General features: G+C 29.2%; 5 protein-coding genes and 2 pseudogenes across 46 annotated transcripts; 5 read left to right on the top strand and 2 right to left on the bottom strand.

The window, feature by feature from the left end:
* Nucleotides 1–45197: 45197 nt before the first annotated feature.
* Nucleotides 45198–54477, top strand: LOC111296098 (putative disease resistance RPP13-like protein 1; annotated as a pseudogene). The gene is made up of 16 exons (XR_016326079.1): nt 45198–49676; nt 49891–50040; nt 50346–50519; nt 50679–50844; nt 50940–51068; nt 51508–51551; nt 51640–51696; nt 51788–51897; nt 52296–52397; nt 52496–52595; nt 52741–52813; nt 52908–52993; nt 53152–53520; nt 53596–53710; nt 53804–53910; nt 54057–54477. The product of XR_016326079.1 is annotated as a putative disease resistance RPP13-like protein 1 (transcript).
* A 4454-nt stretch (nt 54478–58931) lies between these two features.
* Nucleotides 58932–67188, top strand: LOC111298028 (putative disease resistance RPP13-like protein 1). Of its 17 annotated transcripts, none has more exons than XM_089741054.1 (13): nt 58932–63475; nt 63684–63779; nt 64069–64236; nt 64396–64527; nt 65000–65089; nt 65218–65262; nt 65383–65423; nt 65908–65931; nt 66019–66119; nt 66218–66317; nt 66463–66535; nt 66629–66695; nt 66842–67188. In XM_089741054.1, the coding sequence occupies exon 1, from the start codon at nt 59091–59093 to the stop codon at nt 63390–63392; it is 4302 nt and encodes a 1433-aa protein (XP_089597180.1). In that variant the 5' UTR covers nt 58932–59090; the 3' UTR covers nt 63393–63475; nt 63684–63779; nt 64069–64236; nt 64396–64527; nt 65000–65089; nt 65218–65262; nt 65383–65423; nt 65908–65931; nt 66019–66119; nt 66218–66317; nt 66463–66535; nt 66629–66695; nt 66842–67188. The 17 variants fall into 17 exon arrangements, with proteins under 17 accessions (XP_089597180.1, XP_089597179.1, XP_089597178.1 ...); XM_089741053.1 differs by having other exon boundaries at nt 64396–64520; nt 65886–65931; XM_089741052.1 differs by having other exon boundaries at nt 64396–64520.
* A 9930-nt stretch (nt 67189–77118) lies between these two features.
* LOC111296503 (putative disease resistance RPP13-like protein 1) lies at nt 77119–85570 on the top strand. 13 transcript variants are annotated; one of them, XM_089741067.1, is made up of 12 exons: nt 77119–81936; nt 82145–82240; nt 82531–82698; nt 82858–82982; nt 83462–83551; nt 83680–83724; nt 83845–83885; nt 84370–84393; nt 84601–84700; nt 84846–84918; nt 85012–85078; nt 85225–85570. In XM_089741067.1, the coding sequence occupies exon 1, from the start codon at nt 77559–77561 to the stop codon at nt 81906–81908; it is 4350 nt and encodes a 1449-aa protein (XP_089597193.1). In that variant the 5' UTR covers nt 77119–77558; the 3' UTR covers nt 81909–81936; nt 82145–82240; nt 82531–82698; nt 82858–82982; nt 83462–83551; nt 83680–83724; nt 83845–83885; nt 84370–84393; nt 84601–84700; nt 84846–84918; nt 85012–85078; nt 85225–85570. The 13 variants fall into 13 exon arrangements, with proteins under 13 accessions (XP_089597193.1, XP_089597190.1, XP_089597195.1 ...); XM_089741064.1 differs by having other exon boundaries at nt 82858–83023; nt 83957–84700; XM_089741069.1 differs by lacking the exon at nt 84370–84393 and having other exon boundaries at nt 82858–83023.
* A 10222-nt stretch (nt 85571–95792) lies between these two features.
* On the top strand, nt 95793–103992 carry LOC149515866 (putative disease resistance RPP13-like protein 1). 7 transcript variants are annotated; one of them, XM_089741079.1, is made up of 13 exons: nt 95793–100279; nt 100488–100583; nt 100873–101040; nt 101200–101324; nt 101804–101893; nt 102022–102066; nt 102187–102227; nt 102712–102735; nt 102823–102923; nt 103022–103121; nt 103267–103339; nt 103433–103499; nt 103646–103992. In XM_089741079.1, the coding sequence occupies exon 1, from the start codon at nt 95901–95903 to the stop codon at nt 100194–100196; it is 4296 nt and encodes a 1431-aa protein (XP_089597205.1). In that variant the 5' UTR covers nt 95793–95900; the 3' UTR covers nt 100197–100279; nt 100488–100583; nt 100873–101040; nt 101200–101324; nt 101804–101893; nt 102022–102066; nt 102187–102227; nt 102712–102735; nt 102823–102923; nt 103022–103121; nt 103267–103339; nt 103433–103499; nt 103646–103992. The 7 variants fall into 7 exon arrangements, with proteins under 7 accessions (XP_089597205.1, XP_089597200.1, XP_089597202.1 ...); XM_089741074.1 differs by having other exon boundaries at nt 101200–101583; nt 102690–102923; XM_089741076.1 differs by having other exon boundaries at nt 101200–101331; nt 102712–102923.
* Nucleotides 103993–123012: 19020 nt separating this feature from the next.
* Nucleotides 123013–129468, top strand: LOC111296694 (putative disease resistance RPP13-like protein 1). 6 transcript variants are annotated; one of them, XM_089741084.1, is made up of 7 exons: nt 123013–127428; nt 127649–127770; nt 128082–128215; nt 128409–128572; nt 128672–128797; nt 129036–129079; nt 129256–129468. In XM_089741084.1, exon 1 carries the CDS (start codon nt 123209–123211, stop codon nt 127319–127321), a length of 4113 nt encoding a protein of 1370 aa, XP_089597210.1. In that variant the 5' UTR covers nt 123013–123208; the 3' UTR covers nt 127322–127428; nt 127649–127770; nt 128082–128215; nt 128409–128572; nt 128672–128797; nt 129036–129079; nt 129256–129468. The 6 variants fall into 6 exon arrangements, with proteins under 6 accessions (XP_089597210.1, XP_089597212.1, XP_089597211.1 ...); XM_089741086.1 differs by having other exon boundaries at nt 128409–128531; XM_089741085.1 differs by having other exon boundaries at nt 127649–127798; nt 128409–128797.
* Nucleotides 129469–131856: 2388 nt separating this feature from the next.
* On the bottom strand, nt 131857–133445 carry LOC111296695 (formate--tetrahydrofolate ligase pseudogene; annotated as a pseudogene).
* On the bottom strand, nt 132664–138492 carry LOC111297746 (putative disease resistance RPP13-like protein 1). Of its 2 annotated transcripts, none has more exons than XM_089741082.1 (7): nt 134178–138492; nt 133866–133987; nt 133579–133754; nt 133385–133480; nt 133166–133242; nt 132959–133071; nt 132664–132839 (listed from the first exon to the last, which is right to left on the bottom strand). In XM_089741082.1, the coding sequence occupies exon 1, from the start codon at nt 138392–138394 to the stop codon at nt 134246–134248; it is 4149 nt and encodes a 1382-aa protein (XP_089597208.1). In that variant the 5' UTR covers nt 138395–138492; the 3' UTR covers nt 132664–132839; nt 132959–133071; nt 133166–133242; nt 133385–133480; nt 133579–133754; nt 133866–133987; nt 134178–134245. The 2 variants fall into 2 exon arrangements, with proteins under 2 accessions (XP_089597208.1, XP_089597207.1); XM_089741081.1 differs by having other exon boundaries at nt 132664–132844.
* Nucleotides 138493–144179: the final 5687 nt, after the last annotated feature.

The following is a 144179-nucleotide window of genomic DNA, read 5'->3' on the forward strand; positions in this document are numbered from 1 at the left end:
TCTCTTTGATTTTAACATTTGATAATAGAAATATGTAGCTAGGTAAACTTTTATTGTAGTTAGAGATGGCAAACGGAAAGATGTGGTTTATATGGGATTCCTATTATTTCCGGTTTGGGTTGATTAGAATTTAAATGATTTTGGATTTGAATTAATTTGAATTATTTTAAATTTTGTGTAAGATATAATTATTTTAATATATTTTTTAATTTCAAATCAAATTTGAGTTCAAATTCTTAAGATCAAATTATTTTAGATTGAAAATTAAAATTTTAGATACTAAAGATTTATTTTGAGCATTTTACTTTTGTGTTAAATCAAGTTTGGTAAATTAGGGTTCGAGCTTTTTCAGATAAATTTTTAGGTCTTAATTCATTTTACAATATCTTATTGTAGATTAAGTATAAGTAGATATTTTAGATTAACGAGATGGTAGGTCATGCTCTCAGAATATGATATTGTGTATGTGACACAAAAATTTATAAAAGGGAGTGCAATTGCTGATTTTCTTACTGATTGAACTTCAGAAGATTATGAACCTATGAAGTTTGAGTTTCCAGATGAAGATTTGATGGTAATCTTGCAGGATGAAGATATAGAGCATGTAAGAGAAGTATGGAAAATGTTTTCGATGGAGCATCCAATATAATGGGGCATGGCATTGGAACAGTACTAATATCCCCAGAAGAAAATTATTACCCATGTACCGCAAGATTAGATTTTAATTGCACAAACAATGTCGATGAATATGAGGCATGTGTCATGGGGTTACAGATGGCCATTGAAAAGAAAATTGAAACACTAGAAGTATATGAGGATTCAGCCTTGGTAATTTATCAACTAAAAGGTGAATGGGAGACTAGAGACTCGAAACTAGTGTTATACCAAAGGCACATAGCTGGCTTGAGGAAACATTTTAAAGAGATTCAATTTCAGCATGTTCCTCGAGAAGAAAACCAAATTGCTGATGCCTTGGCTACTTTGGCAGCGATGTTCAAGTTAAATAATAGTATGGGAATCCAGCCCATTAGAGTACAAGTGAAAGTTTCACCAACCCACTGTTCAAATGTGGAAGAAGAGGTAGATCGACAACCATGGTACTATGACATTGTGCAATATATCAAGTGTCAAAACTATCCAGAACAGGCTTTAAAAAATTATGAGAGGATCATTCAAAGATTAGCAACAGGTTTTGTGCTTGACGGAGAAATTCTGTATAAAAAAAGTCGAGATCAGATTTTGCTAAGGTGTGTCGATGCTGTGGAAGCGAGAATGATACTTAAAGAAGTACACGAAAAAATTTATGGAACACATGCTAATGGGCATATGATGGCCAAACAGATCATTAGAGCTGGTTATTACTGGTCTACAATGGAAAATGATTGCATCAGTTATGCCAGAAAATGCCATAAATGCTAAATTTATGCAGATAAAATTCATTCTCCTCCAGTCTCGTTGCACGTCTTGGCACCACCATGGCCTTTCTCCATGTAGGGAATGGATGTGATCGGACCCATAACCCCTATAGCTTCAAATGGGCATCGATTTATCTTTGTGGTAATCGATTATTTTACAAAATAAGTGAAAGTAGCTTCGTATGCTTGTATTATGCGATCAGTGGTGTGTAGATTTATAAAAAGAGAGATAATATGTCGATATGGTCTCCCAAAAAGGATTATTTCAGATAATGCTAGCAATTTAAATAATAAAATGATGAAAGAATTATGTGCACAGTTCAAGATTAAGCATCATCATTCAGCACCATATCGTCCAAAAATGAATGGTGCAGTGGAAGCTGCGAATAAGAACATCAAGAGAATATTGGGGAAAATGACTGACACATATAAGGATTGGCATGAAAAGTTACCTTTTGCTTTGCTTGCCTATAGAACATCAATCCGAACCTCCACAGGGGCCACCCCGTTTCACTAGTTATGGGATGGAAGCTGTACTGCCAATTGAAGTGGAAATTCCTTCTCTAAGGGTGTTGATGGAGATAAAATTGGATGAGGTAGAATGGGTTCAAGATCATTTCGAGCAACTGAATCTTATTGAAGAGAAAAGGCTCTCAGCACTCAGTTATGGACAAATGTATCAAAAAAGAATCATGCGAGAACATGACAAAAGGATACGATCCCGATGCTTTCATGAGGACGAATTGGTTTTGAAAAGGATTTTGCCATATCAGCATGACAATAGAAGAAAATAGACCCCCAACTGGGAAGGTCCATATGTGGTAAAAAAAAACTTTTTTTGGTAGGGCTCTGATCCTTACAGAAATGGACGGAGATGAATTGCCAAGTCCTATAAATTCAGACATTGTCAAGAAATATTTTGCTTAAAAAAAAAGCAAAAATATATAAAAAAACAACAAAAAAAACAATAAAAAATGAAAAAAAATGGAAAAAATGAAAAAAAATAAGAAAAGAAGTGATTCAGATTGAAAACCCGAAAAGGACGGTTTGAGTCAAAAGGGGGTCATTTAAGCTAAAAACCTATAAAGATGGCTTGAATGAAGGTGGAACTCGAAGAAAGTTTTTTCTAAAGAACAAATGAGTGGCACCAAATGAACGAATTGTCACCAGAATTAAAAGATATGACTTTTAGGGGGCAAGTAGTTCTCATTAGTCACAGATGTGGGATAAAGATTGGTAATATGAAATCACAGGTGACAAGATCGTAAATGTATCGAGTTTTTGGGAAAAGACCTGGTCTGAGTAGGCCGAAGTCGTCCAAATGTTCATTATTTAGAGAATTGATATTTGATTTTTGAAATACTTTTGAATCAATTATTCTTTATGTCTCGAAAAGCTTATCTTTCTAAACCTGAAATATCTTATTACTGATAATATTGCACACCCAACTTTGAACCTGAAATCATTGCATTTGTCATTGAAAATTAAGATATTGATTAATAAAGTTCATAATAGACCAATGTATCACTCGAAAAGAGAATGCAATATGAGGATGACAAAAATAGCAACATGGGGCAGAAAGAATGAAAGAAAATCGATTGATTACTGAGGATAAAGAGGAAAAAAAGGATAAAAAAAGAAAGAGATTTTAGAGCGACTAAAAGCCAGATGGGTCCGTCATGAGACAGAGATTTCTGGTCAAAAATTGAAAGAGTCAAAAGGACGAGATTACTAGAAGCGACTTTTAAAGTTTGAAAGAATTGAACCAAAAGTTGAATTAACTTGGATGAAATGCATGATATAATTCGTTAACGGTATCTTTGTCTTTTCATTCATCATAATCATTGCACGCATTACATGCCTCTCGATAAGTTGCATAGAAGGTTTTTTTATGAGATATCAGGAAGAATCAACATTTTTTTTCTCGAAACAAAAATGATGGCCTTGAAGATGGTATGTTAGCATAATTTTTAAAATTGAAACTATTGGTCTATGAAGTACCCAATCTCTTATTTTTTAACTCACAGCTCAGTCTTATATAGTTCTTCGACTTGTGGTTCAATCCCAATCATCTTAATCTTTGGCTCGCGATTTAATCTCGATCATTTCATTATTTCTCTGACTTGCGATTCAGTCTCAATCATCTTTAATCTTTGACTCGTGGTTTAATCCCGCTTATTTCATTAATTCTCTGACTTGTGGTTCATTCCCAATCGTCTTTAATCTTTGACTCGTGGTTTAATCCCGATCATTTCATTCTCTGACTTACGGTTCAATCCCAATCATCTTTAATATTTGACTCGTGATTTAATCCCGATCATTTCATTAATTTCCTGACTTACGGTTCAGTTTCAGTCATCTTTATCTTTTGGCTCATGGTTTAATCCCGGTCATTTCATTAATTTCCTGACTTGCGATTCAGTCCCAGTCATCTTTATCTTTTGGCTCGTGGTTTAATCCGGGTTATTTAATTATTTCTCTGACTTGCGGTTCAATCTCAGTCATCTTTAATCTTTGACTCGTGATTTAATCTGAGTCATTTCATTATTTCTCTGACTTACGGTTCAATCCCAGTCATCTTTAATCTTTGACTCATGGTTTAATCTCGATCATTTTATTAATTTCCTGACTTGCGGTTTAGTCCCAGTCATCTTTAATCTTTGACTCGCGGTTTAATCCCGATCATTTCATTAATTCTTTGACTTGTGGTTCATTCCCAATCGTCTTTAATCTTTGACTCGTGGTTTAATCCTGATTATTTCATTCTCTGACTTGCAGTTTAATCCCAGTCATCTTTAATCTTTGACTCGTGGTTTAATCCTGGTCATTTCATTCTTTGACTTGCGGTTCAATCCCAATCATCTTTAATCTTTGACTCATGGTTTAATCTCGATCATTTCATTAATTTCCTAACTTACGGTTTAGTCCCAGTCATCTTTAATCTTTGGCTCATGGTTTAATCTCGATCATTTCATTAATTCCCTCGACTTATGGTTCAGTCCCAGTCATCGTTAATATTTGATTCGTGGTTTAATCCCGATCTTCTTATTCTTCGATTCGTGGTTCAATCCCGATCTCTTTAATTTAAAATCGTAGTTTAATCTCGATTGTTGTTGTTATCTTCTGACTCGTGGTTTAATCCCAGTCTCCTCATTTTTGACTTGTGATTTAATCCAAGTTCAATCCTGATCTTGTTATTCCTTGACTTGTAGTGTCGTCCCGATCACTTTCTTTATTATTCGACTTTCAGTGTTGCCTTAATCGATTCTTTGTTTGTCAACATACAATGCCGTTTTCTTTATCACTGGACCTGACCAAAAAAAATCTATTTGGATTCTGGACAAAATTATTATCTTTGTCTTTGCTCTATTACTGATTATCAGAAATGTGTAAAGAGAGACAGTTGTGGACATCAATTTTTGTCCCAAAATAAAATAAAATAAAAACAATAATATTACAAAATACGAAATATAAAAAAAATATCAAAAATAATACAAAATACAAAACAAAAATACAAAACAAAAAAATACAAAAAAAAAGAATAGAAGATAAAAAAAATTAAGGATGGCAGTGGTGCCATCCCCGGCACCACTGCCACCAGACCCTACCCTCCACCCCTCTAATTACTCTTTCTGTTGACAACCGTCAAATAAGACAGAAATGAATAAAAAAGGTATGGGGCTCGTGTTTACATCCCGTGACCGAGCCCCATGCCCTTCCCTCCAAACACGTATGGCTGGAGCTCTATAAATAGAGCTCATAGCGAAGCCAAAACAGATAGAGAAGAAGGATGGGGAGATTCTGTCAAAAAAAAAACCACAAAAATCAAACAGTCCTCCCCACAGGGAGGAACCCAGCGCCGAAAGCCCCTGTACAAAGAAAAATCAAAGTCAGTTTCAAAAAAAAAAAAGATCTGACCGAAACTTCACTAGTAGATCTAAGGAAGTGGGGACACTTTTTGGTGAAAAAGACCTTAGATCTGAACTCAGTAGGTCGAGGAAAACATTTTGGTATTTTCTGAGAATTTTTTGACCACCGTCAACGGTGGTCGGTGATCGATGAACGGCGACAGCAGCGGTGGAGGATCGGTCGGCCATCTGCGTTTGGCCGGAGAGAGAAAAAAATGAGAGAAAAGAAGCTTTTTTTTTTTAAGAATGAAAAGAATGAAGGAAAAAAATTTTTAACTTTTATATAAATTGTCAATAGCCAAAACGACGTCGTTTCAATAAAAGCCCAAAACGACATCGTTTAGGCCAAAGAGGATCCGTGTGTTGACTCGGACTCGACTCGGGGTTCATGCAACCGACCCGCTAACCCGACTTCTCAGCGGCTCTGAATCGGTTTGATCAGACCGGATCAAACCGCTCCCCAGGATCGGCTTGAATCACACCTCAGTCGGCTCAATTGAACCATCGCTGAACCGAACCTTTTTTGGTCCAACCGAACCTCTATTGATCGGATGGTTGACTGGTCCGGTTCAAGTAAAATTTTTTTTTTTCATTTTTTTAAATTTTCTAATTTTTTTATATAATATTATTTTTGTTATTTTAAGTATTTTTTTATATATTTATGCGTGATAAGTTTTAAATTTGATAGGATAAGTTTTTAATTGTTTTAATAATAATAAAAATGAAAGTAAGTAAGATAATAATTAAAAATATATATTAAAAATGCTTAAGATAATAATAATAATAATAATAATAATAATAATAATAGAATAATAATTATTATTTTCCCTGCCTAGATGTTAGAGGAAATAAAAAAAAATTTTCTTAAAGAAATAATTTCGCCTAGATGTTGGGAAATTATTATTAATAAATTTTCATAAAAAGAAAAATAAGAAATTTTTTAATTAATTTTTAAAAATCATTAAAATCGAACTTGCTTTGAAAATCTGCCAGATGTTGGAGATTTTCAGAGATGTTCATATTTTCTTAAAAAATGAAACCCCTAAAAATCTAAAATCCCTTAAATTCAAACCCCATAAAATCCAAAACCCCCAAAATCCGAAATCTCAAACCTTTAAACTCTTAAATCTAAATCCCTAAAATTCGAATCCTTAAATTAAAACCCCAAACCTCAAATTTTAAATCAAAACCCCAAAATCCTCAAACTCTAAAATCAAAACCCTAAATCTTCCATATCCTAAAATTCAAGCCTTAAAACCCTCTAAACCTTAAAACCAAATCTTCAAAACCTCTACTCAAGCCCTTACTCAAAACCTCCAAAGATCTTAAGGACACATGTGGAAATTCTATTTGAAGCAATTTGTTCCCGAATGCCGCCTAGATGATGAGGTATTTAGGAAATTTTACTTCGTTAGTCTTTTCACACGATTTTTTAATTCGCATTAATAATAAGATTAATGAATAAAAAGTATAATAATAAAATTAGGATCTTAAATATAAACAGTCGCACCTAAGCTCTGCTTTGATGTTGGAAAGTCGGGGTGGTCTCATTATACTTAAGAATCCAACTCTTAAATTGTTTTTCATTGTAAATGACATTCATTAGCATACATACGTTAGCATGTTATCATCGATAATTGATTGCATTATTCTCTCTTTAATTTACTGTTCGATGATAAAATATTTTATAGTAAAAAAAAAGAATAATACTTAAAAAAAATCTTTTTGTGATATTATAAAATAAATTAAAAATAACATTCTGAAAGAAATAATTCTTAGTACTCTGCCTAGACGTTGGAGAGTCACTAACAATTAGTTTCTATAAAGATTATTATTTCATTTTAAGTATTATTGTGTTCAATCTTAGGTGAAAAGAGTTATTTTAAATTATGCCTAGATGATGGAGAATTTTAAGATAATTCTTTAACTTAAAGATTTTCTCAATAGTTCTAAATAAATATTTTAGCAAAATTTTATTTTTTTCAAATGAAGGGAATTAGTGTTAAATTTCAAATTAAAATCATTTTTATCTAACACCGAAAATAGTGTATAATTAAATGGTACCAATTTATGGGCGTTGTGGGGTGCTAATCCTTCCTCACGCGTAACCAACTCCCGGACCCAACCTGGTTTTTCATAGATCAAAATTTATCTTTTTGATAAACTTTAAACCCGTTTTTATAATTTTATTAAAAGGATAAGCTTTTGGGTGGCCAATCACACCCTAAAAAAGATTGGTGGCGACTCCCTTTTATTTTTCTTGATTTTAAAACTCATTTTACGTCTGACGGTCAAAAAATCATTACGACAAATTCAAACGGTTATAAACCAAATCTCCTGAAGAAAGTCTTCTCAAATTTTTGCAAATCTAGTTTCAACTGATCTTGATGATACCATGTCTAATGAAAAGCGTCATTTGGCTAATTTTAGGCCTCACTTTTGAGGGAACATTTTCCTCTCCTGTCCTGAAATGGTATGTATGAAAACCTCTTTCAGTGTACGTTTTTGTGTAAGATCATATTAATTTTTACAGCCTTCTAATTTTCCACATTTATATCATCAAATTAATTAACTAATTGTCATACTGTTGGCAAAATGAGTTTCTTTCTAATTTCTACTGCTTCTTCTTTCTTTTCTTATTATTTAGAGTTCTTTTTTATATACTAACAGTAAATTATTTTAATTTTACAAGTGAGGATAAATTTTTTTTATATATTTCACTTATTTTTTTATTTTTTACTATACATTAAGAGATATGTGTTATTACATTAATTTGAAAATTTAAAACTTCACTCTCGTCTCTTTTTTAGTCAAAGGAGGCTGTACCTGAATAACTATGTGTAGACACCTAATTTGGTCTAGGCCTAGATCAATTAGGCCTGGTTCGATAGGGCCAATAATTTATTAATTTTTTTATTATTTCATATTTAATTTTTTTTATTTTATTATCATTTTGAAATTTATATTGATTATTTATTTATTTATTATTATTATTATTATTTTAGGAGATAATGATGGTGAAAAAAACAAACAGCAAGGAATCTTACCATGAATGGGGCAAGATAGAATCATAATTGGACTTAATACTTATAGGATAAGTCTAATGGTTTTATGATAATATAGAATTCTGATCAAGGGAGGACTTAGAATCGATTAGAAACTCTTCTGATCACAACTTATAAATACCTACATTGATCAGAGGCAAAAGACACAGAAAAAACACATAAAAATAGAAATAAAAAAAATCACAAGTAGAAAGCAATCAAAAAGTTTTTCAAAAATTTTTTGGTTTAGGGGAAAAAAGGAAATTTTTTTGAAAAATCTAAAAAATTCTCAGATTTGATGAAATTTTTCAATTTTCGGTGAATTTTTCAGTGCCGATTAAATTTTTTGAAGACTTTTTCGACGCAGGTGAAATTTTTTGGTAGGGTTTTCAAAATTTGGTGAAGATTCCGGTGAAGTTTGAATTTTTTGACAATCGTCTAGCGAACTAACCTAGATTTTGATGGTATTTTCCAGAATCCGGTTGATATTCAACTAGAGATTCAACCAGGTTAGAGAGAAATGGGAAGAAAAAGAAAAGGAAAGTGAAATATGAGGAAAAAGGTTGGGAGCTACTTTTTATACAATGCCCAAAATGACATCGTTTTTACCTTAAGAAGACCCCATGATCTGTGTGTTTTTATTCAGATAATCTGACCCGACCATAACCCGCTTCGCTAACCCGTGCCTAAACCTAGCCAAATCGAGCTCTTAAGTCGAGTTGCTAAGCCATTTCGTTTTTCTTTCTGGTTTTTTTTTATGTTATTTATGTGTTTGTGTTTTAGTATTTTTGTATAATTAAATTTAGAAAAAATAAATAAAAAAGGTAAAAGAATAAAATAAATTTTGGGAACAAATATTAATTATCCAATGATGGAAGTTATAGAAATTTCAAATGGTAAATTTTTATAAAATTCCTAGGTGAGAAATTTTTTCTAAATTTGTCATAAATGGTGGAATAATTTAGATAAAGTTTTAATAATAATAATTAATATTTATTTTCAAAACAAAAAAATAAAAAAATAAAAAAATATTGATAAAAATTTTGGAATCAAGTACAAATTATCCAAGGATGAGATTTTTAAAAATTTCAAATGATAAATTTCTAAGAAATCTCTAGGTGAGAGATTTTCTCTAAATTTGTCTTAAATGGTGAAATAACTTAGATGAAATTTGAATAAAAGTAATTGTATTCTTTTTCAAATTTGGTTGAAAATATTTTATAATTATCTAATGATGAGATTCTTAGAAATTTTAAATGGTAAATTCCTAAGAAATTTTTAAGTGAGAAATTTCTTTAAATTTGTCCCAAATGGTGGAAGAATTTAAATGAAATTTTAATAAAAAATAATTGTCATATTATTTTCTTTTAAAAAAAAAATAAATAAAAAGAATTTCTAAATATGCCTAAATGGTGAAGAATTTAGAAATTCAAAACAAAAAAATATTTCTAATTTGGCCTAAATGGTAGAATAATTAGATATATTTTTGATAATAAAATAATAAATAAACTTTTTTTGACGACGGAGTCTCTTCAAGAAATCAAATAGGATTCTTGAATACTCTTGAGGTGAGAAAATATTTTTAAGAATTATACCAGATTGATGAAAAAATCTTATAAATTATTTTTAATATTTAACATAAAAATTTGAAACCATTAGACTCAAGATCCTAGAATAAATTTAAAATAATATGGTACCATCCTTTGGATGGGCATATAGGGGTGCTATAACCTTTTCCACATGTAACCGAACTTTTGAACTCTGTTCTGGTTTGTAGACCCAAATCTATTCTTTTAGGGACCCTTAGTCAAGCTTAGGAGCTCCTTAAAAAGATAGATTAATTATATGTCCAATCACACCTAGTTAAAAAGAAGATTGGTGGTGACTTTATTTGTTAAGTCTAGCTATAGATTTATGGATCTATATGTTATGACAGTTTGGTGACTCTACTAGGGATGATACAGAGTCAAGCCATAAACTTTTAAATTTATCCTATTTTTTGATCTAATGGTTTTAATTGTAATTATCTATTTACAAACGTTTTCTCTTTTATTTTTAGGGCATAAAATCTATATGTTCCTTCACACACACTATCACTTGCCTTTGCATTACATGAGCTTTATACCCGAGCTTTGTCCCTTTTAGGAGGGAGTAAAGTATCCATATTTGTGTAAGATGATAATATCTGCAATAACTAGTGAAATACTCCCACTCAAATTGAATTCTTTCCATTAGTAGCCTGTGATGGGTAAGGATTGGTATGCCTTACTAGTTTGTGATGAATGATGATGTAAGAAACAATTTAGGAACCTTTAGTGGTCAAAATCACTTAACCTTACATATAGTGTACACTTAAAAAGGTAGCCCTAGGATAGAGCCCTTCCTACCCAATGATAGATATACCCCAAAACTAGGATACAAGAAGGCACAATTTATGTTTATCTAACCGTTTTGATTGTTTGACTTTATGTATTTGCATTATCATGTCATACATCATTTTCATTGTCATATATAACATTTTGCATCTACCTCAGATTCATATCAGATTTTATTCATCAAAATGTACATTTCATTCATGCTTCAACATACTAAACATAAAGTATATCATCTTATTTTTTATTATAATTATGGTATCAAGGTTCAAAGATAGCTCTATCAACCAAGAATCACACACAATCAACTCTCCAGTACAATATAAAAGCTTAAGCAAAATAAATGGAATAAGAAAATTTCAATCATCTTGAGAGGATAAAGAAAGCTCAAGAGAAGCTAAAAGGGGACTTGAATAGGATTTTAGAGGCTTTGAACAAATTAAACAAGGGGAAAGGTATAGAAGAAAGTACTAGCCAACAAGACCATCAATCACAAAAGGTGGATGACCCACTGTACCCTCTTAGTTTTAGGTCACATCAAGCCCAATCAGCATAAGATCTATTACCATAGCAATTCACTTATCTTGTAAGGTACACATATACTGGAATGTCAGTACAAGGTCCACTACCACAGCAGTTCACTTATCCTATAGGGTACACATACCCTAGAATGCCATCAGCTTCAAACCCTGAACAATATTATAGTTATGTAAATCATGTCTTTACAAAAAAGATAGTAGAACTAGTTTAGGTCCCTAATTTGGACGATCCAAAGGAGAACAAAAAGTTAAAATCAAAAGTGGGTGAGTTACTGAGAAACTTAAAAGCTGACCAAAAGATTAGTATGCTAGAAAAGAGTCTACGAGCAGTAGAAGAAATTAGTTTTTATGGTTCTATGAATGCTGCTAAGGTCTGTTTAGTCTCAGGTGTGGTTATTCTTTCAAAGTTTAAGGTACCAAAATTCAAGAAGTATGATGATACAAAGTGTCCGAAGACCCATATTACCATGTACTATAAAAAAATGGTAGCCAATGCTAATAATGAAAAACTGTTAATACATGTGTTCTAAGACAACCTCACAGGCTTTACTGCTTTGTGGTATGTTCAGTTGAATAGGACTTACATTCATTCTTAGAGTGATATGACCTATGACTTTATTAATCAGTACTGACATATTATAAACTTGGCCTCGGATCGCTTATCTTTATAGAACATGGAGAAAAAGATAAATGAATCATTTAAAGAATATGCCCAGAGGTGAAGGGACATAACTTCTCAAGTGCAACCTCTTTTGACTGAAAAAAAGACCATGGTGTTGTTTATCAGCATTTTGAAGTCTCCCTATTATGAAAAAATGATAAAAAATGTAATAAAGAACTTCGTTGATACGGTGATCTCAAGTGAAATTATTAAAAATGCCATTAAAAATGGCAAGTTGAAAGGAAGAGAAACCAAGAAGATGCCTAAAAAAAAAGAGACTAAAGCTCAAGTTGTAAGCTTTGGTAGACAATTCATGAGATATCAATCCTATCCATCACATGGTTATTCCCTATACTATTCAGCTGTGAATAATGCCTCATCCTACCCATACCAGCTAGCTCCACAATAATCTTATTCATCCACATACTAACCCATTTTTAGGCCATCAAGCTCCTATATACATCTTTAACATCCAACCTCTTGTAAGACCCCAAATTCGTCCTGCTAACTCAACAAGTGATTCACGAGAGCAACAACAATTCAAGAAAAATTCGTATTTGATCCAATCCCCATGACTTATACGGAGTTATACAGAGAGCTTTATAATAATCACTTAATTGCCTCAAGTCATTTAAAACTGCACAAGCTATCTTATCCCAAGTGGTATGATCCTACCGCTCATTGTGACTACCACTATGAAATTATCGATCATTCCACAGAGAATTACACTGCCCTAAAGCATAAGGTGCAATGATTGATCAAGGATGGAATGACAAACTTTGATCAAGGAGGAGCAACAACACCAATGTTAGTGGCAATCCATTGCCTAATCACAATATTAATACTTTGAGTGAGAATAAAGAAAACGTTGATCCAAAAAGGCCTAAAGAGCTACACTAAATCAAGGAGCCAGAAGATAAGAAAAATCTTTCACTTGATCACATAGGGGCATAGTTTTGGATAGGAGAAAGATGTTAAGGTTGGTTGAATGTTGCTTATCATTCTAGGATTTCTTTCAAAAGTAATGTTAGGATTTCTTTTAGGCAATAAGATTTCATTTGTTATCATTTTAATAAAAGGCAAGTTAATGCATTTTATTACATTTTTTTTCATACTTTGTCACCTTTTATAATTTTTCATTCCCATTTTTGAATTTCAAATGATGAATGTTTAGGCAAGGTCAAAAATAATTCTGGGATTAAATTTTGAGAACTCATTCACATTGATTTGAGTAGATTATTTGAAAAAAAAAGCTACTGGCAGATGCGAAATAGATATATCTTAAAGATGTGTAGTTTTTTATAAATATCCATGATCTTATTTTTTTCAATAGATGATCTTCAAGGAAAGCATTCACATTTGAGATGAAAAATGTCCTCTTTATTTTTTCATTTAAAAAACCATTCATTATTACCCTTTTTGAGCCTATTATAATTTTTTTTTCTAAATAACCCCGATCAAAGATTACCCTCCACACTAGTAGGTAATTTTTGAAAAAGAAAAAAGGCAAAAGATCATAAAGAGTCTTAAACATAGAAAGACAAAAGTAAAACAAAGAAAAAAAAAAGAAAAAAATGAATGCCACACATTATTTGGGACAAAATAGAGAGAGTCTTTTTGTGAGGAATAAAATGAGTGAAAAGGGAAAAAACAATGAAATGATGTAGGGTAAAATGCCAAATTGTATCAAGTGATCCTTTGGTTTTGAACCCTTTAAACACATATTTTGAGACTATTTTATCCATTTCTTTCATGACCCCTTACCATGGCCTACATTACAACCTTTAAAAGTTTATTTAGATCAAATATGAATGCTCAAATTGAATGATCATATGTTAGGCTAAGGCATGCTTATGATGGGGTAATGAAATGTCTTTTAGAAATTGATGTGTGAGAGATATCACTAATGAATATAAAAAAAATGAAAAAAAATGAAAGAAAAAATAGAAGGAAAAAATTAAAAAAAAAAAAAAAAATGAAAGAATGAGAAAATATAAAAAGTGAGAAAACGAAGACTCAAATTAAAAACTCGAAAAGGCAATTTGGGTAGAAAAATCTTCAAGTTGAGAGTTGGATAAACAGTTCACATGAAGAAAGATCAAAGATATTTGAAGATCCTTTAAAGCTGGAGTAAAATTTGATAAGTTCAAAATGATTTTGAAAAGTTAATGGAATGAGTTTTTGAAAAATTCTAGATTAATGTTAAGAATTATCTGAGTATTCATTGTTTGGATATTGTTACTCCATTTGTTCACTACCATTCTTAAGGATATACTTTGAATGAATTCCTATGCCCATTTGTTTTTATACCAGACTCATTCCCTATTGATTGCCTTTCTCCCAATTCACCTTATGCTCTTTTATTCTTACATCCTTAAAATAAATTGAGAAAATATCCGATTGCATTATAGTTGTCAAAAATTGAAATGATGATGAATGAATGACGATGTGCATAAAAGATTCTTACATTCTTTTGAAAAAAAATCCATGATGATAGGGGTTGAAAAAAATGATGAAGAGATGGCAGAAACTTGAAAAATGACACATGAGATGGCCAAATGATGAACATAGTGATGGATTGCTCAACAAAATGAATAGAAGGCAAAAATCAAAAAAGATTATGTGATCCAGAAATGTATATGGTGATGGATTGACTAACATAACTTATGAATTATGGTTAAATAATGGAAATAATGTGGATCAAGGGATGAAATTTGTTTTTTTAGTGCTGATGAGCCTATGAGTCGAGTGATGGAAAAAATAAAGATCAGTTGATGAAATGGCTAGTGCTAAAAAGTCTGTTAACTATGATTAAATGATGAATGAAACTTGTTCTGAAGTGGTTAGTGCTGAAAAACCAATGAGTGGCAACCGAGTGAAGGAGGACTGAAACTTGTTTTGAAATTGCTAATGCTGAGAAGTTTATGAATGATGATCAAGTGATGGACACGACAATGATTGGTTGATAAAATTTATTCTAAAGTGCGAAAAAGATAAAAATGGGAAAAAGGTGAGATGATGGGGTTTTGAGAACCATGTTACCACATTTTGATTAGAATTTCATGACATTGACATCGATATTACATACATTGCATTTGCATTGTTATTTGGAGAATATTTGAAACTTAGGTTTGGCTATGCATTTGCATTCTATAATAAACATTTGAATCATGGTTAAGAATATTGCATTATGAGAATCTAGATTGTTGCATTTGCATCATTGATCATGACATTCATTACATACAAAATTTTGACTTTGGTAAAAGTTTGAAAGTCATCTGAAAAAGAAATTTAGAATCTTTTGATAAAGTTTTTTAAGGCAAGATTGTGAATCCTCAAATGAGAATCTTTGAATTTCAAATAAGAATCTTTGAATTTCAAATGAGAATCTTTGAGTTTTCAAATGAGCATTTTTGGGCTTTGAGTTTTAAATGAGAATCTTTGAGGTATGAGACCCTAAAATTTATCGGATGTGAATCTTGGAACTCAAATAAGAAGTTTTGAATTTTTGGATGTGAATCTCCAAAATTCAAACAAAAAAGCTTAAACTTTTTGGATCTGAACCCCAAATTTGTCAAATGTGAATCTTTGAACTCGAATGAGAAGTTTTGAATTTTGGATGTGAATCTCTAAAATTCAAATGAGGATCTTTAAATGTTAGATGCGAGTCTTATAATTTGTAAATGCGAATTTAAAAGGTTAAGAATCAAAATTCAATGAATTCTTATGAAGCTGAAAGGTCCTTGCAAATTTGAACCTTTGAATTTCAATCTCAAATTGTGAATCTTTGAGTTCCATTACAAATTCCATCAGACCTAATCTGACTCTTCCAAACATAATTGTCGAGGAACATTTATTTTTCAAAAGTTGTTGAGCCTCTGTTTAAAGGAGCATTTATTTTTGAAAGTTGTGGTGCCTCTGTTTAAAGGAGAAATTTATTTTTCAAAGTTGTGGTGCCTTTGTTTAGAATTGTTTAAATGAGTAATTTATTTTCAAAGTTGTGGTGCCTTTGTTTAGAATTATTTTTCAAAGTTGTAGTGTCTCTGTTTAGAGGAGCAATTTATTTTTTAAAGTTGTGGTGCCTCTATTTATAGGAGCTTTGTTTACTTTTTCAAAAAAAAATAGATGAATTTGTTGGGGTGATCATATTTGGGGTGTTTACGTCTTTGCATAATTTCTATTACACAAGAAATGCGTAAAGAGGGGCAGCTGTAGACACCAAATTTGATCCAGACCTGGATCAATTAGGCCTGATCCAATGGGGTCAATAATTTTTTGATTTTCTGATTATTTCATATTTATTTTTTTTTATTTTATTATCATTTTGAATTTTATATTGATTATTTATTTATTTATTATTATTATTATTATTTTAGGAGATAATGATGGTGAAAAACAAAGGCAAGGAATCTTGCTGTGAATAGGGCTAGATAAAATCATAGTTGGACTTAATTCTTATAGGATAAGTCTAATGGTTTTATGATAATACAAAATTCTAATCAAAGGAAGGCTTAGAATTGATCAGAAACTCTTCTGATCACAGCTTATAAATACCCACATTGATCAGAGGCAAGAGACATAGAAAAAAGACACAGAAATAGAAATAAAAAAATCACAAGTAGAAAGCAATAAGAAAATTTTTTGAAGATTTTTGGGTTTAGGGGAAAAAAGGAATTTTTTTTGGAAAAATCTAGAAAATTCCTAGATTCCGACGAAATTTTCTAGCTTTTGGTTAATTTTTCGATGCTAGTTGAATTTTTTTGTAACTTTCGGTGCTGGTTGAATTTTTTGGTAGGGTTTCCAGAATCCGATAAAGATTCCAACGAAGTTTGAATTTTTTGGCGATCATCCGGTAAACCAACCCAAATTCTGGCAGTATTTTCCAGAATCCAATTAATATTTAATCGAAGATTCAATCGGGTTAGAGAAAAGGAAGAGGAAAGAAAAAGGAAGAGAGAGAAGGGGAAAGTGAAATCTAAGGAAAAAGGTTGGGAGCTGCCTTTTATACAAGGCCCAAAATGATGTCATTTTCACCTTAAAAACACCCCAGGATCCACGTATTTTTATTCAAGTAATCCAACTTGACTGCAACCTACTTCACCAACCCACGCCCCAACCTAGCCAACTTGAGCCGAGCCGAGCTCCTGAGCTAAGTTGCTGAGCCATTTTCTATGTCTGAAGTTGAGCCACGCCGAGCCGTTAAGTTGAGCTATTTCATTTTTTTTATTTTTTTTGTATTCTGTTGGTATTTTTTATTTTATTTATGTGTTTGTGTTTTAGTATTTTTGTATAATTAAATTGAGAAAAAATAAATAAATAAGGTAAAAAAGTAAAATAAATTTTGGGAATAAATATTAATTATCCAATGATGGAATTTATAGAAATTTCAAATGGTAAATTTCTATAAAATTTCTAATTGAGAAATTTTGCCTAAATTTGTTCTAAATTGTGAAATAATTTAGATAAAGTTTTAATAACAATAATTAATATTTATTTTCAAAACACAAAAAATAAAAAAAAATAAAAAATATTGATAAAAATTTTGGAATTAAGTACAAATTACCCAAAGATGAGATTCTTAGAAATTTCAAATTGTAAATTTTTAAGAAATCTCTAGTGAAAAATTTTCTCTAAATTTGTCCCAAATAGTGGAATATTTTAGATGAAATTTTAATAAAAGCAATTGTATTCTTTTTTAAATTTGGTTGAAAATATTTGATAATTATCCATTGATGGGATTTTTAGAAAATTTAAATGGTAAATTCCTAAGAAATCTTTAGGTGAGAAATTTCTTTAAATTTGTCCTAAATGATGGAAGAATTTAAATGAAATTCCAATAAAAAAATAATTATCATATTATTTTTTTCAAAAAAAAATAAATAAAATTTCTAAATAGGCCTAAATGGTGGAGAATTTAGAAATTCAAAACAAGAAAATATTTCTAATTTGGCCCAAATAGTGAAATAATTAGATATATTTTCAATAATAAAATAATAAATAAATTTTTTTCGACAACAGAGTCTCTTTAAAAAATTAAATGAAATTCTTGAATATTCTTGAGGTGAGAAAATATTTTTAAAAATTTTACCAAATTAATGGAAAAATCTTATAAATTATTTCCAATATTTAACATAAAAATCCATTAGATTCAATACAGTAGGATAAATTTAAAATAATATGGTACCATCATTCGAATGGACATGTGGGGTACTATAATCTTTTTCACATGTAATCGAACTTTCGAACCCTGTTCTAGTTTGTAGACCAAACATATTCTTTTAGGGACCCTTAGGCAAGCTTAGGAGCTCCTTAAAATAATAGATTTATTAGGTGACCAATCACACCTAGTTAAAAAAAGATTAGTGGTGACTTTATTTGATAAGTCTAGCTATAGATTTACGGATCTATATGTTATGACACTATGTCCCTCCACCTCTAGGCATATTTCTTGAATGATTCAGTCACCTTCTTTTTCATATTCTACAAAGATAGGCAATCAGGGGCTAAGTCTATAATATGGCAATACTGACTAATGAAATCGTAGGCCATATTACTCCAAGACTGAATACGCATTTTATCCAGCTGAACATATCATTTAGCAGCAAAGCCTATAAGATTATTTTGAAAAACATGCATTAATAGCCTTTCATTATGAGAATGAGTAGCCATCTTTCGATAGTATATGGTAATGTGAATTTTTGGGCATTTTGTACCATCATACTTGTTAAACTCCGAAACCTTAATCACATTCGGGACTAAATAGAGCCCAACAGCATCTACTAAACCATAAAAACCCTTACCCTTTATGGCTCATAACCTTTCCTCTAATAAGTTCATTTTCTATTCAGCTTTTAAAGTCTCATTCTCTTTAAGCCTTAGTTTTTTTTTTTGGATTATCCAAGTTAAGGATTGGTATTGGTTCTACTGCCTTTTTAGTAAAGACAAGATTTACATAATTCTTGTACTATCCAGGATTTGAAGCTAATGGCATTTCAGGTAAGTATATCCTATAGGATATGTGAACTGTTATGGTGGTGGATCTTATGTGGACTGGGCTTATTGTGACCCAAAACCAGGAGGGTACAAAAGGTCATCCATCTCTTGTGATGGATAATCCTACTGGCTAGTATTCCTTTTTTATCTTTTTCCTTTGTTTAACTTATTCAAGGCCTCCAATATCTTATTCAACTCCCCTTTCAACTTTTCTTAAACTTTCTCTATCCTCTCAAGACGATTGAAATTTTCTTATTCCATTTGTCTGGCTCGAGCTCTTGTATTATATTGATAAGTTGATTGTGTGATATTCTTGGTTAGTGGAGCTATCCTTGAACCTTGAGTACCATAATTATGTATTATTAGAAATGCTATGCTTTATGCATGATATGTTGATGCATGAATGAAATGTACATTTTCATGGATGAAATCTAATATAAAAATGATACAGATACACAATGTTACATATAACAATGAAAATGATGCATGACATGATAATGCAAAATGCACAAAATCAAACAAACAAAATGGTTAGATCATAAACCATTCCTTCTTGTGTCCTAACTTCGAGTTACATTTATCAATAGGTACGGAGGGCTTTATCTTGAGGCTGGCCTCTTAAGTATACACTATATGCAAGGTTAGGTGATTTTGACCACTAACAGTTCCCAAATTGTTCCTTACATCCTTATCTATCGCAGCCTAGTAAGGCATTTCAATCCTTACCCATCACAAGCTACCAATGAAAAAGATTCAATTTGAGTGAAAATATTTCACTAGCCATTCGAAGATTATCATCTCATAAGAGCGTATAGGTATTTTAATCCCTCCTAAAAAGGACAGAGCCTAGGCATAGATCTCATTTAATGAGAACACATGTGATAATGTGTGTAAAGGAACACATAATTGTCAACCCGATAAATCAAATGAGAAACAAAAAAGGTAAATGTTAGTAAACAAATAATTACAATTTAAAACCATTAAATCAGATGATAGGATATATTTGAAATATTATGGCCTGACTCTCTATAGCTTCCCCAATAGAGTCACCAAATTGTCATAACATATAGATATGAAAATCTATAGCTAGACTTAACAAATAAAGTTGCCATCAATATTTTTTTACCAGGTGTGATTGGCCACCTAAAGAATCTATCCTTTTAAGGAGCTCCTAAGCTTGACTAAGAGTCCCTAACAGAATAGGTTCGAGTATACAAACCAAAACAAGATTTAAGAGTTTAATTATATATGGGAAATGTTATAGCACCCCCACATGCCCATAAAAAATATGGTACCATTTTATTTTAAATTTCTCCTAAGGTTTTGATTCTAATGGTTTTAAGTTTTAATGTTTAAATATTAGAAATAATTTTTAAGATCTTCCATCAATCTAGTAGAATTTTTAAAAATATTTTCTCATTTCAAGAATATTCAAGAATCCCATTTGTTTTCTTGAAGAGGCTCCGTCGTTTGAAAAATAGGTTTAACCATTTTTATTTATTGAAAATATTTCTAATTCATCCATCATTTGGGCCAAAACCAAAAATATTTTCTCTTTTTAAATTTTTAAATTCTCCATCATTTAGGCTTATTTAGAAATTCTTTTTTATTTCTCTTTTTTTTTAGAAAGAAAATAATATAACAATTATTATTCTTGAAATTTCATTTAAATTTTTCTACCATTTGGGACAAATTTAAAGAAATTTCTCACCTAGAGATTTCTTTGGAATTTATCATTTGAAATTCCTAAGATTCTTATCATTGGATAATTATCAAATATTTTCAACTAAAATTTTTATTTGGAAAATAATACAATTACTTTTATTGAAATTTCATCTAAATTATTTCAACATTTAGGATAAATTTAGAAAAATTTCTCATCTAAAGATTTTTTTAGGAATTCACTGTTTGAAATTTCTAAGAATCTCATACTTTGATAATTTGTATTTAATTCCAAAATTTTATATTTTATATTTTATTATTATTTTTTGTTTGAAAATAAATATTAATTATTGTTATTGAAATTTTATCTAAATTATTTGAACATTTGAGATAAATTTAGACAAAACTCCTCACCTAGGAATTTTATAGAAATTTACCATTTGAAATTTTTAAAAATCTCATCATTGGATAATTATTATTTATTCTCAAAAAAATATTTATTTTGTTTTATATATTTTTTAATTTTTTCAAAATTTAATCATTAATAAATTTAATAAAAAATTTTAAAATAAATAAATAAAATAACTAAAAAAATACCAAAAACGAAAATGACTCGGCTCAAGAGCTTTAGCACAGCTCGATTTCAAATACAGAATTTGACTCCAGGGATGTAGCTTGGAAGCTCGGCTCGACTGAAGGGATTGGCTAGAACATGAGTCGGTAGGAGCAGGTTGCGCTTGGTCGAGTCACTCGAATAAAAACACGCAGATCCTGGGGATCGTTTAAGGTGAAAACGACATCATTTTAGGATCGGTATAAAAGGTCAAATTCTTTTTTTTCCTCAGATTTCTCTTTTCCCCTCTCTCTTCTTCTTTTTCTCTGTTTCTCTCTCTATCCCTGAAGAAGTCCAGTTGAATCTTCATCAGATTCTAAAAAATGTCATCGAAATCTAGGTTAGTTCATCGAAAGTTCATTAAAAAATTTAACCAGTGTTAGAATATTTGACCGAATTCTGGAAAGTTTGTCAAAAAATTCAACCGATGCTAAAAAATTCAATCAAAAACTAAAAATTTTCTAGAAAATTTTTTTTTTAATCTAAAAATCTTCCAACTAAGTTTTTACTACTTTTGTGTATTTTTTTTACCTTTGTGTATTTTTTTGAATCTTTATGATCAGTGTTTTTATGATATGTCCTTGTGTGTTTCTATGTTGAGGTATTTATAGGGCAAATCAAAAGGATTTTTGATTGACTATAACTCTCTCATTGATAAGATTTCTACATTATCACAAGGGAAACTAAAACCAATCACGATTCTACCAACACCTATCCATGGTAGAATCTGTCTTATCCCTTTTTTTACTATTATCTAATCATTTTACATTTAATTTAATAATACAAAAAAATTGAAGATAAATCAAATAAAAAAAACCAACCAAAAACTAGAGATAAACATAATCAAAATAAAAATAATAAATAAATAAATAAACAAATAATAAATTAAAAATGAAAAACAAATAAAAAAATAAAATAACATAAAATAACATACTTGGGCCTAAATATTTAGACCTTATTGAACCAGGCCCGATAGGTTTGGGCCCGGACCAATTAGGGTATTTACACATGACACAATGATAATTGATGCAAAAGAATGTCATGGAATACAAAGATGCTTAAGACAATTGATTCTCGTATGTATAAAGCTCAAATGATAAAAATCACATCACCTGTAAATGTATATATAGAAAATGTATTGTCTTGGTGAATGGTGTTTACATGAAATGCAATTTGTACAATAAATATTTTATCAGAATCATATCATTTATGAATGTATATGCATAAAATGCCATGACACACTACATGTGTAATTAGATGTATGTATATAACTAGTGCAACATACTTATACAAAATGCACTTATATATTATATGCATGACAAAATATGTTTACCTAAAATGCAATGCTTGTACTGTGCAAATTTAATGACATTAATACTACCATTTAAATGTGCATATAATGAAATGTATGTATAACCTTATTATTTTTAAATATGAAACATGATGAAAATGAATGAAAAAAAGATCAAACGAAATGCAAAGTGTGAAATAACATTCAAAATAAAAAATTTCCTTTTTTTCCATTTTTTATAAAAAGAAATAAGAATTTAAGAAAATATATCCTATAGAAAAAAAAGCATATAAAATGACTAAGATTTAAAGATTTTTTTTCCCATTTCTATTTTTTATTAAGAAAAATCTTTTTCTTTTGAAAAATTTTGCTTTTGTTTGTTGAAAAATACAAAGAGAATCCTTTTTCTTTTTAAAAGTATGTTTTAAAGATGCCAATTTTGGACAAACAGTAGACGAATTGAACTACATGTCAAAAAAAAATTTCTTGAAAGAATATTTTTGTTTTTTTTTATTTTTTCTCAAAATTTTGGTTTTATTTGTATTATTATTACCTCTTAAATACAAATTGTACCAAAATGTTTCTCATGTGTCCTAATTCGATAATTCATACAAAAAGATCTATATGGCTTTCCTATCATTGGTCCCCTGAGGTTTACTATATGCTGGGTCGAGATTTATACATTTAAAGGTTCATAAACTACTTTTTATATCATCGTCCATTATAAACAAGTAAGGGACTCAACCTTCACCCATTACAAGCTTTAAATGGAAATTGTTTAATTTGAGTAGAAATATTTTACTAGCCATTATGAAGGTATTTATCTCACAAGAGCGTATATACTTCACTCCCCTTTAAAAGGGTAAAAGTTTGGGTATAAAGCTCATGTATGCAATGCACATGTGATCGTGTGAGAAGGAACATGCCAACACTTTATAACATTAAAATCCCTATGCTAAATGCCTAAACATTTATTAAGAATAATATATAAAAAATAATAAAAAATAAAATAAATGAAACAATCAAAATACGAATGCAATGCAAAATATTTTTTAAGAAAATCAAAATTAAAGAAACCAAAGTTAAATGACCATTAAATCAAACTTAAGATAACATATGATCAATTTCTAACTCTCTAAAAATAATAACGTCTCTATCAAAGTTGCCAAACTATCATAACGATGTTTGAGACCACTAAATGAAATTTTTTTTAAAGTTCAAAACAAAGGGAATCACTACAAATCTTTTTTGGTTAGGTATAATTGGCTATATAAAAAACTTATCTTTCTAATAAAATTTTTAAATTAATTAAAACTTATTGAAAAGATAATTTTTTGTTTGGTTTGTTAAAAAAAATTTTGGTTTAGGAGTTTAGTTATGGGTGAGAAAGGATTAACACCCATGCAGTATCTATTTTAAAAATGATACCTATTAATCCCATGTTATCCTTTTGTTTTGATAAAAGTGATCTTAATATTAATATTTAAAATAATCCTTTTATTTTTTTATATTTTACAAAAATCATTTTAAAACCTTTTATTTAGGAATAAAGAAAAGAAGACAGTGATTTGGATCATAAAGAAAGAAACATCCACGAGAAAAATGGGATGGATTATGTATATTTTATTTATTTATTTATTTTTGTATTGATGTTGTTTTGGGGTGTCAGTAAGATAAGTGGTGACTTGGAGGTTGCGTGAGGAATGACTTGAACCTGCAACAAGAAAATATGGTCAGGGGATATCAGAGTTGGATTTTTAAGATGTGTTTTGATGCTTAAGTCAGTCAAGTGTTTAGGATTTTTATGAGGAAGAAGGTATGCTATCAAGAGTACTGAAGAAGCTTAAGGGAGATGGGTTTGTTAGTTCTTATCGTACCTAAGTCTATTTTTTACCTTATATATGAGAGGAAAGGGTGTGAATTGACCAGCTTAGTGCACTAAATACCAATGCAAGAAATCTTCTTGAAGCACCAAAGTGCACTAAACCCGCACCTTCATATCTATTGTACTCAAAATTTTATTTTTATATCCTTTAAAACAGTTTTTAAAAACGTCTATTAATGAAGTTTTAGCAGCAACTCTTTCTGCTCCAATCCAAAATGCTGAACTGCCTGTACTTAATTGTCGGTCGATAGGTTTTCATCCAGCATCTAGGGTGACCATTTTCTATCATATGCCTCAAACATGATGGTAATTTCAATAATGAATTAATCTTTGTATATGCAGTTTAATTACATTCATACATAAAAGTACTTAATTTTCATTGTTTTCTTATCTAGGAGGAAGATCATGATAAGGAGGAAGAGCATCAAAAGCGAATAATGAATTACAGAATATGCTAATGATTGATAAGGTTTATAAACCTTTGGAAATGCTTAAGTTGATTGATGCAATCCAAGGCCTTGGAGTTTGTTATCATTTTGAAAAAGAGATTAACCAAGTACCGCATTTCGCCTACAATGATTGTGATATTGGGGTCAATGATGAGAACCTTTATACCATTTCTCTCAAATTTCGTCTGCTTCGACAAAATGGCTATGGGATGTCATGTGGTATGAAACTGATCTTAATACTTGCTTTTCTATATTTATGGACAGAACTTGACAATATTTGTGAGCCAATTTAATTTAGGCTTATTTTCAAGTTTGTGTGGTTATAAAAATAGAAAAGAGTTTTGAAAACTTACTAATTTCAAATACAATAACCTTTCCATTTTTATATGGTCAATTGCTCCTATCCCTTGCACCTGATATTGATGATTTTGCTGAAGCAGTTTGAGGAAAAGAGAGGACATTTAGCTTCATCCATTGAATGTTACATGAAACAGCATGATGCAACAGAACTGGAAGCTGTCAAGGAATTTCGTGAACAAATTACTAAAGCTTGGAAAGATATAAATGAAGAATGTCTCCATCCAACCATTGTCTCCATCTCACTCCTCACTCGGATTCTAAATCTTTCTCGTGTAATCGATGTTGTTTACAAGACTAAAGATGGTTATACTCATACTGGAGTGATCCTTAAAGACTTTGTACCCTCTTTGCTTATTAATCATGCTCCTCCTTTATGAGCATTTTGTCATTCTAGTACTTCAATCACAAATATAGACCAAGTGCTGTTAAATAAATCTCTTCAAAAATAAAATTTCCAGTATTATCGATAATTTTCAATAACATAATTATACTGCCTATAAATGTTCATATTCTATAAAACAAATCATGTAATATTCATTTTTCCATATTTAGATGAACTTTGTAATTATTTTTGTAGTGTTTGAAATGGGGAATTAATCCTTTAATTAGTATTAACAAAAGCATTGAGGAATAATTTTGCAGATTTTTTTTGTCATATTACTTTCAACTTTTGATATTTAAGGAATCCTACTATTTTTTGGTCTCGATTTTTTTGGACAAAATCTGATCCCCTACATTTGTAAAATTTTCTTTCCTAACTCCTCTTAGATCTTAATTTCCTGTGTATAAAAATAAAAATAAAGTTATCACAAATTTTTAGGTTAGAAGAGTATACTCGGCCATTGGACTTTTATTAAGTTTCATCAACTACACACCCAAGGCTGTTGCTGCTAGCCCAGCCCATTTTGTAACAAAGCATGTCTTTTGCCGTAACCTATCATGTCATTGGGAAGTTTTATTTACATCTAATTTATTATTTTATATATTTTATTTTTAAATACATCTCAATTTTAAAATTTAATTTTTTTATTTTTACTAAATATATTTCATCTCTAATTTTTTATTTTTTATTGTTATCATTTTTCTTTTCTTTTCTCTTCATATTTTGAAATCGAACTTTTTGAAAATAAATATATGAAAAGTTTTGAAGATTTTCGAAAATAAATATATATTTTTTAGATTTATAAAAAAATTTTTTAAGATATCTAAGCTATTGAAAGTATTTTTATCATTTATTAAAAAATTAAAATTAATATTTACTATTTGAGTATTTAAAAAAAAATTATAGTATATTTAGGAGCCCCTGTCATTTATTTCTTTTTCTGATCACATGTCAATTGCTTCAAATATTAAACTGATTATTATGCGCCAATGAAAGTCTGTTTCTAATGACAAAGCAGAGACCTTAGAATCTTTAAATGTCAAAATCAAAACACTGTGTACTCATGATATATTTATTTTTTTTATTGATTTCTTCTTGAATGTAATAGTAGTATTATATGCATTAATAAATACTTCATTTGATTGTAATTTTTGCATGTATATGTAATTTCATTAAAAAAAAACAAAAACATTAAACATATGCCTGGTATGGATGGTAATTGTGAATTCAATTAAAAAAGTTCCCGTAGTTGATTTTATATCTTAGGTATTATATTTAATAATGATTTTATTCTTGATTTTTTTCTTTATATATGTAGACATCTTATTTCGTTCAGAGATTTTTTCAAATTCATTAGGTTTCAAATTTTAATTTTGATTATGCAATTGGGTTTTAATTAAAAAATAAATTTTTGACCCAAAGATTAAATCTTAAATTTTATTTGTATTTTAATTTTTTTAGTTTAATTTTTGGTTTTATTTTTATTTTTTTAGTCAAAAAGCCAAAGTCAATTAGTAAAAAAAAAAAGGAGTAAAAAAATAAAAAAAATGTAAGATTTTATATGAAAAATTTTGGATTCAATTCAACTCTTGGATTCTATCTCAGATTTTAACTTTAATGGTTAAATAATTTTGAAAAGATTTAGGACTCAATCTATTGAAAAATGAAAGATTACATGAAGAATAAAAATTGAAAAAAAATCTTAGATTGGGTTGAATTAATTTCTTCCAAATCGAAAGAGATTCAATCTGTATAAAGATCTTGAATCTGTGATCAAAATGAGAGGCCTCATAGCAATTCACTTCAAGATCAAATAAAGATCATTGAAAAGAGAAAAAATTTGGGCAAAGTTTTGAATTAACAAGGAAGAAGCAATCAAGCAAAAAATTTTGCAATAAGATTCAGTTGGAGTTTTTGGAAAGGAAGCTACGATTTATAGTAGGAAGTATCAATTTTTGAAAGGTGAAAGTTGGAACTCATCGAGGTAATATTTGCTTTCATTTTTCCTTTTTTTTGTGATTTTTGCATAAGTTTTATAATATTTAATTACTTACTCTTATTTTTATATTTATTGCATGGTATTTATTTTTGCATGAATTTGCATGACTAATATTATATTTGCATGATAATTTATGCTCCTAATATATTTGTTTGCATGATTAATATATTTCTTTGTGTGATTTATTAACATATTTGCATGATTATTAATATATTTATTTATATGATTATATTTAATTTGATTGCATGGTTGTTAATATATTTAATTGCTTGATTATTAATATATTTATTTGCATGATTATATATTTAATTGTATGTTTATTAGCATGATTATATATTTAATTGAATATTTTGCATGGTTTATATATTATTATTTACATGATTGCATGATTATATATTTAATTGCATGTTTATTTGCATGATTATATTTAATTGCATAATTACTAATATATTTGTGTGATTATATTTGATTTCATAATTATATAAATGCATGAATGGCTATTAATATATTTGCATAGTATTTTATATTATTGCATGATAATTAATATATTTTTGCATGACATTCTTGCATGAATATTTTAGCATGACCTAGGCATGATATTATTACATGATATTTGGTATAATTTATAGTATTATATTTGCATGACAATTTTTGCATGGTATGATTTAATATTTATTGCATTATTGCATGATTGCTTGATATTTTGATAGAATTTTTGTATCACCATTTTTGTAAATAAATAAAAGGATTGGAATTGATTTATTTGCATGATAAAACTATCTTTGATAAGGTTTAGGTAAGATAACACATAATTAACTTGGGACTAGCTTTAGGCGTAAAGGGGTACTAATACTTTCCCTGCACGTAATCAACTCTTAAACCTTAGTTCTGTTGATGTAGACCAAAATCTATTCTTTTTTAGGAATCCGCAACTTAGGCTTATGATAACCATAAAAAGGATAAATCCATATAGGTGGCTGATCACAACTAGCTGAAAAAGATTGATGGTGATTCAATGATTTTTATGTCTAATGGGTAGGTTTTCTCAACCTATACGTTATGACAGTTTGGCGACTCCATTGGGGACATTAGAGATTCAAGCCATTAGTTAGTTATGTGTTATATTAAGCCTGACTTTGATAGTTTTTATTATGTAATTATTTATGATTTTTATGTATACTAACCTATTTGTTTATGATTTCTTATTTGTTTGTTTTGCAAATATTATTTTTTATTCACACCTATCTATTTGATTACTTAGCATGTCCCTTTATACATATCATACTTGCATTCATGCATAAGCTTTATACCTAGGCTTTATCTTTTATTAAGAGGGAGTAAGCACCTGCACTCTCTTGAGGTGATAACTTTTGTGTAAGCTAGCAAGAACTCCCATTCAAATTGAACCCTTTTCATTGGAGCCTATATTGGTGGTCAAGGATTTGGGTGCCTTACTAGTCTATAATAGATGACAATGTGGGGAACAGTTTAGAAGCCTTTAGATTGTCAAGCCTTTAAACCTAGTTTGTACATAAACCCTAAAGATTCAAACCTAGGCTAAAGCCCTTCTCTCCCTTTAATTGGAGAAAAAAAAACCCTAAATAGGACACTTAATGGGACAATTATTATTCTTGTAAATTTATGTTATTCCTTGTATATATTTTTGCATACTAACCTTTATAAGTTGTTATTCTTTGTATATATTATAATATGATTACTAACCTTTTTTTCTCTTTCTACTTTATTGTGCATGCATGCATTATTGAGATTTATAGAAAGAGTAATTGCTACATAATAATCTTAACAAAAAAAAATCTTAATTACATTTATAGAGAGCCTATCAAAGTTCCCTATGTGCCTGAGAATGAAGTTCGAGGAAGCTCAGCTTAAAGGAGATGATTTTTGGTCAGTCAATTATGTAACTACTCTGCTCGTTAAAATCCATCTCAATCTCAAATGAAATGATTTTAGCGATTTGGTTGATATTTAAACCAATAGAGTGTCACTATTAAAAAGACTTTCTAAAAGAAGTTTGGGAACCTTGCATTGCTTCTTTCAGTCCCTATTGATGATCAACTTATTAGGGCCATGGTTTAGTTTTGAGACCCTTCATATCATTGCTTTGTGTTCACTGAGGTTGACATGGTGCCAATGATTGAAGAATATTTAACTCTTCTTCGCGTGAATCTCCCTAATCCTACTAAGGTATATTGGAAAAATAAAAAGATTGATTATTGAAAAAGCTTGCTCAAATGATGTCATAGATATCCAAACTGTTGATAATTAGGTAAAGGGAAAAAGTGAAAGTGTTGGTATTCCTTAGTCCATTTTTCGTGACTTTATATACAAATATTTTGACACTGAAACAGGAATGGAGTTGATGGCATTGGCTCTAAATAAGATGATGGTATTTTCAAAAGTAATTGACTATATTGATGTTGCAATGGTAGATTTCTTTGATCAACTTGGTTACAAAATCAACCTTATTCCTATAATTTTGGCTGAGACTATTAGATCTTTAAATCATTGTCATCAAAATGGATAAGGGTGTTTTACTGAATGCATTTAATTGTTAACCATTTGGATGAAAAGTCATATAAAAAATAATGGTGATAAATTTTGCAAGCCATATTTCACTATAAGCAAACCCATTAAAGAATTTTATGAAAATGAATGGCCTACACCAAAATCCAAGGAAACATGGATCTTATTTCTACGTAAGCTCACTAGCCAAGATGTGATATGGAGAGCTCTTTGGATGCCTTATTGACCAATGTTATATGGTTGTGAAGATAAGCTTTGAGTTTCTCTCTTAGGCTTTTGGGGTGCAGTGAGTTATTCCCCCTTCATGGTGCAAAGACAATATAGTTATGAATAGTCTATCCTAGCCATTTTCAGACTTAATAAAATGGAGTTCTCATATGTTGAAACTGATGCTTCTATAAAGATAACCAAAATCCTAAAAGCTTAGAATTTGCCTCAAAGAGACGATAGAAGGAGATGTTCAAATGAGGTTACCCCTAAATATTTTATATGGCACATTAGGTGAGCTAAAGACATCAAAATCCTTGAAGAAGTAACTCTAAATGGCCTAATGAAATCACCACTTCTTGAGCTTTTATTGGTAGTGGAAATTGGTAAAAGAAAGCTCTAAGTTGAAAAGGATGAATTGCAGTTTAAAAACAAAAGGCTAAAAAGGGAGTTAAAGGGAAAAATGTACAAAAAGGTTCAATTCAAATAAGAAAGGGATGAATGGAAGAATCTTTTTTCTATCTCAACATACATAGTCATCCACCAATCATTAGTTAGCCTAACTTTTGAAAGAAAATGGACACTTTTAAGCAAAGATGCAAAGAAAAGATAAAGCATTTAAGAAGCATAAAAGCACATCCAAATGCTCAATGGGGTGGTGGTCAAAATTAGAATACAAATGAGTGTTGTGAATGAAGAATGTGAATAAGCCTAGGAAGTATATATGAGAAAGCATAACCAATTAGAATGCTTACTTGACCAAATCACTATAGCTATCTATAAATCCAAGGACATGGTAAAAAAAGTTGAAGAATGTAAGATAAAGGTACCACTAGTGGGTACACATACTGCTAGCTTTCCTTAATGAAGTACAAGACCAATATTGACAAATTAGGGATTTTTTTTCCACAATAAACTTTAGACTTTTTATGGATATTCAATAAAGATTTTTTTTTGTTAACAATTATTATGTAATAAATTCTCTTTATTGCATTCATACATAAACATCTTTCCAAAGTGCACGATAATAAGTTATCCTAATTCTTAAAAATTATGAAAAATCAAAGTTCAAGAATAGCTCAATCTTCAAACAATTTGAGGCATTAAAATACTAGATATCAAGCAAGAATCATGGAAGAAAACATTTTTCACCTCCAAAAGTTAGAGAAAACATAAGAAGAACTGAAAGAGTAGTTGGAAACTATTACCAAATTATTGAAAAACATGAGTAAAGGGAAGAAAATGGTGGAAGAAGTGATGATACAAAATGAGATTGATTTACTCTACCCTCATGGCTTTGACCCATATTCAGCACTTGCATCTCAAAAGGCTCAGCACTAAATGACATTCACTGCAAGTTATCTTTATTTGCAGATTGACATGCCAACAACTACTGTTCATATTCTCATTTCTCCTATTCTTGATATCAAGACATTTGATCCTAGACAAGTTTCAAATCTTGATGATCTTAAAGAATAAAAAAAGCTAAAGATAGGCTCTATTAAAACTAAAGAAAGCTCTAGTTCTCGAAAGATAGATTCATAGAAGAGAGACTTAAAGCCATTGAAGGAACAAACTTTTATGGGTCTATAGATGCTATTGAATTATGCCTGGTTCTTGATGTCATGACTCCACCAAAGTTTAAAGTGCCCAAGTTCGAAAAGTATGATAGGACCAAATACCCTATCACATATATTACAATATATTGTCATAAGATAGCTGTATACATTCATAATAAAAAGTTCCTCATCTATGTTTTTCAAGACAATCTTACTAGTTCAACTACTAGGTGGTATGTGAAACTAGATAGATTTCACATTCATAAATGAAAAGAACTTGCAAGAGCTTTCATTGCACAATACAACCACATTATAGATTTGGCACCAGATCACATATTTTTACAAAGCATGCAAAAGAAAGATATTGAAAGTTTTAAAGAATATGCCCAGAGATTGAGGGATATTGCTACCTAAGTTCAACCACTACTCATTGAAAAGAAGACCACAATCTTATTTGTCAATACTCTCAAAACTCCTTACTATGAAAGGATAATTGGAAATACCACTAAAAATTTTAATGATATAGTAATTCCTAGAGAGATCATCGAAAATGCCATTAAGAATAAAAAGTTTAAAGGTGGTGATACAAAGAAAAGGGTTGTACTAAAAAAGAAAGAAGTAGATGCTCAAGCTATAATTCATGAAGAGTAACAAGTGAGAGGCTTCACCTCATATTCTTTTTACCTGATGTACCCAATCATCAATAATATTTCCCCAAGTCCTTATGTTCATCAACCCATTATATAGTCACCCAACTCTTGGTCAATTGCTCGACCTAAGAATCGGGTGAAAAGAGAAAAAGCTCCTATAGGTTCAATTCCTATGACATACACTACGCTACTCCCTTAACTCATTGAGAACTATTTGGTCACACCAATTTATTTGAAACTTTTAAAGCCTCTTTATCCCAAGTGGTATGATACTAATGCTACTTGTGACTATCATCCTAGGATTATTGATCATTTTATAAAAAAATTACACAACATTGAAGTATAAAATACAAAGTTTGGTAAAAAATGAATTGGTGAATTTTGATCAAGAAACAGGGACATGTGTCATTAATGACCTTTAACCACACTAGGGGATAATTTTGAATGAGTTTTTATAAATGTTTGTTACCTTATAAACTTTAAGAAATAATGTATGTTTGGAACATTCAAGTTTTTTATGTTAATCTTTTATTTATCTTTCATCATTTTAATAAAATAACGTATGTATTTTCATTACAATTTCCCATTTGTTCCATTGCTTCTATATACATTTTTTTCACATTTAACCCACTCCTATGTTTTAAATAATGAATGTTTAAACAATTATGACAATAATTCATGATTTAATTTTGAAAGTATCATTTAGATTAATGAAATTGATAAGTTAAGACTCTTAATCTATTGGGATTATTGAAGTTAAAGAGGACATGTTTCATGAAATGAAACTAGTATGAGATTTCACTCATTCATAGAGAGAAGTGAGGTAGTGTATAATTTTTTTTTTTATGATGGTTCGCTCACAAGTTTGCTCTTAGTTAATAAATGTCTTTCATTGAAAGTATTCAAATTTGAAATGATAAATAACTATCTTTCTTCTACCCTTCACACAAATAGTAAAATTCTCCATTTGTTATCCCATTTGAGCCTATTGAATTTTTTTTGAAAGAAACTCTAACCAAGGATCATCCTCTACATTAAAGGTAAAGTTTGAAAAATGCTTGATCATAAAGAGAAAAACAAAGAAAAAATAAAAGTAAAGGTCCCTAATGACTTTAAGGGCAAAAAAAAAAAACCTCTTTGGTGCTCAGATCCTTTCTTAAAAAAGGATGAAAAGTGCAAATCGAAAAAATGTGAAACAAAGAAAGAAAAAGAAAAAAAAAGAGAATTAATGAAAAATGGGGTAAAAAATCAAGTTGCTCCATATTATAATAAATTATCCTTTGGTTTATAACCTTTCGAATTAATTTTAAGCCTACTGTATCCATTTTTTTCATAACCCATTACCTTAGCCTACGTTACATCATTTAAAAGTCCATTTTGATTGAATGTGAATGCCTAAAGTGAAGAATTATGAATTAGACTAAGACAAACTTGTAATGGGAATGTTGAGAATTTGATCAAAATGTCACTAATAGATTAAGGGAAAATGGAAAATAAGAGAGAAAGGATGTGAAAAAGTTGTGCAAAAAAAAGCAAAAAAGTAAAACAAAAAAAAAGAGAAAAAGAAAACAAAATGAAGACTTAATCTGAAAACCCGAAAGGATGGTTTAAGTAACAAAAAGAAAACTTGAAAAATAGCCTTGATGAGGATTCCCAAAAAATAAGGATAATGCTTGAACTGAAGAAAGATAAAAAAACATCGATAGAATAAGCTTTTGAAAAAAAATTGAATTAATTTGTCTAGAATTATTTGAATATTCATTATCTTAGATTTTGCATACCCTTCCCAGTATTTATCTTAATGATTCATTCTGAAATGATTTTTTTACCTATTTATTCTTATTAGACTTGTTCTTATAATGAATACCTTTTTCTTTGATTTTTCTTGTTCTTTACCATTTATTTCTTTCCTTGATGAATTAAAAAAATGTGATTGATTACATTTGGCATTGAAATGAAATGATGATAAATGAATAAATAACTGTTATGAAAGATCATTGCATTATTTGAAATGACTGAGGCATATTGAAAATGAAATGTGAAAGATGAAAAAGTTTTAAAATGATGTTGATCTTTATGGCTTACAAATGAAAAAAAAAACATTTCAAATGTTGAGATCAAATGATGAAGCTAATAAAGAGGAATTTTGGATCACAAATCAATTGATAGATTTGTTGGCTAGCCAATTCCAAAAGTGTTGAAGAAAAACATGATGAAAAGTTGAAAAGAAGATATGAAGAAGAGCCTTTAGATACCATTGAAAGAAAAAAACTTTGGATTTGAACGATATAATGGATGAAACTACTTGACGATGCATGATAGCTCATGTTGAAAATTATAAGTGTTGATGGGTTAAAAGAAGTAAGAAGATAAATTAAGAGTTTTAAGAACTTTTTGATTTATCACAATTAAAAAGATGATTGAATTACATAGCATACATTGCATTCACCACATGCATTATATGTATGCATCATACTGAGAATATTGCATTCATACATGGCATTCATCATGCATATTTTAAAAAAAGAAAAAAAAAGTTTAAAGTTTGAAATTGGGTTGGAATTTTGCATTCATTGCATTCATGCATTGTATTCACTGCATTTAATATATATTGCATATACCATTAGATTTATTGCACTCATGCATTGCATGTTTGGAGAAGAAAGATCAAAGTTTAAGTTGTGAAATTAGAATTAAATTTTGAAAAATCTTTGGCTCATGCATTCATTGTATGCATACATTGAGTTCACCATATTCGTCCCATGCCTCATGCATGTTTGAAAGGAAGAAAAATTAAAGTTTGAATCTTGAAAATGATTTTGAAAATTATGGAGAATCTTTTCATTCATTGCATGCATTCGTTGCATATGTTTGAAAAGCAAGAAGGAAAAATTAGATGAGAAAATAATTTTGAGAAGAGACATTGAAAGGCAATCAATGATAATTGAGATGTAGAAACTCAATTTAAGGTAAGATTTTTTAAGTTTCAATACCTCTATTGAGGAAGAACTTTTTTGAAGGTAAAAATAATATTATTTTATTTTCAAAAGTTTCAAAGCCTCAGTTGTGATGGACCATTTTATTTTTCAAAAGTTTCAAAGCCTTATTTTCAAAAAATTTCAAACCCTTAGTTGTAGAAGAGCATTTTACTTTTCAAAATTTCAAAGCCTCAGTTGTGGGGAGCATTTTATTTTTCAAAAGTTCCAAAGCCTCAGTTGTGGGAGAGTATTTTATTTTTAAAAGTTTCAAAATCTCAGTTGTGGGGAGAATTTTATTTTTCAAAGTTTCAAAGCCTCAGTTGTGAGGGAACATTTTATTTTTCAAAAGTTTCAAAGCCTCAATTGTGGAGAGCATTTTACTTTTTAAAGTTTCAAAGCCTTAGTTGTGATGAAGCATTTTATTTTTCAAAGGAAGCATTTTATTTTTCAAAAGTTTCATAACCTTAATTGTAAGGGAGCATTTTATTTTCAAAAGTTTCAAAGCCTCAGTTGTGGGGGAACATTTTTTTTTTCAAAGTTTCAAAACCTCAATTGTAGAGGAGTATTTTATTTTCAAAAGTCTCAAAGCCTCAGTTGTGGGGGAGCATTTCTTTTTTAAAAAAAGTTTCAAACCTCTGAGGAGGAACCTTTGCAATTTTCTTTTTTGATTTTTCTTAACCCGAACAAAATGGATGTCTTTTATCTTTATAGAATTCTTGTTCCACAAAAAATGTACAAAGAAGAATAACTGTAGATACCCTATTTTGTTCAGGGATTTTTTGAAATTTATTGGCCTTCAAATTTTAATTTTGATTGTGCAATTGAGGCTTAATTGAAAAAGTGAATTTTGGACCCTAAGATTAAGCCATAAATTTTATTTGTGTTTTAAATCTTTTTAGTTTTTTGTTTAATTTTTGTTTTTTTAGTCAAAAGAGTCAAAGTCAATTGGTAAAAAAAAGGGTAAAAAATAAAATATATGGGATTTTGCATGGAAAATCTTGGATTCAATTCAACTTTTGGATTCTATCTCATATTTAAACTTTTATAGTTGAATAATTTCGAAAAGACTTAGAGCTCAATCTATTGAAAAATGAAATATTACACAAAGAATAAAATTTGGAGAGAAATCCTAGATTCAATTGAAGTAATTTCCTTTTAAATCGAAAGGGATTTAATCATTTTATAAGGACTTTGCATCTGTGATCAAAAAGGGAGTCCTCACAGTAATTCATTTCAAAATCAAATAGAGATCATTGAAAAGAGAGAAAATTTGGACAAAGTTTTGAATCAACAAATAAGAAGCAATCAAGCAAAACAATTTGCAATATGATCTGATTGGAGTTTTTGGAAAGAAGGCTAAGATTTATTGTAGGACGTATCAATTTTTGAAAGATGAAAAATTGTTGGAACTCATTGAGGCAATGTTTGCTTTCATTCTTTTTTTTTGTGATTTTTGTATAACTTTTATAATATTTAATTGCTTACTCTTATTTTTTTTTATTTATTGCATGGTATTTATTTTTGCATGAATTTGCATGAGTAATATTATATTTGCATGATAATTTATTTGCCTAATATATTTGTTTACATGATTAATATATTTATTTGTGTGATTTATTAATATATTTGTATGATTATTCGTATATTTATTTGAGTCATTATATTTAATTTGATTGCATGATTATTAATATATTTAATTGCTCGATTATTAATATATTTATTTGCACGATTATACATTTAATTGCATGTTTATTTGCATGACTATGTTTGATTGTATAATTACTAATATATTTGTGTGATTATATTTGATTTCATGATTATATATATGCATGAATGGTTGTTAATATATTTGCATGGTATTTTATATTATTGCATGATAATTAATATATTTGCATGATATATATATTTACATGATTATTATTCTTACATGATAATTAATATATTTGCATGATATTATTGCATGAATATTTTAGCATGATCTAGGCATGATATTATTGCATGATATTTGGTATGATTTATAGTATTATATTTGCATGATAATTTTACATGGTATGATTTAATATTTATTGCATTATTGTATGATTGTTTGATATTTTGATAGAATTTTTGTATCACCATGTTTTGTAAATAAATAAAAGAATTGAAATTAATTTATTTGCATGATAAAATTATCTTTGATAAGGCTTAGGTAAGATAACACATAATTAACTTGATATTAATTTTGACTAGATGCTACTACTTTTTCTATATGTAACCAATTTTCAAACTTTCATTAAGTTGATATAGATCAGAATCTATTTTTTTTAGAGACCCTCAGCTTAAGCTTAGGATAATTATAAAAAAGATAGACTCACATAAGTGACCAATCACACTTAATTAAAAAAAGTTAATAACAACTTCATAATTTTTATATTTAATGTCTAAATTTTCTTAACTTAAATGTTATGACAATACATATCCTTTTTATTCCCTTCGAGGCGTTAAATTTTTTGGTGGGTTAAGTAATTGCAAATGTTAGTATTAGCATTACTAGAGTGTCTTTTTTTTTTTTTTTAATTTTTATGGCCACCTGATTTCCACATACGGTGGTTTGATGATTGAAATTTGAAAGTTCAATTATTAGTTAGAATTGTTCTGAAAAGATTTCCAAGAATATGGGGTTTTAAAATGTGTAGAAGCTAGGTTCTTAACATTTTGCTTTCTCTTATTTGTACCACAAAAGCCAAGAAAATATGTCATTCTTTTCTTTTTCGGGTCACATATCAATTGTTTCAAACATTAAACTAATTATTATGCGCTAATAAAAGTCTGTTTCTAATAACAAAGTAGAGGCCTCAGAATTTTTAAATGTCAAAATCAAATCATTGTATACTGATGACATATTTAATTTGTTTATTGATTTCATCTTGAATGTAATAGTAGTATTATATCTATTAAGAAATACCTCATTTCATTGTAATTTTTGCATGTATATGTAATTTCATGAAAAAAAAAAAAAACATATGCTGGTATGGTAAAATTTTGTGAAGAAAAATGCATCTTATTCTTCATTTTTATATTTAAAATATTTTTTGGGTCAAAAGGTTTTAAATAATTCTTTTATAAAAATTAAATAAGATTATTTATGATATTTTTAGTAAAAATATCATAAATAATCTTATTTAATTTTTTATAAAAAATTATTCAAAGTACTTCTGATCAAAATATTTTAAATAATCTAAAAAAAATGACAATTTATTATTCAAGGTGTTTTTTATTTAATTTGATAAAAAATAGTTGTAAAAGATCTCGATCTTGAGTTTGAGTATAAATAATCAAGTTTTTATTAAGTAAGAATCGAATTTATTTTTATATATAAATCAAACCTAATCGAACGAGCTTGAATAGCTCAATTTCTATCACGAATTGAGCTCGAACTAAAAAAATGAAATTCGATCAAGTTTGAGTCGAGTATCAAGTCGTGAGTTAAGAGTTGAGCTTGAGCTCGAGCTTTTCACTGTATCATCTCAATTCAGTTCACTTACACCTCTAGTCACAAATAAAAATTTAAATTGATGATAAAATTATAACATCGCATAAGAAAAAAAATGTCATAAAAAATTTTCCATCAAATAAATTTGGCAGTAAAAGTTTATGACATTTATGCTATCATCATATAATACCATAAATTGACGTAACAAAATTGTAATATTATTAATAGTTAACTAAAGTATTCAATCTGAGATAAAAATTAATAACGTCACCTAAAATCTATCAGAAAATATTCGTCATAAATAAAATTTTAAATTAGTGATATATTTATAACATCACTTAAAATAAAATAATGTCGCAAAAAAATTTTTCACTAAATAAATTTGATAGTAAAAGTTTGTGATATTTATGTTATCGTCATATAATACCATAAAATAAAAGTGACAAAATTGCAATGTTATAATAGTTAACTAAAGTGTTACATTTATGACAAAAATTGATAATGTCACCTAAAATCTATTAGAAAAAATCGTCACAGATAAAATTTTAAATTAGTAACAAAATTTAAATGCCACATTAAGTAAAAAAATGTCATAAAAAATTTTTTCATCAAATTTAAGTTTGTAACATTCATATTATCGTCATATAACACTATACATTAATGTGACAAATTACAATGTCATTAATAGTTAACAAAAGTATATAATTTGTGTCAAAAATTAATAATGTCACCTAAAATATATTAAAAAAATTTATCATATATAAAATTTTAAATTGGTGATGAAATTATAACTTCACCTAAAATAAAAAAAACATCACAAAAATATTTTTCATCAAATAAATTTAGCAATAAAATTTAACGGTAAGATTTTGATGATATTATCATGTGACGATTTTATATATTATCATATAAAATATCAAAATAATATAAAAATATGATGAAATATATTTTTCGTCATCTTTTACGTACTTTACATGATAAAATATAATGCATCACTTAAAAAAAGTGTCACATATTATCAAATTTATTGTAGTGTGTGTATGTACTTGTTAAAACATTAAAGATTTAATAAAAATTGATAAATCATGTTCCACTATTGAAACCATGATTAATATGAATAAGCTTTAAAATATAATTTATTATAATAAAAGTTTCATTTAAATTTTCACTTCTAGGTACATTCATACACAAAAAGAATTAGTATTAGAGGTTTATTGTCAAACTAATAAAACTCATGGCTATCTCAATGTATTCATTTATTTATTTAGATTTCGTCCTCAAAGCAATTTTTTTTGTTAAAACAACTTTATTTAGTTACTAGACATAATTCCTTTAATTTTTTTTCTTATCACCGATCCCTTAAAACATGAGCTTTTTGTGATATTATATATTTTAGAGAGTACATACATAAACAAAAGATAAAGTAAAAAATTTTTATTATTTCTTTGATTTAATATTTTTAAAAATAATTTATTCTCCATTTATTTTTATGTAATGTTATATTTCCACACAATATATACAAATAATAAATGTTTTTATCTTTTTTAAGTATAAATTAGTTTAAATAAAAAATCATAATATGAAAAGTCATCATATTCAATATTTGCAAGTATTAATTTTTTTAATATATTAATTAAAAAATAAAATACGAAGAGTTGGCATATTTATCTACATATAATTTGATTCTAAGCAATAAGTATGCTTATTAGTGATCTATGTATTACATGTTAAGTTGTTAATTCATTATTTATTTGAAACAAAAAGTAAAATTTGAAATGTTAGAATATTAATTTTCATATTTTTATATTTTAGTAATTAATGATTTAAAACTAAATATTTAAAAAGAGAAATATATATAAATCAACCTTTCAAACTTTTATAATTTTCTATCACCAAAACAAATTAAAATGATAGAGAAAGGAAAGTCTATAAAATATTATCATATTAATTTCATATTTTCATAATCAATTTATTTTTAAAAACTTTCCATATTCATCTAATCATTGAATTTAAGAAAAATGACATAGATACAAAAGTCACAAAAAATATTATATTAATTTTAATAGAGGAATCAAATAATCTAATTGTTAAATTAATTTGTTTTGCACCTTTTATAACATTTTATACACAATAAATATTTTTATAAATTGACTATTAGATTTAACAACCTACTTGTACATAATTTTTCACGTAAAGTTTCAAATCTATACTATATTCCTATCATTTTGATCGAGAATATTATTGCTTTTAATATATACCAATGATTAAAGTTTTATTATTATCACATAAATAGTTATATATTTGAAATATGTTTGAAATTTGGTATGTATGATTTACTTGAATAGAATATAAAATTCATTGGTTAAATTAACAAATATAAATCATATAGAAAGATACGAGACGGTGTAAAACTAAATTAGTTTTACACTTGTCTAAATAAATCCCTATAATTTTCATTTTCATATTTAATTATTTAATGATTTAAAAAAATCTTTGAAAAAAAAGAAATATAAATTAACCTTATTTAAAAATTTTTCATATGCCAATAATCACTTAAAATTAATTAATATTAGAGAGATTAAAAGCCACAAATCATCATTATATAAATTTCAATCTATACATATTTCATAAATTAATGATTTGAAAATAAATCTTAAAATATATATATAGATAAATTTTACTGATTTTTAGTTTTATTTCTTTTGTAGATTTCATGATTTCATTTGTCTTTCATAATAATGTTTTTTCTTCAAAATGGTTGTTTTGTTAAATTTGTTGGTTTATTTCTTTTTTTAAATTTTTTTATTTTATTAAAGTAATATAAATAGATTATTTTTAAGGAAAATTTTTTAAAATTTAAAAAATTTATATATATGTGTATATATATATATGTATACATATATATTTATGTACGTATATTATTTAAATATTTTAAAAATAAAAAGATTAATCATGTAAAGTACGAGTCCAAAACCTAATGAAGTAAAAAAGATTTGATTCTTATTCTTTCTTAATTATAATATCAATTAATTTAAATGTAACCATAATATAGAATTTAATGGAGGGAACTTAAAAAGTAACAAAGAAGGAATCTTTGTTGCAGTTATTACCTGTGTGGCACCAAAAGTGAGGAGGACAGCATGCATGGGTCGGGATGGTAGCGGATTCGGTCAAATTTTTACTCGTTTTGAATTTAATATAATTTAATATTTATAATATCGAATTTGATTTAATTAATTATTATTTTTTTAATATTTAAATTTAATATGATTTAATAATTTTTTATTTTTTAAATATTTAAATTTAATTTAATATTATATAAAATTATATTCGATTATAAATTTAATTAAAAAAAAAACAATCCTAAAAAAATGCGTTAGGTTGGAACCTACTAGGAATGGGTTAAACTATCATTCCTATCTATGGGTGATAATTTGGATCGATTTTAAAAAATTAAAAATTGATTTAATTAATTTTTTTAAAGAATCCATTGTTTTATTTTTAACAAGCAAAAATAATGGAATTGAAATAAGATGGCTTAAAATTTTGATTTATTTTACTTTTTAAATTTCAAACTAAAGAATTTAATAAAAAAAAAGGCTTGTAAAAAATTAATGATTTATTTTAATTTTATATTTTTTAGTTTTAATTGTTACTTTTTATTTTATTTTAATTTAAAATTAATTTTTTGATAAAATGATAAGACAAAATTTACTTTTTTATTATCAATTTTTATAATAATATAATTTTGATTAAATTGTTATTTTATAATTTCTAAATTGACCCGAATAATATAATTTAAATATCAAATTACTAATTAACAAAAGCAAATAATGTCAATATTCGTTTTCTTCTCTTAAGTTTTCATAACTTGATATATTTGTTTTCTCTATTTTACACGTTCTCTTAAAAAAAAAATAGTAAAGTCTTTTATTTTATTTATTATTAATTTTTTTTTTATATGGAGACGAGTGAGCTAGGACAAATTTGAATTGTTCAACTCAATTATTCAAAAATAAATGTCAGTTCAACCAGACATTATTATTACACGTACTTCTGTAGGTCCTGTTATAAAAGTAAAACGATTCCCAAAACAACTGGTTAGAAGAAGGAGACCCAACTAAAATTAAGCTTCACCGACAAACGGACGGATCGGTTTACGTAAGCAAACTAGTTTAAGTCTCAGTCAATTAAACCTAACCAGAAAATGCTGATTCATAAAGAATACATTTTTTTTTAGAAGAGAACCAAGAACAGTCAATTTATATGCCAATATTATTGCATAAAAAATTTTCCTCCAACTCTCTTAGAAAGGGAAAATAATGTTTAAAGAAAGTGAAATCTGCTTATTTGATAACAAATTTTTTTAAAATGTTAAAATTAATAAAATAATATAATTTAAATATCAAATAACTAATTAGCCCAAAATAGCGTGTGTCCATATTGGTTTTGTTGTTTAAAGTGTTCTTATTCTTTGTTCCATTTTATAGGGTTCTCTTGAAAAATGAATTACTAGAAATGGTAACAATTTTGACTGGATTAGAATTGATCTGATTTTTTTTAAGGTAATATATAAAATTAGAATTTTTTAAAATTTGATTTGAATTCAATTAAAATTTTAATTGTTTAATTTGATTTATTATTATTTTTATTTAATTTTTAAATTTTTCATATATTATTTTAATATGATTTGTAAAATATTTAAATAAATTTAAATATAAAATAATTATTTTATTTTATAAAAATTTAAAATATATAAAAATTAATAAAAATTTATAATTGAGGTCAAATTTTTTTAATTTTTATGTTTTATTCAAAATTCAACACAAATCTAATATATATGTAATATCTAAATTAAATTAAAATTAAATAAAAATATCCAAATCAAATTAAATATTATAATTTTAAATTAATTTTTTTTCAACCCTACCAGTGAGTCAGGACAAATTCAAGCTGTTCAACTCAATTATTAAAAACAATGAGTTAGTACTACTGTGTAAGTTCTAAAGGCAAAAGATTCCCAAAATCTTTTGACATATCATTCCATAAAAATGGTACGTGATTATATGGTGAAAAATTTTGAACATTTTTTGCAATTATTTTTAAAATGATTTTATTGGTAATAAAAATGTAAAAATTAAATCCATTATAATTAAGATACCAAAGGTCACCTCATTTTTTTAGGTTAGTTTAGTTCGATAATGGGATGCCAATTTGAAGATACAATAGTCATCGTGATTTTTTCTCCTTCGATTTTATTTGTATGTTTCTTATTGATTTTTTGGTTAAATAAATTTAATTTTAAAATTTTTTTTAAAAACATTATATTCAATCAAAGTTTTTTTAAATATATTTTAAAAATTTTGAAACTCAAATTTATAATTTTTAATAAAAATAATCAAAATCGAGTTAATTTAATTAAAATGTCAATAACAAAACAAAATTGAGTAGGAAAAATATATTATAAAATATAATGAAATCCCTCACATGGTAGTTGGATTTTTTAAAAGTACTTCTTATAATTTTTTTTTCAAATTTTTAGATGTTTCAAAATTATGTTATATATGTTTTAAATATCTAAAATTTTTATTTTTATATTTTAAAATTATTTTTATGATTTTTTTATTTTTGATATTAAAAATCATAAAACTTTAATTTTATAAAAAAATTTAAAATTTAATATTAAATATATTAAAATTAAAAAAAAATTTTAACTCCATAAAAATAAAACATAACAAATATTTTTTTAAAAAATAATAGTCGAAGGCTCCACGTGTTAGTATGACCCAAGTCTATTTTTTTTTTTTTATAACTAAAAAAATATTAACCCTTTTCTGTTTTCCAGGAAAGCGACTCTCACACAGCTAATTTTCAAAGTATTTCAATTCTGGTAGTTACCATCTGACACGAGTATTCTTGAAAAAAAGTGAGGTTCTTTAATTTATTTATTATATTATTATTTTTGAACGGGAGTGAGGTTCCTCCTTCACATGGAGACGAACGAGTTGGGACAAATTTGCATTGTCCATCTCAATTATTCAAACTCAGACATTATTTTACACCACTGTCATTGATACTGCATTTAAAACCCTAGTGCAAGTGCGTTCAAAAAATTAATGTGGGTCCAATATTGACTTGTAAAAGATTCCGTAAATCAATCAGCAAAAGAAGGAAAGAGAACAAAAATCATCTAATACAAACAATTCATCTTTACCCAGCTTCATTACTTACTGCTAGCTCAAACTCTTTTCTCAGCTTCCTCCAATCTTATTTCTTCCCCTAATTTCTTCCAACTACGCAATCCAACCATGTCTTTGTTTAGCGAAGCCTTGTCCGCTATACGAGAAGTTGCTCTCTCCAAGTTCTTTGACTATCTCCTAGACAAGTTGGGTTCCTTTGAATTCTTTCAATTTGCCAGTGAAAAGCAGATTCAAGAGGAGCTTGAGAAGTTGAAGAAGGAATTGCTGGAGATTCGTGCGTTGCTTGATGATGCTGAGGAGGGGCAGATCAAAGATCAATCTGTGAAAATTTGGTTGTCAGACCTCCAAAACATGGCATACGATGTGGATGACATTGTGGACGAGGTTGAAACCGAAATTGCCAAGCGCAATTTGAAGTTGGAACGTCATGGTAGCTCAAGTAAGAAGCCCAGACTTGATACATTCAACGATGTTTTCTGTAACAGTGACATGATGTCAAAGGTAAAAGATATCACTTCCAGATTGAAAGATTTAGAGCCTCAAAAAAATAAGCTGCAACTGAGAATGATTCACTGCTCGAAATCCAACAGAATAAAAGAAAGGCAGCAGCCTACTTCTCTGGAGATCGAAACTCAGGTGTATGGCAGAGACAAAGACAAGAAGACAATACTTGAATTGGTCTTCAACGGTGATGATGACGGAAAATTTGTGATTCCCATCGTTGGAATGGGAGGGATCGGTAAGACAACCTTGGCCCAACTTGTTTACAATGATGCTACCGTTCACGATCATTTTGATCTCAAAGCATGAGTTTGTGTTTCTGATGATTTTGATGTCACAAGAATAACAAAAGCAATTTTCCAAGCAGTCAGTTCAGAGCCATGTAATGACAATGATTTGAATTCTCTTCAAGAAAAATTGAAGAATAAGTTGTCAGGGAAAAATTTTTTGATTGTTTTGGATGATGTCTGGAATGAGAATTATCATGACTGGACGATTTTACAATCTCCTTTTCTAGCAAGGACTCCGGCAAGCAAAATTATCGTGACAACAAGAAGTCTTGATGTTTCATCTGCAATGGGTGCTTCTTTTGCTCATTCTTTGGAAGTTTTGTCAGAAGATGATTGTTTGTCTGTATTTGCTCAACATGCATTGGGAGCAAAGGGATTTGAAGGACATCCAAATCTAAAAGAAGTTGCTAAGAAAATAGTGAGAAAGTGTAAAGGCTTGCCTTTGGCTGCTAAAACCCTTGGAGGCTTGGCTCGTACTGATATTGACCCTGATGCTTGGGGGAAAATATTGGAGAGTGAGATATGGAAGCTATCAGACCATCGGTTTGACATAATTCCGGCTCTCCAATTGAGTTACCATCATCTTCCTCCACATTTGAAGCGGTGCTTCGCATATTGCTCCATTCTTCCTAAGGACTATGAATTTCAAGAGAGAGAAATAATCTTGTTATGGAGGGCAGAGGGCTTTTTACAAGAAGCAAGAGATAAGCATAGCATTGAAGATCTAGGCCACAAGTATTTTAGAGATCTGGTATCAAGGTCTCTTTTGCAAATATCAAACAAAGATAGATCTCGATTTGTTATGCATGACCTCATCAATGATTTGGCTCAATCAGTTGCCGGAGAAATATGCTTCAGAATAGAGGGTAATCAGCAAATTTCAAAGCACGCTCGCCACTTGTCTTACATTGGTGGTCGGTATGATGGCATCAAAAAATTTAAGGGCATCAAAGAAGCGCAGCATTTACGTACTTTTTTGCCATTTAGGCTGTCAAATTATTGGAGTTGCTTTGTAACCAATAATGTTCTAACACATTTGTTGCCAATTTTGGGATGCCTAAGGGTGCTTTCTTTGAGAGGGTATCAAATCTCGAAGTTGTCAGATTTTATTGGAGATTTAAAACACTTACGGTACCTAGATTTTTCTCGCACTCATATTAAATGCTTGCCGGAGTCCGTAAGTACCCTCTATAATTTAGAAACCCTTCTATTAAGGGAGTGTGAGATGCTTGAAAAGCTACCTTCAGATATGGAAAACCTAGTCAACCTATGTTATCTTGATATCACAGGTGCAAATAAATTAGAAGGCATGCCAAGTAATATTTGCACGCTAAGTGATCTTCAAACACTATCCAATTTTGTTTTGCAAAAGGGCAAAGGATGTCAAATAAGGGAGCTAGATGGTTTATCAAATCTCAAGGGTCAACTTTGTATTTCAGGGTTGGAGAATGTGGTTGAAACTCAAGATGCATTGAAGGCTAAGTTACATGAGAAATCAGGACTGGATAAGTTAGAATTGATGTGGAGTTAAGACTTTGGGAATAGAAATGGAGTAATCGAGACAGAAGTGTTGCATTTGCTTCGTCCTTCAGAAAAACTTAAGGAGCTTCGCCTCAAGTGCTATTATGGTGTGAGGTTGGTGGAATGGATAGGAGATTCTTCATTCAATAAATTACTATCTTTATGTCTTGAATATTGTCCAAATTGCACATCATTGCCATCAATTGGGCAATTGCCATTGTTGAAAAAATTATGCATCAAGGGATTGGACAATGTAACTAGTGTGGGGGCTGAGTTATTTGGAAAGAATGCATCAAATGCATTTCCTTCATTGGAGACTTTAGAATTTGAAAACATGCCTAAATGGGAGAATTGGAACTTTCGTGAAGTTAATGAGGAAGCTAAGAAGTTTTCTAATCTTCGTGAGCTTCGTATTGTGAATTGTCCGGAACTGTTGGGGAGTATACCAGAAAATCTTCTTTCGTTGGAGAAACTTGTGATTTGTGATTGTGAGAAATTGGTGATTTCAATTCAAAACCTTCCAATGCTTTCAGAATTGAATGTTCAAGGGTGCCAGGAGGTAGTGTATAAAGGTTTTGTAGACGGCAGCTCATTAAAAAGGGTATGTTTTTCAGGAATTCCCAAGTTTACTTGTGCAGCAGAATGGTTGACGTTAGGATCAATAAAAGTGGAATCCCTTAAGATCGAAGATTGTGAGGAATTGTGCTCTTTGCAAGAGAACAGTTGGGGATTGCTAACTCAGTCGATGTCACTTGGTGAATTGAGAATTGGAAAGTGGTCGCAACTTGTCTCCATAGGGGCAGAGGAGAAAAGAGAAGAATTGATGCATTTGAAGATCCCTTGCACCATTCAAAAACTGACAATAAGGAATTGTGAAAGGTTAGAAAAGCTATCAACAACCTTGAACTATGTCTCATCGCCTAGGGTGCTAAAGCTTAGGTCTTGCCCAAATCTGATTTCTCTTTCAAACAACAAATTGCCTTCGAATCTAAAAACCCTAGACATTAGTGATTGTGAAAATTTACGGTGTTTGTTGGAAGAGGGAGAGAATGTTAACCTCAGCAGTGCATGTCTTCTTGAACGGTTGTCTGTTAGCAGTTGTCCATCTCTGATTTCTCTTTCAAACAACAATTTGCCTTCGAATCTCAAAAGCCTAGAGATTATTCATTTTAAAAATTTACGGTGTTTGTTGGAAGAGGGAGAGAATGTTAACCTCAGCAATGCAGGTCTTCTTGAGACGTTGTATGTTAACGATTGTCCATCTCTGGTATCTTTATCATCAAGAGAGAAGTTACCCAGGAGGCTTGAACGACTGTCAATAGTCAGTTGTGAAAAGCTAGAGTTCATAGCTCAAGAAATTCAAGATAACTCTTCTCTTGAAAGTATTAGGATCCTTGGGTGTAGTATTAAGTATTTACCTCAAGGCCTGAACAAGCTCAGCCATCTCCAGTCCATAGCCTTATATGCTTGTTCAAATTTGGTTTCCTTTCCAGAAAGTGGTTTGCCCACCTCAAACCTCAAAGTCCTCCGCCTCAGTTCCTGTGAAAAACTCCAAGCTCTGCCCGACAGTATACACAACCTCAGCTGTCTAGAACAACTAGAAATAGAAAATTGCTCAAGTCTGACATCCTTCCCAGAAGAGGGCATTCCTACTAATCTCAAAAGACTTACCATCAAAGGACCCAATATTTGTAAGCCACTAATTGATTGGGGATTGCATAGACTCACTTCTCTTAAATCTCTCTGTATAGAAAATGGATGTCCCGATGCAGTGTTGTTTCCACAAGAAGAGATAGGAATGACGCTGCCCTGCTCTCTCACCTCTCTCGTCATCAGCAATTTCCCAAAACTAGAAACCCTAACCTCCATGGGCTTTCAGGACCTCACCTCTCTGGAGTTCTTGTACATCGATTTTTGCCCAAACCTCAAGTGTCTCCCGGAAAAGAAGATGCTTTCTTCGCTTTTGCAGCTAGATATCTGGGGTTGTCCAGTGCTAAAAGAACGGTGTGAAAAGGATAAAGGATCAGAGTGGTTCAAGATTGCCCATATACCTTGTGTGAAAATTGATAACAGATACATCTATGATTCCGGCTAATTCTGTTTCGGAGGATAAGGGTTCAGACAATAATTCTTCAGAACAGCAAAGTTGACAAGAAAAGAGTTAAGGACTCAAAGTCGCAGGTAAGTCAATTTCAAATTTATTATAAACCCTTACAAAATTTTTTAATTATTATAATGTTCCTTACAAATTCAAATTTATACACTAAAGATAAAGGAAAACACTTTCAATTTTATTTTATTAATCTTGAGGCATTTAATTATTTTTAGGTTCATGGTCCTTCGATTTTTTTTGCATTAATTCAAAAAAAATTGAGATTTTTGGTTATTTTCGCAGGATATGATACTAACCACGACCTTATCTACAAAATGCTTGTTGTCTGTTGAGTGTAAAGATTGAAGTTGCAGAAAGGGATTTCACATAGGTCTCCTTGGTGCTGGATGTTATATGGAGCAGAGGTTTATGAATTTTCTTTGGTATTTTTGGGTAAGTAAGTGATTTTTTTTTTCTATAAATAAAATCTTTTCATGGCAAACTATCCATACGTTGGCATTAAATTGACACCTTTGCCGCAAAAACCTACCAATTTTGATAACACAAGTAGTTTGGAGCATTGACACAAGTTTTATTTCTATGTTCAATCTAAATATTTACTATTTTGGAGCATTAGCAAATTTGTTTTTATCATATTAATCGTTGAATTGAAAATACGAAAGTAGAGGCTGGTCAAGTTAACCATGCCATTGTTATCCTTCTTTTAAACTGTGATTTAGTCTATTTGGTTTTTGTAGGACCTGCCAACTATGGATGTCTGGAAGGTTGAATGACCTGTGAGACCATAGCTGCAGTTGTGAAAATGACATTGGTTGCATCTGGAAACTTGAACTCATCTTCTTTAATCAATAGTTCCGGACTAGTATAACTAAAGGTTCTTTCATTTTATTGAAAAGAATCAGAAAATCCAGGTATGTCTTTTTGAAAACAATAATTTTTTCACGTTAACAATTTTTTTGGGATAATTTTACATGTTTTAGTTTCTTCTATAGCTATTGGACATGTAATTATTGGGAGTTATGATCCATCACTGCAACATTTTAAGACGCCCTCATTATTTGTTCTTGCAGCGTTCCTGTGCTCAATTGTGAAATAACGGCCTATCATCTATGAATACATGGATAAAAGATTCATCTATTACTTGAAGGTGGAAAAAAAACAATCATTTCATCTCATCAAGAAGAAAATGGCACAAGTAAAGAGTATAACTTCTTCCATATTTGTAATGAAACCTAAGTATGGAAGTTAAAAATTCCTTTTTATTCTTCTCTTTTACACCACTTTTAATAACCTTCATTATTTATATATTTATAATTGTACATTGCTAACAGAATGGTGCAAAGGAAGGTGATAAAGAACAAGAGTGTTTCAACATTGTCCACGTGTTCTTTTCCAAATTGATGATAGTTTCATATGTTATCAAGACGAATTTGACTAAAATCAGTTAGAGGATGTCCCAGGTATGACAATTTGGAAATGCATTGGAATAGTTGTAAAACTTAGAACTTTAGGAGGATTTTGGTCCACAATTATTTATGATATTGCATATAAAAAACAATTTTGAGAAATTTGCGTTGCTGGTGACCAAATCTTGCATATGTTACATGTGGCATACAAAAGTTCAGTAAATTTGGATATATATTTCAAAGATGAAATAGATTGTATATTCATCTATGATCCAGAGAAGTCAAATTGAAAGCTGCTAATATCTGAAAAGTCAAGGTAAGGATGAGGGGTTACAAGTTACATTATCCTTTGCTTATACTTAATGTTAGGTATTTCAATTTGGAAAAGCATTTCCCCTTTCTTCCTAATAGATTTCAAATTTCAAAAAACATTTTTGTTCATCTTGCTACCATTTTGAAACTTATACGAATATTATCATTGTTCATTTTTCAGGTATGTGCGGAGTCCATATCACTTGTCGCATAGATCTTTGTCAGGTGTCTGTCTTTCCTTTCAATTTGATTTTCATCCTTTTTCTAGCATGAAATGACATTAATTAGGACCTGCATCCCAACTTTGAGTTAGGAAAGAAGGAATACAGGCATTCATGGAAGTTGCAAAATGTGCGAGACAATGTAGATGGTAAGAAGCTAGTTTTATTTAATGTTCAGGTATTTAAGTATTTGTAGCTTCTTTTTGTACTTCAATTTCAGTAACTTCAGTCCAATTGCAGCTCAGTGAAGGTCTAGCAGCTGGTGCCATATTGAAAAAAGGTGTGAAAATGGATGATGGGAGGAAAAGATAGTAATTACCAACAGAATTAATACTTTTTCTGATACAATGGTAAAATTCAAAGATTTCTAATTCTGAAACCTTTGATAAGGTCTTTTATCCCTAAGTACTTCTTATTTGCATGTTAAATTACAAAACTTTATTATTAATTGCTTTAATTGATAGATATTTTAAAAACTCTTCTATGTTTTCATATCATTTGATTATTTCTCAGAGAAAGAGTATTTGTTCTTGTTGCATGTTGTTTAACCTATAGATTGCAAGTTCTAAGATATTGACATGAAACTTCTAATTTTTTCCATTTTTATCTTATAAGATTGTCATAAAACTTGAACCATGGAACTTAAAGAAGATAAAAAATGGTAAGTGGCAGTATATAACAGATACTGCTTCTTACCAGAACATGCAGTGCAGCACTTATATTGTTTCTTACTAGAACAACTGTACAGATGCATTGAGCTTATGCTTTTATGGAGAAGCTTCCCTGCCTGTGCCTCGATGTCTGAGAAATGTAGATACTGTACCAGCAGTGACATCGAACCTGGGCATCAGTAAGTGACACCATTGATGCAACAATTAAAAGAAACACCCATGCTTTTGCTCTTCTTTTCCATTAAACCGTCTTACCTGGTTGAGTTTTTCTTTGTAGTTAATCCATGCCATTGTTTAAAGCTGTCAATAAAAGCGGGTACCTTTTTGTTTGGAGACATGATATATCCAGGTTACAAGCATGTTAAACCACTTAGAAGGTAGCTAGTAACCAAGTACTGATATCTTGCTATATGATATTTGGTAGCATGGAGATGCCGATAATTATGATTTGCATCTGAAATTCAAATCTTGAAGAAATTATCTGAAGTAATCTTGATGTTTTGAAATTGATTTTGTGGGCAGTGTGCAAGGTTTACAAATTACAATCTGTGAACACAGCGATTCTGATAGCAGGCTAACTGAAGATAGAGATCAGGTATGGTTCAAATCTAAACAATATTTTGTTCCATCTGATTTGAACATGAGTAAATGAAAGTTCCAAACCATTAATCCTGCTTCTTGATATACAGGAATATTGAATGCTCCTTTCACCTAAAAGGACGAGGTAAATTTCTCTTGGATCTCTCTGTGGATACGGCTTTCTGGCGTATAAAAGGTTAGTTCTTTCTCCAAGACTTTTAAATGTTATCTATATTTACATAATTGAAAGAAAAATGGAGCATACCGAGCTTTGATTGACTTAAATACATGTTATCTTTTAAATACATGGAGGTTTAATTTGATTATTGATGTTGGTTGCTGTTCAAGTTGCAGAAGCTTTCGTTCTACAAAAGCAAATGAAGGAAGTTTAGAAATGCAGTGTTCAATTTATGTTAAAATAGCATAAAGGACAACTGGAAAAAGTGAAGGAACAGAGGTTGCAAGAACTATGACAGATAGAGTTGTTGCTCAATTGCTGCATGCGTGCCCTTCAGAAGGCCTCAGCAAGCACCTTAGAGAATCACACCTGCTAGAGAGGTTTCAATTAAAGCTTCATGAAAGACCAATAACCTTTGCAGTGGCAGTGTCAATATCAATTTCATAGAAGCAAAGCCTTGTTGGTAGCCCTGGGCATTGTGCTTATTGTACCACCTAAAGGATAAATAAACCCAGTTGCTATGCTGGCTCTCACATCCCTTATTGGTAAAGTTAAAAACACTTGGCGATCCTTTCTCCGAGGCATTTTGTAAAAATGAGTACTATGTTTTTGCCATGCAGATTGATAGATCAGAAAACCCTTGTCTGCTGTACATCTTGATCTGTTTCTCTGCCTGATTTGACAAAAAGAAAAGACGGTGATTGTAGCAGCAGGCTAACTCAAGTTTGAGATCAGGTATAGATCGAATCTAAACAATATTTTGTTCCATTTGATTTGAACATGAGTAAATCAAAGTTTGAAACCTTTAATCCTGTTCTGGAAATACAGGAATGTTGGATGCTTCTTTCATCTAAAAGGATGAGTTAAATTCTCTTTTGGATCTCTCTGGATTTAGCTTTCTTGCCTATAAAGGGACTGAAAAGGTTTATGAAGAGGTTAGTTCTTTCTCCAAGACTTTTACATGTTATCTATGTTTACATAATTGAAAGAGAAATGGAGCATACTAAGCTTTGATTGACTTTAATACATGTTATCTTTTAAATACATGGAGGTTTAATTTGATTATTGATGTTGGTCGCAGTTCAAGTTGCAGAAGCTTTTGTTCTACAAAAGCAAATAAAGGAAGTTTAGAGATGCAGATGGAATGAATTTGCAACAATCAGCTAATATTGGTAGCTAGAAGGACAATGCTACACTGATTTATCTGCTGACACTACCATTCACCATAGCCATGTGCAGCTTGATGGGCTACCATCAACTTCTCTTCCTCTAAGATTTGTTAATGGTGATACTAACATCAGTGGCACAATCATCCAAACCAGGAAAACAAAAATCCCTCCAAAAATGGTGATGTATTTTACTATTACTACATGGAAGATTAAACTGAAATCATCCAAAACTTTCTTTCTTGGTATGTAATCGGTTTGAACTTTGAAGTGATCTTTCTGTCTTCCCTTAACACATATGTTAATACAGATTCCAATTTGAACTTTGAAAGTTGATTTCATTTTCAGAAGAATTCTTGTCCCAAAGTTTGAAAAAGTTGTGCAGTCAAGGTTGTGACTAGATATAATTTTTGCTTCGAAAAAAATGAATAAATTTGTCAATACTTTTTTTATATGTTATAAGTGAACACTAAAAAAAAAAAAATCTTAGATCCACCATTAATTCAACCGTGCCAATTTTGGTTGAATGCACATATGTTAGACTATGTACAAAGTATAAGCTTTCCATTTAAACCCTGTGAATACTGAGGATGGCATTCTCTGCTCTAATGACCTTGCAATCACAACCTTTACATCATCAACTTACTTCTGCAAGTCATTAACAGCAACGCTAAATGCTTTTTGCTGTTGTTGAAACTGGGATCAGTTTCTTACGTTCTTTCTTCCACCCTCAGCAGCCAACAGCTTTTGTATAAGGAATTAAGCTGTCAGTCTATGCAGAACATAATTTTGAAAGTTCATTTTGTCCCATTTTGACAAGTTTATTCAATGATAATGTAAGATTCTTAAGGCATTGGAAGGTTAATTCCAATCTTCTATTCAGTGAGAACATTTTAAAGAAGTGTATGATTTATGCTTGTTTTTAGTCTGTACCATTGTTGAGGGTAGATTTCTTGCCCTAGAAATGCTACAATTATGGAACTAGAGAAGATTTAGTGCTCAATGCCTGAAAGAGATTAAAAGATCCCATTACATACAAGGAAGTTAGAAGCTTAGCACATAACCAGTATAAAAGATAACAAATACAAATAATATATAAGAATAATATAATAAAATGTGGACTCTGATATTAATTTAAAATTAATTTGTAATAAGTGATTGAAGAATCCAATTTGAATATAAAATCATTAAAAAACTAAATATTTAATATATGTAGGATAACATTGCTTTAACCCCTTTTCCATTAAAACTATTATATGAGTCATTGGTGAGGAATAATATGAATTATGGACACTTTTTATTATTTGCAGAACTTCCTCCTAATATCAGTAACCATTTAACCTTCTGAGGGATCATTCTACATCCAGCCCAAAATTAATACACTGTACGCTATGGACAGTGAGGACAATCTCTTGCAACTGAAATGAGAGCATTGTTTGTGCTAGACCAGTTTCTTGCAGCTATTTTTTTTTTTATTGAAACTTGCATTGGCATTGGGCCTCATAATTTGGAAGCCATTATCAAATCCTGTTATAGAACAGACGTCATGCTTATTATTTTCCACAATAATGACTCAAGTCCATGGGTCAAGTCATAAATGTCAGGATAGGAGCAGGCCTTGCTTGATTTGGGGACTTTTGGCAACCCATCAAGCTCATTAAATCGGTCCAATTACAATGATTTTTTGAAACGGTCCCTTCTCAAGGGCAATGGCCATTGAATTGGTTGCTGCCTCAAGAACAGATAATGTTTTGGCATTGCTGTTAATGCAATAGACTTTGATGTTCTAACATAACTGAAGTAGGCCGAGTGTGTATTGCAAACTCCCCAACGTGATCTGCCTGTTTGTTGTTCTTCCCTCCTGCAGGCAAAGGTAGATTTAAAGTTGATTGGCCCTGGAGGGAGATTGCTGCTTAGACTTGGAATGAAGAGAATGATAGGCTGATGCACTAATTTTCTCAAGAAAAACCTGTAAAAAAAGGTAAGAGAACTATTAAGAGAATAATTATAAGATACTAGTAGTTCTTATACACTACTCCAACTGACTAAATGAATTCTTCAAAATTTCCAACCCCAATCAGTCATCCATTTATAGAAAAAAATAGGCATATCAATCAGAAAGGCATGGAATAGATAGAATATTTTTTATTTTCATTTCGTATTCTTTATATTATATGTATTTTTGTATTCATATATAATAAGTATTTTAAATTCATTCACATTTTTATTTTTGTAAATATTTAATAGATATGTGTAATTTCGTACTTATAATTTTTATGTAATTTTTATAAATATATTTTAAATATAAATATATTAATTTTAATTAATTTAAAATTAAATTTATAATATTAAATAAAAAATTAATTTACTAAATATATATAAGATACACTTATAGAACATGTGCTATATATAAAAGTTTATGAAAAGGTTAGTTCTTTCTCCAAGACTTTTACATGTTATCTATATTTACATAAAGCAGAAATTATTGAATTATTACAAACCAAGGCTGAGTACAAAAAATGTTTGTTCTAGACTGAAAGAATGATAAAAGAAAAAAAAAGATTCAATTTTCTTCACAAAATATTCAACGTTACGTTAAAATAGCACAATGGACAATAGGGAAAAGTGAAGAAGCAGAGGTTCAAAGAGCCGTGACAGAGTTGTTGCTCAATCGCTTTTAAAATAAAAGGTTTTCCATGCAATTTGCTTTTAAAATACAATGTCCAGCCTCCATTATTTTTGTTTTCTACCCTTTAAAATTTTTGCAGCTTTTTGGATTATATCTATGCCTTTTATAATGCATGAGTTGTTTTTTTCCTATAGATTATTGTGTGTGCAGCCATAATTAAAAATCAGGTTTTGGTTTATTGGTTAAATGTGAATTTCATTAAATAACTAATCACACTTTCCAGATTTATTTATTCCTTTAGGAGTTGATCATATGCCAAACAAAAAAAATTTATAGAAGAATCATGTAAGTGAAAGACTTTTGGTATTGATTCCATGCATGATTATTTAATAAACATGATTATATGGTTATAACAAGTATGACCTACTCAATTCTAGAATATCATTTTTGTGTATAAAAAAATACTTTTTTTTTTTTTTGTAGTTGTATTAAATGTTCCAATTATTACCTATGTCGGACCAATAGTGGGGAGGATAGCATAAGTCTTGCTTCAAAAGCTAACCAGAAATACTGATTCACAACGGACATAATTTTTTAGAAGATAACCACGAACAGTCAATCTATACACCAATATTATTGCATAAAAAATTTACTACTAACTCTCTCATAAAGGGAAAATAATGTTTAAAGATACCAGAGCTCAAATTTTAACTTCTTGTACTTTATTATTTTCTTTCCTATTTAATTTTTATTTATCCAACAAAAGTTTAAATTTTTATGTAATAATTAAATTTGATAATCTAAAATATAACATAATAATATGATATGAATATAAAATATTAAAATAATATAATTTAAAATTTTAATAATAATTATATTTAAGTTTAATAAAATTAAAAATATATATTTTATAATTTTTTATCGATTTAAATTATAACATATAATTTTTATATAAAATATGATATTAATACATAAATTTTAATATTTTATATGTTAAAAATATACGAATTATTAAATCTAACAGTAATAAATAAAATTTATATATCTATATTATTAAATTACAGATATTTTTATAAAAAATATAAATTATATAAATTCATTTATTTATAATTATAAATGTATTAAAATAAAAACAATTATTTAAACAAAAGAATTAATAACAAACAATAATAGAATATATATACATATATATTATTTTTTAAAAATGTTTAAAGGATAAATAAATCCCAATTTTACTGTTTGTATTCGTATGAAAAATGAATTTTTACTCTTTTATTTTACATGGGATTTTTGTTCCGATGAGCTCATCACATGAAATTTTTTGATCAACCATGCGATCAAATTGGGCGACGGTTAATTCCCAAAGATTAAATCACAACAAAAGTCTAACATGGCCCCCACAATTTTATTACTATGAATTATGATAGGTGAATATGATATATAAAAAAAATACAATAAATAACTAATAATTTATATAAATGAAAAAAAATTTTGAAAATCAATTTTTTTTAAAATTTACAATTTCATGAAACAAACGTTCACAAAAAAAAAAAAAAACAATGAGAGGGTTTTCCTTTTTTTTACGGGCATCTTGTCACTAAGTTGTGCAGAGTTTTTGCACATAGGGAGACGTGGACGCTTTATATCCATTCGTGGATGCAGTAAACAATTACTGTATTTTTTAAAAAAAAAATTCAGTAAATAATCATATTTATTGTGTTATAAAATCTTCTGTAACAATATTTGACAATTATTATTTCATTTAAAGCATTCAAATGTAGTATTAAAGTAAAAAGGAAAATTTAAAAATATAAACTTTTTTAAAAAATTGTCAAATATTATTAATTTATAGTAAAATTTTTGAGATGTATTAAAAAGAAGTTAGGATGCAAATAATTGTCTTGAAAAAAAAAAAAAAAGTCGAGGTCGTTTTCCCACCAGAGTAAACTATTGTGCCAGCCAAATGGATATTTGGTGTCTTTTTGTGATTTTTTACACATTTTTTCATTATAATCGTAGCCTAATGAAAGCTTTAGATGAATTTAAATGCACGTTTAGGAAGGGAAAACAATGTTTAAAGAAAGTGAAATTTGATTATTTGATAGTAATTTTTTATTTTTTTAAATATTAAAATTAATAAAAATAATATTTAAATATCAATGTGAGTCCAATATTGACTTGTAAAAGATTCCCGAAATCAATCTAATACAAACAACTCATCTTTACCAAACTTCATTACTTGCTGCTAGCTCAAACTCTTTTCTCAGCTTTCTCTAATCTTGTTTCTTCCCCTAATTTCTTCCAACTACGCAATCCAACCATGTCTTTGCTTAGCGAAGCCTTGTCCGCTATACGGGAAGTTGTTGTCTCCAATTTCTTTGACTATCTCCTAGACAAGTTGGGTTCTTTTCAATTCTTTCAATTTCCCGGTGAAAAGCAGATTCAAGAAGAGCTTGAGAAATTGAAGAAGGAATTGCTGGAGATTCGTGCGTTGCTTGATGATGCTGAGGAGAGGCAGATCAAAGAACAATCTGTGAAAATTTGGTTGTCAGATCTCCAAAACATGGCATACGATGTGGATGACGTTGTGGACGAGGTCGAAACCGAAATTGCCAGGCGCAATTTGAAGTTGGAACGTCATGGTAGCTCAAGTAAGAAATCCAGACTTGATACATTCAATGATGTTTTCTGTAACAGTGACATGATGTCAAAGATAAAAGATATCACTTCCAGATTGAAAGATTTAGAGCCTCGAAAAAATCAGTTGCAACTGAGAATGATTGACTGCTCGAAATCCAACAGAATAAAAGAATTGCAGCAGCCTACTTCTCTGGAGATCGAAACTCAGGTGTATGGCAGAGACAAAGACAAGGGGACAATACTTGAATTGGTCTTCAACGGTGATGATAACGGAAATTTTGTGATTCCCATCGTTGGAATGGGAGGGATCGGTAAGACAACCTTGGCCCAACTTGTTTACAATGATGCTACTGTTCACGATCATTTTGATCTCAAAGCATGGGTTTGTGTTTCTGATGATTTTGATGTCACAAGAATAACAAAAGCAATTTTCCAAGCAGTCACTTCAGAGCCATGTAATGACAATGATTTGAATTCGCTTCAAAGAAAATTAAAGGAGACGTTGTCAGGGAAAAATTTTTTGATTGTTTTGGATGACGTCTGGAATGAGAATTATCATGACTGGACCATTTTACAATCTCCTTTTCTAACAAGGACTCCAGCGAGCAAAATTATCGTGACAACAAGAAGTTTTGCTGTTTCATCTGCAATGGGTGCTTCTTTTGCTCATTCTTTGGAAGTTTTGTCAGAAGATGGTTGTTTGTCTGTATTTGCTCAACATGCATTGGGAGCAAAAGATTTTGAAGGACATCCAAATCTAAAAGAAGTTGCTGAGAAAATAGTGAGAAAGTGTAATGGCTTGCCTTTGGCTGCTAAAACCCTTGGAGGCTTGGCTCGTACTGATGTTGACCTTGATGCTTGGGAAAAAATATTGGAGAGTGAGATATGGAAGCTATCAGACCATCGGTTTGACATAATTCCAGCTCTCCAATTGAGTTACCATCATCTTCCTCCACATTTGAAGCGGTGCTTTGCATATTGCTCCATTCTTCCTAAGGACTATGAATTTCAAGAGAAAGAAATAATCTTGTTATGGAGGGCAGAAGGCTTTTTACGGGAAGCAAGAGATAAACGTAGCATTGAAGATCTAGGCCACAAGTATTTTAGAGATCTAGTATCGAGGTCACTTTTGCAAATATCAAACCAAGATAGATCTCGATTTGTTATGCATGACCTCATCAATGATTTGGCTCAATCAATTGCCGGAGACATATGCTTTAAAATTGAAGGTGGTCAGAAAACTTTAAAGCACACTCGTCACTTATCTTACATTGGTGGCATGTATGATGGCATCAAAAAATTTATCGGCATTAGTGAAGCGCAACGTTTACGTACTTTTTTGCCATTTAGGCTTTCCAATTATATGCCTTGCTGGGTTACTAATGACGTTCTAACACATTTGTTGCCAAATTTGAAATGCCTAAGGGTGCTTTCTTTGGAAGGGTATCTAATCTATAAGCTGCCAGATTTTATCGGAGATTTAAAACACTTACGGTACCTAAATCTTTCTCGCACTTTTATTAAATGCTTGCCAGAGTCCATAAGTACCCTCTATAATTTAGAAACCCTTTTATTAAGTTGGTGTGTAGAGCTTGAGAAGCTACCTTCAGAGATGGAAAACCTAGTCAACCTATGTTATCTTGATATCACAGGTATAAATAGATTAGAAGGCATGCCAAGTAATTTTTGCAGACTAAGTGATCTTCAAACACTATCCAAATTTATTTTGCAAAAGGGCAAAGGATGTCAAATAAGGGAGCTAGGGGGTTTATCAAATCTCAAGGGTCAACTTTGTATTTCAGGGTTAGAGAATGTGGTTGAAGCTCAAGATGCACGGAAGGCTAAGTTACATGAGAAATCAGGACTGGATAAGTTAGAATTGATGTGGAGTGAAGACTTTAACAATAGAAATGGAGAAATCGAGACAGAAGTGTTGGATTTGCTTCATCCTTCAACAAAGCTTAAGGAGCTTGGCCTCAGGTGCTATTATGGTATGAGGTTGGTGAAATGGATAGGGGATTCTTCATTCAATAAGTTACTATCTTTGTGCCTTGAATTTTGTCCAAATTGCATATCATTGCCATCATTTGGGCAGTTGCCATTGTTGGAAAACTTAATAATCAAGGCATTGGATAATGTAACTAGTGTGGGAGTTGAGTTCTTTGGAAAGAATGCACCAAATGCATTTCCTTCATTGGAGACTTTAGAATTTGAAAACATGCTTAAATGGGAGAATTGGAACTTTTGTGAAGTTAACGAGGAAGCTAGGAAATTCCCTAAACTTCGTGAGCTTCGTATTGTGAATTGCCCAGAACTGTTGGGGAGTATACCGGAAAATCTTCCTTCTTTGGAGAAACTTGTGATTTCTTATTGTGAGAAATTGGTGATTTCAATTCAAAGCCTTCCAATGCTTTCAGAATTGGATATTGAAGGGTGCCACGGGATAGTGTATAAAGGTTTTGTAGATGACAGCTCATTAAAAAGAGTCTGTTTTTCAAGAATTCCCAAGTTTACTTGTGCAGCAGAATGGTTGACGTTAGGATCAATAAAAGTGGAATCCCTTAAGGTCGACGATTGTGAGGAGTTGTACTCTTTGCAAGAGAACAATTGGGGATTGCTAACTCAGTCGATTTCACTTGGTGAATTGAGTATTGGAAAGTGGTCACAACTTGTCTCCATAGGGGCAGAGGAGGAAAGAGAAGAATTGATGCAGTTAAAGATCCCTTGTACCATTCAAAAACTGACAATAAGGGATTGTGAAAGGTTAGAAAAGCTATCAAAAACTTTGCACTACGTATCATCACTTAGGGTGCTAGAGTTTTGGTCTTGCCCAAATCTGATTTCTCTTTCAAACAACAATTTGCCTAAGAATCTAAAAAGCCTAGTGATTATTGGTTGTACAAATATTCGGTGTTTGTTCGAAGAGGGAGAGAACGTTAACATCGGCAGTGTATGTCTTCTTGAGCATTTGAATATTAGCAGTTGTCCATCTCTGATTTCTCTTTCAAACAACAATTTGCCTTCAAATCTCAAAAGCCTAGCGATTATTGATTGTAAAAATTTACGGTGTTTGTTGGAAGAGGGAGAGAATATTAACCTCAGCAGTGCATGTCTTCTTGAACGGTTGTATGTTGACAATTGTCCATCTCTGGTATCTTTATCATCAAGAGGGGAGTTACCCACGAGGCTTAAACGACTTGAAATACACGATTGTGAAAAGCTAGAGTTCATAGCTCAAGAAATTCAAGATAACTCTTCTCTTGAAAGTATTATTATCCTTGGGTGTAGTAATATTAAGTATTTACCTCAAGGCCTGAACAGGCTCAGCCATCTCCAGTGCATAGACGTATGTATTTGTTCAAATTTGGTTTCCTTTCCAGAAAGTGGTTTGCCCACCTCAAACCTCAAAGTCCTCCGCCTCCGTTCATGTGAAAAACTCCAAACTCTGCCCGACGGTATTCACAACCTCAGCTGTCTAGAAGAATTAGAAATAAAAAATTGTTCAATTCTGACATCCTTCCCAGAAGAGGGCATTCCTACTAATCTCAAAAGTCTTACCATCAAAGGACCCAACATCTGTAAGCCACTAATTGATTGGGGATTGCATAGACTTACTTCTCTTAAATTTCTCTGGATAGAAAATGGGTGCCCCGATGCAGTGTTGTTTCCACAAGAAGAGATAGGAATGACGCTACCCTGCTCTCTCACCTCTCTCGACATCATCAATTTCCCAAAACTAGAAACCCTATCCTCCAAGGGCTTTCAGGACCTCACCTCTCTGGAGTTCTTGTCTATCGATTCTTGCCCAAACCTCAAGTCTCTTCCGGAAAAGAAGATGCTTTCTTCGCTTTTGCTGCTACTTATTCGGAGATGTCCAGTGCTAAAAGAACGGTGTGGAAAGGATAAAGGACCAGAGTGGTCCAAGATAGACCATATACCTTATGTGGAAATTGATAACAGATACATCTATGATTCCAGCTAATTCTGTTTCAGAGGATAATGGTTCAGACAATAATTCTTCAGGGCAGCAAAGTTGACAAGAAAGTTAACGACTCAAAGTCGTAAGTATGTCAATTTCAAATTTATTATAACCCTTACAAAATTTTTTTTTTATTATATTCCTTACAAATTCAAATTTATACACTAAAGAGAAAGGAAAACACTTGGAATTTATTTTATTAATCTTCAGACATTTAATTATTTTTACGTTCATAGTCCTTCGATTTTTTTGCATTAATTCAAAAAAAATTGAGATTTATGGTTATTTTTGCAGGATATGATATTAACTACGACCTTATCTACAAAATGCTTGTTATCTGCTGAGGGTAAAGATTGAACTTTCAGAAAAGGATTTTCTTTGGTTTTTTGGGTAAGTAAAGTGATTTTTTCTTTTTTCTATAAATAAAGTAATTTCATAGCAAACCATCCATGCTTTGGCATTAAATTGACACCTTTTACGCAAAAACCTACCAATTTTGATAACACACGTATAGCTCTTTCTATTTTCAATCCAAATATTTACTATTTTGGAGCATTAGCAAATTTGTTTTTATCATATTAATGGTTGAATTGAAATACTAAAGTAGAGGCTGGTCAAGTTGACCATGACATTTTTATCCTTCTTTTAAACTATGATTTAGTCTATTTGGTTTTTGTAGGACCTACCAACTATGGATGTCTGGAAGGTTGAATGATCCGTGAGACCATAGCTGCAGTTGTGAAAATAACATTGGTTGCATCTGGAAACTCATCTTCTTTAATCAATAGTTCCGAACTAGTATAACTAAAGGTTCTTTCATTTTATTGAAAAGAATCAGAAAATCCAGGTATGTCTTTTTGAAAACAATAATTTTTTCACGTTAACAATATTTTTGGGATAATTTTACATGTTTTAATTTCTTCTATAGTTATTGGACATGTAATTATTGGGAGTTATGATCCATCACTGCAACATTTTAAGACGCCCTTATTGTTTGTTCTTGCAGAGTTCCTGAGCTCAACTGTGAAATAACGGCCTATCATCTATGAATACATGGATAAAGGATTCATCTATTACTTGAAGGTGGAAAAAAAACAACCATTTCATCTCGCCGAGAAGAAAATGGCACAAGTAAAGAGTATACCTTCTTCCATATTTGTAATGAAACCTAAGTATGGAAGTTAAAAGTTCCTTTTTATTCTTCTCTTTTACACTACTTTTAATAACCTTCATTATTTATATATTTATAATTGTACATTGCTAATAGAATGGTGCAAAGCAAGGTGATAAAGAACAACAGTGGCTCAACACTGTCCACTTGCTCTTTTCCAAATTGATGATAGTTTCATCTGTTATCAAGAGGAACTTGACTGAAACCAATTAGACCCATGTATGACAATTTGGAAATGCATTGGAATAGTTGTAACACTTAGAACTTTAGGAGGATTTTGGTCCACAATTATATATGATATTGCATATAAAAAACAATTTTGAGAAATTTGCATTGCCAGTGACCAATTCTTGCATATGTTACATGTGGCATAGAAAGGTTTAGTTTAGTTGATTATATTTCAAAGATGAAATTGATTGTATATTCATCTATGATCCAGAGACGACAAATGGAAAGCTGTTTAATCTCTGAAAAGTAAAGGGAAGAATGAATGACTACAAATTTACATTATCCTTTGCTTATACTCAAGGTTAGGTATTTCAATTTGGAAAAGCTTTTCCACTTTCTTCCTAATGGATTTCCAATTCCAAAAAACAATGCTGTTCATCCTACTTCCATTTTGAAACTTATACGATATTATCATTGTTCATTTTTCAGGGTATGCGGGGAGTCTGTACCACCAGTCACATGGATCTTTATCTGGTGTCTGTCTTTCCTGTCAATTTGATTTTCATCCTTTTTGTAGTATGAAATGACATTAATTAGAACCTGCATCCCAACTTTGAGTTAGGAAAAAGGGAACTGATAATTATCTGTTTACAGGCATTCATTGAAGTTGCAGAATGTGCGAGACAGTGTAGATGGTAAGAAGCTAGTTTTATTTAATGTTCAGCTGTTTACATGTTTATAGCTTCTTTTTGTACTTCAATTTCAGTAATTTCAAACCAATTGGAGCTCAATGAAGGTCTACAAGCTAGTTCCATACTGAAACATGGTGTGAAAATGGATAATGGGAGGAAGAGATATTAATTACCAACAGAAATAATACTTTTTCTGATATAAAATTAAAAATTTTGCTAATTCTGAAACCTTTGATAAAGTCTTTTATTCCTAAATTACTTCTTATTTGCATGTTAAATTACAAAACTTTATTATTAATTGCTTTAATTGATAGATATTTTAAAAACTGTTTTATGTTTTCATATCATTTGATTATTTCTCAAAGAAAGAGTATTTGTTCTTATTGCATGTTGTTTAACCTATAGATTACAATTTCTAAGAAATTGATGTGAAACCTTTAATTTTTTTTCAATTTTTTTTATAAGATTGTAATAAAACTTGAACCAGGGAACTTAAAGAAGATAAAAAATGGTAAGTGGCAGTGCGGCACAGATACTGTTTCTTACCAGAACAGGCAATGCAGGACATATGTTGTTTCTTACCAGACCAACTGTACAGATGCATTGAGCTTATGCTTTATGGAGAAGCTTCCCTGCCTGTGCCTCAATGTCTGAGAAATGTAGATACTGTACCAGCAGTGACGTTGAACCTAGGCATCAGTATGTGACACCATTGATGCAATGACTAAAAGAAACACCTAAGCTTGTTCTCTTCTTTTCCACTAAACCATCTTAACTGGTTGAGTTTTTCTTTGTAGTCAATCCATGCCATTGTTTTAAGCCGTCGGTAAAAGTGGGTACTATTTTGTTTGGAGACATGATGTATCCTGGTTACAAGCATGTTAAACCACTTAAAAGGTAGCTAGTAACGAAATACTGATTTCTTGCTTTATGATTTTTGGTAGCATGGAGGTGCTGATAATTATGATTTGCTTCTGAAATTCAAATCTTGAAGAAAGTATCTGAAGTAATCTTGATGTTTTGAAATTGATTTTGTGGGCAGTGTGCAAGGTTTACAAATTACAATCTGTGTACATTGTGATTACTGTAGCAGGCTAACGCAAGTCGGAGATCAGGTATATTTCAAATCTAAACAATATTTTGTTCCATCTGATTTGAATGAGTAAATCAAAGTTCCAAACCATTAATCCTGCTTCTTGAAATACAAGAACTCTTGGATCTCCATGTGGATTTGGCTTTCTGGCCTATAAAAGGACTAAAAGGGTTTACGAAGAGGTTAGTAAATTCTACGAGACTTTTACATGTTATCTATATTTACATAAATGAAAGAGAAATGGACTGTACTAAGCTTTGATTGACTTAAATACATGTTATCTTTTAAATACGTGGAGGTTTAATTTGATTATTGATGTTCGTTGCAGTTCAAATTACAGAAGCTGTTGTTCTACAAAAGCAAATGAAGTTTAGAAATGCAAATACAAACAATTTGCAACAATCACCAAATCTAGGTAGGTAGAAGGACAATGCTACTCTGATTCCTCTGCTGCCACTACCATTCACCATAGCCTTGTGCAGCTTGATCGGCTAATATCAACTTCTTTGCCTTGATCAGAACTGAACTGATAAATGATGAGAGATAACAATGATACTAATATCAGTGGCACTGTCATATTGAATTTTCAATTTACTTTTTACTGTTTCATCTGCTTGGAAAATATTTTTATTTGCTTCGACTTGATATTTTATGAGATTATTTTTTAACTTTTCATGAGATTGTGTCTGTGTGCTAGGTGATGATTATGATTCAACTTAAAAACAGATCTACATATATAGATAATGTTCATAGATTCTCAAAATTCTTTAAAACACTCTTTTTGTCAATAACATTAGTAAATTTATCAATTTTTTTTTATCTGTTATAAGTGAACACTTTAATAAAAAAAATCTTATATCCGTCATTGATTCAACACTGCCAATTTTGGTTTAATGCACATATATTAGACTATGTACAAAGCATATGCCTTCCATTGTAACCCTGTGAAGACATGGGATGCCGTTCTCTGCTCTTATGGACCTTGCAATCACAACCATTACTTCATCAACTTACTTCGGCTAGTCCCAAGCAATGCTAAATGCATTTTGCTGTTGTTGAAACTGGGTTCAGCTTCTTACTTTCTTTTACACCCTCAGCAACCAAGAGCTTTGGCATAAAGAATTAAGCTGTCAATCTATACAGAATATAATTTTGAAAATTCATTTTGTCCCATTTTGAGAAGTTTGTTCAATGTTAATGCAATAGTCTCAAGGCATTGGAAGGTTAATTCTAATCTTGTATTCAGTGAAAACATTTTAAAAAATTATATGATTTATGTTTGTTTCTAGTCTGTTCCAATGTTGATGGTAGATTTTTTGCACTAGAAATGCTACAATTATGGAATTAGGAAAGATTTAGTGCTAACACTGTAAAAAAATTGAAGGGCCTCCATATTTAATATATGTAGGACTCTTATATCAATTTAAAATTAATTGCTTTTATTATTTGCAGAACTTCCTCCTTGTATCCATCCATAACCAGATAACCTTCTGTGATATCACTCTAGCCAGCCTAAAATTGCGATCTTGCAGGCTATCGACAGTGAGGGCAATCTCTTGCATCTGAAATGAGAGCATTGCTTGTGCTAGATCAGTTTCTTGCAGCCATTTTTTTTATGACTGAAACTTTCATTGGCATTGGGCCTCATAATTTGGAACCCATTTTCAAATCCTATCATATATCAGATGTCATGCTTTATGATTTTTCACAATAATGACTGAAGTCCATGGGTCAAGACAGAAATGTCAGGATAGGAGCAGGGCTTGCTTGACAGCCCAACGTCCTTGACTTGGGGACTAATGGGCACCCATCACGCTCATTAAATCTGTCAACTTGCGCTTATTTTTTGAAATGGTCCCTTCTCAAGGACAATGGCCATTGAATTGGTTGCTGCCTCAAGAACAGATAATGTTTTGGCATTGCTGTTAAAGTGTTAATACAATAGACTTTGATGTACTAACATAACTGAAGTAGGCCAAGTGTGTATTGCAAACTCCCTAACTTGATGTGTTTGTTTGTTGTTCTTCCTTGTTGCATATGCAAAGATAGATTTACAGTTGATTGGCCCAGAGGGAGATGGACGGTTAAATTTGGAATAAAGAGAATGATAGGCTGATGCATTAATTTCCTCGAGAGGAACTTTTATGAAAAAAGGTAAGAGAACTATTAAGGGAATAATTATAAGATACACTAACCAAACTTAGTAAATAAATTCTTCAAAATTTCCAACCCCAATCAGTCATCCATTTATAGGAAAAAATAAGCATATCAATTAGTAAGGCATGGAATAGATGGAATATTTTTTATTTTCATTTCGTGTTTTTTATATTATATTTCTTTTTACATTCATACGTAATGAATATTTTAAATTCATTCACATCTTCATCCTTGTAAGTATTTAATAGATATGTGTAATTTCATAGTTATAACTTTTATATAATTTTTTATAAATAAATATTTTAAATATAAATATGTTAATTCTAATTAATTTAAAATAAAATTTATATTATTAAATAAAAAATTAATTTATTAAATATATTAAATATATATAGAATATAGGTATGGAGCATGTGTTATATATAAAAATTTATGAAGAGCTTAGTTCTTTCTCCAAGACTTTTACATGTTATCTATATTTACATAATTGAAGGAGCAGAAATTATTGAATTATTACAACCCGACTCTGAGTACAAAAAATGTTTATTCTAGACTGAAAGAGATGATAAAAGAAAAAGAAAAAGATTCAATTTTCTTCACAAATATTCAACTTTATGTTAAAATAGCACAATGGACAATAGTGAAAAGCGAAGGAACAGAGGTTCAAAGAACTGTGACAGACTTGTTGCTCAATCGCTTTTAAAATAAAAGGTTTTCCATGCAATTTGCTTTTAAAATACAATGTCCAGCCTCCATTATTTTTTTCTATACCTTTTAAACTTGTTGCAGGTTATATCTATGCCTTTCATGATGTATGCCTTGTTGCAGGTTATGTCAATCAGTAAGGCATGGATTATATCTATCCCTTTTATAATGTAGGAGTTGTTTTTTTTTCCTATAGATTATTGTGTGCTCCAGCCATAATTATAAATCAGGTTTTGGTTTACTGGTTTCATGTGAATTTCATTTAATAACTAATCACACTTTCCGGAATTATTTATTCCTTTGGGAGTTGATCACACGCAAAAAAAAAAAAAAAAAAGGTTACAAAAAAATCAAGTAGGTGAAAGACTTTTCGGTCTTGATTCCATGCATGATTATTTAAAAAACATGATTATATGATTATAAAAAGCATGACCCCACTCAACTCTAGAATATTGTGTTTCTACATAAAAATAGTAATTTTTTTTTTGTAATTTTATTAAATTAACACCTAAAATTCTAGAGAGAAGAGATCGAACGATAAAATTATTATTTTATTTTATACTGATAATAAGTAAGAAATAAAAATTTAAAAAATTTTTCTATTTACATTAATACGAAGATGACAATACTTAATTATAAGCATATTTGATTTAAAGGTAAATGTGACAATCATGCAATTATAAATGTTTATATCATTTTCAGATATATACACATATAAATATATATATGTATTTATATAATTTTTTCAATTAATATTTTTCATTATTAAAAATTAAGTTTTATTTATCAAAAAATATTATTTATTATTGTATCAAAATAAATACTTATTTAAAAAAAAAACAAAATATAATCAAACAATCTCAATTAGCACCAATAAAAAATGGTTGTATCATATCTATGAAATAATATTTCAGTGTAGTTTTTTATCAAATTGATGAGATAATATAAATATATAAATTTAATTTTTCAATTTAACCTAAAAATCTTTTAATAATATAATAAATAAAAGTATCATGTTCTTTCTAATTTTTTTTCCGCTACGTCAAATTGGTTAAAATGCTTGAAGAGCGGTTTTATTTTTCACAGTAATCATATAAATATATAAAATTTAACTATTTTGTAATAAATGTCAAGTCTTTTACACATAAATTTTAAATTTATATCTCCTAATTTTATTACATAAATACAATAAATTTTTAGTTACCTATCATTTATATAGATTTTGACTTTTGATTTTCTTCTACTTACGCTTTTAAAATCATTATTTGTTAAAATTCATTACATCTTTGATTTTCTAACGTTTATGTATTTTACTTTTAATTTTCTTATAATTTTTGCTTTTTCATATCTTTCGTTAGGTACGAAAGAGTTATATAAGTATATTTTATATATGTATTATATTTTATTTTCCCTATCGTGAGGTTTTTTTCTTGTGTTTGCATTTTATAATTTTTTATTTTTTAATCATGATCTATAATTTTTATTTAATATATCAATTATTTTAACCGATTGATTTTTTTTAGTATTCACTTTTTTTTTTGTCATGATCATAATTTTTTTTTTTATTTTCAAATTTACCTTTTAGCCAATTACATTATTTCATGATTGCTAAATTGATTTTTGAAAGAGATTATTAGATTAACAAATTTTTGTATTTGTCAATTGTGGGATGTTTATAATTATAAGACTAAACAATGTATTAGCATATAAATGATGTTAGTTGATTAAAAGGTCTGTAAATACATTTATTTTTGTTATATTTATATTTATATTTTTTATTATTTATTTATTTTATAATTTTTTGTACTTATGTAGAGATTTTATATTCATAATATTTTTTGGAGCCGTAATGTATATAGATTGAAGAATAAGATTCATGAAAGAGGTGTATGTTATATATAAAAAAAAATTTATTGTAAAAAATACATTTATTTTTGTTATATTTATATTTATATTTTTTATTATTTATTTATTTTATAATTTTTTGTACTTATGTAGAGATTTTATATTCATAATATTTTTTGGAGCCATAATGTATATAGATTGAAGAATAAGATTCATGAAAGAGGTGTATGTTATATAAAAAAAAATTTTATTGTAAAAAATAAAGATGATTATAAGGTAATTAATGCGAATGATATGATTCATTTTCTTGTTAATACTATCATCAAAGAGATGCTTGATAAAAGTATAAATATTCCATGATATATTTTTTGTTTGTAACCATCTTTTTATGTACATTTAACTCAGTGCTTAATAGTTTCCTTTTTTGATAATTTGTTATGGATTTTGAGATTTTGTGCTTTTCTTTAAAAAATTATATTTCAAAATTTTTTATTAGATATTATTTGTGTTGTTTGCATAAATTTATCTCTTCATCAAATTGTTATGATGAGTCTATTAATTGTGCAGTTTAAGGTTTTTTTTTTAATATTTTCTATATTGACAATATTATAAGAGTGATGATTTGTTATAAAAATAACTTTTTTATTATTTTTAGAAGTAAATATCATTTTAATCATCTTACGTACATCGTATATCATTTTAATCATTTAACGTATATCGTATAAGATAGTGATTATGTTTAATGATATTTTTTCAATTCCATGTAGATATGAAAATGAGAAAAAAATCCACTTATTAATCTTTAATAAAGTTTTTTATTTAATCATTTATTTGACACAAAAAATAATTTATTTTTAAGAGGATGCAAAAGTATTTCAATTTCTTGTTGCAAACTTTTATAAAGCTAAAATAAAAGGTTTCATTCTCATAATAATTTTGCATTAATATTATTATATTTTAAAAATTAAAGTAAATAATTAACATTGATTTAAATAAAAATATTAAAAAAAGCATAAAAAATAGGTGTTACTTATGCAAATAACTCAAGATTTTTTTAGATTTTATCATAATTTTAATTATAAAAAATAGAAAAAAAAGTTGAGCACAAGTTGTTTCAAATTAGTAGTAAATGACATAACACTCAAAAATATTATTTCTTTTTATTTTTCTTTAAAAACTTTTCAGAATATGTTATATTAAATAACGAGTTATAATTAAAATACTTTCTCCTTTTTGTATGTTTAATGTAGCTAGTTGTTAAAAAATAAATATTTTGTAAAAGTTGAAGAAATAATAATAATATTTTATGATCATTTAATATTTACTTATCATTTTATTGAGTTTCACTAAACTTTTATTTTTTTTATGTAATAACATTAAAATATTAATAGAAATAAATAAATATAGGAGTTGAAAAGATATTTTAATAAATACTTCAAAATGTTTTTATTAGGAACTCTTCCATTAAACATTTATATTATATTTACATAATTATTTAATGATAATTAGGTGAATTTGAATAATAAATTTTTTTATAATTTTTAATTGAAGTATGATTGATTTGCTAAAATTTCTACTTTTTTAAAATTTGTTTCTATCTTGTGAAATAAAATAATAAAACTCATTTTTCAATAAATGTCATGTTACATTGTGTAGTGTTTGTTTACATAAAATTTCATGTGAAGCCTAAGTCCCTAAATTTTATTATATAAAATTCAGTCAACCATTTAAATTTTTATTTTTTAGACATTTAGTTTCCTTGCATTTATATAAGTTCTTGACTTATTATTTTCTTTGCATTTATACTCTTTTCAGTTGTTTTATTAAAATTTTTACAAACTTTTTTATTTGCTTCATGATTTATGATTTTTCTTTTAATTGTTTTGACTACATAAGTTACTTTCCATTTTTCATTGGTTAGACTATTTAAAATTGTAAATGTTTTTCCCTTCTTGAATCTATTTATTCATTTACTATAGGGGTTTTGGTATTTAGTGGCATTTTTTTTTTTTACGTTTGGCAAGTGTTTATAAAATGTCACTAAAAGATTAGCGACGCTTGCGAAAATCGTCAGTTAGAGTGCTGGCTATACACTCGTTGTGAAAAATAGTAACGTTTTCTATAAAATGCCGCTACATTTTTTGTTTTTGTATTTGAAAAATACTACTATATTAGCATTTGTATATGAAAAAATACTGTTATATTAGCGGCGTTTGTACCTTTGACACGCCGTTAATTTAGTGACATTTTTATAAAAAAAATACCTTTACTTTGGTGGCATTTGTATCACAAAAATGTTGCTAATTTAGTTCATTTTCTAGCAAAAGCACTGCTACTTTTAGTGACGTTTTATGATACAAACGTTACTAAATTATTTATTTAATGACATTCTTGAATACAAAATGCCGTGAAATTGAGAAATGTATTTTTTTTAAATAAAAAATTTCTGTTAATATTTATTATTTTCATAAACGAGCTTAAATTCATATACTAACATTAATATAAACTTAATTCACGTTCAAATATGCATCTAATTAACGTAAAATTTAATAATTAGTATAATAACATTCTAATTTTTTAATACATTAACAAAATAAAAATTAAAATATATGAAATTGATGATCGCATACATTTTGAAAACTGTCAATTGATGAAAAAAATTTTTTACCTTGGTCACTAGCATTCTTAAGAAGCTACTGAATAATAGCATATAATTTTTAACATTTCATTGTAAACTTTTTTTATATTAAGAAATATAAATATATAAAATTTTTAATTTAATTTCCAATTCAAAATTTAATTTAAATTTAATATATATATTTAATATTTAAATTAAATAAAAAATTAATCAAAATCAAATTAAACACTACAATTTCAAATCTTGATTATTTATTTTTCAATTCTACTAATGAGTTAGGACAAATTGTAGCTGTTCAACTCAATTATTCAAAACAACATCACCCTAACCATTTACTATTACATCAGCTTTTGTTAGTACTGCATGCGTCCAGAAAGGCACGTGACATGTCATTAAGACACCAAAGCTACCTGCAGGTCAGCTGTAAAAATAAAAGATTCCAAAATTCTTTTGACATATTATCATTTCATTAAAAAAGATACGTGATTTTATGGTGAAAAAATTTGAACATTCTGAGCAATTATCTTTAAAATGATTTTATTAGTAATAAAAGTGTAAAAATTAATTCCATTATAATTAAGATACCAAACCTCACCTCATTTTTTTCATTTTGTTTAGTTCGAAAATGGGGCGCCAATTTGAAAATACAGTACTCATCATGATTTTTTTGTTCTCCATCGATTTCATTTTGTATGTTTTTTTAATGATTTTTTGGTTAAATAAATTTAATTTTAACAACTTTTTAAAATATATATTAAATCAAAGCTTTTATAAATATATTTAAAATTTTTGAAACTCAATTTTATAATTTTTAATAAAACTAATTAAAATTGAGTTAGCTAAATTAAAATGTTAATAAAAAAATGGAACAGGAAAAATGTGTTATAGAAGACAATGAAATCCCTCTGTCTCTTTTTTTTTTTTTCAATTTTTTTAGATGTTTCAAAATTATATTAGATATTTTTTTGAATATTTAAAATTTTTATTTTTTATATTTAAAAATAATTTTTATGATTTTTTTATTTTTTGATATTAAAAATTATGACACTTTAATTTTATAGAAAAATTTTAAAATTTAATATTAAATATATTTAAATTAAATTTTTTTAAAATTTCGTAAAAATCAAAATATAACAAATGTTTTGAGATGGAAACAGCAATAGTCGAAGGCTCCACGTGTTAGTATGAACCAATTTTTTTTTTTTTTATAACTTCCTTTCAACTGTAGAAAAATTAACCCTTTTCTGTTTTTCAAGTATGCGACTTTCGCCGTAATTGTTAATTTCGTTTTTGTATGGATTGTATTAATTAATATATTTTAATTATATTAAAATATAATATATTTAAAAATTCTTTTTGTATTGAATTTGATAGCGAGTAATGTCAATTATTTTGTTAACTTCGATCGGTTTTGTGAGTTTTAATAAAATAATATATTTTAATCTATACGTGAATATTAAATATATTTTAAAATTTTTATTTATTTTTTGTTATTTAATTATTTTTAATTTAATATAAATAAAATTAATTAATAAAATTATTTTTAAAAATTAATTTTTTTTTATTTTTTCAAACCAAATTTTGTATTTTGTATGTTGTCTTTCGAGCCAAAATTTATAAATATTTTAATTTTTTTTAGAAAAATAATTATGCTTCTTTTATAAAATTTAATAATCATAAAATCTTAGTTAATTTTTTCATCATTTTATTTTTATCTTAATATTTATATAAAAAAATACTTATTTAATATGATATGATTAGATTAAATATTTAAAAATATTATAAAAAATTTATGATATTATTTTTATGCTTTAAATTAATTTATTTAATTTTTAAAAATATTAGATATTTGTTTTATAAATTAATAATAATATTATAGTATACAAATTTATATATATTTATAAATATATTTATACTAAATTAAAAAATTTAAAATAATATGTCAAAAAGACTGATGCTTATATATATCGTTTTTTTTTTTAAATTAAAATATTATTTGATACGATCAACCTTGACTCCAACACAACTAATGTTCAACGTAATTCGATTCTGGTAGTTTCCCATTTGACGCGAGAATTCTTGAAATAAAGTGAGGTTCTTTAATTTATTTAATTATATTATTATTTTTGAAAAGAAGTGAGGTTCCTTTGACATGGAGACGAATGAGTGAGGACAAATTTGAATTGTTCATCCCAATTATTCAAACTCAGACATTATTATTAAATTATTCATACACCAGCTGTCATTAACACTGCATTTAAAACCCTAGTGGCCCTGCTATAAAAGTAAAATGATTCCCAAAATTACTGTTCAGAAGAAAAAGACTCCACAAAAATTAATCTCCACCGACAGAAACAGACGTCTTACAACTTTCTTTTTAAAAATCCACAATGAAATTTGATTATTTGATTGTGAATATTCAAGTGAAAGGATTAAAGGATAAATTAAATAAAAATTAAATAAAAACTCTTTTTTGAATATTCTCTACTTTCAATTACTTCTTCTAAGCAATTAAATTTATTTTTATTTTTTTATTGTTATTCATAATTAAAACAATACTAATTTGTAAAAAATTATAAAATAAACTAAAAATAATTTAGGTTTATTAAATATTAGTAAATTATTAATTTATGTTATTTTTTTAAAATTAATATTTAAAAATAAAATATTAATTTAAATTATTTTTTATTAAAATCAATTTGAGTCATTTTGAATACTCAAATTAATTTAAAGTCACGTTATTTACGAATTCGAATTACTTTTAGATCAAATTGAGTGAGCTCAAATTATCAACTTTTTCGATTAAATTTAATTCGTTGAATTCAACCCATTTATTTTTCAAACACCATTTCCTTTTGTTAAAAACATCTTTGTCAACTTTTGTTAGTGGCAATTCCACTTTAGTTTGTCGCAATTATTGCGTCTGCAAGTAGGACAAACCATAGCCTTAGGAAGGCTAGCATTAGCAACGAAAAGAGTTTCCAAAAATATAGTATCATATAATAATACTATTTACTTGTATTTAATTTGACATTATTACATTATTTGTATTAATATGTTTAAATTTAGTGATTAAAATATTTAAAAATAAAAAAAAAAATCGAATTTGCCAAATAAAATTTCCAAGGATTAATATATAATTCATGATTTTCTCATCAATTTTTTTTTAGACATGGATTTAAAATTTTTTATGCCTTTTTACTGAATTATCCAGCACACTATTATTTTAAAAATCACAAATAAAAAAATATATAGGATGACAATAGAATTAGCAAATATATATACACCAAATCTGTTGATAAAACTTGGGAAGTAATTGAACGTATATATTTCCCCTATTTCAACATTCAAACATGGAAATTACCAAGAAAAGGGGAGTTAAGGGGGTGGGGGTTTTGTTGTGTAGTATCGATGAAATTGCAGAAAGAACTCAATTGAAATCCCCTTTTTTACCAAAAGCCCGCAGTGGCAGTGCTAGTGCGTTCAAAAAGTTGAAGCCGCGTTAATGTGGGTCCAATATTGACTTGTAAAAGATTCCGCAAAATCAACGAGCAAAAGAAACATAAAGAAACAAAAAATCATCCATACATTACAATTCATCTTTATCCAACTTCACTTTCTTCCGTTAACTCAAACTCTTTTCTCAATTTTCTCTACTCTCATTTCTTCATATAATTTCTTGCAACAACGCAATCCAGCCATGTCTTTGCTTGGAGCCCTGTCCGCTGTACGAGAAGTTGTTGTCTCCAAGTTCTTTGACTATCTCCTAGACAAGTTGGGTTCTTCTGAATTCCTGCAATTTGCCACTGAAAAACAGATTCAAGAAGAGCTCGAAAAGTTGAAGAAGGAATTGCTGGAGATTCGTGCGCTGCTTGATGATGCTGAGGAGAGGCAGATCAAAGATCAATCTGTGAAAATCTGGTTGTCAGACCTCCAAAACGTGGCATACGATGTGGATGACATTGTGGACGAGCTTGAAACCGAAATTGCCAGGCGCAATTTGATGTTGGAACGTCGTGGCAGCTCAAGTAAGAAACCCAGACTCATTTCTGATACATTCAACATTGTTTTGATTAACAGGGGCATGATGTCAAAGATAAAAGATGTTACTGCCAGATTGAAGGATTTAGAGCCTCGGAAAACTCAGTTGCAACTGAGAATAATTGACTGCTCGAAATCCAACGGAAGAAAAGAAAGGCAGCAGCCTACTTCTCTGGAGATCGAAACTCAGGTGTATGGCAGAGACAAAGACAAGGAGACAATACTTGAATTGGTCTTCAAAGGTGATGATGACAGAAATTTTGTGATTCCCATCGTTGGAATGGGAGGGATCGGTAAGACAACCTTGGCCCAACTTGTTTACAATGATGCTACTGTTCACGATCATTTTGATCTCAAAGCATGGGTTTGTGTTTCCGATGATTTTGATGTCACAAGAATAACAAAAGCAATTTTCCAAGCAGTCACTTCAGAGCCATGTAATGACAATGATTTGAATTTGCTTCAAAGAAGATTAAAGGAGAAGTTGTCAGGGAAAAATTTTTTGATTGTTTTGGATGACGTCTGGAATGAGAAATATCATGACTGGACCATTTTACAATCTCCTTTTCTAACAAGGACTCCAGCGAGCAAAATTATCGTGACAACAAGAAGTTCTGATGTTTCATCTACAATGGGTGCTTCTTTTCCTCATTATTTGAAAGGTTTGTCAGAAGATGGTTGTTTGTCTGTATTTGCTCAACATGCATTGGGAGCAAAAGATTTTGAAGGACATCCAAATCTAAAAGAAGTTGCTAAGAAAATAGTGAGAAAGTGTAAGGGCTTGCCTTTGGCTGCTAAAACCCTTGGAGGCTTGGCTCGTACTGATATTGACCTTGAAGCTTGGGAAAAAATATTGGAGAGTGAGATATGGAAGCTATCAGACCATCGGTTTGACATAATTCCAGTTCTCCAATTGAGTTACCATCATCTTCCTCCACATTTGAAGCGGTGCTTTGCATATTGCTCCATTCTTCCTAAGGACTATGAATTTCAAGAGAGAGAAATAATCTTGTTATGGAGGGCAGAGGGCTTTTTACAAGAAGCAAGAGATAAGCATAGCATTGAAGATCTAGGCCACAAGTATTTTAGAGATCTAGTATCGAGGTCTCTTTTGCAAATATCAAACAAAGATAGATCTCGATTTGTTATGCATGACCTCATCAATGATTTGGCTCGATCAGTTGCCGGAGAAATATGCTTCAGAATAGAGGGTGATCAGCAAATTTCAGAGCATGCTCGCCACTTATCTTACATTGGTGGTGAGTATGATGGCATAAAAAAATTTGAGGGCATCAGTAAAGCGCAATATTTACGTACTTTTTTGCCATTTAGGTTTTCTACTTATATGAGTTACTACATAACTAATGATGTTCTAATGCATTTGTTGCCAAATTTGAGATGCCTAAGGGTGCTTTCTTTGAAAGGGTATCTTATCTGGGAGTTACCAGATTTTATCAGAGATTTAAAACACTTACGGTACCTAGATTTTTCTGACACTCGTATTAAATGCTTGCCGGAGACCATAAGTACCCTCTATAATTTAGAAACCCTTCTATTAAGGGAGTGTCAGATGCTTGAAAAGCTACCTTCAGATATGGAAAACCTAGTCAACCTATGTTATCTTGATATCACAGGTGCAAATAAATTAGAAGGCATGCCAAGTAATTTTTGCACACTAAGTGATCTTCAAACACTATCCAAATTTGTTTTGCAAAAGGGCAAAGGATGTCAAATAAGGGAGCTAGATGGTTTATCAAATCTCAAAGGTCAACTTTGTATTTCAGGGTTAGAGAATGTGGTTGAAACTCAAGATGCATTGAAGGCTAAGTTACATGAGAAATCAGGACTGGGTAAGTTAGAATTGATGTGGAGGAAAGACTTTGGGAATAGAAGTGGAGCAATCCAGACACAAGTGTTGCCTTTGCTTCGTCCTTCAGAAAAACTTAAGGAGCTTCGCCTCAAGGGCTATTCTGGTGTGAGGTTGGTGGAATGGATAGGAGATTCTTCATTCAATAAGTTACTATCTTTATGTCTTGAAGATTGTCCAAATTGCAAATCATTGCCATCAATTGGGCAATTGCCATTGTTGAAAAAATTATGCATCAAGGGATTGGACAATGTAACTAGCGTGGGAGTTGAGTTCTTTGGAAAGAATGCACCAAATGCATTTCCTTCATTGGAGACTTTAGAATTTGAAAACATGCCTAAATGGGAGAATTGGAACTTTTGTGAAGTTAACGAGGAAGCTAAGAAGTTTTCTAATCTTCGTGAGCTTCGTATTGTGAATTGTCCGGAACTGTTGGGGAGTATACCGGAAAATCTTCTTTCTTTGGAGAAACTTGTGATTTGTGATTGTAAGAAATTGGTGATTTCAATTCAAAACCTTCCAATGCTTTCAGAATTGGATATTGAAGGGTGCCAGGAGGTAGTTTATAAAGGTTTTGTAGACGGCAGCTCATTAAAAAAAGTCTGTTTTTCAAGAATTCCCAAGTTTACTTGTGCAGCAGAATGGTTGACGTTAGGATCAATAAAAGTGGAATCCCTTAAGATCGAAGATTGTGAGGAATTGTGCTCTTTGCAAGAGAACAGTTGGGGATTGCTAACTCAGTCGATGTCACTTGGTGAATTGAGTATTGGAAAGTGGTCACAACTTGTCTCCATAGGGGCAGAGGAGGAAAGAGAAGAATTGATGCAATTGAAGATCCCTTGTACCATTCAAAAACTGACAATAACGGATTGTGAAAGGTTAGAAAAGCTATCAACAACTTTGCACTACGTATCATCACTTAGGTTTTGGTCTTGCCCAAATCTGATTTCTCTTTCAAACAACAATTTGCCTTTGAATCTAAAAATCCTAGACATTGGTTGTTGTAGAAATATACAGTGTTTGTTCGAAGAGGGAGAGAATGTTAACATCGGCAGTGTATGTCTTCTTGAGCAGTTGAATATTAGCGACTGTGCATCTCTGATTTCTCTTTCAAAGTACAATTTGCCTTCGAATCTCAAAAGCCTAGCGATTAGTGATTGTAAAAATTTACGGTGTTTGTTGGAAGAGGGAGAGAATATTAACCTCAGCAGTGCATGTCTTCTTGAACGGTTGTCTGTTGACAATTGTCCATCTCTGGTATCTTTATCATCAAGAGGGGAGTTACCCACGAGGCTTAAACTACTTGAAATACAAGATTGTGAAAAGCTAGAGTTCATAGCTCAAGAAATTCAAGATAACTCTTCTCTTGAAAGAATTAGTATCTTTGGGTGTGGTAATATTAAGTATTTACCTCAAGGCCTGAACCGGCTCAGCCATCTCCAGCGCATAGACGTAGATATTTGTTCAAATTTGGTTTCCTTTCCAGAAAGTGGTTTGCCCACCTCAAACCTCAAAGTCCTCCGCCTCAGTTCATGTGAAAAACTCCAAACTCTGCCCGACGGTATTCACAACCTCAGCTGTCTAGAAGAATTACAAATAAAAAATTGTTCAAGTCTGACATCCTTCGCAGAAGAGGGCATTCCTACTAATCTCAAAAGACTTACCATCAAAGGACCCAATATTTGTAAGCCACTAATTGATTGGGGATTGCATAGACTCACTTCTCTTAAATCTCTCCGGATAGAAAATGGATGTCCCGATGCAGTGTTGTTTCCACAAGAAGAGATAGGAATGACGCTACCCTGCTCTCTCACCTTTCTCGGCATCATCAATTTCCCAAAACTAGAAACCCTATCCTCCAAGGGCTTTCAGGACCTCACCTCTCTGGAGTTCTTGTCTATCCGTTCTTGCCCAAACCTCAAGTCTCTTCCGGAAAAGAAGATGCTTTCTTCGCTTTTGGGGCTACTTATTAGGAGCTGTCCAGTGCTAAAAGAACGGTGTGGAAAGGATAAAGGGCCAGAGTGGTCCAAGATAGACCATATACCTTGTGTGGAATTGATAACAGATACATCTATCATTCCAGCAAATTCTGTTTCAGAGGATAATGGTTCAGACAATAATTCTTCAGGGCAGCAAAGTTGACAAGAAAGTTAACGACTCAAAGTCGCAAGTATGTCAATTTCAAATTTATTATAACCCTTACAAAATTTTTTTGTTATTATATTCCTTACAAATTCAAATTTATACACTAAAGAGAAAGGAAAACACTTTGAATTTATTTTATTAATCTTCAGACATTTAATTATTTTTACGTTCATAGTCCTTCGATTTTTTTGCATTAATTCAAAAAAAATTGAGATTTTTGGTTATTTTTGCAGGATATGGTATTAACTACGACCTTATCTACAAAATGCTTGTTATCTGCTGAGGGTAAAGATCGAAGTTTCAGAAAAGGATTTTCTTTGGTTTTTTGGGTAAGTAAAGTGATTTTTTCTTTTTTCTATAAATAAAGTCATTTCATAGCAAACCATCCATGCTTTGGCATTAAATTGACACCTTTTACGCAAAAACCTACCAATTTTGATAACACACGTATAGCTCTTTCTATTTTCAATCCAAATATTTACTATTTTGGAGCATTAGCAAATTTGTTTTTATCATATTAATGGTTGAATTGAAAATACTAAAGTAGAGGCTGGTCAAGTTGACCATGACATTTTTATCCTTCTTTTAAACTATGATTTAGTCTATTTGGTTTTTGTAGGACCTACCAACTATGGATGTCTGGAAGGTTGAATGATCCGTGAGACCATAGCTGCAGTTGTGAAAATAACATTGGTTGCATCTGGAAACTCATCTTCTTTAATCAATAGTTCCAAACTAGTATAACTAAAGGTTCTTTCATTTTATTGAAAAGAATCAGAAAATCCAGGTATGTCTTTTTGAAAACAATAATTTTTTCACGTTAACAATATTTTTGGGATAATTTTACGTGTTTTAATTTCTTCTATAGTTATTGGACATGTAATTATTGGGAGTTATGATCCATCACTGCAACATTTTAAGACGCCCTCATTGTTTGTTCTTGCAGAGTTCCTGAGCTCAACTGTGAAATAACGGCCTATCATCTATGAATACATGGATAAAGGATTCATCTATTACTTGAAGGTGGAAAAAAAACAACCATTTCATCTCGCCGAGAAGAAAATGGCACAAGTAAAGAGTATACCTTCTTCCATATTTGTAATGAAACCCAAGTATGGAAGTTAAAAGTTCCTTTTTATTCTTCTCTTTTACACTACTTTTAATAACCTTCATTATTTATATATTTATAATTGTACATTGCTAATAGAATGGTGCAAAGCAAGGTGATAAAGAACAAGAGTGGCTCAACACTGTCCACGTGCTCTTTTCCAAATTGATGATAGTTTCATCTGTTATCAAGAGGAACTTGACTGAAACCAATTAGACCCACATATGACAATTTGGAAATGCATTGGAATAGTTGTAACACTTAGAACTTTAGGAGGATTTTGGTCCACAATTATATATGATATTGCATATAAAAAACAATTTTGAGAAATTTGCATTGCCAGTGACCAATTCTTGCATATGTTACATGTGGCATAGAAAGGTTTAGTTTATTTGATTATATTTCAAAGATGAAATTGATTGTATATTCATCTATGATCCAGAGACGACAAATGGAAAGCTGTTTAATCTCTGAAAAGTAAAGGGAAGAATGAATGACTACAAATTTACATTATCCTTTGCTTATACTCAAGGTTAGGTATTTCAATTTGGAAAAGCTTTTCCACTTTCTTCCTAATGGATTTCCAATTCCAAAAAACAATGCTGTTCATCCTACTTCCATTTTGAAACTTATACGATATTATCATTGTTCATTTTTCAGGGTATGCGGGGAGTCTGTACCACCTGTCACATGGATCTTTATCTGGTGTCTGTCTTTCCTGTCAATTTGATTTTCATCCTTTTTGTAGTATGAAATGACATTAATTAGAACCTGCATCCCAATTTTGAGTTAGGAAAAAGGAAACTGATAATTTTCTGTTTACAGGCATTCATTGAAGTTGCGGAATGTGCGAGACAGTGTAGATGGTAAGAAGCTAGTTTTATTTAATGTTCAGCTGTTTACATGTTTATAGCTTCTTTTTGTACTTCAATTTCAGTAATTTCAAACCAATTGGAGCTCAATGAAGGTCTACAAGCTAGTTCCATACTGAAACATGGTGTGAAAATGGATAATGGGAGGAAGAGATATTAATTACCAACAGAAATAATACTTTTTCTGATATAAAATTAAAAATTTTGCTAATTCTGAAACCTTTGATAAAGTCTTTTATTCCTAAATTACTTCTTATTTGCATGTTAAATTACAAAACTTTATTATTAATTGCTTTAATTGATAGATATTTTAAAAACTGTTTTATGTTTTCATATCATTTGATTATTTCTCAAAGAAAGAGTATTTGTTCTTGTTGCATGTTGTTTAACCTATAGATTACAATTTCTAAGAAATTGATGTGAAACCTTTAATTTTTTTTCTATTTTTTTAATAAGATTGTAATAAAACTTGAACCAGGGAACTTAAAGAAGATAAAAAATGGTAAGTGGCAGTGCGGCCCAGATACTGTTTCTTACCAGAACAGGCAATGCAGGACATATGTTGTTTCTTACCAGACCAACTGTACAGATGCATTGAGCTTATGCTTTATGGAGAAGCTTCCCTGCCTGTGCCTCAATGTCTGAGAAATGTAGATACTATACTTCTTTTCCACTAAACCATCTTAACTGGTTGAGTTTTTCTTTGTAGTCAATCCATGCCATTGTTTTAAGCCGTCGGTAAAAGTGGGTACTATTTTGTTTGGAGACATGATGTATCCTGGTTACAAGCATGTTAAACCACTTAAAAGGTAGCTAGTAACGAAATACTGATTTCTTGCTTTATGATTTTTGGTAGCATGGAGATGCTGATAATTATGATTTGCTTCTGAAATTCAAATCTTGAAGAAAGTATCTGAAGTAATCTTGATGTTTTGAAATTGATTTTGTGGGCAGTGTGCAAGGTTTACAAATTACAATCTGTGTACATTGTGATTACTGTAGCAGGCTAACGCAAGTCGGAGATCAGGTATATTTCAAATCTAAACAATATTTTGTTCCATCTGATTTGAATGAGTAAATCAAAGTTCCAAACCATTAATCCTGCTTCTTGAAATACAAGAACTCTTGGATCTCCATGTGGATTTGGCTTTCTGGCCTATAAAAGGACTAAAAGGGTTTACGAAGAGGTTAGTAAATTCTACGAGACTTTTACATGTTATCTATATTTACATAAATGAAAGAGAAATGGACTGTACTAAGCTTTGATTGACTTAAATACATGTTATCTTTTAAATACGTGGAGGTTTAATTTGATTATTGATGTTCGTTGCAGTTCAAATTACAGAAGCTGTTGTTCTACAAAAGCAAATGAAGTTTAGAAATGCAAATAGAAACAATTTGCAACAATCACCAAATCTAGGTAGGCAGAAGGACAATGCTACTCTGATTCCTCTGCTGCCACTACCATTCACCATAGCCTTGTGCAGCTTGATCGGCTAATATCAACTTCTTTGCCTTGATCAGAACTGAACTGATAAATGATGAGAGATAACAATGATACTAATATCAGTGGCACTGTCATATTGAATTTTCAATTTCCTTTTTACTGTTTCATGTGCTTGGAAAATATTTTTATTTGCTTCACTTGATATTTTATGAGATTATTTTTTAACTTTTCATGAGATTGTGTCTGTGTGCTAGGTGATGATTATGATTCAACTTAAAAACAGATCTACATATATAGATAATGTTCATAGATTCTCAAAATTCTTTAAAACACTCTTTTTGTCAATAAAATTAGTAAATTTATCAATTTTTTTTTATCTGTTATAAGTGAACACTTCCATAAAAAAAATCTTATATCCATCATTGATTCAACACTGCCAATTTGGTTTAATGCACATATATTAGACTATGTACAAAGCATATGCCTTCCATTGTAACCCTGTGAAGACATGGGATGCCATTCTCTGCTCTTATGGACCTTGCAATCACAACCTTTACTTCATCAACTTACTTCGGCTAGTCCCAAGCAATGCTAAATGCATTTTGCTGTTGTTGAAACTGGGTTCAGTTTCTTACTTTCTTTTACACCCTCAGCAACCAAGAGCTTTGGCGTAAAGAATTAAGCTGTCAATCTATACAGAATATAATTTTGAAAATTCATTTTGTCCCATTTTGAGAAGTTTGTTCAATGTTAATGCAATAGTCTCAAGGTATTGGAAGGTTAATTCTAATCTTGTATTCAGTGAAAACATTTTAAAAAATTGTATGATTTATGTTTGTTTCTAGTCTGTACCAATGTTGATGGTAGATTTTTTGCACTAGAAATGCTACAATTATGGAATTAGGAAAGATTTAGTGCTAACACTGTAAAAAAATTGAAGGGCCTCCATATTTAATATATGTAGGACTCTTATATCAATTTAAAATTAATTGCTTTTATTATTTGCAGAACTTCCTCCTTGTATCCATCCATAACCAGGTAACCTTCTGTGATATAACTCTAGCCAGCCTAAAATTGCGATCTTGCAGGCTATCGACAGTGAGGGCAATCTCTTGCATCTGAAATGAGAGCATTGCTTGTGCTAGATCAGTTTCTTGCAGCCATTTTTTTTATGACTGAAACTTTCATTGGCATTGGGCCTCATAATTTGGAACCCATTATCAAATCCTATCATATATCAGATGTCATGCCTTATGATTTTTCACAATAATGACTCAAGTCCATGGGTCAAGACAGAAATGTCAGGATAGGAGCAGGGCTTGCTTGACAGCCCAACGTCCTTGACTTGGGGACTAATGGGCACCCATCACGCTCATTAAATCTGTCAACTTGCGCTTATTTTTTGAAATGGTCCCTTCTCAAGGACAATGGCCATTGAATTGGTTGCTGCCTCAAGAACAGATAATGTTTTGGCATTGCTGTTAAAGTGTTAATACAATAGACTTTGATGTACTAACATAACTGAAGTAGGCCAAGTGTGTATTGCAAACTCCCTAACTTGATGTGTTTGTTTGTTGTTCTTCCTTGTTGCATATGCAAAGATAGATTTACAGTTGATTGGCCCAGAGGGAGATTGACGGTTAAATTTGGAATAAAGAGAATGATAGGCTGATGCATTAATTTCCTCGAGAGGAACTTTAATGAAAAAAGGTAGGAGAACTATTAAGGGAATAATTATAAGATACACTAACCAAACTTACTAAATAAATTCTTCAAAATTTCCAACCCCAATCAGTCATCCAGTTATAGGAAAAAATAAGCATATCAATTAGTAAGGCATGGAATAGATGGAATATTTTTTATTTTCATTTCGTGTTTTTTATATTATATTTCTTTTTACATTCATACGTAATGAATATTTTAAATTCATTCACATCTTCGTCCTGTAAGTATTTAATAGATATGTGTAATTTCATATTTATAATTTTTATATAATTTTTTATAAATAAATATTTTAAATATAAATATGTTAATTCTAATTAATTTAAAATAAAATTTATATTATTAAATAAAAAATTAATTTATTAAATATATTAAATATATATAGAATATAGGTATGGAGCATGTGTTATATATAAAAATTTATGAAGAGCTTAGTTCTTTTTCCAAGACTTTTACATGTTATCTATATTTACATAATTGAAAGAGCAGAAATTATTGAATTATTACAACCCGAGTCTGAGTACAAAAAATGTTTATTCTAGACTGAAAGAGATGATAAAAGAAAAAGAAAAAGATTCAATTTTCTTCACAAATATTCAACTTTATGTTAAAATAGCACAATGGACAATAATGAAAAGCGAAGGAACAGAGGTTCAAAGAACTGTGACAGACTTGTTGCTCAATCGCTTTTAAAATAAAAGGTTTTCCATGCAATTTGCATTTAAAATACAATGTCCAGCCTCCATTATTTTTTTCTGTACCTTTTAAACTTGTTGCAGGTTATATCTATGCCTTTCATGATGTATGCCTTGTTGCAGGTTATGTCAATCAGTAAGACATGGATTATATCTATGCCTTTTATAATGTAGGAGTTGTTTTTTTTCCTATAGATTATTGTGTGCTCCAGCCATAATTATAAATCAGGTTTTGGTTTACTGGTTTCATATGAATTTCATTTAATAACTAATCATACTTTCCGGAATTATTTATTCCTTTGGGAGTTGATCACACGCAAAAATTAAAAAAAAAAAGGTTATAAAAAAATCAAGTAGGTGAAAGACTTTTCGGTCTTGATTCCATGCATGATTATTTAAAAACATGATTATATGATTATAAAAAGCATGACCCCACTCAACTCTAGAATATTGTGTTTCTATATAAAAATAGTTTTTTTTTTTTGTAATTTTATTAAATTAACACCTAAAATTCTAGAGAAAATAGATCGAACGATAAAATTTTTATTTTATTTTATACTGATAATAAGTAAGAAATAAAAATTTTAAAAATTTTCTATTTACATTAGTACGAAGATGACAGTACTTAATTATAAGCATATTTGATTTAAAGGTAAATGTGACAATCATGCAATTATAAATGTTTATATCATTTTCAGATATATAAATATACATATATATGTATTTATATAATTTTTTCAATTAATATTTTTCATTATTAAAAATTAAGTTTTATTTATCAAAAAATATTATTTATTATTGTATCAAAATAAATACTTATTTAAAAAAAAACAAAATATAATCAAACAATCTCAATTAGCACCAATAAAAAATGGTTGTATCATATCTATGAAATAATATTTCAATGTAGTTTTTTATCAAATTGATGAGATAATATAAATATATAAATTTAATTTTTCAATTTAACCTAAAAATCTTTTAATAATATAATAAATAAAAGTATCATGTTCCTTCTAATGTTTTTTCGGCTACGTCAAATTGGTTAAAATGCTTGAAAAGCGGTTTTATTTTTCACAGTAATCATATAAATATATAAAATTTAAATATTTTGTAATAAATGTCAAGTCTTTTACACATAAATTTTAAATTTATATCTCTTCATTTTATTACATAAATACAATAAATTTTTAGTTACCTATCATTTATATAGATTTTGACTTTTGATTTTCTTCTATTTACGTTTTTAAAATCATTATTTGTTAAAATTCATTACATCTTTGATTTTCTAACGTTTATGTATTTTACTTTTAATTTTCTTATAATTTTTGCTTTTTCATATCTTTCGTTAGGTACGAAAGAGTTATATAAGTATATTTTATATATGTATTATATTTTATTTTCCCTATCGTGAGGTTTTTTATTGTGTTTGCATTTTATAATTTTTTATTTTTTAATCATGATCTATAATTTTTATTTAATATATCAATTATTTTAACCGATTGATTTTTTTTAGTATTCACTTTTTTTTTTGTCATGATCATAATTTTTTTTTATTTCAAATTTACCTTTTAGCCAATTACATTATGTCATGATTGCTAAATTGATTTTTGAAAGAGATTATTAGATTAACAAATTTTTGTATTTGTCAATTGTGGGATATTCATAATTATAAGACTAAACAACGTATTAGCATATAAATGATGTTAGTTGATTAAAAGGTATGTAAATACATTTATTTTTGTTATATTTATATTTATATTTTTTATTTTTTATTTATTTTATAATTTTTTGTACTTATGTAGAGATTTTACATTCATAATATTTTTTGGAGCCGTAATGTATATAGATTGAAGAAAAAGATTCATGAAAGAGGTGTATGTTATATAAAAAAAAATTTTACTGTAAAAAATACATTTATTTTTATTATATTTATATTTATATTTTTTATTATTTATTTATTTTATAATTTTTTGTACTTATGTAGAGATTTTATATTCATAATATTTTTTGGAGCCATAATGTATATAGATTGAAGAATAAGATTCATGAAAGAGGTGTATGTTATATAAAAAAAATTTTTACTGTAAAAAATAAAGATGATTATAAGGTAATTAATGCGAATGATATGATTCATTTTCTTGTTAATACTATCATCAAAGAGATGCTTGATAAAAGTATAAATATTCCATGATATATTTTTTGTTTGTAACCATCTTTTTATGTACATTTAACTAAGTGCTTAATAGTTTCCTTTTTTGATAATTTGTTATGGATTTTGAGATTTTGTGCTTTTCTTTAAAAAATTATATTTCAAAATTTTTTATTAGATATTATTTGTATTGTTTGCATAAATTTATCTCTTCATCAAATTGTTGTGATAAGTCTATTAATTGTGCAGTTTAAGGTTTTTTTTTTTAATATTTTCTATATTGACAATATTATAAGAGTGATGATTTGTTATAAAATTAACTTTTTTATTATTTTTAGAAGTAAATATCTTTTTAATCATCTTACGTACATCGTATATCATTTTAATCATTTAACGTATATCGTATAAGATAATGATTATGTTTAATGATATTTTTTCAATTCCATGTAGATATGAAAATGAGAAAAAAATCCACTTATTAATCTTTAATAAAGTTTTTTATTTAATCATTTATTTGACACAAAAAATAATTTATTTTTAAGAGGATGCAAAAGTTTTTCAATTTCTTGTTGCAAACTTTTATAAAGCTAAAATAAAAGGTTTCATTCTCATAATAATTTTGCATTAATATTATTATATTTTAAAAATTAAAGTAAATAATTAACATTGATTTAAATAAAAATATTTAAAAAAGCATAAAAAATAGGTGTTACTGATGCAAATAACTCAAGATTTTTTTAGATTTTATCATAATTTTAATTATAAAAAATAGAAAAAAAAGTTGAGCACAACTTGTTTCAAATTAGTAGTAAATGACATAACACTCAAAAATATTATTTCTTTTTATTTTTCTTTAAAAACTTTTCAGAATATGTTATATTAAATAACGAGTTATAATTAAAATACTTTCTCCTTTTTGTATGTTTAATGTAGCTAGTTGTTAAAAAATAAATATTTTGTAAAAGTTGAAGAAATAATAATAATATTTTATGATCATTTAATATTTACTTATCATTTTATTGAGTTTCACTAAACTTTTATTTTTTTTATGTAATAACATTAAAATATTAATAGAAATAAATAAATACTGGAGTTGAAAAGATATTTTAATAAATACTTCAAAATGTTTTTATTAGGAACTCTTCCATTAAACATTTATATTATATTTACATAATTATTTAATGATAATTAGGTGAATTTGAATAATAAATTTTTTTATAATTTTTAATTGAAGTATGATTGATTTGCTAAAATTTCTACTTTTTTAAAATTTGTTTCTATCTTGTGAAATAAAATAATAAAACTCATTTTTCAATAAATGTCATGTTACATTGTGTAGTGTTTGTTTACATAAAATTTCATGTGAAGCCTAAGTCCCTAAATTTTATTATATAAAATTCAATCAACCATTTAAATTTTTATTTTTTAGACATTTAGTTTCCTTGCATTTATATAAGTTCTTGACTTTTTATTTTCTTTGCATTTATACTCTTTTCAGTTGTTTCATTAAAATTTTTACAAACTTTTTTATTTGCTTCATGATTTATGATTTTTCTTTTAATTGTTTTGACTATATAAGTTACTTTCCATTTTTCATTGGTTAGACTATTTAAAATTGTAAATGCTTTTCCCTTCTTGAATCTATTTATTCATTCATTATAGGGGTTTTGGTATTTAGTGGCATTTTTTTTTTACGTTTGGCAAGCGTTTATAAAACGTCACTAAAAGATTAGCGGCGCTTGCGAAAAACGCCAGTTAGAGTGCTAGCTATACACTCGTCGTAAAAAATAGTGGCGTTTTTTATAAAATGCCGTTACATTTTTTGTTTTTGTATCTGAAAAATGCTACTATATTAGCATTTGTATATGAAAAAATGCTGTTATATTAGTGGCGTTTGTACGTTTGACACGCCACTAATTTAGTGACATTTTTATTAAAAAAATACCTTTACTTTGGTGGCATTTGTATCACAAAAATACTGCTAATTTAGCTCATTTTCTAGCAAAAGCACTATTACTTTTAGTGACGTTTTATGGTACAAACGTCACTAAATTATTTATTTAGTGACATTTTTGAACACAAATACCGTGAAATTGAGAAATGTATTTTTTTTTAAATAAAAATTTTTTGTTAATATTTATTATTTCATAAACGAGTTTAAATTCATATACTAACATTAATATAAACTTAATTCACGTTCAAATATGCATCTAATTAACGTAAAATTTAATAATTAGTATAATAACATTCAAATTTTTTAATACATTAATAAAATAAAAATTAAAATGTATGAAATTGATGATCGCATACATTTTGAAAACTACCAATTGATGAAGGAATTTTTCTACTTTGGTCACTAGCATTCTTAAGAATCTACTGAATAATAACATATAATTTTTAACATTTCATTGTAAGCTTTTTTGATATTAAGAAATATAAATATATAAAATTTTTAATTTAATTTCCAATTCTAAATTTAATATATATATATAATATTTAAATCAAATAAAAAATTAATCAAAATCAAATTAAACACTACAATTTCAAATCTTGATTATTTATTTTTCAATTCTACTAATGAGTTAGGACAAATTGTAGCTGTTCAACTCAATTATTCAAAACAATATCAGCCTAACCATTTACTATTCCATCAGCTTTTGTTAGTTCTGCATGCGTCCAGAAAGGCACGTGACATATCATTAAGACACCAAAGCCACCTGCAGGTCAGCTGTAAAAATAAAAGATTCCAAAAATCTTTTGACATATCATCATTTCATTAAAAAAGATACGTGAAAAAATTTGAACATTCTGAGCAATTATCTTTAAAATGATTTTATTAGCAATAAAAGTGTAAAAATTAATTTTATTATGATTAAGATACCAAACCTCACCTCATTTTTTTCATTTTGTTTAGTTCGAAAATGGGGTGCCAATTTGAAAATACAGTACTTATCATGATTTTTTGTTCTCCTTCGATTTCATTTTGTATGTTTTTTAATGATTTTTTTGTTAAATAAATTTAATTTTAACAACTTTTTAAAATATATATTAAATCAAAGCTTTTATAAATATATTTAAAATTTTTGAAACTCAATTTTATAATTTTTAATAAAACTAATTAAAATTGAGTTAGCTAAATTAAAATGTTAATAAAAAAATGGAACAGGAAAAATGTATTATAGAAGACAATGAAATCCCTCTGTCTCTTTTATTTTTTTCAATTTTTTTAGATGTTTCAAAATTATATTATATAATGTTTTGAATATTTAAAATTTTTGTTTTTTATATTTTAAAATAATTTTTATGATTTTTTAATTTTTTGATATTAAAAATTATGACACTTTAATTTTATAGAAAAATTTTAAAATTTAATATTAAATATATTAAAATTAAATTTTTTTAAAATTTCGTAAAAATCAAAATATAACAAATGTTTTGAGATGGAAACAGCAATGGTCGAAGGCTCCACGTGTTAGTATGAACCAATTTTTTTTTTTTCTATAACTTCCTTTCAACTGTAGAAAAATTAATTTCGTTTTTCAAGTATGCGACTTTCGCCGTAATTGTTAATTTCGTTTTTGTATGAATTGTATTAATTAATATATTTTAATTATATTAAAATATAATATATTTAAAAAATTCTTTTTGTATTGAATTTGATAGCGAGTAATGTCAATTATTTTGTTAACTTCGATCGGTTTTGTGAGTTTTAATAAAATAATATATTTTAATCTATACGTGAATATTAAATATATTTTAAAATTTTTATTTATTTTTTGTTATTTAATTATTTTTAATTTAATACAAATAAAATTAATTAATAAAATTATTTTTAAAAATTAATTTTTTTATTTTTTCAAACCAAATTTTGTATTTTGTATGTTGTTTTTCGAGCCAAAATTTATAAATATTTTAATTTTTTTTAGAAAAATAATTATGCTTCTTTTATAAAATTTAATAATCATAAAATCTTAGTTAGTTTTTTCATCATTTTATTTTTATCTTAATATTTATATAAAAAAATACTTATTTAATATGATATGATTAGATTAAATATTTAAAAATATTATAAAAAATTTATGATATTATTTTTATGCTTTAAATTAATTTATTTAATTTTTAAAAATATTAGATATTTGTTTTATAAATTAATAATAATATTATAGTATACAAATTTATATATATTTATAAATATATTTATACTAAATTAAAAAATTTAAAATAATATGTCAAAAAGACTGATGCTTATATATATCGTTTTTTTTTTTAAATTAAAATATTATTTGATACGATCAACCTTGACTCCAACACAACTAATGTTCAACGTAATTCGATTCTGGTAGTTTCCCATTTGACGCGAGAATTCTTGAAATAAAGTGAGGTTCTTTAATTTATTTAATTATATTATTATTTTTGAAAAGAAGTGAGGTTCCTTTGACATGGAGACGAATGAGTGAGGACAAATTTGAATTGTTCATCCCAATTATTCAAACTCAGACATTATTATTAAATTATTCATACACCAGCTGTCATTAACACTGCATTTAAAACCCTAGTGGCCCTGCTATAAAAGTAAAATGATTCCCAAAATTACTGTTCAGAAGAAAAAGACTCCACAAAAATTAATCTCCACCGACAGAAACAGACGTCTTACAACTTTCTTTTTAAAAATCCACAATGAAATTTGATTATTTGATTGTGAATATTCAAGTGAAAGGATTAAAGGATAAATTAAATAAAAATTAAATAAAAACTCTTTTTTGAATATTCTCTACTTTCAATTACTTCTTCTAAGCAATTAAATTTATTTTTATTTTTTTATTGTTATTCATAATTAAAACAATACTAATTTGTAAAAAATTATAAAATAAACTAAAAATAATTTAGGTTTATTAAATATTAGTAAATTATTAATTTATGTTATTTTTTTAAAATTAATATTTAAAAATAAAATATTAATTTAAATTATTTTTTATTAAAATCAATTTGAGTCATTTTGAATACTCAAATTAATTTAAAGTCACGTTATTTACGAATTCGAATTACTTTTAGATCAAATTGAGTGAGCTCAAATTATCAACTTTTTCGATTAAATTTAATTCGTTGAATTCAACCCATTTATTTTTCAAACACCATTTCCTTTTGTTAAAAACATCTTTGTCAACTTTTGTTAGTGGCAATTCCACTTTAGTTTGTCGCAATTATTGCGTCTGCAAGTAGGACAAACCATAGCCTTAGGAAGGCTAGCATTAGCAACGAAAAGAGTTTCCAAAAATATAGTATCATATAATATAGTCTCCAATAATACTATTTACTTGTATTTAATTTGACATTATTACATTATTTGTATTAATATGTTTAAATTTAGTGATTAAAATATTTAAAAATAAAAAAAAATCGAATTTGCGAATAAATTTTCCAAGGATTAATATATAATTCATGATTTTCTCGTCAATTTTTTTTTAGACATGCATTTAAAATTTTTTATGCCTTTTTACTGAATTATCCAGCACACTATTATTTTAAAAATCACAAATAAAAAAATATATAGGATGACAATAGAATTAGCAAATATATATACACCAAATCTGTTGATAAAACTTGGGAAGTAATTGAACGTATATATTTCCCCTATTTCAACATTCAAACATGGAAATTACCAAGAAAAGGGGAGTTAAGGGGGTGGGGGTTTTGTTGTGTAGTATCGATGAAATTGCAGAAAGAACTCAATTGAAATCCCCTTTTTTACCAAAAGCCCGCAGTGGCAGTGCTAGTGCGTTCAAAAAGTTGAAGCCGCGTTAATGTGGGTCCAATATTGACTTGTAAAAGATTCCGCAAAATCAACGAGCAAAAGAAACATAAAGAAACAAAAAATCATCCATACATTACAATTCATCTTTATCCAACTTCACTTTCTTCCGTTAACTCAAACTCTTTTCTCAATTTTCTCTACTCTCATTTCTTCATATAATTTCTTGCAACAACGCAATCCAGCCATGTCTTTGCTTGGAGCCCTGTCCGCTGTACGAGAAGTTGTTGTCTCCAAGTTCTTTGACTGTCTCCTAGACAAGTTGATTTCTTCTGAATTCCTGCAATTTGTTAGTGAAAAACAGATTCAAGAAGAGCTCGAAAAGTTGAAGAAGGAATTGCTGAAGATTCGTGCGCTGCTTGATGATGCTGAAGAGAGACAGATCAAAGATCAATCTGTGAAAATCTGGTTGTCAGACCTTCAAAACTTGGCATACGATGTGGATGACATTGTGGACGAGCTTGAAACCGAAAGTGCCAGGCGCAATTTGATGTTGGAACGTCGTGGTAGCTCAAGTAAGAAACGCAGATTCATTTCTGATCCACTCATCAGTGTTTTCAGTAACAGCGGCATGATGTCAAACATAAAAGCTATCACTGTCAGATTGACAGATTTAGAGCCTCAGAAAAATCAGTTGCAACTGAGAATAATTGACTGCTCGAAATCCAACAGAATAAAAGAAAGGCAGCAGCCTACTTCTCTGGAGATCGAAACTCAGGTGTATGGCAGAGACAAAGACAAGGAGACAATACTTGAATTGGTCTTCAACGGTGATGATGACGGAAATTTTGTGATTCCCATCGTTGGAATGGGAGGGATCGGTAAGACAACCTTGGCCCAACTTGTTTACAATGATGCTACTGTTCACGATCATTTTGATCTCAAAGCATGGGTTTGTGTTTCCGATGATTTTGATGTCACAAGAATAACAAAAGCAATTTTCCAAGCAGTCACTTCAGAGCCATGTAATGACAATGATTTGAATTTGCTTCAAAGAAAATTAAAGGAGAAGTTGTCAGGGAAAAAATTTTTGATTGTTTTGGATGACGTCTGGAACGAGAACTATCATGACTGGACCATTTTACAATCTCCTTTTCTAACAAGGACTCCGGGAAGCAAAATTATCGTGACAACAAGAAGTTTTGCTGTTTCATCTACAATGGGTGCTTCTCTTGCTCATTCTTTACAAGTTTTGTCAGAAGATGATTGTTTGTCTGTATTTGCTCAACATGCATTGGGAACAAAAGATTTTGGAGTACATCCAAATCTAAAAGAAGTTGCTGAGAAAATTGTGAGGAAGTGCAATGGCTTGCCTTTGGCCGCTAAAACCCTTGGAGGCTTGCTTAGTACTAATGTTGACCTTGATGCTTGGGAAAAAATATTGGAGAGTGAGATATGGAAGCTATCAGACCATCAGTGTGGTATAATTCCAGCTCTTCAATTGAGTTACCATCATCTTCCTCCACATTTGAAGCGGTGCTTTGCATATTGCTCCATTCTTCCTAAGGACTATGAATTTCAAGAGAGAGAAATAATCTTGTTATGGAGGGCAGAGGGCTTTTTACAAGGAGCAAGAGATAAGCATAGCATTGAAGATCTAGGCCACAAGTATTTTAGAGATCTAGTATCGAGGTCTCTTTTGCAAATATCAAACAAAGATAGATCTCGATTTGTTATGCATGACCTCATCAATGATTTGGCTCGATCAGTTGCCGGAGAAATATGCTTCAGAATAGAGGGTGATCAGCAAATTTCAGAGCATGCTCGCCACTTATCTTACATTGGTGGTGAGTATGATGGCATAAAAAAATTTGAGGGCATCAGTAAAGCGCAATATTTACGTACTTTTTTGCCATTTAGGTTTTCTAATTATATGTGTGACTACATAACTAATGATGTTCTAATGCATTTGTTGCCAAATTTGAGATGCCTAAGGGTGCTTTCTTTGAAAGGGTATCTTATCTGGGAGTTACCAGATTTTATCAGAGATTTAAAACACTTACGGTACCTAGATTTTTCTGGCACTCGTATTAAATGCTTGCCGGAGTCCATAAGTACCCTCTATAATTTAGAAACCCTTCTATTAAGGGAGTGTCAGATGCTTGAAAAGCTACCTTCAGATATGGAAAACCTAGTCAACCTATGTTATCTTGATATCACAGGTGCAGTTGGATTAGAAGGCATGCCAAGTAATTTTTGCACGCTAAGTGATCTTCAAACACTATCCAATTTTGTTTTGCAAAAGGGCAAAGGATGTCAAATAAGGGAGCTAGATGGTTTATCAAATCTCAAAGGTCAACTTTGTATTTCAGGGTTAGAGAATGTGGTTGAACCTCAAGATGCATTGAAGGCTAAGTTACATGATAAGTTAGGACTGGATCAGTTAGAATTGATGTGGAGTGATGATTTTGAGAATAGAAATAGAGAAATCGAAACAAAAGTGTTGGATTTACTTCATCCTTCCAGAATGCTTAAGGAGCTTGTCCTCAAGTTTTATTATGGTGTGAGGTTGGCGGTATGGATAGGGGATTCTTCATTCAATAAGTTACTATCAATATGCCTTGAATGTTGTCCAAATTGCACATCATTGCCATCAATTGGGCAATTGCCATTGTTGAAAAAATTATGCATCAAGGGATTGGACAATGTAACTAGCGTGGGAGTTGAGTTCTTTGGAAAGAATGCACCAAATGCATTTCCTTCATTGGAGACTTTAGAATTTGAAAAGATGCCTAAATGGGAGAATTGGAACTTTTGTGAAGTTAACGAGGAAGCTAAGAAGTTTTCTAATCTTCGTGAGCTTCGTATTGTGAATTGTCCGGAACTGTTGGGGAGTATACCGGAAAATCTTCTTTCTTTGGAGAAACTTGTGATTTGTGATTGTAAGAAATTGGTGATTTCAATTCAAAACCTTCCAATGCTTTCAGAATTGGATATTGAAGGGTGCCAGGAGGTAGTTTATAAAGGTTTTGTAGACGGCAGCTCATTAAAAAAAGTCTGTTTTTCAAGAATTCCCAAGTTTACTTGTGCAGCAGAATGGTTGACGTTAGGATCAATAAAAGTGGAATCCCTTAAGATCGAAGATTGTGAGGAATTGTGCTCTTTGCAAGAGAACAGTTGGGGATTGCTAACTCAGTCGATGTCACTTGGTGAATTGAGTATTGGAAAGTGGTCACAACTTGTCTCCATAGGGGCAGAGGAGGAAAGAGAAGAATTGATGCAATTGAAGATCCCTTGTACCATTCAAAAACTGACAATAACGGATTGTGAAAGGTTAGAAAAGCTATCAACAACTTTGCACTACGTATCATCACTTAGGTTTTGGTCTTGCCCAAATCTGATTTCTCTTTCAAACAACAATTTGCCTTCGAATCTAAAAATCCTAGACATTGGTTGTTGTAGAAATATACAGTGTTTGTTCGAAGAGGGAGAGAATGTTAACATCGGCAGTGTATGTCTTCTTGAGCAGTTGAATATTAGCAACTGTGCATCTCTGATTTCTCTTTCAAAGTACAATTTGCCTTCGAATCTCAAAAGCCTAGCGATTAGTGATTGTAAAAATTTACGGTGTTTGTTGGAAGAGGGAGAGAATATTAACCTCAGCAGTGCATGTCTTCTTGAACGGTTGTATGTTTACAATTGTCCATCTCTGGTATCTTTATCATCAAGAGGGGAGTTACCCACGAGGCTTAAACGACTTGAAATATACGGTTGTGAAAAGCTAGAGTTCATAGCTCAAGAAATTCAAGATAACTCTTCTCTTGAAGGTATTAGTATCTTTGGGTGTGGTAATATTAAGTATTTACCTCAAGGCCTGAACAGGCTCAGCCATCTCCAGCGCATAGACGTATGGAATTGTTCAAATTTGGTTTCCTTTCCAGAAAGTGGTTTGCCCACCTCAAACCTCAAAGTCCTCCGCCTCCGTTCATGTGAAAAACTCCAAACTCTGCCCGACGGTATTCACAACCTCAGCTGTCTAGAAGAATTAGAAATAAATAATTGTTCAATTCTGACATCCTTCCCAGAAGAGGGCATTCCTACAAATCTCAAACGTCTTGCCATCGAAGGACCCAACATCTGTAAGCCACTAATTGATTGGGGATTGCATAGACTTACTTCTCTTAAAGTTCTCTCGATAGAAAATGGGTGCCCCGATGCAGTGTTGTTTCCACAAGAAGAGATAGGAATGACGCTACCCTGCTCTCTCACCTCTCTCGGCATCATCAATTTCCCAAAACTAGAAACCCTATCCTCCAAGGGCTTTCAGGACCTCACCTTTCTGGAGTTCTTGTCTATCGATTCTTGCCCAAACCTCAAGTCTCTTCCGGAAAAGGAGATGCTTTCTTCGCTTTTGGAACTATTTATTTGGAGTTGTCCAGTGCTAAAAGAACGGTGTGGAAGGGATAACGGACCAGAGTGGTCAAAGATAGCCCTTATACCTTGTGTGCAAATTGATCACAGCAACGTCTATGATTCCAGCTAATTCTGTTTCAGAGGATAATGGTTCAGACAATAATTCTTCAGGGCAGCAAAGTTGACAAGAAAGTTAACGACTCAAAGTCGCAAGTATGTCAATTTCAAATTTATTATAACCCTTACAAAATTTTTTTGTTATTATATTCCTTACAAATTCAAATTTATACACTAAAAAGAAAGGAAAACACTTTGAATTTATTTTATTAATCTTCAGACATTTAATTATTTTTACGTTCATAGTCCTTCGATTTTTTTGCATTAATTCAAAAAAAATTGAGATTTTTGGTTATTTTTGCAGGATATGATATTAACTATGACCTTATCTACAAAATGCTTGTTATCTGCAGAGGGTAAAGATTGAAGTTTCAGAAAAGGATTTTCTTTGGTTTTTTGGGTAAGTAAAGTGATTTTTTCTTTTTTCTATAAATAAAGTCATTTCATAGCAAACCATCCATGCTTTGGCATTAAATTGAAACCTTTTACGCAAAAACCTACCAATTTTGATAACACACGTATAGCTCTTTCTATTTTCAATCCAAATATTTACTATTTTGGAGCATTAGCAAATTTTTTTTTATCATATTAATGGTTGAATTGAAATACTAAAGTAGAGGCTGGTCAAGTTGACCATGACATTTTTATCCTTGTTTTAAACTATGATTTAGTCTATTTGGTTTTTGTAGGACCTACCAACTATGGATGTCTGGAAGGTTGAATGATCCGTGAGACCATAGCTGCAGTTGTGAAAATAACATTGGTTGCATCTGGAAACTCATCTTCTTTAATCAATAGTTCCGAACTAGTATAACTAAAGGTTCTTTCATTTTATTGAAAAGAATCAGAAAATCCAGGTATGTCTTTTTGAAAACAATAATTTTTTCACGTTAACAATATTTTTGGGATAATTTTACGTGTTTTAATTTCTTCTATAGTTATTGGACATGTAATTATTGGGAGTTATGATCCATCACTGCAACATTTTAAGACGCCCTCATTGTTTGTTCTTGCAGAGTTCCTGAGCTCAACTGTGAAATAACGGCCTATCATCTATGAATACATGGATAAAGGATTCATCTATTACTTGAAGGTGGAAAAAAAACAACCATTTCATCTCGCCGAGAAGAAAATGGCACAAGTAAAGAGTATACCTTCTTCCATATTTGTAATGAAACCTAAGTATGGAAGTTAAAAGTTCCTTTTTATTCTTCTCTTTTACACTACTTTTAATAACCTTCATTATTTATATATTTATAATTGTACATTGCTAATAGAATGGTGCAAAGCAAGGTGATAAAGAACAAGAGTGGCTCAACACTGTCCACGTGCTCTTTTCCAAATTGATGATAGTTTCATCTGTTATCAAGAGGAACTTGACTGAAACCAATTAGACCCACGTATGACAATTTGGAAATGCATTGGAATAGTTGTAACACTTAGAACTTTAGGAGGATTTTGGTCCACAATTATATGTGATATTGCATATAAAAAACAATTTTGAGAAATTTGCATTGCCAGTGACCAATTCTTGCATATGTTACATGTGGCATAGAAAGGTTTAGTTTATTTGATTATATTTCAAAGATGAAATTGATTGTATATTCATCTATGATCCAGAGACGACAAATGGAAAGCTGTTTAATCTCTGAAAAGTAAAGGGAAGAATGAATGACTACAAATTTACATTATCCTTTGCTTATACTTAAGGTTAGGTATTTCAATTTGGAAAAGCTTTTCCACTTTCTTCCTAATGGATTTCCAATTCCAAAAAACAATGCTGTTCATCCTACTTCCATTTTGAAGCTTATACGATATTATCATTGTTCATTTTTCAGGGTATGCGGGGAGTCTGTACCACCTGTCACATGGATCTTTATCTGGTGTCTGTCTTTCCTGTCAATTTGATTTTCATCCTTTTTGTAGTATGAAATGACATTAATTAGAACCTGCATCCCAACTTTGAGTTAGGAAAAAGGAAACTGATAATTTTCTGTTTACAGGCATTCATTGAAGTTGCGGAATGTGCGAGACAGTGTAGATGGTAAGAAGCTAGTTTTATTTAATGTTCAGCTGTTTACATGTTTATAGCTTCTTTTTGTACTTCAATTTCAGTAATTTCAAACCAATTGGAGCTCAATGAAGGTCTACAAGCTAGTCCAATACTGAAACATGGTGTGAAAATGGATAATGGGAGGAAGAGATATTAATTACCAACAGAAATAATACTTTTTCTGATATAAAATTAAAAATTTTGCTAATTCTGAAACCTTTGATAAAGTCTTTTATTCCTAAATTACTTCTTATTTGCATGTTAAATTACAAAACTTTATTATTAATTGCTTTAATTGATAGATATTTTAAAAACTGTTTTATGTTTTCATATCATTTGATTATTTCTCAAAGAAAGAGTATTTGTTCTTATTGCATGTTGTTTAACCTATAGATTACAATTTCTAAGAAATTGATGTGAAACCTTTAATTTTTTTTCTATTTTTTTTATAAGATTGTAATAAAACTTGAACCAGGGAACTTAAAGAAGATAAAAAATGGTAAGTGGCAGTGCGGCACAGATACTGTTTCTTACCAGAACAGGCAATGCAGGACATATGTTGTTTCTTACCAGACCAACTGTACAGATGCATTGAGCTTATGCTTTATGGAGAAGCTTCCCTGCCTGTGCCTCAATGTCTGAGAAATGTAGATACTGTACCAGCAGTGACGTTGAACCTAGGCATCAGTATGTGACACCATTGATGCAATGACTAAAAGAAACACCTAAGCTTGTTCTCTTCTTTTCCACTAAACCATCTTAACTGGTTGAGTTTTTCTTTGTAGTCAATCCATGCCATTGTTTTAAGCCGTCGGTAAAAGTGGGTACTATTTTGTTTGGAGACATGATGTATCCTGGTTACAAGCATGTTAAACCACTTAAAAGGTAGCTAGTAACGAAATACAGATTTCTTGCTTTATGATTTTTGGTAGCATGGAGATGCTGATAATTATGATTTGCTTCTGAAATTCAAATCTTGAAGAAAGTATCTGAAGTAATCTTGATGTTTTGAAATTGATTTTGTGGGCAGTGTGCAAGGTTTACAAATTACAATCTGTGTACATTGTGATTACTGTAGCAGGCTAACGCAAGTCGGAGATCAGGTATATTTCAAATCTAAACAATATTTTGTTCCATCTTATTTGAATAAGTAAATCAAAGTTCCAGACCATTAATCCTGCTTCTTGAAATACAAGAACTCTTGGATCTCCATGTGGATTTGGCTTTCTGGCCTATAAAAGGACTATAAGGGTTTACGAAGAGGTTAGTAAATTCTACGAGACTTTTACATGTTATCTATATTTACATAAATGAAAGAGAAATGGACTATACTAAGCTTTGATTGACTTAAATACATGTTATCTTTTAAATACGTGGAGGTTTAATTTGATTATTGATGTTCGTTGCAGTTCAAATTACAGAAGCTGTTGTTCTACAAAAGCAAATGAAGTTTAGAAATGCAAATAGAAACAATTTGCAACAATCACCAAATCTAGGTAGGTAGAAGGACAATGCTACTCTGATTCCTCTGCTGCCACTACCATTCACCATAGCCTTGTGCAGCTTGATCGGCTAATATCAACTTCTTTGCCTTGATCAGAACTGAAATGATAAATGATGAGAGATAACAATGATAATAATATCAGTGGCACTGTCATATTGAATTTTCAATTTCCTTTTTACTGTTTCATGTGCTTGGAAAATATTTTTATTTGCTTCGACTTGATATTTTATGAGATTATTTTTTAACTTTTCATGAGATTGTGTCTGTGTGCTAGGTGATGATTATGATTCAACTTTAAGACAGATCTACATATATAGATAATGTTCATAGATACTCAAAATTCTTTAAAACACTCTTTTTGTCAATAAAATTAGTAAATTTATCAATTTTTTTTTATCTGTTATAAGTGAACACTTCAATAAAAAAAATCTTATATCCGTCATTGATTCAACACTGCCAATTTTGGTTTAATGCACATATATTAGACTATGTACGAAGCATACCTTCCATTGTAACCCTGTGAAGACATGGGATCCCATTCTCTGCTGTTATGGACCTTGCAATCACAACCATTACTTCATCAACTTACTTCGGCTAGTCCCAAGCAATGCTAAATGCATTTTGCTGTTGTTGAAACTGGGTTCAGTTTCTTACTTTCTTTTACACCCTCAGCAACCAAGAGCTTTGGCATAAAGAATTAAGCTGTCAATCTATACAGAATATAATTTTGAAAATTCATTTTGTCCCATTTTGAGAAGTTTGTTCAATGTTAATGCAATAGTCTCAAGGCATTGGAAGGTTAATTCTAATCTTGTATTCAGTGAAAACATTTTAAAAAATTGTATGATTTATGTTTGTTTCTAGTCTGTACCAATGTTGATGGTAGATTTTTTGCACTAGAAATGCTACAATTATGGAATTAGGAAAGATTTAGTGCTAACACTGTAAAAAAATTGAAGGGCCTCCATATTTAATATACGTAGGACTCTTATATCAATTTAAAATTAATTGCTTTTATTATTTGCAGAACTTCCTCCTTGTATCCATCCATAACCCGGTAACCTTCTGTGATATAACTCTAGCCAGCCTAAAATTGCGATCTTGCAGGCTATCGACAGTGAGGGCAATCTCTTGCATCTGAAATGAGAGCATTGCTTGTGCTAGATCAGTTTCTTGCAGCCATTTTTTTTATGACTGAAACTTTCATTGGCATTGGGCCTCATAATTTGGAACCCATTTTCAAATCCTATCATATATCAGATGTCATGCTTTATGATTTTTCACAATAATGACTCAAGTCCATGGGTCAAGACAGAAATGTCAGGATAGGAGAAGGGCTTGCTTGACAGCCCAACGTCCTTGACTTGGGGACTAATGGGCACCCACCACGCTCATTAAATCTGTCAACTTGCGCTTATTTTTTGAAATGGTCCCTTCTCAAGGACAATGGCCATTGAATTGGTTGCTGCCTCAAGAACAGATAATGTTTTGGCATTGCTGTTAAAGTGTTAATACAATAGACTTTGATGTACTAACATAACTGAAGTAGGCCAAGTGTGTATTGCAAACTCCCTAACTTGATGTGTTTGTTTGTTGTTCTTCCTTGTTGCATATGCAAAGATAGATTTACAGTTGATTGGCCCAGAGGGAGATTGACGGTTAAATTTGGAATAAAGAGAATGATAGGCTGATGCATTAATTTCCTCGAGAGGAACTTTTATGAAAAAAGGTAAGAGAACTATTAAGGGAATAATTATAAGATACACTAACCAAACTTACTAAATAAATTCTTCAAAATTTCCAACCCCAATCAGTCATCCATTTATAGGAAAAAATAAGCATATCAATTAGTAAGGCATGGAATAGATGGAATATTTTTTATTTTCATTTTGTGTTTTTTATATTATATTTCTTTTTACATTCATACCTAATGAATATTTTAAATTCATTCACATCTTCATCCTTGTAAGTATTTAATAGATATGTGTAATTTCATATTTATAACTTTTATATAATTTTTTATAAATAAATATTTTAAATATAAATATGTTAATTCTAATTAATTTAAAATAAAATTTATATTATTAAATGAAAAATTAATTTATTAAATATATTAAATATATATAGAATATAGGTATGGAGCATGTGTTATATATAAAAATTTATGAAGAGCTTAGTTCTTTCTCCAAGACTTTTACATGTTATCTATATTTACATAATTGAAAGAGCAGAAATTATTGAATTATTACAACCCGAGTCTGAGTACAAAAAATGTTTATTCTAGACTGAAAGAGATGATAAAAGAAAAAGAAAAAGATTCAATTTTCTTCACAAATATTCAACTTTATGTTAAAATAGCACAATGGACAATAGTGAAAAGCGAGGGAACAGAGGTTCAAAGAACTGTGACAGACTTGTTGCTCAATCGCTTTTAAAATAAAGGGTTTTCCATGCAATTTGCATTTAAAATACAATGTCCAGCCTCCATTATTTTTTTCTGTACCTTTTAAACTTGTTGCAGGTTATATCTATGCCTTTCATGATGTATGCCTTGTTGCAGGTTATGTCAATCAGTAAGGCATGGATTATATCTATGCCTTTTATAATGTAGGAGTTGTTTTTTTTCCTATAGATTATTGTGTGCTCCAGCCATAATTATAAATCAGGTTTTGGTTTACTGGTTTCATGTGAATTTCATTTAATAACTAATCACACTTTCCGGAATTATTTATTCCTTTGGGAGTTGATCACACGCAAAAATTAAAAAAAAAAAAAAGGTTATAAAAAAATCAAGTAGGTGAAAGACTTTTCGGTCTTGATTCCATGCATGATTATTTAAAAAACATGATTATATGATTATAAAAAGCATGACCCCACTCAACTCTAGAATATTGTGTTTCTATATAAAAATAGTAATTTTTTTTTGTAATTTTAGTAAATTAACACCTAAAATTCTAGAGAGAAGAGATCGAACGATAAAATTTTTATTTTATTTTATACTGATAATAAGTAAGAAATAAAAATTTTAAAAATTTTCTATTTACATTAATACGAAGATGACAATACTTAATTATAAGCATATTTGATTTAAAGGTAAATGTGACAATCATGCAATTATAAATGTTTATATCATTTTCAGATATATACACATATAAATATACATATATATGTATTTATATAATTTTTTCAATTAATATTTTTCATTATTAAAAATTAAGTTTTATTTATCAAAAAATATTATTTATTATTGTATCAAAATAAATACTTATTTAAAAAAAAACAAAATATAAACAAACAATCTCAATTAGCACCAATAAAAAATGGTTGTATCATATCTTTGAAATAATATTTCAATGTAGTTTTTTATCAAATTGATGAGATAATATAAATATATAAATTTAATTTTTCAATTTAACCTAAAAATATTTTAATAATATAATAAATAAAAGTATCATGTTCCTTCTAATTTTTTTCGGCTACGTCAAATTGGTTAAAATGCTTGAAGAGCGGTTTTATTTTTCACAGTAATCATATAAATATATAAAATTTAAATATTTTGTAATAAATGTCAAGTCTTTTACACATAAATTTTAAATTTATATCTCCTAATCTTATTACATAAATACAATAGATTTTTAGTTACCTAGCATTTATATAGATTTTGACTTTTGATTTTCTTCTTATGTTTTTTAAAATCATTATTTGTTAAAATTCATTACATCTTTGATTTTCTAACGTGTATGTTTTTCATTTTTAATAGTCTTATAATTTTTTCTTTTTCATATCTTTTGTTAGGTACGAAAGAGTTATATAAGTATATTTTATATATGTATTATATTTTATTTTCTCTATCATGACGTTTTTTATTGTGTTTGTATTTTGTAATTTTTTATTTTTTAATCATGATCTATAATTTGTTTATTTAGTATATCAATTATTTTAACCGATTGATTTTTTTAGTATTCACATTTTTTTTGTCATGATCATAATTTTTTTTATTTTCAAATTTACCTTTTAGCCAATTACAATATGCCATGATTGCTAAATTGATTTTTGAAAGAGATTACTAGATTACCAAATTTTTGTATTTGTCAATTGTGGGATGTTTATAATTATAAGACTAAACAATGTATTAGCATATAAATGATGTTAGTTGATAAAAAGGTGTGTAAATACATTTATTTCTTTTATATTTATGTTTTTATTTTCTATTATTTATTTATTTTATAATTTTTTGTACTTATGATGTAGAGATTTTATATTCATAATATTTTTTGGAGCCGTAATGTATATAGATTGAATAATAAGATTCATGAAGGAGGTGTATATTATATAAAAAAAAATTTATTGTAAAAAATAAAAATGATTATAAGGTAATTAATGCGAATGATACGATTCATTTTCTTGTTAATACTATCATCAAAGAGATGCTTGATAAAAGTATAAATATTACATGATATATTTTTTGTTTGTAACCATCTTTTTATGTACAAATTAACTAAGTGCTTAATGGTTTCCTTTTTTGATAATTTGTTATGGGTTTTGAGATTGTGCTTTTCTTTAAAAAATTTTATTTCAAAATTTTTTATTAGATATTATTTGTGTAAATTTGTCTCATCGTCAAACTGTTGTGATGAGTTTATAAATTGTGTAGTTTAAGGTATTTTTAAAATATTTTCTATATTGATAATATTACGAGAGTGATGATTTGTTATAAAAATAACTTTTTATTATTTTTAGAAGTAAATATCATTTTAATCATCTAACGTACATTGTATATCATTTTAATCATTTAACTTATATCATATAAGATAGTGATTATGTTTAATGATATTTTTTCAATTCCATGTAGATATGAAAATGAGAAAAAAATCCAATTATTAATCTTAATTTAATAAAGTTTTTTATTTAATCATTTATTTGACACAAAAAATAATTTATTTTTAAGAGGATGCAAAGGTCTTTCAATTTCTTGTTGCAAACTTTTATAAAGCTAAAATAAAAGGTTTCATTCTCATAATAATTTAGCATTAATATTATTATATTTTAGAAATTAAAGTAAATAATTAACATTGATTTAAATAAAAATATTAAAAAAAGCATAAACAATAGGTGTTACTTATGCAAACAACTCAAAAACTTTTTACAGTTGATTTTATCCTAATTTTAATTATAAGAAATGGAAAAAAAAGCTGAGCACAAGTTGTTTCAAATTAGTAGTAATTGACATAACACTCAAAAATATTATTTCTTTTTATTTTTGTTTAAAAACTTTTCAAAATATGTTATATTAAACAACGAGTTATAATTAAAATACTTTCTCCTTTTTGTATGTCTAATGTAGCTGGATATTAAAAAATAAATAATTTATAAAAGTTGAAGAAATAATAATAATAATAATATTTTATGATTATTTAATATTTATTTATCATTTTATTGAGTTTCACTAAACTTTTATTTTTTTATATAATAGCATTAAAATATTAATAGAAAAAATAAATACCAGAGTTGAAAAGATATTTTAATAAATACTTCAAAAAGTTTTTATTAGGAACTCTTTCATTAAACATTTATATTATATTTACATAATTATTTAATGATAATTAGGTTAATTTGAATAATGAATTTTTTTTTATAATATTTAATTGAAGAATGATTGATTTGCTAAAATTTCTACTTTTTAAAATTTGTTTCTATCTTGTGAAATAAAATAATAAAACTCATCTTTCAATAAATGTTATGTTACATTGTGTAGTGTTTGTTTACATAAAATTTCATGTGAAGCCTAAGTCCCTAAATTTTATTATATAAAATTCAATCAACTATTTAAATTATTATTTTTTAGACATTTGGTTTCCTTACATTTATATAAGTCCTTGACTTTTTATTTTTTTTGCATTTATACTCTTTTCAATTGTTTTTATTAAAATTTTTACAAACTTTTTTATTTTCTTCATGACTTATGATTTTTCTTTTAATTTTTTTGACTATATAAGTTACTTTCCATTTTTCATTGGTTAGACTATTTAAAATTGTAAATGTTTTCCCTTCTTGAATCTATTTATTTGTTAGATATATTAATTTGTTATTTACATTTGTTATTGATGGTTTGAATAGTGATATCAAAGATACATATAATTTGGTTTTTAACCACTTTTATTTACTAGATATTTTATTGTTATATAAAACTTAAATATTAGTGTAATTTATATATATTTTTTCAATTATTACTTAATCATATTATAAAATCCTATAATACGTAACTTATTAAACTATTTATATTAAATTGTATATCATATAAGATTATAAAATATTTAATTGTATTTGTCAAATTCAATGTATATTTGAAAATGAGCAAAATGATCCACATATTATAATCTTTAACAAAATTTTTCTTTTATTCATTTTTTTTGACACAAAAAAATTGATTTATTTTAAAGAAAATGTAAAAATTTTTCAATTTCATATTGAAATTTTTTTAAAATGTTAAAAGAAAAAACTTCATTATCGTAATAATTTATAGTTAATATTATTTTTATTTTAAAAAATTTAAATTAAATTCTGATATTGATTCAAATAAGTATATTAAAAATGAAATTTTAAAATATAAGTGTTACTCATACAAATAAATCATGATTTTTCTAAAGTTGATTTTATTCATCATTTTGATTAAAAAAAATTGAGCGTTGAGTAGTTTCGAATAGGTGACAAATAACTTAACACTAAATAATATTTTTTCTTTTGATTTGTTTTAAGAACTCTACAAAATAAGTATATTTAAACAACATGTTATAATAATTCAAATACATTTTCCTTTTAATATGTTTATGTAACGCACTATTAAAAAAATAAATATTTTGTAGAAGTTAAGGAAATAATAGTTATAATAGTTTTATGATTCTTTAATATATGACACATTAATATTACAATGAGTTTCGTTAAAATTATAATTTTTTCATATAACAACATTAAAATATTAATGAAAATGAATAAATACTAAAGCTAAAAGGACATTGTAAAGTTTTCATTTAAAATTTGTAGACACCCCATTTAATTCAAGGTTTAAATCAATTGGGCTCAATCTAGTTTAAAACCCAAATGTCCAAATTTTTTATATTTTATTTCATTTATATTTTATATTTTATATTGATAATTGTATTTATCATTATTGTTATTTTATTTTATATTTATTTTACCTTTATTTTTATCTTATTTATTTATCTATTTATCTTTATTTGATTCATTTCATTTATCTCATTTTTATTGTTTATCTTTACAAAAAAACTGAAAATTAAAATGAAAAGGTGGTTCAGCTAAGTATGGACTACTTAGAATTTGTTCGAAAGTATTTTTTGATTGATAATTCAAATGAATTTTTAAAAGGTTTTGATTTTTTTTAAAGATTAATTTAAAGTTTTTGTTCTTGGATAATAAAGAATTTTAATCTCTAATCAACTTAGAGTTTTTATCAAGTTGGGACTAGGCTCCCATAAATACCCTACAAGTTTATACAATCAACACATAAAAATCACAACAATTAGAGCAGAAATTGAAAAATAAAATTTAGGCAGTGAGTGTTCTGGTTTGAGTAATCTGTCTAGTTGTTTTGATTCAATGTTTGAAGGTGTTTCAGTATAATTTTGGCAAAAAAGAAGTTGGGAAACAGATTGGTGAGGTTGGAATTATTTGAAAGGAAGTTTTTTTGCAGAATTTTGAATTTTCCCACAGAGATTTCAATGAAGTTCGAAGATTTTGACGAGTTTTCCAATTAAATTTCTAGATTCCGGTAGAAGTTTCTGGAATCCAACAGATTCCCCATATTTTGTTGAACTTTCTGATGACTCCTTGAAATTTTCAGTGATATCCAATGAACATTTAAATTTCCTAGTAGGCTTTTGGGAAAGAGAAAGGGAGAGGGTTTGGGGAAGAGAGAGAACAAGTGAAAAATTGAAGAAAATAAAATATTTTAAGCTTTTATAATAACTCAAAACGACATTGTTTCAAGGAGCAAAATCCGTGTGTTGACTCACACATCGTCCCGATCTGAACCGACTTGTACCACTTTAATCCATTTACTTGTCCCCTACTAAGCCTTGTTGAGTTTACTAACCGAGTTGTCACCAGTTAAGAGCCAAGCCGAGCTATTCGGTAGCCAAGCTGAGCCAAAAAAATTAGGTTTATTTTTATTTTTTTATTTATTTAAATTTAAAAATGTTTTTAAAAAATATAATTTTTTTGGGAAAATAAGAATAAAACTTTACCAACATATTAGAAAGTTTTCAAATTAAAAATATAAAAAAAAACCTTATCAACATATTAGAGGCTTTTAAAATTTTTAAAAATAATTTTTAAAAAATAAATTGATTTTGGAAACAAAACCTTATCAACATATTGAAAGGTTTTGTAATTTTGAAAATAATTTTGAATAATAAAATTAAATCTTATCAACATATAAAAAGGTTTTTAAGAATTTGAAAAATAATAATATTTTTGAAAATATATTTCTACTAACATATTGAAAGATATGTTTTAGATAAAACCTTATCAGTATATTGAAAAGTTTTGCTTTTAAATAATATTTTGAAAAATAATAATATTTTGAAAATAAAACCCTAGTAACATATTAGAGGATATTTTTCTTGATGATAACATCTTATGAACATATTGGATGATTTTTGATAAATTTATTTTGGATATTAGCATTTTATTAGGTTTTTTATCTCCCAATAATGGAATTACTAAAATGTTGCAAATAACAATTTTATGTAAATTTCTAAGTGAAGAATTTTTTTAAAATTTTACCAATATATTGGTGAATTTAGAAAAATTTTCAATACTAAAGATTCTATGAACTTTACAATTTTCATTAATAAAGTCTTTTAGAAAATGTTAAAAAATCTAATGATAGTGCATTTTCAAGCGTAACAAATGGTCTCCTTAACTACTCTTGAGGTGAAGAAATGTTTTAAAATTATTACTAACATATTGAAGTAATTTAAGGATAATTTTCAATAATTAATTATTTGATAAGATTTTTTAAGGCTTTGATAACATGAAATCAACTAAGGTATTATAACTTTTCCTACACGTAACTCTACTCCTAAAACTAATTTTGTTTTTGTAGACTAGAATCTATCTTTTTAAGGAACTTGAGTTAAGCTTTGGACCTCTCTTTAAAAAAAGATAAATTCAGTCAGACAACTAATTGCACATGAACAAAAAAGTTTAGTGATGACTCTTAAAGTTATATTTAACGATAGGTTTATGGACTTATATATTATAACAAGCTATTTTCTTACATATTTATACTATATATACATGATTGTTTCATGGTAATTAGGTGAATTTGAATAATGAGTTTTTTTTTACCACTTTTAATTCAAGTATGATTAATTTACTTAAATCATTTTTTAAAACATTCCACCTTGTCAAATGGGATGACAATGGGTAGGATATGAGGTGAGTAGAGCATTTCCCATTTTCATCTCTATGAGTATTTAATGGGTATGGGTAATCTTTATATCTATAACTTTTTTAAAAAATAAAAATAAAAATAAAAATATATTTTTTTTAGCTTTTTTATTTTTATCTTGCTTATTTAGGTATTTTTTTATAAATATATATTAGTATATTTTTTAAAATAGAAATATATTAACTTTAATTAATCTAAACTAATAATGTATATTATTTAGTAAAAAATCTATTTACTAAATATATATATGTAGGGTACAGGTACAAGATAGTGTTATATTACCTGTCCACATCTCCTACCTGATAAAAATTTAAAATCATACACATCCTTATTCCTACCATATAATACCCATCTCTATCCTTATAATGTAATACCTATCTTTATTATTGTTTGCATAAAAAGTCAGATTCCTATTGTGTATGACTAAGATTTATGTTTATATTGTCAAATAAAATAATACATAGATTTTGATATTTAGAGTGTATTAATAATCACTCATGTTTTTTCATTGTTGATTGTAATTAAAATTAATTTATTCAAATTTGAAAAATGATAAAATTAAGTTGAAACTCTCATTACACTTTTTAGGTTTCCATGTAGAAAAAAATACAATGCATACACAATCAATTTCACATATATCTTATTACATATGATATACTCCATTTATCTGAAATCTTATGTTTGATTTGTTTATCAAATTAAACTTTTAATCGTTATTTTTCAAAAGATAATGGAAAATAAAATTGTTAAAAAGATAATATTTTAAAACTAATTAATCTCAAATCATATTTTTAAAAACTTTCATGAAACCACTATGCAATTTAATTTAATTTTTCTGTGTTCATTAATTTTAGGATCTAAAGAAGAAAAATATTATACTTTCTTATGTTTTTGATACTTAGGAATTTCTAATTATTTATATTATCAATAACTTTAAATTTTTGCCTTCCACCTCTTGGCCTAGTAGCTAAGAGGCTTTGAAGAAGGCATGTGGGTACGAGTTTTAACCCTGTCATCCCCCTTCCCCCCTTGTAAAGGCTTTGCCTTCCTATAAATAAAAAATAACCTTTTTTTTTTTGTAATTTCATACTTATAAATTACATTATTAGTAATCCAAAACAAGAAAAAAGTTACATGGATACCTTTTTATTATATTCTTTATAGTAATTGTAGTAATGTACAATTATCTTTTTGTATGAATAATCAATAACGGTTGTGTAACACAAAATAACTAGCTCTAAGTTTCAATAGAATGTCACTTTAGCATTTAAAAATTTTGAAAAACATGAGATGATAGAGAGAGTTAACTTTATGGGATAAGAGATAGTTGACTCTCTTTCTTGTAATCTAACACATAATAAGCTTCCATGAATGTTGAAAAAATACAATACTTGGAATTGAAATATAGGTATAAATATACGAGATGTAATGGTATTTATCTATTCATAATTTTAGTTGTAAATTCTTTGTCGACTTCCATAGTTTATAAAATGCACTCCATATAAAAAATAAAAAGAAATTAAAAAGATAAGAACATTGATGATTAAATAATATAATAAATAAATAAATAAACTTAATATTTACTTCATTTAATATGATTATTCATAATAACATAATTGTTATTTTCGTTTCATATTTATGAGTTAAAATATTGATTTTAAATGATAATTTGTATATAATAATGAAATTATGATTTTTATTTTTAAATTTTTACTTTTGTAAAAAACATGTATAAAAAAAAGAAAGTGAAAATCTATTTAAGTTAAGATATCTAAACTTAACATTCTCTTAATCTCGATTGTAACATTTACATATCAACATCATTAACATCTTTAATTCAAAGGCTACCAAAAGTATAAGAAGATGTACATGTACTTGATAAAACATTAAAGATTTAATGAAAATTGATAAATCATGTTTCACTATTGAAACGATGATTAGTATGCATGAGTTTTGAAAGATAATTTATTATAGAATAAATTTCATCAAGTCTTTAAGTTTCAAGCAAAATTCAACTCAAGTCCAAAAGTTTGAAAAATATACATTTTGTCCCAAACTTTTCAATTAATAGGACAAGGAAGTCATTTTGTTAGTTATCTCTTAACTATTCCAATAACAGTATTATTAAAAGATTTTTTTACCCTTAAAAAATAAAATCCCCAAATACTCACACAAAGTAATAATTTATAATAATATTTTTTTATTTTTTCTTAAAATATATAAAATATATTAATAACATATAAAAAGGATTTTTAGATGCAATATATAAAAACAAAATTTACAATTATAATACGATGATATGTAAATATGTATAATAAAATGAATATATTAAACATGTAACAATTTTTCGACGTGGAATAAATTTTTAAAAAAATGAACATGTAGAATATAATAAGAAAAATGTTTGGTTGAAAAAAAGAAAAGGTTTTATTTAAATTGTTACATGCTTAATATATTCATTTTGTTTTACATATATTTACATGTTAGCATATTTATAATTATTAAGCTATGTTTTTATATGTTGCATTTAAAAAATCTTTTTATATTATTAATATATTTTACATATATTGAGAAAAAATAAAAATAATTTATTATTATAAAATATTATATTATATAAGTATTTGAGGATATTTATTTTTTAGAGATAAAATGATCTTTTAATAAAATTATTAACAGAATAGCTAAGAGATAACTAACAAAAGGATCTTTTTGTCCTATTAATTGAAAATTTTTGGGTGGAGTATTCATTTTTCAAACTAATGAATTTAAGTTGAATTTTGTTTAAAATTTAAGAACTTTGATGAAATTTACCCTTTATTATAATAGAAAATGTATATAAAATTTCACTTCTAGGTACATATATTCACAAAAAGAATTAGTATTTGGAGTTTAATGTCAAACTAATAAAACTCATGGCTATCTAAATGTATTTATTTATTTATTTAGATTTCCTTTTTAAAACAATTTTTTTTTGTCAAAACAACAACTTTATTTAGTTAAGGGAAATAATTTCTTTAATTTTTTTTTCTTATCACCGATCCCTCAAACACATGAGCTTTTTGTGATACTAGACATTTTAGAGAATATATACATAAACAAGAGATAAAGTAAATAATATTTATTACTTATTTGATTTAATATATTAAAAATTATTTATTCTCCTTTTATTTTTATATAATGTTAGATTTCCACATAATAAATACAAAGAATAAATGTTTTTATCTTTTTAAGTATAAATTAGTTTAAATAAACAATCATAATATGAAAAATCAACATATTAATTTTAATATTTTTCAAGTATTAATTTTTTTTTGAATAAATTAACATAAAAATAGAATACAAAGAGTTAGCATTTTTATCTACATATAATTTGATTCTGAACAATAAATGTGTTCATTAATGATGTATATATATTACATATTAAGTTGTTAATTCATTATTTATTTGAAATAAAAAGTAAAATATGAAATTTAGAATACTAATATTTATGTTTTCATATTTTATTAATTAATGATCTAAAAATAAATTTTTAAAAAGAGAAAAATATATATAAATTTTTTTTGAACTTTTATAATTTTCTATCACCTAAGCAATTAAAATGATTGGAAAAGGAAATTTTATAAAATATTATTATATTAATTTCAATATTTTCATAATTAATTTATTTTTAAAATTTTTTCGTACTCTACTAACCATTGAATTTTAAAAAAAATAGAGATACACACAAAAAATATTATATTAATTTTAATAGAAGGATCAAATTACTTAAGTGTAAAATTAATTTGTTTTACACCCTTTATAACATTCTATACAATAAATGTTTTTATAAACCGATCATTAGATTTAACAATCTACTTGTACTTATCATTCATGTAAAGTTTTAAGCCAATTTCCTATCATTTTGATCAAGAATATTATCATTTTCAATATATACTAATAATTAAAATATTATTATTATCACATAAATAGTTATATATTTTAAATTTATTTGAAATTTGACATGTATCATTTATTTGAATAAAGCATAAAATTCAGTGGTTAGATTAACAAATATAAATTATGTAGAAAGATATGAGACAATGTAAAACTAATTTAATTTTACACAAGTCTAAGTAGATTCCCTTCATTTGCAGTTTTTATATTTAATTATTGAATGATTTACAAATAAATCTTTGAAAAGAAAAAGAAATATAAATTAAACTTATTTAAAAATTTTCATATTCTACTAATTACTTTAAATTAATTAATATTAGAAAGACTAAAAGCCACAAATTATCATTATATTAATTTCACTCCATACATATTTCATGAATTAATGATTTAAAAATAAAAAGACTAATTTTATAAAGCACAAGGAAAAAAACCTAATGAAATAAAAAAGATTTGATTCTTCATCTTTCTTACTGAATTTTAATATCTCTTAATTTAAATGTAACCATAATATAGAATTTAATAAAGGGCATTTAAAAAAAATAAATAAAAGATGAAGGAATCTTGGTTGCAATTGCTACCTGTGTGGGACCAATGGTGGGGAGGATAGCATCCAAGGTTGATAATTCGGATCGATTTTAAAAAATTAAAAATTAATTTAATTAAAATTATTTTAAAAGATTAATCGTTTTATTTTTAATAAGCAAAAATAATGGACCCGAAATAAGATGGATTAAAATTTTGATTTATTTTATTTTTTACAATTTTTTATTTTATAAATTTCAAAATTAATTAAAGAATAAAACAGAAAAATATTATTTTGATTTTTTAAAAAGAATTTAATAAAAAAAGGATTTTAAAAAATTAAAGATTTATTTTTTTATATAATTTTAATTTAATTTAAAAATATTTTTTATAAAATGATTCGATATATTTCACTTTTTTATTATTAATTTTTATTACGATAGAATTTTGATTAAACCATTAATTAATAAAATAATATATTTTAAAAATAAAATTTGATTGTCTTATTGAAAATTTTTATTTTTTAAATACTAAATTAACAGGAATAATATAATTTAAATATTAAATTACTAATCAATAAAAAAAACAAATCATGTCTATATTCAATTTTTACTCTAAAATGTTCATGACTTCATATTTATTTGCTCTATTTTATACGTTTCTCTTTGAAACAAGAAAGTAAGATCCTTTGTTTTATTTTATTATTATTTTTATATGAGGACGAATGAGTTAGGACAAATTTGAATCATTCAACTCGATTATTTAAAATAATGTCAGTTTACCCCGACATTGCTGCATTCAAAATCTTATTGGTCGTGCTATAAAGTTTTAAAATCTCATTCGACTTCTAAATGAATTTTAATAGTTCAGTTGATTCAGTTCATTAATTTTTTAATTTTAATATTTTTATTTTTAAATATTATTTTAATATAATTTAAAAGATATTTTAATAAATTAAATATAAAATAATTTTTTTTCTTTATAAAAATTAATAATAATATATAATTTGATTTAATTTTTTAATTTTACTTTTTATTAAAAAATTGATTTAAATTTAATATATCATTTAATATTCAAAATAAAGAAAAAATAATTCGTCAAATTAAATATTATAATTTTAAATTTTGATTTTTTTTTCAATTCTACTAATTGAGTGAGGACAAAATTTTACTGTTCAACTAATTATTCAAAACAATGTCAGTCTACCTATTTATTATTACATCTGCGCATGTGTTCAGAAAAGGTTCATGACATATCATTAAGATAGCAATAAAAACAAAATATTTCAAAAATCTTTTGACATATCATCATTTCATTAAAAAAGATGTGATTATATGGTGAAAAATTTTGAAAATTTTTAGCAATTATCTTTAAAATGATTTTATTAGCAATAAAAGTGTAAAAATTAATTCTATTATAATTAAGATACTAAAGGTCACCTCATTTTTTTACTTTTGTTTAGTTCGAAAATGGAGAACCAATTTGAAAATACAATAGTCATCATGATTTTTTTTTTCTCCTTCGATTTCATTTTGTATGTTTCTTACTGATATTTTGGTTAAATAAATTTAATTTTAACAGTTTTTTAAAATATTATATTAAATCAAAATTTTTATAAATATATTTTAAAAATTTTGAAATTCAATTTCATAATTTTTAACAAAAATAATCAAAATTGAGTTAATTTAATTAAAATGTCAATAAAAAACAAAATGGAACGAAAAAGAAATATTATAGAAGATAATGAAATACCTCACATATTAGTTGGATTCTTGAAAAGAGGTAATAGTCGATGGCTCCATGTGTTAGTTCGAACCAATTCTAATTTTTTCTTTTCAATTGCCTTTCAACTATAGAAAAATTACCCTTTTTGCCATTTTCCCACTTTTTTTTTTTTTTTTTGTGAAAATCAAACATATACAAGTATAAACATACACAATAAAACAAACCCACTAAATAGAAAAAAATCCAAAAATTAAAATTGATTCTAACTGCAATCCCTTACCCACAAATTTGTGAAATCCCGAAACTATTCAACCCTTGGAAAGAAAGAGAAGAAGAAGTTGATAAAAAAGAATAGAAGAGTCATTCCTTGAGTTTAATCCATTAGATTTTTTCAATTGGCATGTCCTTGTTCCTATCCATTTTGATTTGGTAGAGCTATTTTTTTTCTATTTTTTAATGACTTTAAACTAAATTGTCAATCTTAAGATAATTACAAATCTGCACAATCCCAAAGGAAAAAAAAAGACAACTTGGGTGTTTTTTCTTGGTATTCTTTTTGGAATATAATTTATAGTCAGAGATTAGTAGTAAAGCAAAAACTCAAACATGGAAAGGAGTAAAAAATTAGGCTTATTTTTCTCACCTTTTGCCCACTGTTCATCCATCATTTCTTCACCGATTTTGCTTGATCATAGATCAGATCTCTTGTTTCTCTTCATATTTTTTTTTCAATTTTCTGCATCTTCTTATTGCTAGACTAGTTATGGTGCAAGTTTCTACCTTTTCTCTTATGGTTTTGGTTGAAGAATCGAACCTCAGCAATTCAAAAAAAAAGAAAAAAAAAAGAAAGAAATGGTAGTGGTTATAATATATGTGAGAAGAATTTGGTTGATTTTTTATGTATTTGATTTTGCTTATGTGGATTTGATTTTTTTGTTTGCTTTTTTGACGTGGATATAGTATATTACTTGGCATCGGATTTGGCAATCACGTCATTTTTCTATTAATTGTTTGGATGTTTCCTGTTAGGGTGATTAAGTTTGAAACATTTAACAAATTTTGATGACTTAAATGGGATATATTAAAATTTTATGACCCAGTTCGGAAAATTAGTAAAGTTGGGTGACTAACCCTGTAATTTACTCCAGTTAATGTTCGACGTATTTCAATTCTTATAGTTTACCATTTGACACGAGTACTTTTATTCCCTTCTCACCCATACGTTTGAGCTTCACGTGTTGGAACCATGTAAATAGATTGTGGTGATACGTAACTTGAATTTTAATTTTTTTTTATCTTTTTATAAGTTAAATTTGATATATTGCTTCAATTATTAACAATATCAGATACTTTCCATTAAATTTATTGATATAATTATTGATTTTATAACATGATATTAATTTTCCTAATATAATAATTTAAATAAATAAATAAATTATTAAATTATGTAAATAATTTTTGTATTGACATAAAATAATTTTAATAATCTAAAATAATTCATAATAATTTTATCTTTATAGAAATTAAATTTGAAAATACTAATCTAATTATTAATATTATTAATTATTTTTTATAATTTTTTTACTGTGATATGTTTGATGTGACATTTTTGTTTAAAAGACTGATATTTACTTGCCCCATTTTATATTTTTTTCTTGAAAAAAAAATTGTGATCCTTTAATATATTTTATTATATTATTTTTTGAACAGAAGTATGGAGACGAATCAGTTACGACAAACTTAAAATGTTCAATTCAATTGTTATCCGGACATTATTATTAGACGTACTTTCATCCTGTATGTCGTGATGTAAAAGTAAAATGATTCCAAAAAAAAAAAACAAAATGGTCAGAAGAAAGGGACACCACAATGTTATCGGTCCAAATTGGATCAACAGAAGAAAGGGGCACCACAAAGTAATTGGTCAGAAGAATGGGGCACAACAAAAATTAGTCTTCAACGGCACAAACAGACGGTCCTCTTCGTTTATTCGTGTGACAATTTTCTTTATAAAAAACGAAAACGAAATTTGATTATTTGATTGTAAATTTATTTTTTTAAATACTTAACTAATACAAATATATAATTTAAATATCAAATTATTAATTAGTCCAAAAAAAAGTGTCCATATTCCTTGCTCCATTTTATATGTTTCTCTTAAAAAAAAAAGTAAGGTTCTTTATTGATTAGGAGAAAATGAGTTAGGACAAATTTGAATTGATCAACTTAATTATTCAAAATTACCCATCTAAATAATAAATTTTACTAAAGTCACTTCTTTCCGTTGCTTAACATTTTTTTAATAGCCAATTAGTCATTAAATTTTGTATTAGTTAATATATTATTAAAATTGATATTTAAAAATTACAAATTTAAAAAAAAATTAAGCATGAAATTTTTTTAAACAAAATAAATATTGAGACAAAGGGTTGAAGGATAAATTAAAAATAAAAAAAGACTCTTTTTTGAACATTATCTACTCTCAATTACTTCTTCTAAGCAATAAAATTCGTTTTTAATTTTTTATTGTAATTCATAATTAAAAAACTAATTTGTAAAAAATTATAAAATTAAATTAAAAATAATTTAAATTTAACAAATATTAGAAATTTATTAATTTATATTATTTTTATTAAATTAATATTTTTAAAAACTAAAATATCAATTTAAAATATTGTTATTAAAATCAATTCAGATTTGAATGATTTTGAATTCTCAAATTATTTTGAATTCATATTATTTAAAAATTCAAATCAAATTGAATAAGTTCAACTCATTAATTTTTTGGATTAAATTGAGTTTACTTATACAATATTATTACATTTAATTCACAAACAAGTGATTGATTCAATCAGTTATGCTTATTTTTTTTGACGAAAAAGTCTTGGGTTTGAATATTATCTGTGGTCTTTGATCCGAGGGATTGAGCAACCTATCTACCATTTAATTTTTTTTAAGCAAAAAAAAAATTCAATTCAATTAAATTGAATGAATATATAAAATCATTCTCCTACTTTATTTATACTTGATATTTTTTGCTTATACGACATTATTTCATAAGTTTTAAAAAATTGATATTATTACATAATTAAAATTTTTAGTTTCAGTTTCAATTTTGGTAGTGATAGTAGATTTGACAATTGAGATATTGATGTTATGTAAAACACTCATAATTAATATATTTATGTTATATTTTATATGAAAATTATATAAAATAATTAATATTCATACAAAAAGCAATAAATATATATTTTTAATTTTTGTTAAATTTATTTTTATTAAAAATTTTAATTTATGTTATTTTTATATTTTTTTTATATAATTTCGTGTTATGGCATAGTAATACGTTTTAAATTATCGAATTTATTTGGTAGACTCAAATATTAAAAAAAAAGGGAATTTATCGAATAGATTTCGTAGGGATTAATATATAATTCATGAGTATTTCATCAATTTTTTTTTTTCTAGATATGCATTTAAAATTTTTCATGCCTTATTACTGAATTGTCCTGCACACCATGAATCACGCTTTCCCTCGTTTACCAATAACCAGAAATGGCTGTGCCAGTACGTCCAAAAAAATCAAAGCCGCGTCAATGTGGGTCCAATATTATTAACTTGTAAAAAATTCAATATGGACTTGTAAAATGATTCTTGCAATCAAGGAGCAAAAGAAAGAAAGAGAAACAAAACTCGTCCAATTCAATACAATTCATCTTTACCCAACTCCACTTCTTCTTGCTAACCCAAATTCTTTTCTCAAATTTCTCTACTCTCATTTCTTCCTCTAATTTCTTGCAATAACGCAAGCCAACCATGTCTTTGCTTGGAGCCCTGTCCGCTATACGAGAAATTATTGTTTCCAAATTCTTTGACTATCTTCTATACAAGTTGGGTTCTTTTGAATTCCTGCAATTTTCCAGTGAAAAGCAGATTCAAGAAGAGCTCGAGAAGTTGAAGAAGGAATTGCTGGAGATTCGTCTACTGCTTGATGATGCTGAGGAGAGGCAGATAAAAAATCAATCTGTGAAAAATTGGTTGTCAGACCTCCAAATTTTGGCATACGATGTGGATGACATTGTGGACGAGCTTGAAACTGGAATTGCCGAGCGTAATTTGATGTTGAAACGTCATGGTAGTTCAAGTAAGAAACCCAGACTCATTTTTGATACTTTCGATGTTGTTTTGTTTAACAGTGTCATGATGTCAAAAATAAAAGATATCACTGTCAAATTGAAAGATTTAGAACCTCGAAAAAATCAGTTACAACTAAGAATGATCGACTCCTCGAAGTCCAAAAGAATAAAAGGAAGGCAGCAACCTACTTCTCTGGAGATTGAAACTCAGGTGTATGGTAGAGACAAAGATAAGGAGACAATACTTGAATTGGTTATCAAGAGTGATGATGAAGAAAATTTTGTGATTCCCATCGTTGGAATGGGAGGGATCGGTAAGACAACCTTGGCCCAGCTTATTTACAATGATGTTACTGTTCACAATAATTTTGATCTTAAAGCATGGGTTTGTGTTTCTGATGATTTTGATGTCACAAAAATCACAAAAGCAATTTTTCAGGCAATCACTTCTGAGCCATGCAGTGACAATGATTTGAATTCTCTTCAAGAAAAATTAAAGAATAAGTTGTCAGGGAAAAAATTCTTGATTGTTTTGGATGACGTTTGGAATGAGAATTATCATGACTGGACTATTTTACAATCTCCTTTTCTAACAAGGACTGCGGGAAGCAAAATTATCGTGACAACAAGAAGTTTTGCTGTTTCATCTACAATGGGTGCTTCTCATGCTCATTCTTTACAGGTTTTGTCAGAAGATGATTGTTTGTCTGTATTTGCTCAACATGCATTGGGATTAAGAGATTTTGGAGGACATCCAAATCTGAAAGAAGTTGCTGAGAAAATAGTGAGGAAGTGCAATGGCTTGCCTTTGGCTGCTAAAACCCTTGGAGGATTGCTTCGTACTAATGTTGACCTTGATGCTTGGCAAAAAATATTAGAGAGTGAGATATGGAAGCTATCACATCATCAGTGTGGTATAATTCCAGCTCTTCAATTGAGTTACCATCATCTTCCTCCACATTTGAAGCGGTGCTTTGCATATTGCTCCATTCTTCCTAAGGATTATGAATTTCAAGAGAAAGAAATAATCTTGTTATGGAAGGCAGAAGGCTTTTTACAGGAAGCAAGTGATAAATATAGCTTTGAAGGTCTAGGCCACAAGTATTTTAGAGATCTAGTATCAAGGTCTCTTTTGCAAATATCAAACAAAGACAGTTCTCGATTTGTTATGCATGACCTCATTAATGATTTGGCTAAATCAGTTGCCGGAGAAATATGTTTCAGAATTGAAGGTGATCAGAAATTTTCAAAGCACGCTCGTCACTTATCTTACATTGGTGGTCAGTTTGATGGCATCAAAAAATTTAAGGGCATTGGTGAAGCACAACATTTACGTACTTTTTTACCATTTAGGATGTCAAACTATATGAGTTGTTGGGTAACTAATGATGTTTTAACACATTTGTTGCCAAATTTAAGATGCCTAAGGGTGCTTTCTTTGAGAGGGTATCAAATCTCAGAGTTGCCGGATTTTATCAGAAATTTAAAACACTTGCGGTACTTGGATTTTTCTCGCACTCCTATTAAGTGCTTACCTGAGTTCGTTAGTACCCTTTATAATTTAGAAACACTTTTATTAAGGAAGTGTATGAATCTTGAGAAGCTACCTTTAGAGATGGAAAACCTAGTCAACCTATGTTATCTTGATATCACTGGTGCATATCGCTTAGAAAGCATGCCGAGTAATTTTAGCACACTAAGTGATCTTCAAACACTATCCGATTTTGTTTTACAAAAGGGAAAGGGATGTCAAATAAGGGAGCTAGAGGCTTTATCAAATCTCAAGGGTCAACTTTGTATTTTAGGGTTGGAGAATGTGGTTGAAACTCAAGATGCACGGAAAGCTAAGTTACATGAGAAATTAGGATTGGATAAGTTAAAATTGATATGGAGTGAAGACTTTAAGAATAGAAATGCAGAAATCGAGACAGAAGTGTTGGATTTGCTTCATCCTTCCAAAAAGCTTAAAGAGCTTACCCTCATGTTCTATGGTGGTGTGAGGTTGGCGGAATGGATGGGAGATTCTTCATTCAATAAGTTACTATCTTTGTGCCTTGAATATTGCCCAAATTGCACATCATTGCCATCAATTGGGCGATTGCCATTGTTGGAAAAATTAAGCATCAAGAGAATGCGTAGTGTAACTAGTGTGGGAGTTGAGTTCTTCGGAAAGAATGTGCCACATGCGTTTCCTTCATTGGAGACTTTAGAATTTGAAAACATGCTTAAATGGGAGAATTGGAACTTTTGGGAAGTTAATGAGGAATCTAGGAAATTCCCTAAACTTCGTGAGCTTCGTATTGTGAATTGCCCAGAACTGTTGGGGAGTATACCGGAAAATCTTCCTTCTTTGGAGAAACTTGTGATTTGTTATTGTAAGAAATTGGTGATTTCAATTCAAAGCCTTCCAAAGCTTTCAGAATTGGATGTTCAAGGGTGCCACGAGGTAGTGTATAAAGGTTTTGCAGATGACAGCTCATTAAAAAGAGTCCGTTTTTCAAGAATTCCCAAGTTTACGTGTGCAGCAGAATGGTTGACGTTAGGATCAATAAAAGTGGAATCCCTTAAGATCGACGATTGTAAAGAGTTGTGCTCTTCGCAAGAGAACAATTGGGGATTGCTAACTCAGTCGATGTCACTTGGTGAATTGAGTATTGGAAAGTGGTCTCAACTTATCTCTATAGGGGTAGAGGAGGAAGAAGAAGAATTGATGCAATTGAAAATCCCTTGCACCGTTCAACAGCTTACTATATGGGATTGTGAGAGGTTAGAAAAACTATCAACAACCTTGCACTACGTCACATCACTTAAGATGCTACAACTTTCGTATTGCCCCAATCTGATTTCTCTTTCACATAAAAATTTGCCTTCGAATCTAAAAACCTTAGTGATTGGTGGTTGTAAAAATTTACGGTGTTTGTTGGAAGAGGGAGAGAATGTTAACCTCAGCAGTGCATGTCTTCTTGAGCAGTTGAATATTAGCAATTGTCCAGCTCTGGAATCTTTATCATCAAGAGGGCAGTTACCCACGCGGCTTAAACTATTGCAAATATACAGTTGTGCAAAGCTGGAGTCCATAGCTCAAGAAATTCAAGATAACTCTTCTCTTGAAAGTATTATTATAAATGGGTGCAGTAATATTAAGTATTTACCTCAAGGATTGAACAAGCTCAGCCATCTCCGGTGCATACAATTCCGTAATTGTTCAAATTTGGTTTCCTTTCCAAAAAGTTGTTTGCGCACCTCCAACCTCAAAGTGCTTCTCCTCCATTCATGTGAAAAACTCCATGCTCTGCCTGACGATATACACAACCTTAGTTGTCTAGAAGAATTGGAAATAAGAAACTGCGCAAGTCTGACATCCTTCCCAGAAGAGGGCATTCCTACTAATCTCAGAAAACTTACCATCGAAGGACCCAACATCTGTAAGCCACTTATTGAGTGGGGATTGCATAGACTCACTTCTCTTAAATCTCTCTACATTTCAAATGTGTTGTTTCCACAAGAGGAGATAGAAATGACGTTGCCCTACTCTCTCACCCATCTCACCGTCATTGATTTCCCAAAACTGGAAACCCTATCCTCCGGGGGCTTTCAGGACCTCACCTCTCTGGAGTACTTGACCATCGGTTCTTGCCTAAACCTCAAGTCTCTTCCGGACAAGAACATGCTTTCTTCGCTTTTGCAGCTACATATTTGGAGATGTCCAGTGCTAAAAGAACAATGTGGAAATGATAAAGGACCAGAGTGGTCCAAGATAGCCCATATACCTTTTGTGGTAATTGGCGAGTGATACATCTATGATTCCAGCTAGTTTTGTTTCAGAAGATAATGGCTCAGACAATAATTTTTCATAGCAGCAAAGTTGAAAAGAAGGAAGTCAATGACTCAAAGTTGCAGGTATATCAATTTCAAATTGATTATAAACCTTACAAAAATTTTTTACTATTATAATGTTCCTTACATCTTCAAATTTATACACTAAAGAGAAAGGAAAACACTTTCAATTGATTTTATTAATCTTCAGACATTTAATTTCTTTTTAGGTTCATGATCCATTGCTTTTTTTTTTTTTTTGCATTAATTCAACAAAAATTGAGAATTTTAGTTATTTTTGCAGGATATGATACTAAGCACGACCTTATTTATAAAATGCTTGTTATCTGCTGAGAGTAAAGATTGGAGTTACAGAAAGGGATTTCACATAGGTCTCTTTGGTGCTGGTTGTTATATGGAGCAAAGGTTTATGAATTTTCTTTGGTATTTTCGGGTCAGCAAAGTGATTTTTATCTATAAATAAAGTCATTTCATAGCTAACCATCCATACTTTGGCATTAAATTGACACCTTTGACTTAAAAACCTGCCAATTTTGATAGCACAAGTATAGCTCTTTCTATGTTCAATCTAAATCTTTACTATTTTGGAGCATTAGTAAATTTGTTTTTATCATATGAATGGTTGAATTGAAAATACTAAAGTAGATGTCGGTGAAGTTGACCATGCCATTGTTACCATCTTTTAAACTATGATTTACTCTATTTGGTTTTTGTAGGACCTACCAACTACAGATGTCGGGAAGGCTGAATGATCTGTGCTATAGCTTTGGTAGTGAAAATGACATTGGCTGTCTCTTGAAATTTGAAGTTATCTTCTTTGATCCTGAGTTCCGTACAAGTATAATTGAAGGTTCTTTCATTTTATTGAAACAAATTAGAAAATCCAGGCATGGCTTGTTAAAAACACTAATTTTTCATGTTAACAATATTTTCATGATAATTTTACGTGTTTTAGTTTCTCCTATAGCTAGTTGGACATGTAATTGTTGTGGGTCTATGATCCATCATTGCAACACCTAAAGACACACTCATTGTTCTTGCAGTGTTCCTGTGGTCAATTGTGAGATAAAAGCCGTTCACCTATGACTCAAGTTAGTCCACAAGCTTTTTGCATGCTTGGATAAAAGATTCATTTATGGAAATCATTTCATGGAAAGAAAAATGGCGTAAGTAAAGTGTATACCTTTTTCCATATTCGTAATCAAACGTAAGTATGGAAATACAAAATTCCTTTTTATTCTTTTCTTTTCCCTTACTTTTAGTAACCTCCATTAATTATATTCTTATAATTGTACATTTCTAACAGAATGGTGCTGAAGTGATAAAGAAAAAGTGTGGTTCAATATTGCCCACAAGCTTTTGTCCAAATGGATGATAGTTTCATATGTTATCAAGAGGAAGTTGACTAAAAATCAATCAGAGGATGTCACAGGTATAACAATTTGGAAATGCATTGGAATAGTTGCAACACTTGGAACTTTAGGAGGATTTTGTTCCATAATTATATGTGATCTTTCATATAAAAATCAAATTTGAGAAACTGGCATTGCCAATGACCAATTCTTGCACATTTTATATGTGGCACAGAAAAGTTGAGTTTATTTGGATATATATATATATATATATATATTTCAAAGCTGACATTGATTGTATATTCATCTATGATCCAGAGAATTCAAAATTGTGAGAGCTATTTAATCTATGAAAAGTAAAGGTAAGACAAAGGGGTTACAAATTTACCTTATCCTTTGCTTAAACTCAATGTTAGGTATTTCAATTTGGAAAAGCTTTTCCACTTTCTTCATAACTGATTTCCTATTTTTAAAACAATGTTGTTCATCTTATTTTCATGTTGAAACTCATATGATATTATCATTGGTCATTTTTCAGGCATGCAAGAAGTCTGTACAATCTGTCACGTGGAAATTTGATTTTCATCATTTTTTTTAGGATGAAATGACATTAATTAGGCCTTCATCCAAAGTTTTAGTTAGGAAAAGGGAAAACTAATAATTTTCTGCTTTCAGGCATTCATGAAAGTTGTGGAATATGCGAGACAACGCAGATGGAAGAAGCTAGTTGAATTTAATGTTCAGATATTTATGTATTTATAGCTTCTTTTTGTACTTCAATTTTAGTACAATTGGAGCTCAAGAAAGGTTTGGAAGCTAGTTCTATACTGAAAAAAGGTGTGAAAATAGATGAAGGAAACCATAGTAATTACCAACAGAAAGAATACTTGTTCTGATGCAATGGTAAAATTCAAAGATTGCTAATTCCAAAACCTTCGATAAGGGCTTTTATTCCCAAATCTTCTTATTTGCATGTTAAATTAAAAAAACTTTATCATTAATTGCTGCAATTGATAGGTATTTTAAATTCTCTTATATTTTTTCGTATCATTTGTTTATTTCTCAAAGAAAGAGTATTTTTTTCTTGTTGCATATTGTTTAACCCATAGAAATGAAGTGAAACCTTCGTTTTTTTTTTTACGTTTTTTTCTGATAAGTTTGTCATAAAACTTGAACCAGGAACTTAAAAGAAAAATAAAAATAGTAAGTTGCAGTGCAGCACTCATATCATTCTTACCGGAAGAACTGTACCGATGCGTTGAGCTCATGCTTTGTGAAGATGCTTCCCTGCCTGTGCCTCAATGTCTGAGAAATGATGTAAGTACTGTACCAGCAGTGACATTGAACCTAGGCATCAGTGAGTAACACCATTATTGCAATGATTAAATGCAACACCCAAGCCGTTGCTCTTCTTTTCCACTAAACCATCTTACCTCTGCTTGAGTTTTTCTTTGTAGTCAATCCGTGCCATTGTTTAAAGATGTAAATAAAAATGGGTGCTTTGCTTGGAGACATAATATATCCAGGTTATAAGCGTATTATACCACTTGGAATATAGCCAGGTAACCAAATATTGATACCTTGCTTTATTATTTTTTCTCGCATGGAGATGCCGAAAATTATGATTTGCATCTGAAATCTTGAAAAAAGAATATGAAGTAATCTTGATGTTTTGAAATTGATTTTGTGGGCAGCGTGCAAGGTTTACAAATTACAATCTGTGAACGCAGCGATTACAGTGGCAGGTTAACTCAAGTTAAAGATCAGGTATGGTTCAAATCTAAACAATATTTTGTTCCATCTGATTTGAACATGAGTAAATCAAAGTTAATCCTGCTTATGGAAATACAGGAATATTGAATGCTCCTTACTCCTAAAAGGATCAGCTAAATTTCTCTCTTGCATCTCTCTGTGGATTTAGCTTTCTGGCTTATAAAAGGACTGAAAAGGTTTATGAAGAGGTTAGTTATTTCTCCAAGACTTCTACATGTTATCTATATTTAAATAATTGAAAGAGAAATGTATCATACTAAGCTTTGATTGACTTAAATACATGTTATCTTTTAAATAAATTTCAGTTCAAGTTGAAGAAGCTTTTGGTCGACAAAAGCAAATGAAGTTTAGACATGCATGTGTGAAGAATTTGCTACAATCAGCAAACGAGGATATTGTAACAGATCAAAAGAATGAGCTAGGTAGCTAGGATGACAATGCGACACTGATTTCTCTGCTGCCACTACCATTCACCATAGCCATGTGCAGCTTGATGGGCTAATATCAACTTCTCTGTCTTAATCGGAACTGAACTCCTTACGTTGAAAGATTTGTTTATGGTGATAGCAAAGACACACCATCAGTGGCACAATCATTCAAACTTGGATAAGATTCACTTTTCTTGCTCAGTTGCTGCATGCGCGCACTTGAGAAGTGCTCGGCAAGCATCTTAGAGAATCACATCTGCTAGAGAGGTTTCAATTAAAGCTTCATGAAAGTCCAATAACCTTTCCAATGGCAGTGTCCAGCTTAATTTCACAGAAGCAAGGCCATGTTGGGTAGCCCTGCTGGCATTATGCTCATTGTACCAACTAAAGGATAAATAAACCCATCTCCTATGCAGGCTCTCGCATTCCTTATTGGTAAAGTAAATCCACTTGGAGCTCCCTTATCCGAGGCATCGTGTGAAAATGAGTCCTGGGTTTTTCCCATGTAGATTGGTGGATCAGAAAACCTTTGTCTGCTGTACAACTTTTTCTTTGTCTCAGCCTGAGTTGACAAACAAAAAAAGAAAAGACTCGTGACGACAAGAAAACTCCTGGATGGTTTTGTTAGTTAGAAAAGTACTGATAGTGACAACAATCTTGTCTTCTTTAACATCACAGGAAGCTCCTTGATTGATTATTTAATGAAAAATGGGGAGTTTACCTGTTGGTGTATTCCAAACCACTGGCACAATATGACCTTGCTATTGCCTCTATTTCTCTTTAACACTAATACCCAAAGTATATAGGAACTTCAATGGCTGTGTCACATTGACACATTCTCGCAGGCCCTTTTGTTCAACTAGATGGACCCAGCTACATAAATAACACAAGAGATGCCATGCATGTGGGTGAAAACAAAGAGGCTAATTCTAAAGAATTCACTTTTGGAGTGCATCATAATGATTTTTATGGAAACGGATTGGTAGGAAAAAGACACTAACCGCTCCTTTTCCTTTTCCACCATGAGCATGGTGAGTAGAGATTATAGCATCAAATGCTCCAGCAGCCAATGCAGCGTGCAGCATTTCTAGCTACATTTTCATTTCTGCTTCAGTATCAGTTGAGAATTTGTTCACAGCGACAACCATATGCCTTTTTTTTTTTTGTTTGCAATATGCCTTGCCAAATTCACGCAACCAGTTTCAACCAGAGAAACATTCTCATTTAAGTAGACATGGTGAAGAGGCTTCCCAGCAACAACTTCAGGGCCACCACCATGCATTTTCAAGGCCCTTATTTTTGCTAGGATAACAGCAAACTGTTGTATTAGACCACTGTATCGGCACTTGATATTCATGAACTTATTTTTCTGTTCCAATATCAGCACCAAAACCTGCTTCAGTGACCACAAAACCCACCTGGTCCCATCAGCTTCAATGCAATCTTATCAGCCACGATCGAAGATTTACCATGAGCAATATTTGCGAATGAACCCGCATGAACAAGAATGGGTTCCCTCAAGGGTCTACATTAGAGTAGGGTTAATGGCATCTTCCATGAGCACTGTTAAAGCACCTGCTGCAACACCAAGATCGTCAACAGTTGAAGGATCACCAGCCCAGTTGTTTCCAATTACCATTTTGCCAAGCCGCTCTCTCGTATCAGCAAGCGATGTTGTCAGGGCTAAAACTGCCATTATCTCACTTGCAAGTGAAATATAAAATCGTGTTTCCCTCACCACTCCCTTTTTTCTGGGCCTTGGCCAAGGGTGATTTTCTTCAAGAACCCATCATTTACATCCATCACTCCGCTCCATGTGTTAGAATTTGGGTCAATATCGTTCTACCTTTTGAGCCAAAATTTCTTTCTTAACCACATTCCACAAATGAGTTTGCTTTTGTAGAACGAAAGCTTCTGCAACCTGAACTGCCAGCAACATCATTAATCAAATTAACCACCGTCTATTTAAAACTTAACATGTATTTCTTTTTCAATTATGTAAACATAGATAACATGTAAAAGTCTTGAGAGAGAACTAACCTCTTCATAAATCTTTTTAGACGTCCTTTTATAGGCTAGAAAGCCAAATCCACGTAGAGATCCAAAAGAGAATTTTTTCTCATTCTTTTAGGATAAAGGAGCATTTAATATTCCTGTATTTCCAGAGGTAGAATTAATGATTTGGAGCTTTGATTTACTCATGTTCAAATCAGATGGAACAAAATATTGTTTAGATTTGAACTATACCTGATCTCTAACTTGAGTTAGCCTGCAATTACAATCGCTGTGTACACAAATTGTAGTTTGTAAACCTTGCATGCTGCCTACAAAATCAATTTCAAAACATCAAGATTACTTTAAATAATATTTTCAATATGTGAATTTCAGGTGCAAATCATAATTATTGGCATCTCCATGCTGCATAAAAGCATAAAGGAGGATATCAGTAGTTGGTTACTAGTCTACCTTCTAAGTGGTTTAATCTGCTTGTAACCTGCAAATATCATGTCTCCAACAAAGTACCCATTTTTATTGACAGCTTTAAACAATGGCATGGATTGACTACAAAGAAAAACTCAACCGGGTAAGATGGTTTAGTGGAAAGGAAGAGCAAAAGAATAGGCGTTTCTTTTAATCATTGCAACAATGAAGTCACTCACTGATGCCTAGGTTCAATGTTACTGCTGGTGCAGTATTTGCGTCATTTCTTAGACATTGAGAAACTGGCAGGGAAGCATCACCTTAAAGCATAAGCTCAACGCATCTGGATAGTTCTCTAGTACGAAATATATCTGTCCTCCACTACCACTTACGATTTTTATTCTTCTTTAAGTTCCTGGGTTCATGTTTTACGACAATCTTATCAGAAAAAAAGGGAAAAAATTCACTTTTTTTTATCGAAAAAAATCCCTTTACTAATCCAAAATACCAAAGAGAATTCACAAACCTCTGCTCCATATAACGGCCAGCACCAAGAAAACCAATATGAACTCCCGTTCTGATATTTCAATCTTTACTCTCAGCAGATAACAAGCATTTTGTTGATAAGGTCGTGGTTAGTATCTTATCCTGCAAAAATAAGTAAAAAAATCTCAATTTTTTTAATTAATGTAAAAAAACCAGAGGATCACGATCCTCAAAAAAAGATTATATACTTGATGATCAATAAAATAAATTGGAAGCGTTTTCCTTTCTCTTTAGTGTATAAAGTTGAAGATGGAATAATCATTTTAATTGTAAAAAGGGTTATAATCAATACCTGTCATTTCTTTTCAACTTTGCTGCTCTGAAGAATTATTGTCTGAACCATTATCCTTTGAAACAGAATTAGCTGGAATCATAGATGTATCTGTCATCAATTTGCACACAAGGTATATGGGCTATCTTGGACCACTCTGGTCCTTTCTTTTCGAACCGTTCATTTAGCCGTGGACAATTCCAAATATCCAGCCGCAAAAGATAAGAAAGCATGTTCTTTTCTGGAAGAGACTTGAGGTTTGGGCAATGTCCGATGGACAAGTACTCCAGAGACGGGAGGTACTGAAAGCCCTTGGAGGATAGGATTTGTAGTTTTGGGAAATTGAAGATATCGAGTCTGGTGAGAGAGCAGGGCAGCATCATTCCTATCTCCTCTTGTGGAAAGGACTCTGCATCTGGACACCCATTTTGTATGGAGAGAATTTCAAGAGAAGCGAGTCTATGCAATCCCCATTTAATTAGTGGCTTACAGATATTGGGTCCTTCGATGACAAGTTCTCGGAGATTAGTAGCAATGCCCTCTTCTGGGAAGCATGTCAAACTTGAGCAATTTGTTATTTTTAATTCTTCTAGACAGTTGAGGTTGTGCATACCGTCAGGCAGGGATTGGAGTTTTTGACAAAATCCGAGGCTAAGCACTTTCAGGTTTGGGGTGATCAAACCACTTTTCGGAAAGGAAACCAAATTTGAACAATCACTTACATGTATGATCCGGAGATGGCTGAGTTTGTTCAATCCTTGAGGTAAATACTTAATATTACTACACTCAACGATCTGAATATATTCAAGAGAAGAGCTATCTTGAATTTCTTGTGCTATGGACTCCAGCTTTGCACAACACCTTATTCTCAGTTGTTTAAGCCTCGTTGGTAACTCCCCCCTTGATGATAAAGATACAAGGCATGGACAATTGCGAACATCCAACCGCTCAAGAAGACATGCACTTATAGAATTGACATTCTCTCCCTCGTCCAACAATAAACGCTGCAAATTTTCACATTTGTTAATCACTAGCCTTTTCAAATGCAAAGGCAAATTGCTCTTTGAAAGGGAAATCAGCTTTGGACAAGACAAAAGCTCTAGCACCCTAAGCGATGTGATGTAGTGCAAGCGTGTTGATAGCTTTTCTAGCCTTTCACAGTTCTCTATTCTCATTTGCTCTATGCTACCAGGGATCTTTAATTGCATCAATTCTTCTTTTTCCTCTTCTGCCCCTATGGAGACAAGTTGCGGCCAGTTTCGAATTGTCAAATAGACAAGGGACATCGACTGAGTTAGCAATCCCCAATTGTTCTCTCGCAAAGAGCACAACTCCTCGCAATCATCAATCTCAAGTGATTCCACTTTTGTTGAACCGAACATTAACCATTCTGCTGCACAAGTAAACTTGGGAATCTTTGAAAAATAAACACTTCTTAATGATCTATCATCTGCAAAACCTTTATACACTACCTGGTGGCACCTATGAATTTTTAATTCTGAAAGCATTGGAAGGCTTTGAATTGAAATCACCAATTTTTCACAGTTAAAAATCACAAGTTTCTCCAGGCAAGGGAGATTTTCTGATATACTTCCCAACAGCTTCGGGCAATTTTGAATAAGGAGTAAACGAAGTCTTGGGAATTTTCTGGCTTCCTCGTCAACTTCACAAAAGTTCCAGTTCTCCCATTTAGGCATGTCTTCAAATTCTAAACTGTCCAATGAACGAAATGCATCAGGCGTTTTTTCTCCAAGGAACTCAACTCCCACACTAGTTACATTGTGCAATCCCTTGACGCGTAATTTTTCCAGCAATGGCAATTGCCCGATTGATGGCAATGATGTGCAATTTGGACAATTTTCAAGGTATAAAGATAGTAAATTGTTGATTGAAGAATTTGCTATCCATTCCGCCAACCTCACACCACAATAGTACCCGAGGACAAGCTCCCTAAGCTTTTTGGGAGGTTGAAGCAAATCCAACACTTTTTTCTCAATTTCTTTTCTACTATTCTCAAAGCATCGGCTCCACTTCAATTCTAACTTATCCAATCCTGGCTTATCATCTAACTTAACCTTCCAAGCATCTTGAGTTTCAACAACATTCTCTAACCCTGAAATACAAAGTTGACCCTTGAGATTTGATAAATCCTCTAACTCCCTTATTTGACATCCATTGCCTTCATACAAAGCAAAATTGGACAGTGTTTGAAGATCAGCTATTGTGCCAAAATTACTAAAAATGCCTTCTAATCTATATGCACCGGTGATATCAAGAAAACATAGGTTGACTAGGTTTTCCATCTCTGATGGTAGCTTCTCAAGTTTCTGACACTCCCTTAATAAAAGGGTTTCTAAATTATAAAGAGTACTTATTGACTCGGGCAAGCTTTTAATAAGAGTGTAAGAGAAATCTAAGTATCGCAAGTGTTTTAAATCTCCAATAAAAATTGGCAACTTAACGATTTGATACCCTCCCAAAGAAAGCACCCTGAGGCATCTCAAATTTGGCAACAACTGTGATAAAACATTATTGGTTACATAGCCAATTTTATCATTTGACAGCCTAAATGGCAAAAAGGTACGTAAATGTTGTGCTTCACTAATACCCTTAAATTTTTTGATGCCATCATACTTGCCACCAATGTAAGATAAGTGGCGAGTGTCCTTTGAGATTTGCCGATCACCCTCTATTCTGAAGCATATTTCTCCAGCAACTGATTGAGCCAAATCACTGATAAGGTCATGCATAACAAATCGAGATCTATCTTTATTTGATATTTGCAAAAGAGACCTTGATACTAGATCTCCAAAATACTTGTGGCCTAGAGCTTCAATGCTATGTTTATCCCTTGCTTCTTGTAAAAAGCCTTCTGCCTTCCATAACAAGATTATTTCTCTCTCTTGAAATTCATAGCCCTTAGGAAGAATGGAGCAATATGCAAAGCACCGTTTTAAATGTGGAGGAAGATGATGATAACTCAATTGGAGAGCTGGAATTATACCACACCGATGGTCTGATAGCTTCCATAACTCACTCTCTAATATATCTTTCCAAACATCATGGTCAACATTAGTACGCAGCAAGCCTTCAAGGGTTTTGGCAGCCAAAGGCAAGCCATCGCACTTCCTCACTATTTTCTCAGCAACTTCTTTTAGATTTGGATGTCCTCCAGAATCTATGGCTCCCAATGCATGTTGAGCAAACGCAGACAAACAATCATCTTCTGACAAAACTCGTAAAGAATGAGCAAGAGAAGCACCCACTGTAGATGAAACAGCAAAACTTCTTGTTGTCACGATAATTTTGCTTCCTGGAGTCCTTGATGGAAATGGAGATTGTAAAATGGTCCAATTATGATAATTCTCATTCCAAACATCATCCAAAACAATCAAAAAAATTTTCTCTGACAACTTCTTCTTTAATTTTTCTTGAAGTGAATTCAAATCATCGTCATTGCATGGCTCAGAAGTTACTGATTGAAAAATTGCTTTTGTTATTCTAGTGACATCAAAATCATCAGAAACACAAACCCATGCTTTGATATCAAAATGATTTTGAATAGTAGCATCATTGTAAACAAGCTGGGCTAAGGTTGTCTTATCGATCCCTCCCATGCCAACGATGGGAATCACAAAATTTCCTTCATCATCACTCTTGAAGACCAATTCAAGTATTGCTTCCTTGTCTTTGTCTCTGCCATATACATGAGTTTCAATCTGCAGAGAAGTAGGTTGCTGCCTTTCTTTCATTCTGTTGGATTTCGAGCAGTCAATCATTCTCAGTTGTAACTGATTTTTTTGAGGCTCTAAATTTTTCAATTTGGCAGAGATATCTTTTATCTTTGACGCCATGCCCCTGTTAAACATAACAACATTGAATGAGTCAGAAATGAGTTTGGGTTTCTTACTTGAGCTACCACGACATTCCAACATCAAATTGCGCCTTGAAGTTTCGGTTTCAAGCTCGTCTACAATGTCATCCACATCATATGCCAAGTTTAGGAGGTCCGACAACCAAAATTCCACAGATTGATCTTTTAACTGCCTCTCCTCGGCATCATCAAGCAGTGCACGAATCTCCAGCAATTCTTTCTTTAACTTCTCGAGCTCTTCTTGAATATGCTGTTCACTGACAAATTGCAAAAACTCAAAAGACACCAATTTATCTAGGAGAAAGTCAAAAAACTTAGAAATAGCAACTTCTCGTATAGCGGACAGTGCTCCAAGCAAAGACATGTTTGTTTTGTGTTCTTGCAAGAAATTAGAAGAAAACTGAGAGCAGAGAAGATTTTGAAAACAGTTGAGCTAGCAGGTGGAAAGGAAGTTTGATTTTTATTTCTCTATCCATAAAATCATATCCAATAATCTAAGGGAAGAAAAACTTATCTATAAAAGTATAGTATGAAAGTGGTTTTTGAATTTCGCCGACACAGATATGTTGATTAATAATTTTTAATGATCATTCAACAAATTGAAAAGTAAGCGCAGGCTTCACTTGAATTTTAGTATTACTTTTTTGGAGACACTCCAATAAGTCCTCGACAATGGTGATGTTAACAATTTTAAAGGCTACAAAACAAATTAGTGGAGGTTGGGATTTATATTTTAAAAGCAAATTGCATGGAAAACGTATTTTTTTTTAATTAAAATAATAAAGTGATCAGCATTTTGTGAATAAGAAACGTTTGTAAAAATTTATCTGACCTTTACAAATCCATTCCAAAAACTAACCCCTCACAATCCAAAATGAAAATAATAATCTAATAATCCAAAACTTTTAAATGCAATAAAGTAACCTAACGATACCTCATGATTAATTTGTCACCCTTTAAGTTGAGATGAATTTTGCTAGAAGATTTGGGCATGTGAGCTGATCTTATGAAAAGATTGATTTGCATTAATAACTTAAGTTTTTATAGAAAAATAGCCGAAGTTATATAACACCTTTAATATAGAGAAATTATTTAAATTTCATCTGTAAAATTCATAACAAAAAATTATTAATGAAATTAGGGGTCATCATATATACCCTAATTTTTTACTGTAAAGAAACCCTATTATGGTATATTTAAAATGTGAATAAATTAATATGATAAACAAAAGAAAAAATGTCAAATTTATCACTATAATAATTGAGATCCATATTTATGCAATTTTAATTACATAGGGATGAAAAATAGAATCATCCAAAATTTTTTATTATGTCATGTTGACATAGAAAATATTTCATATATATATATATGAACACACACACTTGGAAAATTTCATGCTGGAAAAAATAAACAAGACAATTTAGTGTTTTTTTTGTATTTAATTAGTAAAAATGTTTAAACTTATAAAAGTTTTTCAAAATTTTTAAATTTATTTAGAAAACCAAAGCTTGATCAATCAAATTAAAATGAACAAGAAAATATATACTTATAAAAAATTAAAAATTATATTTAAATTTTTATAAAATTAAAAAATTTTCAAAATATCCTTGATGTCAATTCATATCTTTTGTGCATTTTATTAGGCTTATATTATATAGTTAAGTGTGACTCCAATTTGTTAACACCCTATTTTGATCGAAATCATTTAGAATATTTTCAAGTCTCAAGTTAGTATCGAGATATCGATTCATAATATTTTAGGCTTTAAGGTTCTAATTGGCTTTAGATAGTCAATTTGGGTTTGGACTTTAATTATTACATCAAACTTGGCTTTAGTTAAGAAGGTCCATTTTTTCCTTTTTTTTTTGGTTATATTTTTCACTTTTTAATATTCTTGTTAAATGGCTATTTATTTTCAAAAAGAAAAAAAAATAAAATTTGGATAAGTAAGATAATTCATGAAATCTTTGAATTAAAGTGGTATTCTTTTGAAGATAGAGTTCTGGAGTTGATTTTAAGAAGTAAGTGCAAAATTTTTAAAGTTTAATCGGGTTTTAACTGGTTTCATATCACAATCGGAGTTCATCGATTATAAAAATAACATCAACAATACAAAGTGGAAGGTGCCCGATTTGAGAGTCATATTGGGATCCAAAATTTTCAGATAATCCAAATTCCAGCAACAATTGATCAATAATTCACCCAGCATGAACTCATTCTTTGAGCACCTGTACCTCCGAATTGCCAGGAATACATGGACAATGAATCAATCGTAATTCAAACACAAAAATCCCAAATAAATGCAGCAAGATCAAGAACTGCTAGCAAACTCAGAGGCTAGCAAAAAACCACAACACACTAGAAATTATATTGGTTTTTTTTTTTTTTTTTTGGCAAATTGCATAATATTATGAATTTTTAAAATTCAATTCAAACCTTCATATAATCCGATCCAAACAAAATTAAATTTTATCAGTTCGATTCGATTCAGTTTGTTGATTTTTAAATTTTTGTTTTTTATATATTATTTTAATATAAATTTTAATATATTTAAATAGATTTTATAAAAATTTATTATTTTTATTTTATAAAAATTTATTATTTTTATTTTATAAAAATTTAAAAAAATATAAAACTAATAAAAATATATAATTCCGTTTGGTTTGGTTTGGTTTTTCACTTTCTAATTTAAAATTTGATCCTAACTTAATATATACATTTAATATTTGAATTTAATCTAAATTGAATAAAAAAATGATTTGAATCAAACCGAATACTACAATTTTGAATTAGTTTTTGATTTTTTTATTCTTTTTGCACTCTTAAAACACACAAGATACAGCCACAATTACATAAAAAGTAAACACCATCTACAAATCAACAGCTTTCAAACACAACATATAAGAAACAACCAGGAAATATACAAGCAAGTAGGCAAAAATCTTTTGGCAAGAATTGTTTTTGCTTTCGGCTTTGTGTGTTGGAAAGGTTTATGTTATTTTGAGTTAGTTGATTAGGGTTTTTTGAGTTAGTTGGAAAGACAAGAATTTTTTTGGATTTTTTTTATTTATTCACATATTTTATTTACTTATTTTATTTATTATTTTAAATAAAAATGCGTCTTCAAATAAAAATATTAAAATAATTTTCATGAAATCCTACCAACATATTAAGTAATATTTTTAGACAGAAAAATTCTACCAACATATTAGAGCATATTTTTAGATAGAAAATTTTACTAAAATATTAAAAAATATTTCAAAAAATGAATAATTATATATATGGGTTGTGAAAATTAATTTTTGAATATCCAATTATGGAATTACTAAAAATGTTCAAATAGCAATTTTTATGCAAATTCTTAAGTGAGAAATTACTTTTAAATTTTATCAACATATTGGAGAATTTAGAAAAAGATTTTTAATATCAAGACTCTAAAATTTCATTTGTCATGAATAAAGTTTTTTATTTTAAAATGAAATGAACCAAACAACGGAACCTCTCTAAACATGACAAATAATCTCTTTAAATGCTTCTAAGATGAGAAAATATTCTAAAATTATTACCAACATATTAGAGTAATTTAAGGATAATTTTCAATAAATAATTATCTGACAAGATTTTTTAGGTTTTTGGATAACATGAAGTCAACTGATACCATTTTTTGGATGGATGTTTTTGGGGTGTTATAACTTTTTCTGCACGTAATCATACTTTTGAATCCAATTTTAGTTTCATAGACTAAAACCTACTCTTTTAAGGTACTTAGGTCAAGCTTGGAATTTTTGTTTAAAAGGGAACAAATTCAATTAAGTAGCCAATCGCACCTAAATAAAAAAAGATTGGTGGCGACTCTTAAAGTTTGTGTCTAATGATAAATTTACAAACTTATACGTTATGATAGTTTAACAATTCCACTGGGCTACCGAAAGTTAAACCAATAATAGATTTTGTGTTATTCAAGCCTTACCAAAATTAATTAGTTTTTAATATTTTTTTAAATACTTTTCATTCATTCTACTTATTTATTTTTAGCATTTATTATCTTGTTATTCATATACATTTTTATAACATGAGCTCTATATCGGGCTCCATCCTTTAAGAGAGAGAAGAATATCTACACTTTTGTGAAATTTCATGTCTTCACATGAGCTAGCAAAATACTACCACTCAAATTGAATCTTTTCCACTCATAGCCTATGATGGTTGAGGATTAGGTGCCTTACTAGCTTGTCATAGATAAGGATGTGAGGAATAATTTCAAAACTTTTAGATTATGAATCCAAACCACATGTGGTAAAACATAAGAAGCCAATATTATATTAGAGCTATATCCACCCATTATTATAATGTAACCCTAATTATGACATATGAGTGAACTTTACGAGTTTTATTTATAGCAACCTACGAAAGGTTGAAAAATTTTATGGTTATTCAGTCTCGTATTTATTGTTAAGTTGTTATATTTTAGACTTTAATCATGCATCGTTAACATATGCATTCATCCATGCATCACAATGTGGCAAACATTAGTACATGCATTCATTTATCCCTTCACACATTGTTATACATACATTCATTTATTTATGCATCATAATTTGTTATGTGTCAAGCATTTAGTGCATGCATTCTTTTATGCATAGAGGATTCTTAAGCAAGTTAGGATAATCTTGAAAACTTCTTTGCATAAACCCTAAAGTAACATAGGCCTGTTAATTGTGGTACATAAAGTTCAAGAATAGCTTGATCGTCCTAGAATCTAATCCAACTTGCTCACCATTAGTACAATACTCGAGTCGAAGCCAAATGTATGGAGCAAGAGAATTCTAGCCTTATTAAAAAAATGGAAAGGGCCTAAGATGAGCTTAGAAGAGAACTAAACAAAATATTAAAGGCATTGAATAGCTGAATAAAGGGAAAGCTATGGAAAAAGATTCCACTTTACAAGAGCATCCATCACAAGATATTTTTCAATCTTTTGTACCTTTTCAGGTATGGCCTATTTTAGACTTAGTCCTCTTAAGGCATTTTTTCACAACAATTCATATTTTATGTAGGATATACCTATCTTGGGATACCTTTTGCATCAACCCAAAGATAGTTTCAAATCTTTACAGAAAGGTAGTAAAGCCATTTAAGTCTTTAGCTTAGATGATCCCAAAAAGAAGAAAAAGCTAAAAGTGAAGGAAAAGCTAAAAGTGAAGGTAATTAAGGCCTTAAAGGACTTTAAATTTGAAAAGAAGATGAATCTATTAGAAAAAAGGTTATGGGCTATCCAAAACATAAATTTTTACGACTCTATGGATGCAACTGACCTCTATTTGGTCGAAGATATTGTAATCTTTTCAAACTTTAAGGTCATAAAGTTTAAAAAGTATAATAGTACTAAATGTTCGATTACACATGTCACTATGTAATGTTGGAAAATGGCTACCTATAGTAGTGATGAAAAGCTCCTGATACATATGTTTCAGGATTGCCTTATTATCTTAGTTACGGGTAGAATGTCCAATTAGATATGACCCGTATTCACTTTTGAAAGGAGTTTGCTAGGGCATTCATTACATAGTATGGTCACATTATATACTTGGTTACTGATCGCCTTTATTTACAGAATATAGAGAAGAAGACGATAGAGTCATTTAAGAAATATGTCCAAAGATAGAGAGATATGACTGCGTAAGTTCAACCACCTTTAATTAAGAAAGAGATTACAATACTGTATGTTAGTACCTTCAAGGTACCTTAATATGAGAAAATGATAAGGAATGCAATAAAGAACTTTGCTGACATAGTAATTTCAGAGGAGATTATTGAAAATGCCATAAAAAATAACAAGGTTAAAGGATGAAAGACCAACAGTACAAAGAAAAGTGGGATGCTTAAGAAAAAAGAGAGTGAAGCTCAAGTTATGAGCTATGAGGGGCAAGAATTTGAAAGTTACGCCTTATATTACCATCACTTGGCCTATGAAGCAACATCCTATTATCCATATCAACTAGTGTCAACACCAGTTTTTCAACCAATGTTTTAACCTCAAACACCTGTATACATAACTGACTTTACCACTAAATCACTTATAAGACTAATTTTAAGGCTCAACAATCAATCAAACAATTCGAAGAGAACTTGAAACAACTAAAAAGAGA

This window comes from Durio zibethinus, chromosome 12 (genome assembly GCF_047325235.1).
Source record: "Durio zibethinus cultivar Kanyao isolate XHJ-2024 chromosome 12, ASM4732523v1, whole genome shotgun sequence".
In the NCBI taxonomy this organism is placed as follows: Eukaryota; Viridiplantae; Streptophyta; class Magnoliopsida; order Malvales; family Malvaceae; genus Durio; species Durio zibethinus.

What these genes read in the sequence shown, in the direction of transcription:
- LOC111296694 (XM_089741085.1), top strand. Translation starts at nt 123,209, where the DNA reads ATGTCTTTGCTTGGAGCCCTGTCCGCTATACGAGAAATTATTGTTTCC.
- LOC149515866 (XM_089741074.1), top strand. Translation starts at nt 95,901, where the DNA reads ATGTCTTTGCTTGGAGCCCTGTCCGCTGTACGAGAAGTTGTTGTCTCC.
- LOC111297746 (XM_089741082.1), bottom strand. Translation starts at nt 138,394, where the DNA reads ATGTCTTTGCTTGGAGCACTGTCCGCTATACGAGAAGTTGCTATTTCT.
- LOC111296503 (XM_089741065.1), top strand. Translation starts at nt 77,559, where the DNA reads ATGTCTTTGCTTGGAGCCCTGTCCGCTGTACGAGAAGTTGTTGTCTCC.
- LOC111298028 (XM_089741048.1), top strand. Translation starts at nt 59,091, where the DNA reads ATGTCTTTGCTTAGCGAAGCCTTGTCCGCTATACGGGAAGTTGTTGTC.